General features: G+C 48.9%; 4 protein-coding genes across 5 annotated transcripts; 3 read left to right on the forward strand and 1 right to left on the reverse strand.

Moving 5' to 3' along the window:
• The first annotated feature begins 2,950 nt into the window (after positions 1-2,950).
• On the forward strand, positions 2,951-10,197 carry PGF (placental growth factor). Of its 2 annotated transcripts, XM_045012186.1 has the most exons (7): positions 2,951-3,215; positions 5,926-5,968; positions 7,493-7,689; positions 8,543-8,619; positions 9,426-9,455; positions 9,552-9,614; positions 10,064-10,197. In XM_045012186.1, the coding sequence occupies exons 1-7, from the start codon at positions 3,150-3,152 to the stop codon at positions 10,083-10,085; spliced, it is 498 nt and encodes a 165-aa protein (XP_044868121.1). In that variant the 5' UTR covers positions 2,951-3,149; the 3' UTR covers positions 10,086-10,197. The 2 variants fall into 2 exon arrangements, with proteins under 2 accessions (XP_044868121.1, XP_044868120.1); XM_045012185.1 differs by lacking the exons at positions 9,426-9,455; positions 9,552-9,614; positions 10,064-10,197 and having other exon boundaries at positions 8,543-9,061.
• A 3,218-nt stretch (positions 10,198-13,415) lies between these two features.
• RPS6KL1 (ribosomal protein S6 kinase like 1) lies at positions 13,416-28,052 on the forward strand. The gene is made up of 11 exons (XM_045013878.1): positions 13,416-13,571; positions 14,731-15,036; positions 15,643-15,767; positions 17,667-17,759; positions 18,719-18,766; positions 19,655-19,787; positions 23,107-24,105; positions 25,059-25,148; positions 25,347-25,429; positions 25,827-25,922; positions 26,083-28,052. Exons 2-11 carry the CDS (start codon positions 14,778-14,780, stop codon positions 26,191-26,193), a joined length of 2,037 nt encoding a protein of 678 aa, XP_044869813.1. The 5' UTR covers positions 13,416-13,571; positions 14,731-14,777; the 3' UTR covers positions 26,194-28,052.
• Positions 28,053-31,420: 3,368 nt separating this feature from the next.
• On the reverse strand, positions 31,421-52,680 carry DLST (dihydrolipoamide S-succinyltransferase). Its single transcript, XM_045013879.1, has 15 exons — positions 52,529-52,680; positions 46,287-46,320; positions 44,750-44,798; positions 43,523-43,578; positions 43,020-43,094; positions 42,538-42,593; positions 41,705-41,816; positions 40,895-41,050; positions 40,488-40,573; positions 39,548-39,645; positions 37,418-37,548; positions 36,684-36,757; positions 35,867-35,950; positions 33,639-33,806; positions 31,421-32,998 (listed from the first exon to the last, which is right to left on the reverse strand). Exons 1-15 carry the CDS (start codon positions 52,595-52,597, stop codon positions 32,864-32,866), a joined length of 1,383 nt encoding a protein of 460 aa, XP_044869814.1. The 5' UTR covers positions 52,598-52,680; the 3' UTR covers positions 31,421-32,863.
• Positions 52,681-57,588: 4,908 nt separating this feature from the next.
• PROX2 (prospero homeobox 2) lies at positions 57,589-74,103 on the forward strand. The gene is made up of 6 exons (XM_045013160.1): positions 57,589-57,613; positions 66,422-66,481; positions 66,666-68,299; positions 70,339-70,446; positions 72,144-72,338; positions 73,625-74,103. The coding sequence occupies exons 3-6, from the start codon at positions 66,806-66,808 to the stop codon at positions 73,808-73,810; spliced, it is 1,983 nt and encodes a 660-aa protein (XP_044869095.1). The 5' UTR covers positions 57,589-57,613; positions 66,422-66,481; positions 66,666-66,805; the 3' UTR covers positions 73,811-74,103.
• Positions 74,104-111,732: the final 37,629 nt, after the last annotated feature.

Consider the following 111,732-nt stretch of genomic DNA (forward strand, 5'->3'; position numbering starts at 1 on the left):
TGTTTCAGTGCAAGTTTGTGTGTAGACAAGCGCTTGGACAGTCACGTAACATAGATAGATAGATAACCTAGATTAAAAATGACATTGAAAACCCCCTTGCAAGTGCCAGCATACATGGGATTATATGAAAAGCAATGAGAAGTCCATGAGTCTCAGGTTTCAGCCCTGGACTGGGATTGGGCTGGTACACAGCGGTACAGCGTATTGACACACCTCTTCCAAGCTGCTTTCTTGTTCTTCTGTTTCTCAAGAAAAAGAAAGAGAGTAAAAAGCAAAAGTCACTTGGAAGCCGTTATGTCCGCAACAAAGTCCTTGAAAATGTGAACTCTGCGCACATCAGTGCAGTAATATCTGCCTGAGTTGCAGAATACATGGCTCAATAGCTCTGACGGGGCAGGTGGAGCTTATGACTGTGGGCAGAACGTGGTGGCAGAATACTGTTACTCCCCTTCTCCCCTTGCCTCCGACCCCAGTTTGGCACCTGGTTTTGATACAGTTGAAAGCTCTTGGCAAGCAGGCTGGGAAGCCCAAAGGAAAAACTAAAGCTTCCCAAGAGAAGTGTAAATGTCGGAGTTCTTACAAGAAAATACTATCTTCAAATCATATGATTTACGGCCCCCAACTCTGCGCTATAGACATGATGGGTCTGGCTTCTCATATTTTGCAGTCAGCGGCACTGTCCCATTTTATACACTTGTGTTATGTAAAGACAGTGTGTTTGTGTGTGGAGGGAGGAGGCTCTTGGGGAAGGGGACAGCTGGCTTTTCCAGCTAGCTTGAAGAGCAAGAGTCTCGTTATTTATTAAGTACTGACTGTGTGCAGGACTCTGTAAAAGCCATAAGCCCTGCCCCATGGGATTTACAAAAATAAATAGCCAGAACCAGATGCTCTGGGAGACCCAGTGGATGGTGCCAGCCTGGAGCTTTTTTAAATACTATGGTAGCAGCTTGTACTGACATGACTTTCCTGGGCCATGCAGAGGAAGGAAGTCTGCAGGAGGGAGCTGAAAGAAGGGAGGGTGAATACCGTTTTGGGGCATGGAGAAGGTTTCGGCCATAGGACATCAGCTCTACATGTCTCTGCGGACAATGTGCTTTTGACTAACACAGACATCCAGGCACCTCTGGGAAATGTGAATACTCTTATTTTTCTTCTAGTTGAAGCAAACTAGTCAACTCCTCAGCATAGACACAGCCTCTGTATGTTATGGCTACGTGGGCTGGTGCATGCAGGGCATAAAGGCAGCAGTTCTGCACAGACGCCTCTTGAATGAGCTCCATCAATTCCAACTGTCTCTCAAAAATCAGAGCAATCAGGAATCTGTGCCTCTGGCCCCTGCGACATCCCAGCAGCCCAACGCTGGGAGTCCTCCCCCAGCTTTCTCTGAGCTCCCCATACACAACAGGTTTAACTTGGCAGCTGTCCAGAAGGGTCAATTGTTACCATTAAATCCACCCACCCACATGTCAAACGTCTCCAATTTTAAAAAACATGAAAATCATAGAGTCCAATACCACAGCCCCAGGTCTGTGACATTCCAGTCCAGAGCGTATTACACACAGATTAATATACAGCGACTCTTTATAGTGTGAATGTTTCAAGGCAGGGACCATGTCTACATCTGTGTGTACAGCACCCTGCACTATGTAGCCCTGATGGAAGGCTCCAGGTGCCGCCACAGGACAAATAGTTATGAATGAGAACTCGTTAAAGAGAAATCTTATTTAAAGGCATAAACCCCAGGAAGCAGCTTTAAGGTGCAGCCAGATTTTCAAGAGCTTGATCTTTCAACTTCAATGTTGTATTAAAGAGCAGGAGGGACGGAGAGCGTGGGAGAGAAAGAGCCAGACACAAATTAACTAGAGGATGAATCAGAGAGAGGCATAGAGATTAAAGTGCCCTATTGGCAGGGCCGGCTTTAGGTATTTTGCCACCCCAAGCACGGCAGGCAGGCTGCCCTCGGCGGCTTGCCTGCGGGAGGTCCCCGGTCCCGCGGATTTGGTGGCTTGCCTGCGGGAGGTCCGCTGAAGCCGCGGGACCAGCAGACATTCCGCAGGCATGCCACCGAAGGCAGCCTGCCTGCTGCTCTCGCAGCGACCGGCAGAGCGCCTCCCGCGGCTTGCCGCTCCAGGCATGCGCTTGGCGTGCTGGTGCTTGGAGCTGCCCCTGCCTATTGGGTGCCATCTATTCCCTCACTCAAGAGCCAGGGCAGATCATTTTCTACAATCTATTTGCCAAGGTCTAGTCTAGTGATGTGGTTTGTATGACCTAAAGCCAATATAGGCCAACATGTTGCATGTGCATACCATAGTGATGGGGGAGGCTGGAGGGCTGGAAGAGAACAGACTCCCTCCCACGGACACACCTGTACATGTGCCCGCTCCCATGACATCCCTCCCAGCCACATCTGCACACAATGACGCACACACAGTCACAGCAGCACCTGCGCAGTCACGCGCACACATAGCCACACGCATGGACATGCGGCACTGATGCACGACGAAAGGAAACAAACAGCCATCTGGAGGCTGTGGGGCTCCAAAGCCCAGAGGATGCAGCGCAGCTCCGTGCAGTCTCAGAGGAAGGGAAAGTGGGAGGGAGGGTGTGAGTTGGGGAGGGACTTGGGAGGAGCCCTCGGCTCATGAAACAGAGCTGCAAAGCAGGCAGGGCAGCATTCACATGGCTGGAGAGCAGCCCACAGGAGCAGGAGGTGCAGAGGGGCCCCAGAGCAGCCAGTGCAGGAGCAAGGGGGGAACCTGTGTGCTGGGGATTGAGCAGGGCAGAGGTGGTGTCAGTGTCCCAGGACTAAGACAGCTTGGACTTGCATCTCAGCTATCGACGTCCCTTGTCTCTGAGCACCCCTCATCCCAGGCCACCTCGGGGGCTCTGTAACACTGGCCTCCCATCTCCTGACCACTGACCACCACAGCCTCTCCCAGGGCTAAGCTGCTGTGACTGGATCCACGGGTGCTGTGTTTGGGACGCTCGGGTCCTGTACTGTGGCCAGCGTGAGGGCTCCCAGGAGTGCCCCAGCCAGGGGATCTCTGCATTTCCCCAGCTCTGGAATCTCTTGCAGGGGGCCAGTATGTTTGTTTCAGCTGGGACACAGGACTCTTCACTGGGGCAAAACTGAGGAGGCAAAACCAGCGATGCAGCTTCTCAGCAGTTTCCTGAAGCTTCTTGTGGCTCTTGCGCTGCAGGCATCACACACTCAGGTGAGGGACCCCCAGCTTCTAGCACCCCCCAACGTGTCCTCCACATAATGGATCTGGGGGAGCAGTGAGGGGCACTGGCAGTGGAAGAGTCCTCAGGGATCCTGCCGTAATGGTCTCAAGCCCCATTAGCCCCCTTGCATCACTGTGGGGCTAGAGCATTGCTGAGGAATTGCTCCTGTCGTGTATTTTGCAGGCCAGGTACAGCGGGGGGATCAGTCTGAACCTGTTCTTGGGTTGCCCCACCACTACCCGTCTCTGGTGTCTGAGCTCCGAGTGACCCTTTGTTCCTCGGGTCCTCCCTTAGCAGAGGAACAGGGGGCTGGCTGGGGTACTGCTAGGCTGGCTGGCGATGGGAGGGATGATGGGGAGGGCAGAAGATCAGTATCTCAGGTGCTCTCGGAGGATAAGGCTGGCTCCAGCTAATTTCCAGGAAAAATAAACTCCCAGGAAACATCTTGTGAGAAGAGAGGAAGCGACATTATTGTAGGGAAGCTGCAATGGGGCTGGAGCTTCCAGACAGTCCAACAAGTGCTCATTTAGCTGAAAGCATCTAGAGAGGGCTCATTACCTGCCTCCAGGCCCAGGCCCCAGGAGAGCAGCCCAGCAGGTGCAGGACAGGGCAGCTTGGTGAACTCTGATCCCCAGGAACCCTCTTATACCTGGCAAATCCCAGGGAAGAGCCCCCTGCTCCTGGGAGAAAAAGCAGAGAGTTTCCCGTCTGCTGAAAGACAAGTGGGAGAATCACCTCCCCAGAGCCCCTACAAGGGCCATACCTGCCATGTGCACTGTGTCCCAGGGCATGTGCTGTGGCCAGCATGGCAGCACAGTATTACTGCACTGAAATAGGGGTGTGACATGATGCAGGGTCACCATCTGGGCTCCAGTGAATGAGGTCTTAACAGTGACCCCTCCCTTGTACAGCTTCTCAGGGAAAGTCCGTCCAAGCAGCTGGTTGGGTACCCAGGGCTGGCAGGAAGCCAAGCCCAGCCCAGGAGACGGTGGGGAGATATTTCCCCCCTTTTTAAGCTTATATTAATTTGCTTTGATTTTGGGTTATAAATATTTGCCATTGAGGAAAAGTCCAACCCTGCTGACACCCCTGTGTTTTGCTTCTGCTGAGTGTCTGCCAGCTGCCCGGGCTACTCTCCTACGGGCTGCAGCCAGCCCACTTTGTGCTGTGATCCCATCACAGTGGGGCAGCCTTGGCCAGCATTTAGATGGCAGAGCCCCGCCAAGGGAAACCCAGGGCACGGCATGGAGGAATTAGGATTTATACAGCACCCCAGGTGCACATGGCACTTCACAGCTAAGTACCCGTGGCCCCTGCATGTGTCCAATAGGGGCAGGTGACAACATGCTGTGAGCCGGTGGGAGGGAATCAGATGGGGCTCTGACAGCATCATGATGGCTAGGGAAGGGAGGAGAGGTGCTGGGGAGCTCTCCTTTGGGGTGTTGTGCTCCATTCTGGGTCAGTAGTGACCCCAGGCCCCAGTGTGGCAGGACAGGGGCCGAGGTGATAGGTGTTGTGTGGATGAGATGTATACTGAAGTGCTGACCATGTGTGGTCATTAGATCCACTGGCATGTTGGATAAGAGCTGCGCTGTCAGCCTGGGTGTCTTCTACCTCCTGCAGTTTGAACTTACACAAAGTCTTCACCTTCACACAACCTCCTCAGCTGTTGTTTAGTGAATGATGTCCCACCTAGCCCCTCTCCTGGCACTCAGGGCAGGGTTGGTCCCTGTTGTGTTGCACTCAGGGCCGGCTCCAGGGGTTTTGCCGCCCCAAGCAGCCAAAAAAACAACAACCCACAATCGCGATCTGCGGCAATTCAGCGGGAGGTCCTTCGCTCCAAGCGAGAGTGAGGGACCCTCCGCCGAATTGCCGCTGAATACCTGAAAGTGCCACCCCGCTCCGGAGTGGCCACCCCAAGCACCTGCTTGATAAGCTGGTGCCTGGAGCCGGCCCTGGTTGCACTAGTCTACAGTAGTTGTAAACTTGCTTAACTAAGAATGGTGTCCTTAGCCTCTGTTCGTCAGAGGATGGAGATGGATGGCAGGACAGAGATCACTTGATCATTATCTGTTAGGTTCACTCCCTCTGGGGCACCTGGCATTGGCCACTGTCGGTAGACAGATACTGGGCTAGATGGACCTTTGGTCTGACCCAGTACGGCCGTTCTTATGTTCTTAACTTCATTGCTGGGCGCTGTTACACAGCTGGCACATTACACCCCAGAGGTGGCCGCATTAAGTGGTGAGTGAAATGATCCCTTGTGGATCTGAAGTACTTAGGGACTCTTCAGAATGTAAAACAGAAAGGCTGGATGGTGCAGGGGACTGGCTGTGCAGGCTAGCATTACAACGGCTATAAACATGCTAGATAATACTTAGTCCTGCCATGAGTGCAGGGGATTGGACTAGATGACCTCTCAAGGTTCCCCTCTAGGCCTATGATCCTATGCTATTTATTATCATTGTTATTTATTAGCTCAGTTGCCTTCCTGCTTCTCCATGTATACCAGCAAGTGCCTCGAATGCTCCACAACAGACCTGAGCTGGAAGGGCCGAGTGACCTGTGGGTGGGTGGGTGATGCAGGCAGATGGGTGAGAATGGGGGAGCTACACCCGAAGATTTTGCTGCATTGTGCTCACTCCCTTCTGCCTCTTTCCAAAGGCCTTGGGCCTCACCTCTCTGTATTTCTCTCCCTAGCAGTGGGACAGGTTCAGCAGAAACAGCACCTCAGAAGGGCAAGGTGAGTTTGCAGCTGCTTCTCCTGGTTGTGTGTGAGAATATTAGATTCCCTGTGGGCTCTGGGAATTCTCTCTCCCATCCTCCCTGCCCAGGAGCTTGGGGATCCCCTCTGTCCTCCAACCCCAGAGGAGAAGACAGCCGCAGGGGAGGGGACTGGAGGCTACAGAGGGAGCTGATGGGATATAGCCTATGGGGAGTCAGACTGGTACTATCATCAGCCACTTAGGGGGAGGTGGAGAAGTACAAATGGGAAATGTGTTGGCAAAATAGCTCCCCTGCCTCCCCTGGAAGTTAGATCCCCCAAAACCCCCACATTAATGCACCCTCCAGAAGGTGCTTAACCAGCCCTCCTTCGGAGCCACTGAGCACCAACAGGGAAGCCCCCCGGGATCAGAGCTGGGCAGAATTCTTCAGGTGAAACTTTTTTTTAAAAGAAAACCTCAACTCCAGTTTGATCAAAATGTTTTGTCAATTGGTATTGAAATTTGCTGAATTAGTTCAGATTGAAAAAAAATCAGAAAAAGCCAACAAGTTTTGTTAGAACATTTTCAGGCAAAACATTTTGACTTTTCGGTTAGACTTTTACATCCATTTAATTTAAAAAAAAAAATTAAAAGGCAAAAAAACTCAACTGCACTGATCTGTTCAACCCTGGGGTGGGGGCAGGGGTTGTTTTTACTTTTTTGGAACTGCAGCTGCCTGATAAATTCCAAGTTGAGCTCTGAGGCAGCTTCTCCTCCGACAAGGTTTTGGGTGCTATAAACCCTCATGCTTCAGGACACGAGCCAACATGTAACTATTTGGGGTTAGAAGGAAACTTCCCCTGAGGCCAGCAATCCCATAACTGCTACCAACAGACTTTCTTCCTCTGATCTATCTGGCACTGGCCAGTGTGGCGACAGGGTAGTGATCTCGCTGGATTGCTGGCTGATCCAGTAGGACAGCTCCTATGATGAACACTATTTTTTGGCATGTCCCAAATCAGGACACCATCCCCCTGCCTTGTCCAAATGACATAACATTTTCCAGAAAAATTCAACCACCACCACAGGCCTCACTCCCTAGTTTTAAGGCTGATCAGAGTTGCTTGGTGATTTTTAGATGGGGGCCAGCATTGGGCTTCTAGAAGAAACTGGCCTGTTGTCTTAACTATGGAGTGGTACCACATTTCTCCAGATCTAATGGAGATTTTTATCAGTGTCTGGAGATGAAAAATAGCCTGACTTCAGTGCAGTGCATGACAGATGGGACAGGAAGAGATCAGCAGATGGGACAGCTCAAAGAGGAGAAAACTAATCTGTTAGCCTGGAGGGAGAGTCATAACGCTGGGAGCTGCCTGCAACTTTTGGGGCACGCAGCAGGGCTTCCTCTGATGCCTGTGCCAGGTACATGGCACGCCTCCCAGACTCTGGCCTCACTCAGCCAGTAACTCCACTGTTTAGTGAGAGCTTGAGGGAGCAGGCCAGCAGGCATCTTCTGGGCATGAACTTATAGGGCCTCCCCTCCACCTCTGGGTCTCTTCCAGTCCTGCCCTTCCAGGAGGTTTGGGGCCGCAGTTTCTGTCGGCCCTTGGAGATGCTGGTGGATATTGTGTCCGAGTACCCCAGTGAGGTGGAGCACATGTTCAGCCCTTCCTGCATCTCCCTGCAACGCTGCACCGGCTGCTGCGGAGACGAGACACTGCAGTGTGTCCCAGTGGAGATGGCCAATGTCACCATGCAGGTAAGAGCCAGGTGGGCTCAGTTGACAGTGCAGGGACTCAGGCTTCTCTCCTGGTGGCTAAGATAACAATGTCAGGGCATAACACAAACGTGGGAAATTAAGGCATGGAGAAGTTAGCTGACTTCCTCCAAGCTTCGCCCTTGGAGGTGTGTGGGCTGAGACAATGCCCCCCTCGCTGGCTCTTTGCTCTTATGACTTGTCTTTTTTGCTGAAAGGTCTCATCTTGGACCCTACAGTTACAAACACAGGGATCCTGGCACTGCGTGTATCCATGTGGATGTGTGAGATGAGAGCGGTTTGTTGTCCCTGTGATGTGTGGTTCCCCCTGGTGTGGTGGCGTGAGGTGGACACTGCCCTGAAGTTGCAGCAAAACGAATCCCTGGGTCTCTGGTTCTGTTTTTTTCTCTGCCCCTCTCATCATAACCAAAGGTGTCTTTGGAGATGCTGGGCCACCTACCCATCACCATTTATAGCTAGTAACTGCACTGGCATCCTGAGAGCCCTGTTCCTTTGGGGCATCAGAAGCCTGTGGGGCTGGAGAGGACGAAGGCGGTGCTGGGGCAGGCTGGCAGGAGAACAGGAGAAGCAAAACAATGTTTTCAGGATCTGCTGGCCCCAGGCTGTGGGGACCACACATTCTTTGGGTGGGAAATCTCGGGATCCATGGATGGACCATGAAGCTTCTCTCCTTTCCAACAGCCTCAGGAGGCTGCACTTTTACTCCACAGCCCTCCCCCAGCACCACCTAAGGCACCTGAGATCAGCATGGAGCCCTGGCAAGGAGCAGAGGGGAGGGGAATGATAAATTGGCTTTGCCATGGAGGTGTAGGGAATGACTTTTGTTCCTTTACAGCTCCTGAAGATGAAGCCAGCGGGGCAGGTGCCCTATGTGGAACTGTCCTTTACAGAGCACAGGCAGTGCGCCTGCAGGTATGGACCATCCAGGCTCATTCTTATCCACCATGCAGGGAGTTGCCGAGAGCAGGAGAGACCCCAGGGTGTGTCACCTCTTACGGTGAAGGCCTCAAACCCTTCCACAACCCGGGGGTTGGCAGGCCACCATGGACCCCTTGCTAAGTGGCTCTCCAGCACCATCTAGTGGCCTCTCACGGACATATAGAGGCTGTTCCAGAACTGCATTGTTTTCCAGCTTGCTCAGAAGCTCTGACTCCTGAAGAATGAGTCAGGCCTAGATTTTCAAAAGTGACCTCTGGTTTTGGATGCCTCAGTGTTAGGGGTTCAAACTGAGAGACCTGAGGCCTGATTTTGAGAGGTGTGGGGCAACTACAGCTCCCGTTGCCACCAGCTGAATTTGTGGGTGCTTAGCACCTCGGCAAATCAAGCACGAGGGATGTCAGTTTGGATTCCCAAAACTAGTGGCCACTCTTTTGGCTGTGTCTGACCCTCACTCTAGTTCCTCATCTGTGCTGTGTCCTGGCGTCTCCCCTTATCTCCAGGTGCTACTTGATTGAGAGAAGCTACACTGCATTAAATACTTTCCGGGTGCGCATTTGTCACAAGTCATTTATGTCATTGGCAAAAGGATGTTTTATCATTGCAAGGGAGAGGAGCCCAAGCATGGGAGTTCTGGCAGGCAGTCTGTCAATTAGGATGTAGTCCCAACCCTGTGGAATCAATGCTATTTCCCTAGCATCCCATCCTCCCCAGTACCAAGGGGCTCTGCAGATGCCACATATGCAGTGTGATCATTTTACTCTCTCCTTTTTCTTATCCAGGCCTCGGCGGGATACACTGAAGTCAGGAAGGTAAGTGCTAGTAGCAGGGATTCTGGAGTTTGGGACTCTCAGTCTTGGCTCATCTCCATCCATTCAGACACTTCTTTTTCCCCTTTCCTTTTGAAGGAGGAGACCCAAAGGCCGAGGCAAGAGGAAACGAGAGAAGCAGCGACCTAAAGGCTGTGATCTGTGAGTGGGCGTTAATCCAGGAGGAGGGGTCAGGGCAGTGTCTCTTTTCAGAGGTTCCTCCCAATAGCGGCTCTTTGGCTGGAGCTTGCTGCACAAGTGGGGTTTAGGGACAACGCACCAGCACCCGGAGTGAAACTGCTGCATCCCAACACACAGGGGCTGATACAGACCCGGGCCTGTCTCTGCCACCTTTTCTGTGGATCTCAAAGTACTTTTCAAACGTTCATTAAACCCTCCTGATCCCTGACTCCAGCACTGCCCCACTGGGAGGGGACAGTGTCATTAACGCCACTTCACAGGTGGGAAAACTGAGGCACAGAGAGGCACGGACTTGCCCAAGATCACCCAGAGAATCAGGAGTAGAGCTGGGAATAAAACCCCGAGATGTTAGTTCCCAGTCCCCCTCTTCTAACCCCTCATCCTGTCTTTGTGCTGTGCTCTCTTTGCAGATGTGCCATTCCACGCAGGTAATCATCTCAGCAGGAGAGGGCAGCACCACAGTGCCCATACTTATTACCAAGTCCTCTAACCACCTGTATGTATGTGCCAATTGCATTCTTGACTGAACCCCGTGGGACTTGTGGCTACTTGCACCTATGAGCTGTGACCCTCCAAGCAGACAAGAAGTGGCGAGGTGAGCGACAGGACGGGAGCATGGGCCCTTTTGCCGGAGAGGATGACCTGGACTCTTGCTTGGCCACCTGCAGGGATACAGCTCCAGGACCAGGGAAACTCAGATGCGAGAGAGGCAGTCACCCCTTAGCTGATCTGCCCCACCTTAAGGGCCTTCCCAGGAATCTCTGCACAGTTCACATTAGTGGTTAAAGGACCCAAGGACCAAATTCAAGGCTGAAAATCTTCATAATGAGGCTCAACAGGTCCAGGGCTTTGCATTCAACACTCAGCCAGAGGCCAGCAGGGGATGAGTTCGGCCAAACGTGGGAATGTTTTGTGGCCTCTGCAGCTGAAGGAGTATTCCAAAGTGCGGAGGGTGTAGCAGGACAGCACAGAACCTCAGGCAGGTGCCAGCCCAGAGACTGCTGCACTGGGAACGTTCCCTGTTGTTGTCACCCACAGGAGTCTTGTGTTGCCACCTCCACCTTTGCAGAGCAACCCTTCCCTGAGCTGCCAGCTGGTGGAGGGGACCACACAGTCATGAAGGAAGGAAACCTGTCCCTGATGGGGACTCCAGTGTGGTGTCTGTCCAGCTCCCTGCACAGGAAAGATGTGGAGAAGCTGCAGTGAGCGGGGATGGGGGCTGGCCTGGGACCTATCTGCTTTTGGAGTTCCCTGGGTGGGATGGGATAGAGAATCCCAGGTCAACTGTATCACAGAGGGAATCATAACACCCCAGCACCTGGGCTGCAGCACGGTTCCTAGGGCTCCTCTCCTGGCTGCAGTGCAGCAATTTTCAAGCCAAGTCTTTCTGAATAAAACCTTACCCTAGAGAAATCCAGAAGCCAGCTGTGAGAATGCATTTGTCTCATGTCCCCAACACCTGTTCTTATCTGCTGCCCTCTGAGAAGCACCATTCTCCATGTGCTTCTGGGACTGGAGCTTCCTCACAGCCTGTGCCTCTTCCTCGTTCTCTACAGCACGTCCTGCCAGTGCTCCTGCCAAGTTCCCAGCCTTTCCTTTTCCACCTGCTGGGCCTGGAGTTGCTAGGAGCTCCCTTAAGGGCCTGGAGGGCTCCATTTGGGTTAACCTGAGACCCCTTGTTACTCTGTTCAGTAAGAAACCTCAACAGAGCTGATGGCCCCCAGATGGTACAGCCCAGAAATGCAGCATGGCCACCCCAAAAGCTACAAATGCCCCCATCTCCAGACAGATCCAGCCTGAAGGAAGGTCAACCTCTGCCTCTCTGACCTGCAGCCTCAGAGGAGGGGGAGCCTGGCAGATAAGGCCATGCAGAAGTTGCCTTCCCAGGGAACTGTGGGATGCATACCCATAAGTCATAACACTTAACTGAATGCTGTCCCAGTGTAGCTGCAGGGCAGTTGAACAACTCAGAGACACAAGCATGGATGCAAGTGTAGATGCAAACCATCCTGTTAGCTTTAATTGAGCTATGCAACCCCAGCTAGGAACAGTCACACTCACTTGGTAGTGCAGAAAGGCCTATGGGAGTTTGGGCAGCACTCCCTGTCCTGAGCTGAAATCCTCAGTCACCTCCCAGGCAACTCACACATTTCAACTTTTCTGAGACTCTAAACCATAGGGGGCCTGAGTGCTGCAGCCAGCTGTCTCCCTTGGGCCAGGTTGTGTTCTCCCCCGTTCTCCATCACCTTCCCAGCTCTGAAATTAACTCTAAATCCCTTGCCAAAGGGGTGACATGCTCCATTTTCTCCTCTGATCTTCCCCGACCTCTTTCTCCACATATGCCACCTCTCTCCTTACCTCCCCACCCCCTTCCTTTATTGGTGATCAGTCACTGGAGGCCTTCACCCTTGCCCTACAGCCCCTCCGCACTGGCTGTGCTGGTGCAAAGGGGCTATAGGGCAGGTGTAAGCCCCCCCCCCTTCAGGGAATACCCTGGCACAGAAGATTGTCTGTGGGAGCCTCAGAGACAGCTCTGTACCTGCTCCCCACACTTGGAAACACCCAGCACAGGCAACACTGGAGAGCAGGCTGGGAATAGGAGGGTAGCAGCTGGGTTGTTGTGTCTTAGAGCTCTAAATGCCGTTAAGAACATGATGAAACCACACTGGCACAGTTGGGAGTCCGAATAACCATGTTTGACCCAATTCCTATACACCACAGTTGTCTCAAGACTCCAGCTATTCACCATTGTGGCTGGGCCCATATGGGTCTTGGAAACCAGAGCACACCCTGAGGGATGAATCTGGGCCCATGTTTTCTCCCCTCCAATATGCGGATACCTCAGAGTTCAAAGATAGGAATCACCGCACAAGAGCAGAGCAGTGATCCACCTACTGCAGCATCTGGTCTCTCACAGTGGCCAGAACCAGATGCTTCAGAGGAAGGTGCAAAATAATAATAATAGTTAATAATCCAGGTATGGAATAACCTGCCCACAGGAGAAGTTTCTTCCTGCTCCTGTCAGTTCTGATTTACACCCTGAGGGTCTGTATCCCTTACACAAGTTCTGACAGTGTGACGATGGGTGTCCTCATCATCCTTTTTTCATCCTACAACTTGTCAGTGGTACAGTAAATTGGCTTGTCAATTCCCTCAGTCCCCTGCCTTCTAGTTCCTCCACTCCCCCGGTCTCTGTGCAGGCAGCATGCTCACCTGCCAGGGCTGCTCAGCGGTATGGGAGGGGAATTCCCATCTCTGCTCCTCAATCCCAGCTGTCCAGCGACTCTGCTTTACATTTCCTGCTGGAGGGCGGCTTGGGATCGCAGGCATTTGGGGCCCTGATTCAGGGGTTGCACGGTGCGTGACACACCCGGGATGGATGCAGACGGGAAGAGCCTGGACAATCCGAGCTTCGTCCGCCACCTGATTTATCAACAGCCCCACGGTCCCCGGGTGTCTCTTTCCCGTGTTGTAGCGGGGAAGTCGCCGCGCCGCGCCCCCTGCCCCTCCCAGGCCCCGGCCCCGGCCCCGGCCCCGGCTGGCTGCGGGCAGCTCTCCCGCTTCGCCACTTCCAGGGCAATGTTTTGACCCTGAGACCTTTGATCCAGGCTCTCCCCGCCGCCCCGCTGCGCGCCTTCGGGCTCTGCCCTCCGCTCCCCCTCCGGTGCGGGCGCGGGCGCGGGCGCTGCCTCTTTAAGACGCAGCCGGTGGCTGAGCTGCCCCAGGATTGGTGCTTTATTCTAAAGGCCGCGGGATGAGCTCATCTGCAGCCAACCGCAGCGGCTGTGGGGAGCCGGCACCTCGCTCCGCGCTCGGGGAAACCGGCCCGGCCCCAGCAGCGGGGCGAGGGGAGCGGCTCCATGGGGGCGAGGTGGGTCCCGCACCCCCAGCGAGGGACCAGGCTCCTGACTCCACCAGGTACCTGTCTTCCTCGTGCATGTGATCTGCCCCAGAACTGCCCGAGCCCCGTGGGATCAGGCTGGCTCCCTGGCGGGGCTGGGACTCGGGCTCCTGGTCCCCTCCCTCTCGCTCCGCTCTCCGAGCAGGAGGGTGGGTTTGTAGCCAAGTAGTGGGGCCCGTTGGTGCTGTTTCACTGCTGCTACCATCTTCCTAGCAGGGCCTTCCTATGGCCACCAGCGCCAGCAGCAGCCTGCCCAGAGCAGCGGGGACTCCAGCAATGTGAGCACAGGTGCTGTCGCTCCCCCCTGGCTGGAAGTGGTTTCCAGCATAGACTGTGTTTACAGTTTGGTTCAATGGCTCTCAGCACCCCCCCTATACAAATTGTTCCAGCGGCGCCCCTGAATGTGAGCTTCCTCACAGCAGTGCCCTGCCAGCACCAAGCCCTGCAAACTGTAGTCCCATGCATTTGTGAATGGCTCTGTTAACCTGAGGCAGCTCCAGGCAGAGCGGGGCAAGTAGGTGCAAATGCTTGTTGTGACCAGTGTTGGTCTGTATCTCCTGGATTATTAGCCTGTTCAGCCAGAGTGGAATCCACATGAAAGACTCCAGTGCCCTGCCTGTGCCATCCATAGAGACCCTTTGTTACATCTCCTTTGGAGGGATGATCAATCCTGATCCTAAACGTGGAGGCCCTGGGGCGAGAGCTTTGGCTCATGATTGTACTCTCCTGCAGTTTGCAGCTGCTGATCCATTTCCTGCTTGGTCGTAGTTTGTGTCAGCAGTGATAAGAGACCAGAAATAGCCTTTCACTTTTTCTTTGCGGAAGCAGCGGTGCCCCAGCACAGCTCTGCGAATGTTCCTGCTTCCCAACCTGCAGCCACCCTTTCCCTGCTACTCCAATTCTTGTCACCCCCACCCAGCCCTGCTAATGCCCTGCTATTCCAATCCTGGTCCCCTAAATAGCTCTGCCAAAGTGATTCACTCCTGACCGGCTATTCCAGGCTCGGTTTCCTCCACTAGCCAGTCTGCTAATGTGCAAGGCCTGACCTGCACCCCCCTGCTGCCCTCTCAAACTTGCCAGCGCCCTCCCTTCTACTGCCCCCAACTCCTCCCCAGTGTTGTGTTGAAGGGGCTTTGTTTTGTTTCTCATCTGCCTTACCCCCACCCCCTTTTCCAGGATTGCAGGGACTGAGCTGCTGAGGATGCCCTGAGAGTGGCCAAGCCATGAGCAGAGTCTCCCGTGAGCGCCTGGACTCGGAGTCCTGTTCCCGGGCACTCTCCCAGGCCCGAATGTACCTCGAGCAGATTCGGAGCCGTGTCTCTCCAGGGGGCCCTGATGTGCACGGAGCTGGGAAGCGGGATTACCTGGTGGATGCAGCAAAGCAGATCCGCCTGGCACTGGAGCGGGATGTGAGCGAGGACTATGAGGAGGCTTTCAATCACTACAAGAATGGGGTGGATGTGCTGCTCAGCGGCGTGCAGGGTATGGTGGGCTAGGGGCGGGAGTGTAAGGTGCAAAAGATGCAGGGTATATGAGGCTTGGTAGCCTGTGAGGTTCAGGGGTGCTGGGGTGCATTGAGCACGGGAGGATTGGCAGCACACGGGGTATGAGTGCTCAGTGGCTGTGTGTGGGGGCTACACAAGGGACTGGGGGTTGGTGGTACAGGGCACTTGGCAGCACGCTGAGATTATGTGCACATTTTGGCAGTATTTAAGGGGAGGAGAATCTGCATGGCTTTACGATGGAGTTCTCTGGGTCTCTATGGTAGCAGCCAGGGATGGTGGGGCTGGCACCATGACTAGCTGGCATGGGGAGGGAGCAGAGTGGGCAGGATGATTGACCCATTCCCATCACCAGCTGTCAAGCAAGGAGGCATGAGGAAAAGGATTATGACTGAAGGCAGGTCTGCAGGGTAGTGACTGGCTGATGTGGGGAAAACGTGGCATGCAGGGAAATGGCATTGGGACATGGTGTGAGGATGAGGCGTTATGAGGGGCAGAGCATCTGGATGAGCCATGTGACATTGAGACATGTTGGCCAGAGTGTGATGAGGGCCTGGAATGGTGACTAAAGCTGTGTCCCTTGCAGTCGACCCCAATAAGGAGCGCCGTGAGGCTGTGAAGCGGAAGATCACACAGTACCTGAAACGGGCTGAGGAGATCTTTAACTGCCACTTGCAGCGGACTCTGGGGAACGGGAGTTCCACTGCCACGGTGAGGAGGTGGGGCTGGGAAAATGGCTTCATAGGGACCCCCTGATTGCCCTGGCCGGGACCTCAGGGTGCAATACTGACAGCACATGTGGTGCTGGTTGGACTTCCTGTGTGGGGCTGACTGGGATTCATGTGGAACAGCTGTGTTGGGGGGAGGTCTAGGACCCACATGGCTACCAATCCCAAACCCTAAACATACAAAGGTGCCAGTAGGGCTATAACACTGGCATCCTGATCAGGGAAAGGCTGAACAGTGCCCAGTAGTGAGGGAGATGTAATTCGGCCTAGTGATGGCTGGCTCCAGATCCTGCATGTCAACTACCAAATGTCACCAGGGGACAAGGTTTAGAGAAGCTCTTTCTCAGTACCTTAAATGACCGCTTCCTGGGGCGGCCCTGTCTGGAGCACCCAGAGGAGTGGCTATTCTTGACCTACATGACACACAGCAGTGGCTTGAAAAGTAACTGTAATGGGGCTGACCTGAGTAATGGGGCTTGTCTGCACTGCACTGTTCTGAAACTCTCCCACCATTGCAGTCCCTCAGATGCAGCTGCTCTCGTGGGATGGCAGCTCCTGTCTATGGGTCTGCATGAATGCAGGTCTGGGCTGTGTGTCTCTGCCATGCTCTGGGTGCTGCTGGACAGAGAGGATCTATTTTATGGTGCTGGTCAAGGCAGTGAGGGAGAGGTTTAGGGGCTACTGTGACTCAAAACAAGGTTCTGCAAGGAGATCACCCCTCAGCTCCCAGAGCCCTGCAGGCTCCTTCCTGCCCTAGCATAGACCCCAGGCTGCCCTTGTTGGATAAGCTGGGCCCAAACCAAGATTGAGTCCTGCACCAGCTGCAGAATGTTGATGGCATCTATAGGAGGGGTGGTGGCTGAAGGGGAGCTGACACTACCCAGCTGCAGAGGTGAAGGGCTGAGATGGCTCAGCACAACCATAGCCCATGGCATTATTGGGACTCATGAGGTTTTTTAGGTGGTTTATTTAAGCCTAAATTTTTCTTGTGATTTTTCTCATTATTAACAATGGCTGTGATCCCTTGTTTTCAGAAGTGCTGAAGCCACAGGCTTCCCTCAGTTAAGGTGGACACCATGCCTGCCTCTAGTGAAAATGGCTTCCATTTCTCTTTCTTCCCAATGGGACTGAAGCCAGACTGTCCTTGGCTAAGATGGCAGCCACCAGTCACCCTGTGCGGACCAGACAGGAGGCAGGGGAATGTGGAGGGGCAGGGAATGAGACCAGTGGTGTGGGGGTAAAGGGCATGTGAGGAGCTGGGACCCAGATTGGAAGATCAGGTGAATGTGTGAAGCAGTGAGACAGGACGGAGAATGTGGGGAGAGCAGGAAGGGCTACTGTTGGGGGGCAGGGGGTGACTTTGGGGACTGGGGAGGTTAGAGAGGGAGAGTATGGGGTGCAGCAAATGGAGGGGGAAAAGGAGGGAGTGTGAGAGCAGAAGATTGTGGAGCAAGCAGAGAGAAGAGTGTGGCAAGATGCTGGGTAGGGCACAGTGATAGCCTAGGCTGGGGCAGGAGACGAATGTGGGAGCTGAGTGAACGCGGGGGGTAGAATGGCAACTGCCCCACCTCAAGAGTTAGGAGAGGGTAAGGGCAGTCCCCAGTTCTGTGTCTGCACTTAAGGTTGAACTTACATCTGCTGGAGGTAGGAGCTTCGCTCTAAAGGCTCAGAAATCCAGACACTGGCTGAAACCAGAGTCCATTTCTTTTCTTTTCTTTTTAAAACAGTCACAATTTTGGGTGTGCGTCGCTGATGGTGTCTGAATGTTTAGGTTTGGCAGCTTTTCTGGCTCCCCACAGATGAAAAGGGAGACCCCTTCCAGCTGCACCCCTGGACAAGAACATCTCCAGGATCCTCATTCTCATTTTTCACTGCCTCACAGGGCTACAGCAGCCTTCGCTTTCGGCCCATCAGGACGCTCAGCTCGGCTGTGGAGAACCTGAGGCGCTGCAAGGTTGTGGGAGTGATTGAGAAGGTAAGGAGCTGCAGCAGAGTCACAGCAGCCTGGACATCAGGTGCTGAGAGCCCCTTGCATTGTGCATGCCAAGCAGGATTGAGGCTGGTCACCCACACCTCTCCCACCAGGGAAAACCTGAGTGCTAAAGGGAGTGGGGTGACTCAGCAAGGGGCAGTCTGAGCTGACCACTGATTGAACGGGCAAGGCCCCAGTGCCTTGGCAGGAGGCCCAGAATGGTATTGGTGTCTCAGGGGGTTCTCTCTCTTCTGAGCTAGTACTGACCCCTGGGTAGTGGGGGGGCGTACTGTGCCACTAGGGGCACTGTTGGATGAGAAGTAAAACCAATGTCCTGACCACTCGCAGCCATTAAAGGCCCCAAGACCTTTGCAAACAACTCAATGTCTTTGCCTGATTCCAACCTGCATAGCTACATTTTGCCTCCATAAACTGATGCCCAGTTGCTATGGCAATGGATGCCCTATAGGTTTCATAGACCCCAGCAGAAGTCTGGATAATGGATGTTCGTTTCCATGCACCTCAGCATGTTGGGGCCTTGGAGTGAAGGCGTTAGGTTCCTTCCCTCTGGGCCCCTAAGGAGAGTCAGAATTTTGTGTGACAAGATTAATTCCCTTCTGCCTCCCCCCACCCCACCCCTCTCCACTGGCAAGGCCCAAAGGTCGGATGAAACGTGTTACACAGACCTAAAGGGAGGAACATAAAATAATGATGCTGGAAGCTGAAAATGCTGTGGGATTCCCCCCCTCCCCCACCCTGGTTTAGTGTCACTAACTCTTCCTGTATTCCTTGTCTCCCTATTTCTGAGGTAACTAATGTTGACTGATTAAAAATGTGGCTGGAGGGCAGGGGCAGCTAGAGACACCAAAATAGTAAGGAAAAGAGGTAACTTTGAGACTGAAATGGGACTTGGGGTGACAGAGTTCACCGTTTCTGATTTGGGCTGTCACCATTGCTTGCAGGTGCAGCTAGTCCAGGATCCAGCCACTGGGGGGACCTTTATACTTAAGGTGGGTGTTTCCTACCCCTGGGCTCCTCCATCTCCCTCTCCTTTGGGGGAACCCTCCAGCAAGGGGTGTCCCATACCAGCCTGACCTGAGGAGTATTTCCCATGGGTTCCTCAGCTCTGGTTTGTGCTATTCAGAAGAAATAAATTTTATAGTAGTATCCAATGTCCCCCTAAAGTCTCCCTTGTCCTGGCATGACTCCACCCCCCCCTTATCTCCTGCAATCAGAGGGGAATTCAGTCTCCTTGGTCACTCAGACATGAGCTGCCTTCCCACTGTCCCTCTAATGGAACTCAGTCCAATGGAGCTGGTGGAACCCAAGCCATGGATCTGTGTCCAAACATGAATTGGAGCAGAAATTACATGAGTCTGGGAGTTCTCAGTCTGAGTCCCTGGGGCATTTGTCCAGCACAGTTAGGAGTGATTATCACTGCTCATGAAAAGCCCAGAACTGTAATAACAGAGAGCTTGGAGGCTGTGGGGTAAGAATGAGGGGCATCAGCTGGAGCTGTGGGCATGGAGAGGACTGGAGTAGCTGGAGGGATTGAGGTGGATGGGCAGAGCTCTGTGGGTGGGGGCCAGCCTCAGAATAGCGATAGAGATTACAGATCAGGAATAACCTGCATTGGCAGAGCTGTGTGGGAGCCCAGGTGTGGAGTAGCAAGGGACGCTGTGTGAGTGTATTGGTAGGGCTGTCTGAGCAGGGTTTGCTGAGCTCAACAGATGGAGAGCTCTAGTCTGTACGACCCTGGTGGACAGAGGTAGGAATGAGGGGCTTGTCAGAATGGAATAGACCAATAGTCCCTCCCATTCAGTCTTCTGCCCTGGTGGTGGCCAGTCTCCAGGGATTCAGTGACACTCAAAGTTCCCAGCTGTATGTTCTCCATGCAGAGCCTCCCCAAATCCCACGTGGAGACCCGTGAGCGGCAGACCATCATCCCTCATGGAGTCCCCTTCGTGGCCAAGCTGCTGCGCTACTATGTGAGCGAAGACTCCATCTTCCTCCACCTCGAGCATGTGCAGGGTGAGTGTGAGCACCAGGACTCTGCTTCCTTCTTATCTTACCCCCTGCTTCTCTGACCCTGATCTGAAGTGAGTCTCTCTCATGTGCTAGAGCTGTTTGGGGCTATGTTTTGCAGTGAGGGTGATTCTGCAGGGCTCAGAGACCCTGCAGCGGGAGCCAGCAAGCAGCATTGCGGGCGTGGAAGAATAGATAAGAGGCTTCTGGGATCCATGTGGGTGAGAGATTAGGGTAGAGATTAGGCTGGTGGAGGCCTGGGTATGATGATGGGGCTCCAGGTTACTGGAAGCAGAGCTGCTGGGCTTATGGAGACCAGAGGGAGAGAATGGAAGCTCATCAGAACATAGAAATTGCTGTACTGATCAGACCATTGATGTGTCTAGTCTAGTATCCAGTCTCCCGTGGTGGCCAATAGCAAATGTATCTGAGGAAGGTGCAGAAAACCCTGTTGTGGACAGATTGTGAAATAACCTTTCAGGGCAAGTTCTCCCTAACCCCCTCAGTTGGAATGAGCATGTGCACAGCTATGTACCCCACTACCTGCTCTCAGACTCTGCTGTCAGGCATTATTTTGTAGACTTGTATCATGTCCCTCCTGTTTACGTCCTCTTTAAACTAAACTCTCTGAACTTGTCACTCTGGGTCCTGGCCTGGAAGTCCCCCCACCCCCCCCAGGGCTTCAATCACTTGCACTCCCGTCTCTGAAGCCCTTCTCTTTCGGCTATATCCAGCCTGTGAGAGAGTGACCAGAGCACGGTGCTCCAGGTGGGAGTGTGCACCACTAACTAAGATAAGAGGGTTCAGAGCCTAGTGAGGGGTGTGTTCTGGTGGTTCCCGTGATAGGAGAAGGCAAGAGTATGGGACAGGTCCAGCCCCAACAGGACTTCTGGGGAAGGATTGAGATCTCATGGTATTTGGCATGAGATTTGGAGCCATATGCTCAGAGCCACTTCCTGTTCGCTGGTTTCCGGCAGACAGTCCACCCTAGGTCACTGCGGGCTGTGCTAGTTACTGCTTTGGGGCTTGGAAGGAATGTTTTTCCCCATACCACCAGATCGGTGGAGGCTGGCTGGGTTTTTTGGTTTGTTTTTTTTTGCCTTCCTCATTGCAAAAGCTAGGGTTTGGGTTTGGGGCAACCGGAAGGCTGGAATTCTCCCTTCTCAGAGGTCACAGTTTGGACCCACATGGGAACTGTTTAGTTGTCCCAACTTTTGGCAGGTGCCCAGCGCAGGAACTCGCTAATGTAGGCTCTGATCCAAAAAGGTACCATAGTGGGCATCCCAAGGGCATCTCTTTATGAGATAGGGGCATGGTGCCCAACCCCTTGGGGGCAAATGTGAACCAGGGGCCAGGAGACTACTTCAATGTGCTTGATGGCAGTGCTGGCTGGGGATGTGGTCCCCTCTTGTCTCTGCCCCCGAAAGGGGGACGGATGCTAGTGGGCAAGTGGAGGCATACAAATTCCCTCCTAGTGTGATGATTAGCTCCCCCTGCAGTGGGAACCCCCCAGAATTGGCAAAGGATCAATGGGGTGTGAGGGACTGCGCTGGGCTGCCCACCGATGGGAAATTTGGATGTAGTTTGACTAATAAAGTTGAGGCCTGGCTGAAACCCACAATACCACATGTCCTTCCCTTCATCCACACAATGAGAACACAACCGCATTATCCTACTGCCAGGAATATTTTCAGTTCCACTCCTTAAGCATCCTGACACTTTGTTTTATTGCCCAATGGTGCTGAGCAGAGATTGTCACTCTGTGATGGCACCTAAGCCTTTCCCCTGTGTGGCTGCAGCTCATTTCTATTTAGCCCCTCATCTGAGTAATTCAGATTGTTCCTTCCAGCGTGCATCATCCTGCTTCGTCAACACTGAATTCTGTTTGCCATGGTGCTGTCCATTCGCCCATTCGCTCAAGAGTTCCTCAGTCTTTAGTCTCCACTTATGTAAATAATTAGCTGTGAATGTTGCCAGCCCACTGCTCACCCCTCTCCCAGAGTGTTAATAAGCACAATGCACAGTACTGCTCCTCAGAGTGCCTCTTTCAACCTTTTTTTTGTTGTTGTTGTTTTTGTTTTGTTGCCATGCTGAAAATATATTTCCTATCCTTTGTTTTCTGTCAGGGATTAGAAATGGGCTAAGGGACAGAGCTGTACTCTCACCCCAGGACTATTTTGTTAGTCACTTTTGAGGGGCATTGTAAAATTGTTTCTTGTTTTTGAAAGCATGTGTAAACTACATTGGCCTGTTCTCCTTTTCTCCCCCAGTATTTTGCTGAGCCACTAGATTAGAGGGGCATGATTTTCCTTTGCAGAAGCCCTGCAGTTTGCCCCCATCATGTCATTATCATTTAGACTTGGAAGATAGAGACTGGGGGGGGCAACAGGGAGCTGATTAAGTCTTCCAGATTCTGTGCCACCCCTGCCTCAGCATGAGCTATAGAGCAGTCTGAGGGGTGCTAACTGATGCTGCTGGCATAAGGGCCCTTAGGGATCAGCATAGCTCCGTCCTTCCTCTGCCACCCCTCCCTCCCCCTGTCCCCTGTGCTGGAGTGTGATGATTGGCAGAGGGGATAGCTTGTGTGGTGGCTGACTGTGCCGGGGAAGAGTTCCCCTCCACCAGGGGAGTTCTCCTCTGGCTGCAGGGCTCACTGGTCTGCAGTTCCCAGTGTTATTCTTGTGCCTCTCTCACATAAGTGCCACATTTGCTACCCTTGTGTTACTCATGGAGTAGCTGATTTTAATGTGACCGCAGATTTTTGTTAACTACTCAGCCACTTCATAGTCAAGCTCCTGCAGAAAACTCCTGGGTGAATGCCATCCGAGCCTGGGGACTCACTGATCTATAATTTAGCTGTTTGTTCCCGCACCCCCTCTTTGGGCACTTCAGTCTCTGACAGTGCCTCATCTTCCTTGTCATGGGGGGCCAGAAAGGCCTTCTGGGGGCATAGAGGAAATGGTCATGGGGCAGGAGGAGAGGTGAAAATGATCTGAGGTCTGGGAGGGAGACAACTGTTGGGATCAAAGGGGCTGAGGAGAGCGGGTGGAACTGGGCCCTGGAAGGAAGAAGAGGTGGAGACAAGCTGCTTATGAGGCCAGAAAGAAGGGGAGAGAGGAACCCACTGTGATTATGGGGCCCAGAGAAGATTCTAGATGAATTTTTTTTTTCAGCATGTGAATTTAAGCTGCTCAGCATGTGAGCCTGATGCCTGCTGAGCCCTGAAGGCTGGTGTCAGGGTAGCAGGTGGTTGGGGTGTCTGTCTGCCAGGGACCTGGAATGGTTTCCACCCTATAATACTTTCTGCCTTCCCTTCACTCTCCAGGGGGGACACTCTGGTCCCATCTCCACTCCCGGCCTCGTTTACAGCAAGGTTCCTCTGATGGCCCCAGTAGCCTAATCCCAAAGTCCAACTCAGTTTTGGTGGGCCATGGTGAGAAGCAGCAAGTAGGAACCTGCTCGGGGGCTGGCCCTCAGTCCAGCCAGAGCTCCAGCTTCTGCCCAGAGAATGGCACTGACCTCTCAACCTCTGTGAATCGCCACCCACCAGAAATTGCTGACCAATCGTCCTCTCGGGAGCAGTCACCTGACCACATGGATGCCAGACCAGGGACTGACTGCAGGTTCCATACTGGATGTGCCAATGGCCATAAGGGAGTTACTGGGGGGAAGGATTCAGGTGCAACACACACTCTGTTTGGTGTCACTGATTCTGTCTTCATGGCAATGGCCAAGGGATACAGCCATCTGACTAACCAGAGTTTGACCTCCCAGTCATGTGACTTGTTAACCAGCAGTGATGGTGTCAGCAGTGTATCAGAGAGGGAAGATTCTCAGCAGGACACAAGGCTACTGGCTGATGAAAGGCTGCCCCAGTCTCCTGCTGCAGTCCCGAAGGCTATGGGAGGAGGCCACCTGGTGAAGGTGGAACCTCGAGTTTGCCAGGTGTCTGATGCTCCCTGGGCTCAGCCCACACGGTCCCCAGTGGCTCTCCCAGGAAAAAGGCAGCTGCACCCTGGAACCACCCTGCACAGCTCCAGCAAGTCCTACTGGTGTGACTCTGGGGGGCAGGAGTTGTTGAGGAGCATCTCAAGGGCCCAAGAAGGAGCAGGCCATGGTCAGCACAGAGAGCATCCAACTGCAGGACAGCGTGGGCCTCCACCCCATCGCTCTTTCCGAGGGGATGGCCAGGGGACCTGGGATGTGAACGAGGAGCTCATCCGGCTGTGGGCAGCTGAAATGCTCTTGGCTCTGGAGGGACTCCACCAACAGGGAGTGCTGTGCCGGGACCTCAACCCCAGAAACCTGCTGCTAGATGGTGCCGGTAGGTGCTGCTTGAGGCTATAGCATGAGGAGGGGTTTTATCCCCTCAACAGGGGGGCCTGTGGCATCTGATTCACTCCAGGATGGTTTGCCCCCTCACTGCATCTCTCTGTATTTGTTCTGTGAAGTTTGAGCATCTCTGATCCAGACCCACCCCTGTGCTCCGGGCCTTAGTGGCTTCTAGAAGACTGCTACAGTCTGTTGTGCATGAGGCAGAACAAGGCTGCTCAGCAATGTTATCCACATGGAACACATCCTGTTCCCTGGGGGGTCCTGGCTACTTGGGACACCCCTCTGAGCCTCCACAGGGGAAGTTAAGATTAGCTGGGGCAGTCAGGCTAACAGTCCCCAGGGCTAATGGTGTGGGGGCCTTTGATTCTGCAAGTCAGCCCTCCCACCCTTGGTCTGGCAGCCTGAGTTCAGTGCTCTCCAGAGTGCACTGCATGGCCTGACTCTTCTCTCGAGGTGGGTGTGTGTCTGTGTGATGAAAATGTGGGGCAGTTTAGAAACCTACAAAATAAACAGTGAATCCTTGCAGGGATCCTTTAAATGAGGAGCTGGGAAAAATGACCCTTGCCCCTCATCCTCTCTTCTTGCTCCATCCAGTTACTTTTGCTTGGATCCCATCCTACCCAGTCCTTCCACTAGCTGCAGACCTGTCATTCCCACTGCCCCTTCCCCAGTAGAGTCTACTCCCTGCTGTCACTGTGCATGTGGGAATCACATGTTCTGGGGCCTGGTGCTCTGTTGGGGCTCAGAGCAGTGAAAACATTGGAGCCCAGCTATGTTGCAGGGCACAGGGGAGGTGCCAGTGGGGCAGCTTTTCCCACTAGATCCCGTTGCAGGGGACAGGAGCCTGGAGCGATAGGGCCATGGCTTGTGGCACATGCTGCAATTATTGGGTGTCTTTTGTCCTGACCTCCCTACCTGCCCCTGACTGGTGCTGTTTCACAGGTCACATCCGTCTCACCTTCTTTGGCCAGTGGACAGAGGTGGAGCCACAGTGCTGCAGCCAGGCCCTAGAAGATATGTACAGCGCCCCAGGTAAGGGAACAGTCTACTGCCTTCTCCGATGCCCCCTTGAGACACCGCAAGAGATTTATATCTGCCCAGCAGCATCTCCCTGTCTGCCTGATCTCTTCCAAGGGCAGCAGCCGCCAGCGCCCATGGGAGCTTGATGCGCGGTTGCCTTTCAGCATCTCCCTCCTATTTGATCTTGAACTCATTTGGCTTTCTCTGCAGAAGTGGGTGGGATTTCTGAGCTGACTGAGGCCTGTGACTGGTGGAGCTTTGGGTCCCTGCTGTACGAGTTACTGACAGGAACAGTGAGTGGTTTTTGTGTCCCCATCTTATATCAGGCAGGGGGCAGCATAGTATCAATCCTAGTGTTGGTGCCCCAGTGCACGGAGGGGGGGGAGGGGGCTAGGAGGAGTCTGCATCCTGGTACTAGTGTCCTGGAGTGTAGCTTGGGCTCCAGGCTGAGTTGTCACTGGGCACGTGACTCCTAGTACTGGAGCCTGGATATCTGGATGCTGCTCCCCTGGGGTGCTGAGGGCCTGAAGCTGATGAGCCATTGAATTGTGGGAGATGGGCACTGGGACTGTTACTCCTGTGATGCTTGGGGAGGGGCAGTGGCAGATGAGGTGTACGGAGGACATTCCTCTCTCTGAACAGTGCCCGCTGCACAGGGTTCTCCTCACTGTCTGCCTGTCTCTCCCGCAGTCGCTGTCCCAGAGACACCCCTCGGGGATTCACCCTCACACCCAGCTGCACTTTCCAGAGAGGCTCAGCCTGCCTGCTGCATCCCTGCTCACTGAGGTGAGGACACCCAGCTGGCGTGAGCAGGGGGACAGGGCCATGGCTCTGGAGCAGGGATAAGGAATCTTTGGTTGGAGCCTGCTGGGTGAGGGGTGGGAAGGGCCCTCACTGGGGCTGTGCTGCTGCTCCCCGTCTCATCCCTGTGTCCATTTCCTTCTAGCTGCTGCAGTTTGACCCCAAGCGACGCTTGGGCTCTGGAGGAGGTGGAGTCAACAAGCTGAAGAGCCATCCCTTCTTCAGTACTATCCAGTGGAACAAGCTGGTTGGCTAGACTGACCCATGCGGAGCAGCGAGGAGTGAAGGATGGTGTCAGGCAGGGGGCTAGCTGCTGATGTGCTGGGTGGGGCCCAGGGAGAGACCCAGATCCTGCTGGAGAGGCAGATTATCCCCCATGATCACTGGGACCTGTGATCCTGGGTGGTACTTGCAGCTCTGCCAGTGAGCCTGGGAGGTCCACTTCTGCAAGGGCTGATTGTGGGGGTCTGGATTGGGTCCAATTTGCAGCCTTGGCTTCTTCCTCCTGGACCAATTTCCATTTGTGTTGCAGTGGCATTTTCAAGAGATCCGGCCAGGCTGGGGTCAAGTCACGTTGTCTCCTTCCCCTCCTGCCCCCAGGTCCTCCCATTCTTACCCTACATCTAACCCAACCCTGGTAAAAAGTCACTGACCCCTACAGGGGCAAAGACATCAGTGCCAGCGGGCCTAACTCAGCCACCTTGGCTTACCCTTGCTGTCCCATGGCTTCCCTGGGACATTCCCGCCCCTCTTTACCCACAAGCTCTGTGGGGCTCTCCTTGCCTGGTGCTTGGTGTGGGAAGCCAATCTCTGTATGAGACTCCCCTGTTCACCCAGGGGCCTAGAGGGGCAGTATCTCCCTCTGGGGCCGGGCCCCTGTTAGTGTCCAGCTCCTTCTCTGCCCATAGACTCCACCAGCTCCCTGGTTCTCCCTGCCCTTATCAGCTGGGGATCATATCCCAGTTACTTTGTCCCCATTTCTCTGCTGCTGCCTGAGCTCTTTATGGCTTACTAATGCACTCCCACTGCCTACCACTAGATGGGGCCTGGGGTTGTGGTCTGTGTGTCTCACTGGCTGCATGTGCACTAGCAGCACCTGCCCATGCTGTCTTGGGGGAGGGGGGAGGAGGAGCCCCCCTCCCCTCGGGGTGTGAGAGGCTCCCCCTGGGATCTCTGCCCTGCTCCAAGTGAATGTCTGAAATCAATAAAACAGCTTCACCCAAGTGGGGGATTGTTTCTGATTTACACACCATGGGGCCCTTGCTCAGATTCCCGTCCCAGGTCAGGAGCTTGATCCAGGGCTCCTAGGTTGGGTACAAAGCTGTTCAGAGGTCACAGGCCTTGGCACCAGCTCTCCTGCCAGACAGGACTCTGAGAACTCAAGGCCAGGGTCAGGCTCCAGTTTCAGTGAGCACATGGGCCTGGTCTGAGACACACACGCCCCTTCCCCACTCACACATGAGAGCAGGAGACCCCCTGACCAGGCTGGGGCAACCTCCATCCCCTATGGACCATGTGTCAAGATCACGGGATAGGACTTAGAACATTCTGTTTAGGTCTATTTAATCATTACAGCCAGGCCTCCCCTGTGTGGGGTGTCCTAAGCTGCCTTGCTCCCTTCTCGGTTTTCAGATGTGTGTAGAAGGGAATTCTGTGCTCCTGTCTTTTGTCTCAGTAAGACTGTGTGGCTGTGTTACTTTTGTCCCTTGCAGAACAGTGGCTGCACACTGAACCCCCTTCATTTGCCTCCTGGAGCCATTTCCTTCCCCCTCTTCCTTCTGCCTGCTCTGCACCCCCCAGCCCACACCTGCTACTGCAACCTTGGCACCTTCTCCAAGCTCTCCTTTCAGGGAGATGTTGCTGTACTTGCAACCAGTGCTCTGTCCCCAAGGTTACTGACTTCCCAACCCCCTGGGCTCTAAGGCTGCGGGCAGGAAGAGGTTGGAGGATGAGGTGAGGGTGACTCACTGTGGAATGAATGCCTAGGGCAAGGCCTGCATCTGGTGGTTAATTTCTGAGAAACTGGCCAAGTGGCAGGAGCAGGCAAGGCGTTAACCAGCTAGAGCCTTAAACTGCTCTGTAAATGCAGTGCAACGAAAGAGGAAGGCAGGGGCTGTTCCCTGACCTCTGGCAGCTCAAGCCTGTGCTGCAGCAGCCCTGCTGCTATTCCAGTCCTTGGCCCAGTAAGCAAGGGCCAGATGCAGAGGTGGCCTAGGTCCAGCAGTGAGCTAGGAGCGGCTGGCAAAGGGACTAAGTTGCCATGTGCCACCTTTGCCACTGTGCTTGTTCTGCACCACCTCAAGCTGGCTGTTGGGGCAGCATCTGCCCAGGAACTCCCCAACAGCCTCTGTGGCATGAGTGTCTCCTGCACTCACCACAGTAGAGAGAGGGCAGTTCCTAAATCCCAGGGGAGAATGAATCCCATTCACAGAGCCACACAGTGTGGGGGTGGATGGCTGGGAGTGGAATGGGCCTTTCTAAAGTAAACAGCTGCTTATTCTCAGGTGGCTGAGAATAGGGTGGGGGAGCCATTGGTTCATTTCCCCTTTCATCCTTCTTGGGGCAGCCAAAGAGCTGAACATTGCCACCAGGCCTCCTGCTGCTTTGTATTCTGAAGACATGGCTGCTGTGAGGCTCTTTGCTTGGCTCTCAGGTGCTGCCAGGCTAATGGAAGGGCCAGTGCCAGCAGACTGCTAATGGACTGTGTGCTGCTATCCTAAGCCCCTCACAGCCATGCTGCAGGGGGTTTATGTTTCCAAGCTCTGTTCCCCCAAGGGGTCTGCAGGATGGAGCAGTGGGTACAGATGGCAGGGAAATCAGTGGAGGTGCCAATGAAGCTGCAGTGCAGCTGAGGTCCCCTTACCTGTCTGGCAAAGAATGGCAAATCTCCCCACAGACATGGAGGTGACTGGTTCTAGCTTCTACCTAACTCAGGCCCTGCCCCAGCGCCTCATGGATTGCCCCCGTCAGTGAGCTGGATGGCTGGGGGAGCTTCCACTCAAGAGCAAGAAATGAAACTTAGTAACTGCCTCTCCTGGCTTGTCCTTTTGGCTAGTATGTGGGGGATACAGGCCTGGGGGCATGGGAGGTTGCTAAGGAGACAGAGAATGCATGTGTCTGCCTGTCTAGGCACAGACATTTCCCCACACACACACACCCCAGCTCAATCCTCACTGTATTGCCCTCACAGTGAGCCGTGTCACGAGCAGAGCACCATGCCTTGGAGCAGAAGAGGAGCTAGGCAAGAGGGTGAAGAGGACCCATGCAAAAGAAAGCCAGTCCCTCCACCTGACCACCAGCACTCAAAGTGCTTCTGGCAACAACCTCAGGGAGGCAGGCCCCTCTGCATCTGTGTGCACAAGAGCACCTGCACAACAGACAAGCTAGAGCAGCTGGCCTCCAACTTTTTCAAACACCTCTGAACACAAGGGAACGGGGCTGGTTGGGCACCATCTGTAACTATAAAAGCCCCACTTTGTGAATCAGAGCTAGCAGGGGGTTGGGGCGAGACATGGTCACTGGAAGCAGCTTTGCCTGGTGAGGCCATTTCCTCACAGCTTTTCCCCCTCAGCTGAGGAGCTGGGTCTGTGCCAGTGTCAGGTATGTTAAAGGTATATTGTACATGGGCAGAAATGCTAATACCACACTGCTCTGTTGCATTTGCATTAGCCACAGCTGCTGTTTTCACTTACCCCATGCCTGTCTGATGCTGGGATTGGGCTTAATCTGGCCAAGAAACAGGTGACACCATAAATTAAGAGCGTGGAGCATAAGGGTAAAACAGGAAAACTTTAACCTCCATCCATGAGATTCATCCTCCTTCCACCCACAACGCTTATGCGCCTGCCCAGTGTTGGCAAAAGTGCCTCCTTGCAGCTATTAAAGACAATTAGTTAGACATGTGTCCCTTTTGTTCTGATCCAGCTCTTGCCCCTATATTCTGGGCCACTGTGACATTTTAAGATTATTACAGGGCACACTGCATGGGCCTTTGCTCTGGGACCTTGGCAAAGTGCCAGCAGCTGCAAAGTGGGTTTTCTCACTGCAAGGAAACAGTAGACTTGTTTTGTGTGCAGTTGGAACATTTCTGACCCATCAAAGGAGCAGATGAGATTAGCTAACAGACAAACTCACAGCCCTGAGGTTTTATGACTTGGGGGAGGGAGAGGTACCTTTGGAACTCATGCTCCACTTGGGCCAAAGGCTTTACTGAGCCTCCAGCCACAGCCCAGGGCCTAGCCTTTCCCAGGATTCAGCTCCACAAGTGGGGTTTGCCTTTTGTTTTTAACTCTGTGCACGCAGCAGGCTTGTGATATTGGACACATTTTATAACATAACCAGGTGGGCAGTTCAGTTCCACAGCAGCTCTCCCTGCAGCCATTCCATAGCACAATGGCTTCTTCTTTCTTTACGTACAAGGAGAAATATTTTGTACCTCATGGCTATTTTTCCAATGAACATGAGCTTTCCTGAGTCTGCACAAGCCACAGTCAAGCACCAAAGGAAGCAGGCTTGACTTACAGGACCCAGCAGCACAGAGCTTTCAGCTACAGCCAGGAGGCAGGTGCTTGTTCCCTCTCCTTAGTGCCATTACTGTAGATACAATTGGCTCCTTTAATAGAAGAGGCTGGTCCATGCTTATAGCTGTAAAACGGGCAAGTAAAAGCAACTGCTAGGGACCTACCCAGCACTCACCCAGCAAGGGCTGATGCAGTCCGTGGACAGGAGCTGTTTTCTAATGTTCCAAGGGCTAATGCTGCTCCCTTGGGCAATAATGTCACACCATGGCAGACTGTCATGGCTGAGATTCAGCTGCCGCTTTTAATTTCTTCATTTTATTCTTTTAACCTTAATTCTACCCTCCTCTGCAAACCTAAATGTTCCTCTACCTGCTCAGTGAGAGCCCTCTGCAAAGAGCAAATTAATGGCACCGCCGTGCTAGAGCTTCACTTCTCAGTCTTTCCCCAAAAGCAAACAGCTCCAGCTCCCTCACTGCTTTGGAGACCCTGCCCCACACAGCCGTCATTTGTCAATATCCTGCCAGTACTGGGCTGTCACAGTGATGTTTTCTAGGGTATAATCTCTCTTTGTTACATTAGACCCCTGCATTTTCAGCCTAAAATGACACTGCAACCATAACCCCCTGCAAGTTCCTATCCAGTTGGGGTTTGACTAAACAGGAGTCTTGGACACCTAACAGACAATCATGGAACCAAATTACCACCTGTGTTTCTCATTCCCATAGCAGAAACAGGCACAGCTCTGAACCCGCCACAGCTGCAAAGATAGTCAAGCTAACAGCCATAGAATGATGAGAAACAAGAGTTGATGCTGCTACAGACAGGCAAATATAGCTGCACACCTGACCTGGTGATCAGAGAAGCCCTCCTACATGATAAGTGAGGGAGCCAGCTGAGGAGGTCACTCCAGGCTATATGCCCCTCCCCAACAGCTATCTAAGCCCTCAGACAAAAACAGGCTTGCAGAGTTAATGAATTTATTCCCTTGAAAAAAAAGGCCATGAGAGGGACCTGGTGCAGAGAATGCAGTCAGAAAAATCTTGCCTCAACTTCCATCATCACGCTGGTGGCAAATGCCCTGGTGCAGCACGAGATTCCTCTCTGTGGGGACTACTCTTCTCATGGTGCTTCCAGCTAGTTTCTTGCATCAAGTCAGGGACACACATTCAAAACCCAGCACCAGCACGTACACACTCCTGCTCCCCTTTCCCACCCCGATACACCCCACCATTAGATCATTTCCCTGGTTTATGTCTTTAAAACTCATTGCGTTAAATACTTTAATTACAAAGTTGTGTAGAGGGTGAGAATAGACCTGGCAGGGACTCCAAGTGCCCCTCGCTCACCGCTACACGTGCACGCTATGTACTAAGGATATGCCCCCACACACCAGTAGCCTGGGGCTAGGATGCAGAGGCCCTTTGCCCAGCTGTCACACAGCAGGGGGCAGGCCAAGCCATTGCAGACAGGAAGCTGATGGTTTCACCCATCAACACTGGGCTGTAATTCAAGGGCAGCTGCGGGGGGGGGGGTGGTGGTTGTTTCTTATCCTAACTGCTGGCAGGTAGTGGCCTAAGCCCAGGGGTGGCCCCCTAAGGCCCAGCAGGGAATGGAGCTGACCCTGCCCTGCCAGACATTCACACCATGTAGACCAGGCCAGAGAAAATTAACCAAACCTCAACACAAAAGAGGGTGGGAGTGGCTATTTTTGCCTTCCTGTCTGGAAAGGGAAGGAATGAATTCTAATGGATGCACCTCAGCTGCTAGTTTGAGGCACAGGAGATAGCAGGGGAGACAGACAGCCCTTCCAGTGTCCATGCCTCTGCAATCACCAGAACAGGGGGGAGTGCAGGAGTGCCATCAAACACTGCTACAAAGTCACCCCGGGGATCCCAGGCTGGCTTTGCGGGGTGGATGAGAATGGGGTGTTTTCAAATGGTAGCGACACACAAGAGCCTTTCCCTCCCTCCCAGTGCTGGAAGTAGACTTGAACTGGCACAGGAGCCGCTGGGGAAGGGCACCCTAGCGCAGTAGCAGGCAGCTTTTGCTGGAGGTGAGGCGCGTGCAAGTGCCTTGGGAATGAGGGGAAGGCGAGAAAGAGGCTACATAGGTGGTTCTGGAGAGCCCATGCCATTTGGTAGTTTGCCCAGTGGATAACAGCCCAAGGGAGAAACTGAACCATCTCTCTCTCTCTCTCTCTCTCTCTCTCTCTCTAGAGAGAGAGAGAGAGAGCGCGCGCAGGGAAGGAGGTAGGAGCTAACCCCAGAGTTCCCTCCAAGACCTCTCCTGACACAGGGGAGGGGAGGAGACTGGAATGAACTCCCGCTGGTTCCTGAATGCCCTATATTGCCCCTGCTGGTGCTGCGTCCCTGCCCTGGTTGGGTTGTATGGTGTTGAGGCTGTGCTCTAGAGGTCCAGCAGCATCACACGGGGATCCTCCACCACGGCCTTGATCTTGCGCAGGAAAGTCACTGCCTCTCTGCCATCAATCAGCCGGTGATCGTACGTCAGCGCCACATACATCATGGGCCGCACCTCGACCTGAGGAGGAGAAGAAATTGAGCATGTGAGCTCAGCCCTGCCTCTCCTGTACTGGCTTCCATCCCACTTAAGAAAGACCCAGCTGTTCCTGCCCTCTGTGATAGGGAGAGGGTGTAGCATGATCACCTGCTCAGCAAGGTATATGCTTCTCCAGGAGAGAAGAGACAACAGCAGGCTGACAGGGCTCAGCTCCGCCCTTCCTTCTGTCATGCACTAACTAAGCACAAGCTCTGGGTGGGGTTGTGCCAGGTACCAGGGCATGCCGTTCAGGAGGGGAGCTGATGTCTAGCATGCAGACTGAAGGCACCCTCTCTCAACAGCATTAAGAGGATCCAGGAAATCCCTTTGCCAGCCACTGCATTCTTCATTGCTACCCACTGCCCCAGCGTGGAGGGGTGAGGGCCTGTCTGGTCCCCAACACCACAGACTGGCACCATCACCAACATTAGAACCCTTTACAGGTCCCACTGTGTCCTTCCAAGTAAGTAACTTGGCAACAGGAAAGCCTTCTAGGAGGGCTTCCTCCACCCCATCTGGTGCAGCTACGACCAGGGTCCCCTCTGCTGCTGAACCCCTCATCTCTGCCCATTTAATTACACTGAATATAGCCCTTTGGAGCCTTCCATGCAGCTGCACCTACTTTGCCTCCAACGGCAACAGGCCTGTCAAAGATGCCATGCATGCCCAGTATGGCAGACTGGGGAGGGTTGATGATGGGTGTCCCAAAGAGGGACCCAAAGACCCCTCCATTGCTGATTGTGAAGGTGCCCCCATCCATGTCCTCAATGGCCAGCTCATTCTTTCGGGCCTGAAACAAGAAGAACAGGATTTTAGAAAGAGCTCAGACTGAAGGCACCCAGAACACCAAACAGGAGCAAAGAGACAGAGATTGGAGGTTCTTGCTCCTCACTCACTGCATTCGTAGGGTGTGGCTGTGACCTTATGAGTTTAATATATCTCATTGAAAGGCAACAGGACCAGAAGAGTTAATTACCTCACAGACTGACCTGACCCATGGCTGAACTTTAAAGGTTGGTTAGGAAGATATGTAAATGAAGAGAGCTTTGAAATGCAGCCTGCAGTGTTAGAGATAGAAGGGTAGATGTTTGCTCAGGTCTTGTGATGTAAGCAAACAAGTCTTATCTATTACTATAGCTTTGATTCAAAGATCAAAAAAAGGAATATTAATATTTAGGAAGATACTTGAGTGAAATAGTATTATTGTTTATATGTCTCTTTGAAGGTTGTGATAACCTGTATCTGAACTGTTTAATGGATAAATTACCCTGTACTAATTGCCAAGATGTTTGGGAGAAGGAGAGTTAAGTCTATTGTTTTCTCAGGCCAAAAGGTGCTGGAAATGTATAAGAACCCTGGGACACGATCCTTCTTCATCTCAGATCTGCTTTGGATTTCAAGAGGGGGAAACCTTAAGCCATAAGGATTGAGATCCCCAGTCACTGACTGGAGTCACCCTGAATATGGACATTGGACTATAACCTATGGACTATTTCTAAAAGGACATTTGGCAACTACAAGCTCATCTCTGCTATGTATCTGAGCCTCAAGAACTGAATTCAAGTCTGTATGTATATTGATTTTTTAACCAACACTCACTCTCTTCTTTTTTTTAATACATTTTAGTTTAGTTAACAAGAATTGACTATAGCGTGTATTTTGGGTATGATCTACGTTATAATTGGACCTGGGTGTGTGGCCAATCCTTTGGGGTTGGAAGAACCTTTCTTTTATATGATGAGATAAGATTTTCAGTAATCATCATCATATTTGATGTGTGTGTCTGGACAGAGGCCTGAGGCTGGGTACTTTAAGGGAACTGCGTTGTTTGGACTTCTGAGTAACCAGTGAGGTACTATAGAAGCTGTTCTGTGCTGGCTTGGTAAATCTAAGTATTGGAATATCCACCAGCTTTTGGGGTTTGTCTGCCCCGTTCTGTTTGCAGTTCACCCTAATTGAGTGACCTCAGCTGGTTCCCACGGGCAGCACCGTCACAGTGGCCTCTACTGAAAACTCCTCACAAGCAACAGGTGATGGAAAGAACTTCACTTGCCAATTCAGATTTGCTAGTGTAGATGTTTAGATGGGGTTACTTTAAAAATATGGGCTCTGTCCCTTTAATGTTCGGGTTTAGCGAGATGCTGACACCACCTCAGCCAAGATAGACAGTCACACGGGTGGAGAGGAGGTGAGATTGAGAGGCAATGACAAGTTCATAAGTCAGTGGTAGCATGCTAGTGTACAGAGGAGGCACTGAGCTGTACTGGAACTTTCGATATGGTCCCATGGTTTGAACAGTTCCATGTCTCAGCTACATCAGCTGAATCAGAGCCTTGGCGCGACTGACAGACCACAAGGGACTGACAGTCACTAAAGTTAGGAGCAGGTTATTGTCGTCTTCCTCTAGTAGGAGCACTTACAAGGTTTATCCCTTACTTTCACTGAGTTCCACCATTTGATGTGTGATAGTATTACCTACCTCCGAAGAGGTAAACAAGCCTTGGTCTTAAGGAGAAGTAATGGGAGCAGGGGGGCAGCAGGAGCCCAAGCCTGCTTAGGAGTCTCAGTTAAAAGGGAAAGCCTTAGAGGGATCTGTCCCACGAGAAGAGGTCACAGGTAGGGCTGGCAGCTAGTACAATGCACAGAAGATGCCTAAAGACAAGCAGCAAGTTAGAGGGACCAAAGGTAAACCCTCACACAGAGTGAACCCACTTGTGCACGGCCAGCAGTCTCTGCTAGAAATCAATGCTGCTTCTACCACGGATTGAGCTGGCTGCTCGTTCCTTCCCTTCTGCGCCCCTCTCAGAAAGCCATGGCCAGCACCCCCCCGACAGTCCCATCTCCTGTTACCTTCTCCCCTAGCTCGCTGATGGTTCGCTCAATGTCAGCAAAGTTCATAGTTTCTACATTCCTGATGACAGGGACCACGAGACCCTGTGAGGGAGCAAAGAGCCCAGTCAGAGTCAAATGTAGCAGCAAACAGGTGCATGGGGAATCTGGTCTCAGGCAAAGGAAGTTACCACTGGAGTACACTCAACCACCTGCCCTTCTGAACAGGAGAGATGGGAGCATGAAGAGCAGAGCACATCATTTACTCTCCCTCCCCTCATAAATCCAGAACTTCAACGTCAGGCAACATTCTGCCTCCCAAACTAGAAACAGCAGATCCACCATCCGACCTGGGGAGCGACTCCTCTCCTCCCTCCTTGGATGCATGCAGCACCCCTGCTCAGGGCCAACAAGGTCTGAAGTGGCAGTGTCCACCTGGGTGTTGTCCAGGGTTTACAGAGACAGCGGTTCAGTACAGCAGGGCAGGCAGCTATCTGCACTGCTCTGTGGGCTGAAGGTTGGTCTCTAAACATGAAGCCAGGACACACCACTTCCCCCACTTCCTGGTGTGCCCATATCAGTGAGGCCAAGACAGGGGGGTCTCACCAACTTGGACTTTCCCAATAACCCATAAGAGCTGTGGTGGCCATGTCCCCTGCCAGCTGGGCCAGTGGCTAGCAGCTCTCTCGCTGCAGGACCAGACAGTGTTGGGCATCGGAGTTTCACGAGTAGCTTTTACCACCCTAGAGTGCCATGGCTCAATTTGCTCAGCTAACTTTATCACCCCTGCAGAACCTGGGCTGCAGTCTGGGCCAGGTAAAGAGCCTGCAGGGCATACCCTGGGAGTTGCCACTGCAACACTGATATCCACATAGTCCCTGTACACCATCTCTTTGGTTGTGTCATCAATCACTAGGAGAGAGAGGAAAACAGACAGTTACACAGAGAAAGCCCAAGAGCCAGGGCTCTGCAGTCACGAAGGGCCAGAAGTAGTCACTGACCAACAACAACTAGCTCATCTCTAACTTCTATGCTTTTAAATGTCGTGCCAGGGGAGGGTTAAGCCCCACTGCCTCTTCGGGGAAGCATCAGCACAGAGGTAAAGATGGCTGGAGAGACGGGGAGCTGGCCAGGATCAGCTCACTCCCCTGGGACATCCATACCTCCCCCATGTGTTCCTCTCCCTTCATAGGTACAACTGATCTCCCAGGAGACACCTCTTAAGGGCCTGCCCGCCCCAGACAATAGCCATTCTAGTGAAATATAGTAGGATATGTCCTCTACTAATGAGCAGCCCTGGGTTGGGATGCACCTTAATATACACGGCACCCACCCTGTCAGAGTCTTGAAAGCTCCTGCTGGGGTCACTGTGAAGGGCCCTTCCCAGCATGCTGGCTCCTACCTGCATAAGTGAAATCAGGTAGGCTAGTTACAGCCCACAGGAGTCACAGCCTCTCCCTCTTCCCCACCTCTCACATGTGGGGATGTGGCTCTCTGGAGCCTTTAGCTCCCTGTAGGCTTAGCCACATGCTTCAGGAAGCCCCTTGTCTCCACACAGGCTGGCACACTCACCCGCATTCACCATGGGCTGCTCCTGCAAGGCAAAGGCTGCAGCTTTCACAAAGGCTGACATAAAGCCCAGTTTCAGGTTGTGCTTCTTCTGGAAGGAGTCTCTGTGCCGGGCTCTCATCTCCTGGATGTTACTGCAAAAACCAACAGACAACCATTACCACCAGGAATGAGGGGTGAAGGGGAAAAGAGATTACTCACTTCTTCCATAACTGACAGATCTCCTGTGTCAACAAACCTGCAACAACAAATGTTCTATCCCAAAGCTGCTGAAAAATTCTGCCCCAAGTAACAGACTGGGCAACTTTTAGCTTGTTTCAAGATTGCTGTCAGAGAAACTGGTTTAGGAATCCCTCCAGAGCCACAAATCCAACAAAACCAGATGAAGCAGCGTAGCTCTGCTCCAGTTCCAAGGATGCACTGCCTGGCAGGAATGTGCTGTGCCCCAGATCTGTCAGAGCTCCAGGGCTGGTGTTACAGAGGCCGAATCTCCGGTGTCACAACCACTATCCAGTGTCTGGTGCTTTGGGCACTGGGTACAGGTGAACTATGTGCTCTTTCTCCAGGGGCTGCCCTGCAATCACTGTGGGGATGGGAGACCAGGCAGCAAGGAGTGCCAAGGGTGAAGGGACAGAGAAGACTCAGCAGTGAAGCAGGACAAAAGGAGCTTCAGTGCTGGTTTCTGGGGCCCTAGCCACATGTTGCTGCTCCAAGACCTGGCACTCTTGCTTGGTGCCAACAGGCTGGATGCACGTGATATTTTGATCCCCACGGCGAGAGGCCTTCCCAAAATGCCACAGAGATGGCCTGAGCACCAAGCACAGTGTCTGCTCTGCCCATCCTGGAAATAGCTAGTCCCCTCACTCCCATTGACTGGAATAGAGACCAGTTACACAAACTGCACTGAGCAGCATAGCCTCAGCTCTGCCCATGCTGGGCTAAGACCAGCTACTTTGGAATTGTACCTCCTGCCCTGCCCCCTCCACAGACCATGCGTCTTTGAAGAGGCAGTTTTAGCAGGAGGTGGGGGTGGGGGCTCAATGGGATTAGAATGTTTGTTTTCCTGCACCTAACCTTGTTTAGGGCTAGGATTACTGCCCAAAGTCATTAGCGCCTCCCAAGACACAAGGGCTGCAGAAGCGAGGAGGAGGTTTGCTGAGAAACCGGCTCATTATGGCTTCCTCCTTTCAGACGCTGGGCCCCAGTGGGGAGCAGGAGGCCTCAGTGTAGGCCCTTGCGAGTCGGCAGCAGGGCATACAGCTAGAAGGGCAATCAATCCAAACCAGATTACTGGCTGCAACAAGAGCCTGAGGCTAGCGTAAAGCGACACCTCGATTAGCCTCCGAGAGCAGATAAAGCTGCAGCACTTCCCCTCCAATCAAGACTATTTTGCCAACCTTATCGTTCTAAGCCCCAAATATTTACATGTTTTGTCTTAAGAAGCAGAGTAGGATTTCACAGGGCAATTCAATTTGGGCACAATTTCCCTTAATGCACTGAAATCTAAGATGCCCACCCTCCAAACCCATTAGTGTGGTCGACCCACAAGCACTCGGCATGAGTCAAGAGAACCCCACCGACCGAAAGAGACAGGAAAGGGACGCTGACCATCTTGGAAAGCTGCTCTACATGACTGCCAAGTCTGCTCACTGTGCAGGGCACAGCTGGGGGGATGCCCACATCTGTAAGGTGAGCTACTTGGACCTTACCTGTCCTGAAGCAACTCACATTCCAGTCTCCCCAGCAGTCACCTTAAGGGTTAAGAGGAAGCAGGAGACTGTCTTCATATCGCCGGTAGCCAGAACACAGGCTGCTCCAGCTTTTCCAGCTCAGCACTACCCAGTCCTCATCCAAGAGCTTCACAGAAGAGGAGCCAAGTTGCTCTTGTTACTTCTGAGAAGCAGAGACCGCATGGAGTCCCAAGGACCTTGAGTGAACTACATACCTCATCCTGGGACATCAGGATGGTCTGGAGGAAGCTGCCCAGAGGAGTGCAATGAGAAACCTGACCACAGGAACCCCAAAGTAACATTGCCCCAGCCTGCCCAAAAAGCGTGACCCTTGCTGCTGGTTTGGGTGCAATGAGGGAGAGGCCCCACCTTGCTAGGGCAGAGGGGAGAGCATGGTCCTCACCTCATATCAATCTCATTGAAGGTGGTCAGCATAGCACATGTATTTTGAGCCTCTTTCAGGCGCTGAGCAATGCGCTGACGCATCCTGTTCATTTTCACCTGAAATTGAAGAGACAGTGAGCAAGAGCAGCCATGGGGTTAATAGAAAGGGGAGATGGGCAGAGGAAAACCACAGGGCCTCAAGTCTTCCCTCCTGATGATTAGCAGCCTGTGCCTTGGGCTGAGCTGTTTACTTGATCACTCTGAGCAGGGTGAGGTGGACCCATTACCTGCAGCGCAGTGGGCCCAGAGAGCTGCCACAAGCTCACTAAAGAGGCTTCCCAGCTCAGGAAATGGTTTGATTGAAAAACAGAACTGAATCATGACAAAGGCAGAATGTGGCCCAGATCTGCACCCCCCTGAAGCTCTGCTGAAGGGAAAGTTCTTGGGGCAGAGCTGGTGGGTGGGCTAGCGTGAGAAGAGCAGCCTGCAGAGAAAGCCACAGACCAGTGTTCCTGAGACATTATTGTGTGAGCAGCTCGGCCACATTCCCTTGAGGTTTCACACCTTCGGCCCTGGCAGCAGCAGCATTGCCTGAGCTCTGCTGAGGACACTTGGGCAGCACAAAACCAGCCATTACCTAGTAGCGACACATCATAGCTTGAGACTCCCTTTTCCTGTCTAGAAGCCCTTGCCCCCAAGGTAGTTGAGAGAAGGCCCTTCCTTAACCTCATCCTCAAAACTGCCTAGCCCCTACGGAGCACCTGGGCCAGAGCATTTACCCAGCCACTACAGCCCCTAATTGATGTGTGTGTGTGAACACTCTCCTCCCAATGCATCTGGGCACGATCATACCCAGACAGTTTAGACAGGCTCCTCAAGGTTTACTCCAGAGAAAGGTCCTCGCCTCTGTTACCCAGCAATGAAGGCACTTGGAGAAGCCCTGGTCCCCTGAACCTTACCCTATGTTCTGATCTGGCACCTTTGCTGGCCCCTGGCTCCACAGCAGGAGCTGCCACTGGAGCTGCAGTCGGCTTCACCGCAGACACTGAGAGCAGAGAATACATAGGTCAATATGGGATCTTAAAAAAGGGCTAGCCAGACCCCTGCCAATAACAGCTTGATTATAGGCCCCTCCAAGCCCCGTCTTCAATCAACAGGATATGTAAGGAGTGAACCATGGCTTGTGATTATGGGGAGAGCAGGCTCCAGGCTAACTGGAGATCTCAGGCCTGGTGTGTACAGGGCAGCAAAGCAGAGAAGCTTCCATCTCAAACTTCAAGATTGCTTTGCTGCCCTTAACTTTATTTCCTCTCCCACTGAAAGGCAAGGTTTGCAAAAAGAGGACTGAACAAGGCTGCAGCCTCACCAGGTTTGGTATCGATGGGCTGTGTTGACACAGGGGGCACTGGAGGCATCGTAGTGGGGATTGGCTCTGCAGGGGGAGCAACGGCAGCAGCCACAGGCTCAGGTGCAGGGGCTGCTGCAGGAGGGGCCACTGTTGGTTTGGCCTTGGCGGGAGCAGCTGAAAGACAAATGAATAATAATTGTAAGTGCAGTGGCAGTCTGGAACGTGAGACAGCCATGTCCAGGCTCTCACTTGCCCTCACTGGCCTGCGTCTGGCCAGTTATCAACATTCACCTTTCCGGATTCTCGGAGTGCATTTCAGTGTTATAAAAACCTAGAAGATGCTCCTTTCAGCTCACGAACAACTAAGTGGATCCTAGGCTGAAGCTGAGGCCTCAAATATTTATGGTACAGTAATGCTCACAGGTTCCTTGTACCACAGGGCAGAGAGTTCCACAAGCTAATTATGTTTCCATCCTATTTAAATTTGCTTCTTTTAACCTAACTGAGTGTTCTTAGTTTTGTATTAAAAGACAGGGGAGACAGTAACTACTTATGCATCTGCAGGAGACTGATCCTTACCGTATAAATATATTCTCTCTCCATTTATTCTCCTTTCCACCTAGAGTCTACTAATCTCCAGCCTATGCACGTACAACACAGGACCGTCTCCATTTCCACTCTCTCCCACTGGAGAACCCAGGAGGGGACATCACTTCAGAGAATGACCATGATACTATCCTATCCCCTTCACAATGCAACTTGCATCTCAAAGTGTCACTGCACATTCTCACACTCTACCCCTGGACTAAATACATGTTCCTGACTTACCTCCACTTTTCCTGAGTTTGAACAGAGGGGTCCCTCCTTCCACTTTCCCCCCATCAGGTACTAGAAGGGCTTCAATCACGCCAGCTGCCGGGGATGGAACCTGCATTGATGTCTGCAAAAAGGAGAGGAGTGAAATCCCCCCGACCATTGAAAGTGAACAGATATCCAAGTAGGAGACCCTCGCCTCTAACAGGGGGCATGAAGGGAGATGTCCTGTGTCCCAGATTTCACACCAGGAGGGGAACCAGAGCTTTGTATTGCCCCTTTTGCACAGGCACCATCACACCTTTAAAAAAAAAAAAATAACACTGCGATTTTGAGCCTTTAAAAGAAGCCAGCAGCATAAAAGCCTGATTCACCTGCCTCATTAGAGAGGGTACAGCAAGCTGCATGCCTGGCAATGACACAGGAAACACAGCTCCCATGGATTCAGGGGCAAGCAAACACTTTAAAATAAAACAGTTTGACGAAAATTATTTAAAAAATTATTCTGGGTAATTTAAGACCCGAAGTGACACACTTAAACTAGCCATTTTTCTAAGATCGGAACTTACCCTACACAGTCTCTGATTTCTCCTGTATTTAAATAGAAGCAGTTTTCCTGAGTCCTGCTATGCAGACTGGAGTCCCTGATGGGATGTATCAGCCCCCCCCGCACGGAGAGAAGAGAAACTAGCAAGGATTTCACTAATTTAAGATACAGTCAGCATTTATACTAAAGAACTGAAGGTTTTAAACTGTGAAAGGAGCAGGGGCACAGGCAGGGCCTGCAGTCTTGTGGAACACAGACCTGGGAAAGGGATCAGAAGGGGACCAGTACAGAACACTCCTACCTTGTCTGTTTCAATCTCACACACCACTTCGTCCTCTGCCACTGTGTCTCCAACAGCTGAACAACATAAGAACCACTGTAAGCAGAAAGCTGTGCTCTGGTCTCCCCTTCCAACCCACAGCACAGTCTCCCAGTAATCCAGAATTTTCACACTAGACTTGCACAACCTCTCTTGTGTGAAGCTGAAGAGATCTACTGCACATTCAGGGTCTTCCTGATCCTAGTTCAGGTATCTCTCTCCAGTCTCATCCTTTTACACCATGGACAGAATGGCCCTTAGACAGGCAGGGATAGTGCCAAGAGGTCTTTGCCCCAATGGAAAGTGTAGTTATCACACTGCTGCCTCATCCTTCCCAGGCTGAAAGGCGTTAAGAAGCAGCACTTCAGCCAACCAGCTACAAACTGTGCCCAGGGCTGCCCCATGGAAGCACAGAAAAAATGCAACAGCAGTGAAAAGTCAATGGGAAGGGGGTAACTTCTTACCTTTCTCCCACCTGACATCTCCCTCTGTGACTGATTCTGCAAATGCCGGTGTGTTAATTGTAATCACGTCGTTCCCTGTGGGAGGGGGAGAAAGAGAGAGAGAGAGCCTGGCACACATATTCAGAGCTCAGTGCACACATTCAATCACCTCTCCATTTTGGCCACTGAGAATTGCCTGGAAAGGGGCAGCCCAGTAATTGTCAGATGAAGTGAGGAAGATGGGCAACACCACACTTTTTGACAGCAAATCACACAGAAAAGAGCTTCTCCCATGGACAGGAAGTCACACAGTACCGGAAACACCCAACACAAGAAAGCCACACACTACAATAGGGTCGAAAGCACAAACCCAACCCCCACCACTCACCAGTGGAGGCTAGAGTGAAGCAGGCATAGAACAAGAGTGGAAAGGTGGACTCAGTTGTGGCTCAGGGCCACGTGCACTCCAGTCAGAGGGGAGCAGACCAATTAGCCCCACTGGTTCCTGGGTCTTAGCTACTTACTGCACACTGCTGTGATTCTGAAGTAACGGACGGAGAAGACACTGGAGGTGTTTATCCTGGAAAAACAGAGAGAGAGATGAACACAGAATGAAAAAGCCTATGGTGTGGTCAGCCCAGGCCTCCCAAGGACAGCTGAGCGAGGTGCAGCGTTTACACTGGCTTGCTCCAATTGATCCGAAGGCCACTCAGCTGCCCTGATGATGCATACACAGTTGCTCCAAGGGACATTTACATATTGGTTTATGCTGTAGTAACCCTACTAGGCACCCAAAGGAAACTCAGCAGCCTGCTACCTTTGGGGAGCCAAGAAGTCCAGAGACAACAGGCATGTACAGAATTTGATTCCAAGCATGTACCCCAGTAATGGCTGTGTTAAAAAATCAGCAGATAGAAGTCTTGGGGCTTCAGATCCTGCCAAAGACTGACCCAAAGTCCAATCTCATACCCTTGGCTAGTGCAATAGTGATTTGTTTGTCTCTAATTTAGGAGCATCAGCACTACAAGGGGTGCTTCAAGACTGACACTATCACAGAAAGCCAGTCAGATACTTCTGACACCCCACTTCCAGGGGAGCCAAGCATCCCAAGTGCTCTAAAGAGATGCTGCAGAAGTATCATTCTCAGCAAGAGCTAATACACTTGGGAAGCAAGAGTGAACATGCTCTAGCACTACCAGAGATTCTTGTAAAGCAGGCCACACAAATTCAGCACACATGGCCCAGTGGGTAATGCTGTGGGCTCCCAGGGGAGGGAGGCATGCCGTGTCTGGGACAAGTACCACGACCATCCCAGCAGTGCAGGCCTTGCCCTCGCGTCACTTGCTCCAGAACCATCCCACTTCTCCTCAAGGAGAATCTGTGTCGCTGTGCTTCCAGTAGGTCTCTGCTGGGAGGCCACCACTAAATATCACAGTGATAGGCACAGTATTAGTGAGAACATGAACAGGTGGATACATGAATCATCCTCTCCCCCTCACCATTGACCTCTTCATTCTTGTCCCTTCCATGTCCCAATATTCAGATCCAACCAGCACATATTTGGGTAACATTCTCAATTCCTGGCCCATAAAAGCCAGAGCGCACGAATTTCCTGAGACTAGCTCTGAGCCCCTACGATGTGCGGAGGGGTTGATGACAATTAGAGCAGACACACCACCAGATACCAGGGCTAGAGCAGCCCCTCCCCTTGACATGCTGCAGCAGGCCTTAGCTTTTCCATGGATACTTACACAAGCTTGCTGCTGTTGGTGTAAGCCAGCCCCTGGCTCCGAGATACACCTGCAAGGTAGAAACCACTTCAACTGAAAACCTCATTATCCTACAGGCAGCTACCCAGCCATACACCCACCACAAAGGGGAGGGTTTATAAGGTTAGAAACAACTCAAAGAGACCCTTCCAAGCATGCGCAGTGGAATCTATTCAGATGTTAACAGCCTAAAGAAGGCCCCATGCCACTGCTGCCCATCCTGATTGAACGTGGGGCTACAGCTGGGACAGGGTGCAGCTGGAGGCTGTACAGAGGCCCCTCTACATCAGCTGCCCCACTCAGAGCCTGTCAGAGAATAACAGCAGCTTTGTTTTCATTTAGATTTCTAACAAAAGAAAAAACACTCCTGCTCTGGGATCTAAGCTCTGCTGGATCATTTTTGAAGGGCAGGATATAAACCAGCAGATATCCTAGAGCCACAGAATTTAGGAAATGGCCAACTAGAGAGAGAAACCAAACCAAATACCCCCTGGCAAGGACCTTCCCTGAGCACTGCTAAAACTTCATACATGTTGGTATTAGAAACAGGGGGCTCCAAATAAGGATAGGACAAGAGCCCCTTGATCCCCAAGAGGCACCCACAGGAAAGCCTGTGGCCCTGTGAGAAGCACAGACAGGGAGAATCTCCCATAAAGAAAATTGCTTTCTGAAAAAGCACTGGAGAGGAAGGTTGTTCCCTCCTGAATAATTTCTCAGCATTTCTTCAGCCTTGTAGGCTCCACCATGTTCATATGCTCTCTGGTTTCAGGTTGGAGACTAAGCAACCTTTATCATATACTTCTAATCCTGACCTTTGCCTCTCCTGAGATACCGGGTAATTAAGATTCTGGCCTGATCTCAGATTAAGGAGGCTTGGCATAGCAATCTGAGAACATACTGATTTCCTCAGAGCTATGCAAGTGCAGAAGGAAGAGATCATTTCACTGGAAAATGATTCTGAGGAGGTAAGTTGCAACTCTGACATTCTATTCCCTGCTAAAATACATATTCCCTTTAAAGATCAAAAGCTTAGGGTTTATGACTGTAGACAGTGAGCAACTTTAACTGTTGGTCAAAGCAGAACTGGAAAAATGGAAGGGTGGACATGGACTGTGCAGTCCAGAGCAAGGGCACTTTGGGATCCAGTTCAGGCCTTCAGGAAGAGCTCTGAGGGACTCATTCACATTAGATTCTGAAAAAAACATACTGTAAACTCTAAAATCAAGCACCATTATCTCCAATGAGCGTATTTAGGAGTTACACTCAATCTCTCTGTTGCCTTTGGGAATCTTCAACTTAGTTGAATGGACTGATTATCATTTATACACATAACTTGTTTTACTTCTGATTTAATTTTTTAACCAACTGTTTGGCTTTATGATGATTTTTGAGGATATATTTGACTCTGATAGCTCCAATATATTTCTGTCAGCAACTCTGGTTAGTTTCTCTTCCCTTTGTCTATGCAGTTATGAAATGAAATAAAATACAAGTTGTTAATCTCAAGTGTAAGACTCACCGGACAGAGAGCGTCTCCCCAGATTACAGTTCCCCTGTCAGAGAGAAGAGGGACACTATCAGACTTGCAAACAACAGGAAGAAGCAGCTCCCGAGGTTACTATGTTTTCCCCAGGATTCCGTGCTATAACCTGAACCAATAGGTGGGAGACAGACAGTTCACATGTCCCACTATGTGAGCATGTTACTGCATTGCAGCACACTCTAGTCTATGAGAATCTTTCAAATACTCTGACATCTTTTTCCACAGAAAAGTGCCCGGGAAGCAAGACATTAAACTCACATTCCTTGGCTTCCACCTGCATCTCCCGCTGTTGTGTCCTTGAAAAGGGATGCCCACAGGCAGTGAATAAGGAACAGGTTCCAGAAAGCCCCAGGCACCTCAGATTTGCCATTGCACATTAAGGCAACCTGTAGCAAAGTTAGAATTGCAGCTCCAAACTGTTGGCTCCCACAGCCTCAACAGCTCCAACTGGTGTCCTTTTTTTAAATTTTTAGTTAAGGGACCTTTGGGTGAAATCCTGGTCCCACTGAAGTCAAAGGCAAAACTCCCAATGATTTTCACTGGTGCCAGGATCTCCCACTTTGTAACCTTCCATTTAATCCCTAGGAACTCATCAAAAATGTTCCTAACTCAGGTCAACCTTATTTTAAAAACAAAAACAAATTTCAAGGTGCAAAATACAAGATCCCTGCCCTACTAAGTATTGTAACTCATATTCAGATAGCACCTTCCAACCTGGAGCACTACAAACTATACACAAGGATCACTTCAACCACCACTGAAATGTAGCCAGTTCTGGGGTGGGACACGACAAAGCATCACTTCTCATTAGTCAAGGCAGGAAATGAAAGAATCCTATTTCAGTTAAATCTCAACTTCTGAGGGAGAGGAGAGTTTGCAGATGAAATCTGCCTTCAATCTCAGCAAGACACATGATATCAGCTATAACTGGGCACTGACTCTTGGGCGTTATGTCTCACATAGACGTATTTCTAAAATTCTTACAGATCCGATAACACAAACTGCCAGGATTGATGAGATGTTACAGATGCATCAGAGTCCACAGGAATTGACACTTTGTAGAAGATGGAATATAAATGGAACATTTTATACAGCGAAAAACTGACAGAATGTAATACAAGGAAACTCAGTCTGAAGTTTTGGTGACTGGAGCTCTGCGGCTTTCACAGTTTAGTCACGAGTACTCCCTTATGGATTTACAGCCTCATGTTACACGGCTCCCTAAACATTTATATAAATATTTAATATGCTGAGCAAAGTGAGCTCCCTTCTGTCCACTGATGCCTCTCTTGGGGTACTTCGTGGCAGGGATAATCCTAGCATCCCCAACAGCATTTTTGTAGAGGAACAGGTTGTGTTGTCCCAGATTCTGTAGGAGCACCAGACTCTTATGTATGCCTGCAGAGACCCTGCGCTGCTAGGATCCAGCTCACTACAAGCATAGACTTTGGGAAGCTCATGCTACAATGGGTGGTTGTGGAAAACAAAATCCACAGATGGTACTTTCTATAGGAGCTGAGTCTGTGTGTGTTCTAAGAGCTGCTGTTATGCCCATGGAAATTCTAAAATGCTTTAGTGTAGCTGGACCACCCTACCCTAAAGAACGGAAGTCTTCTGTAAGAGAAGAGGCAGAGGGCCTTATAGTGAAGGGGAGAACATAGGAACAGCCATTCTGGATCAGACCAATGGTCCATCTAGCCCAGTATCCTGTCTTCTGACAGTGGCCAATGCCAGATGCTTCAGAGGGAATGAACAGACCAGGCAATCCTCAAGTGATCCATCCCATCATTCAGTCCCAGCTTCTGGAAGTCAGAGGCTAGGGACACCAGAACATGGGGCTGCATTCCTAACCATCTTGGCTAATAGCCACTGATGGACCTATCCTCCATGAACTTATCAAATTCTTTTTTCATCCCTATTATAGTTTTGGCCTTCACAACATCCTCTGGCAACAAGTGCTACAGGTTGACCATGCACTGTGTAAAGACAGATGGGAAGACATTCTGATTCAAGATGTTGAGGGTCTGTATACACTGCACTGTGTTCCTTAGGGCTTTCTTGCTTCTACCCCTCAGGGGTGGTGTTCCAGAACACCCAGCCTATAGAGGGTGTTTGGCAGGGGAGTCATTAACAGGCAACATCCCATTTCCAGAATAAATCTGCTGGGACTGCATCTACTCTCAGGGACACTTGGCATTAATGTCCGACCGAACAACTAATGCTGGCACACCCTTTACAGGAAAGTAGGAGCCTGAACAGGAAGCAAGAGCTTTAGCTCTAGCAAGCTGACCTTAGCACAATGGATCTCTTAAGAGAGCCAGCCTTAACATGGAAGAGTGAACCACTAACAAAAATTTGACTAATACTTCCCCAGATCAAGCTACCAATTTATTTAATCTTTCCCTAACTCCACATAACGTCTCAGGACCATTCAGCATAATGGAATCAATCTGACACCAGAGGCCCACCTCCTGCATCCTACCCTTTATAGAACTGCCATCCATCACAGCACATTTGAACCCCCACTCTATGGAATACATAAACCCCAAGATGGCTGTTGGCATGCTGTGTGTCTGCAAATTCCCTCTACAGTCTCCTTATTCCTACCCTGGAAAAAAGAGCCAGTTCAGATAAGAGCATTGAGAGAACAGAACCACGCCAGGCAAAGCCAGTTTCATGGCCCCAAGTGGAACTTGCATTAAACTGAATCTAAGGGCTTGACGGCTTTGGAAGTGGCATGACAGGGAGATCATAGAAGAGAGGGACCAGTGAAGCAGCAATCAGCCCTGTGGAAAAGGCTGCAGCCCACACATAAGAACTGGTGGAAAAGCTGCTTACAGCAGAGAAGGTTGCTGCACTAACAGGCAGGGCCAGCACAACCCATTGCTGCAAACAAGAGATGCATCCAGGTCTTCCACTTTACTCACTGGTTTCAATAGTCAGTAATTACACATAGCATTAGTTAGGTAGAGAAAAAGACAGATGCTAAGATGAGATGCAGACAGTAATGCTGAGCAGATGGAAGATATTGTTACTAAACTGGCAGCTTGACCTGTTCTCTAACTCCCTGCCCATGCAATTGCCAAACTCTTCACTAACTTATTTATGGCCTTTTTCTGGATGAATCCAAAGTCTCATTCACCTTGAATTCTGCCTTCAGTGCTGTAGACTACACTATCTTTCTTAAGACCCTCTCCTCTGTGGGCTTCTGGGGCCCTACCTGCTCAACCACTCCATAAGTGGTGGTTCTCCTCACTGTTGTGCCCAAGTGGCAGTGGTCAATGCCCTTCCCTTCTTCCTCTCTCTCACCACTTGTATGTTCCCATGATTCCTATGCTGGCAACTCATCTCTCTTTTCTCCAACCCCATAATGTTGCTTGTCTCTTCAAGTTCTCTTTCTGCACATCCTTTCTTGCTCATGTCAAAACCCAAACCTCTCTTCCTTCCCCCTTCCTCTATTCCTGCTGACCACTCCCCTATCCTCCAGTCACTCAAGCCCACAGCTCCTGTCTTCCTCTTCTCCCATTAGACTTCCATCAAATCCTGGTGCATCTCCCTCCGCATTTTGAAAATCTGCTTCTTCCTCCTTACTCCCAATGTCAAAACTCTTTGTCTATGTCCCTATTCTCTCTTGCCTGGATGACCATCACCTCCCTGATCTCCCTGGCTTTCTTCCCTCTCCACTACATTCAACACACTGAACATAAGAATGGCTATACTGGGTCAGACCAAAGGTCCATCCAGCCCAGTATCTTGTCTACCGACAGTGGCCAATGCCAGGTGCCTCAGAGGGAATTAACCTAACGTAATGATCAAGTGATCTCTCTCCTGCCATCCATCTCCACCCTCTGACAAACAGAGGCTAGGGACACCACTCCTTACCCATCCTGGCTAATAGCCATTAATGGACTTAACCTCCATGAATTGATCTAGTTCTCTTTTAAACCCTGTTATAGTCCTAGCCTTCACAACCTTCTCAGGCAAGGAGTTCCACAAGTTGACTGTGCACTGTGTGAACTTTTATTTGTTTTAAACCTGCTGCCCATTAATTTAATTTGGTTGCCCGTAGTTCTTATATTATGGGAACAAGTAAATCACTTTTTCTTATTCACTTTCTCCACACCACTCATGATTTAATATACCTCTATCATATCCTCCCTTAGTCTCCTCTTTTCCAAACTGAAAAGTCCTAGCCTCTTTAATCTCTCCTCATATGGGACCCATTCCAAACCCCTAATCATTTTAGTTGTCCTTTTCTGAATGTTTCCTAATGCCAGTATATCTTTTTTGAGACGAAGAGACCACATCTATATGCAGTATTCAAGATGTGTGCGTACCATGGATTTATATAAGGGCAATAAGATATTCTCCGTCTTATTCTCTATCCCTTTTTTAACGATTCCTAACATCCTGTTTGCTTTTTTGACTGTCGCTGCATACTGTGTGAACGTCTTCAGAGAACTATCCACAATGACTCCAAGATCTCTTTCCTGATTAGTTGTAGCTAAATTAGCCCCCATCATATTGTATGTATAGTTGGGGTTATTTTTCCCCACATTTACTTTACATTTATCCACATTACATTTCATTTGCCATTTTGTTGCCCAATCACTTAGTTTTGTGAGATCTTTTTGAAGTTCTTCACAGTCTGCTTTGGTTTTAACTATCTTGAGCAGTTTAGTATCGTCTGCAAGCTTTGCCACCTCACTGTTTACCCCCTTTCTCCAGATCATTTATAAATAAGTTGAATAGGACTGGTCCAAGGAATGACCCTTGGGGAACACCACTAGTTACCCCTCTCCATTCTGAAAATTTACCATTTATTCCTACCCTTTGTTCCTTGAATTTTAACCAGTTCTCAATCCATGAAAGGATCTTCTCTCTTATCCCATGACAAGTTAATTTACGTAAGAGCTTTTGGTGAGGGACCTTGTCAAAGGCTTTCTGGAAATCTAAGTACACTATGTCCACTGGATCCCCCTTGTCCACATGTTTGTTGACCCCTTCAAAGAACTCTAATAGATTAGTAAAACATGATTTCCCTTTACAGGGAATAATTACAAAATTATGTTCCTTGCCCAATGCTCTGATAACATCCCACCACAAACACATCCCCCATGTACTGACTTCCTGGCTACTTCTTGTCCTTGCTATCATCTCTCTGCCTTAGCTACTCATCCATTACTGTGGTATCCAACTGCCACTCCTTGTCTTCTGCCACACTTCCATTTATATTTTGCCAACTTCTCCTACCTTAACAAATTTTCCCACAACACTGCTTTTGGAGCAGAGATCAGTCCTTGTGTGCCTGTAAAGTTTTATGAACACCTAAGGTGCTGTAGAAATTACTAGCATCTCTAGAGTAACAATACCAAGACAAGACACAGAAACTGGACAGAGAGCTGATACAAGGAGGAGAGGTACCTGTGTATCAAAGGAAATATGTATTAGGAGAGCAAGATATGAGTGGGGATAAAAAAAATCCTGGTATCAGACAGCTACAAAAATGTTTAGTTGCATGGGCTGTGCCTTTCTATTTATGTAATGGAGGATGACCTGACAGCGACACTGCCTGCCCCTGTGAACAAGAGGCTGTCCTTGTAACTCCATCTCAGGAGGGCTCCTCCAGCACTCACAGCTTGTAACGGCTACCTGCCCCCGATATGAGCCACGGCGATGGTGTCAGCCTGCCCTGCATTTGCCCTCTCAACTCCCTGTCAGGTTGGGGTTGACGTGGCCCTGCTAGCCCAAACGGGGCAGCCTGTGGCCATGCTCCGGACCAGCCCCACCCTGATGGGTCTGCACTCAGATGCCCCTGGCCATTCAGGACGCCTGCTTTAGACTGGCGAGCCCTGGGGTTGGGGCTTCCCCCAGCTACCGCTCCCCACGCCAGGCCGGTCCACCGACAGACCCCACGCGGGATCTGTTCCCCCGCCAGCTGCTTGTCCGCAGTGACCCTGGCAGGAGCCCCAGCAGGGGAGGGGTTGTGGGTCACGTTCCCCTGAGGCTGGCAGGGCGCACGGCAGGAAGCTCGTGGGGGTCCCACGGGGAGCGGCCGATGGGGGGGGGCGGGGTGCCGGCGGCGGAGCGGGCACAGGGGTTTCTCCAGGGGGCGGCCCAGCACGGGGGCGTGACACCGCGTCCGGGTGCCCTTGGCGCTGCTGCTGCTGCCGCCGCCCCTCCCTTCCCCCCTGGGCGCCCCCCCCCGCGGGCGGTACCTGCCGCAGGGCGCAGAGCGAGCGCCCGAGCGCCCCGCTCAGACCGCGGGACCGGGACAATAGCAGCATCGCGGCGACAGCGGCAACGGGCAGGAGGAGCCGGAGGGCGGACACCGGAACCAGGCCCGGCGAAGGCCGGAAGCGGGCCGGGGCGGACCAACCGCGGGTGCAGCTGAGGGGGGGGCACTAGCGGATCGTACCAACTACGGAGACGGAGAGAAACTGAATTGCCCTAAGTGGGGAGCAGGACTGAACCAGAGGGGCTAAGCGGGTGGGAGCAGAAGGGGATGGCGGGCGGCGTGAACCACCCCGAGGGGACATGAGGGGGTGTGGGGACTGAACCACCCTGAGGGGTCCCATGAGGTGGTGCTGGACCGCCCTGTTTTTGGTTGCATGGCAGTGATGGGCAGAGCCGTGCTCAGGCCAGGCTCCCTGGTGCTGGGTGCTGCACAGACAGGATCCCTGCTCCAAAGAACACAGACGAAGTGGGTATTCACCCACGAAAGCTCATGCTCCAATACGTCTGTTAGTCTATAAGGTGCCACAGGATTCTTTGCTGCTTTTAAGGAAACGGAGTGACACTTGCAGGGTGTGTGTGGGATACCGAATGGCTAATGTGCCCGACCCTCCCCAGTCATCCCTATCCAGCCAAGTTCTCACAAGGCAGGTGTCAGTAGTGGGATGGGAGGAGGGTTTGATAGAGGGGAGTGCAGGGGCCGGATAGATCAGCTCAGGGAGAGTGGCATGTATGTAATGAGCCAGTTGTTTGAGAAGCTGACAGATGAGCGGACAAGGCTGGCATGGTTGGTGGAGCAGAGGGGGCTGGGGTCATAATCAAAGTCAACGGGGAGGTGTTCAAGTTCAACAGTCTCTCCAAAAACAGACTCCAAAGAGAGACTGCTGAACTTGAATTAATATGCAAATTAGACACAATTAACTCAGGCCTAAAGAGAGACTGGGAATGGTTGGGTCATTACACTAATTGAATCTATTTTCCTATGTTAAGTTCTCCTCCCACCTTCTATGGGTCATCTTAATTATCACTTCAAAAGTTTTTTTTCTCCTGCTGATGATAGCTCATCTCAATTGATTAGACTCTTCCTGTTGGTATGCATACTTACACCTTTTCATGTTCTCTGTATGTATAAATATCTCCTGTCTGTGGGCTTGGCTACACTTACAAATTTGCAGCGCTGCAGCAGGGTGTGAAAACACACCCTCTCCAGCGCTGCAAATTGCGGCGCTGCAAAGCGCCAGTGTGGTCAAAGCCCCAGCGCTGGGAGCGCGGCTCCCAGCGCTGTCCGTTATTCCCCACAGGGAGGTGGAGTACGGACAGCGCTGGGAGAGCTCTCTCCCAGCGCTGGCACTTTGACTACACTTAGCACTTCAAAGTGCTGCCGCGGCAGCGCTACCGCGGCAGCGCTTTGAAGTGCTAAGTGTAGCCACAGCCTGTGTGTTCCATTCTATGCATCCGAAGAAGTGAGCTGTAGCTCACGAAAGCTCATGCTGAAATAAATTTGTTAGTCTCTAAGGTGCCACAAGTACTCCTGTTCTATTTTTAGAGAGGAGGAAGAGGTTATAGCTAGGAAGATGGGAGATAAGGGGGTAATGGAACTGAACAAAGTAAGGGTAAAACTCATCTGTTCAGGAGACAGGGAGTTCCCAGGGGCCAATCCAAGAGTATAGAACAGACTCCCACAACAATTGAGACCCATCACAAACCTCACACCTTCAATTCCAAGTTCAATGAGCACTTCTGCAACCTTGTTTTTGCTAATATAAACACATAACGCAGTGTACCTCTCTTACATTATTATATACACAGAAATACCCTGCCCCCGTATCCCCACACACAATTACTCCCTGGAGAGAAGAGGAGAGAAAGAAAGAACCACACTTGACAGATGCTAGTCATTCTGCTCACTGTACTTCTGAAAGGTGCTCAGATGCTATAGGGATGAGGGTGATATAAGAACCTGAATAAGGTCTGGATGAGAATTTTAGTTATGGAAGAAGAGGCAAATATTTATGATTTATAACCACAGACACTTTTCTTTCATTAGAAGGATCCCAAAGGCCTATAAAACCATCTGCAATTTACAAATGGGGAGACTGAGACTCAGAGAAGTGAAGTGACTTTCCTAAGATCATAGAGAGTCAGTTACTGAGCAAGGAATGAATCTCAAGAGCTTTGACTCCATTATTTCTGACTAACACACCACATGCTCTCTTTTAGCTAGGAACAGGACCCAAGAATTCTGATTGCCAGATCCTCTGCTCTAACCACTAATCAGACATCAGAGGTTCTCAAACTGTGTTCTTGTGTCCATGGAGTTCTTGTTTGTGGGCCACAAAAAGCAGGATGATTAAAGTTGCTATAATCTTTCTTGTTTTCACCTACTAAAATCACACTAGAGACAACTAGAATAAATTACTTTCTGGACATTACATTTGAGATAAACAATTGCTGTAGTTGTCACAGGCATGTTACCTGGTTAGAAATGGGAAGGGAGGTCATCTGCACAATTGCAAATGGGAAGAAAGGTACATGAAAAAGTCTCCCTCTTAACATGTGGTGAATACTATTGCAAGGTTTGAGAACCCCTGCACTAAATCATGCAATAGTCTGTGATAATTAATAAAATACTGTATTGTAATGAGGCATCTGCTCCACAGGGTATAGTAAAGATTGCTTGTACATCTGTAATTTAGGCATTTCCTATATTTTGAGCATCTAACTATGTAACCTTAATATTCTCCATAGAATTTTGCAAGGAATTTCCTAGGGATTTTTAAAAGGAAAAAGATGAGAAAAAAATCAATAGGAGACACTGTCCAAGGCTTTGAAACTCTGCGGGCTTGTAAAAAAATAAAATAAAAATGGAAACAGAGCCCATAAAGCTCCAAACCTAGAACTTTTTCAGTTATTCTTCACTGGAATGCTGCTGTCCTTGAGCAAGACCACCAGAAAACAGCTGCCCTTAACAAAAGATTCCTGCTTACCAGGAAAAAATATGCATGGTAGGCTTTAATTAAACAGCTCTCTAATTTAAGTATCTGGGGGGAAATTAGAAAAATAAGAGTTTTAGTAAGAGTAATAAATTAATCAGCTGAGCAGATGGATTCACTGAGTTTGGTTCCAGGGAAAATCCATCCTCACCAGAGCCCTCCAGCAAGATAGCTAGTTACAAATATGACATAATCTAAACAAGCTTTCACTAGTCAATTATGTTCCCCCATGAATGAGCGGTGAAAGATTCTTTAGTCAGTCTTTGGTGTCCATTCCTGAGGCCAGGTAGATTATTTCCCACAGTATATTTACATCCAGTTCTAAGGGCAGGAGGACACTTATTTACCAGCTACTGTGAATTACTTGTTCAAGTTACTAGAGTTACTGTTAGCAAAGTGCTTTGAAGATGTAAAATACTACGCACCATTGTTCTTTACTCAGGCTCTCAAGTGATTAAAAAAATAATCATGATTAATTGGGCAATCAAAAAATTAATCGCAATTAATCGCACTGTTAAAGAATAATGTACCCTTTTTTTTTAAATATTGTGGATGTTTTCTACATTTACAAATATATTGATTTCAATTCCAACACAGAATACAAATTGCACAGTGCTCACTTTATTTTTGATTACAAATATTTGCATTGCAAAAACAAAATAGTATTTTTCAATTCACCTAATACAAGTACTGTAGTGCAATCTCTTTATCATTAAAGTTGAATTTACACATGTTGAATTTATGTAAAATTCCAACTACATTCAAAAATAAAACAGTGTAAAACTTTAGCGCCTACAAGTCCATTCAGTCCTACTTCTTGTTCAGCCAATTGCTCGGACAAACAAGTTTGTTTACATTTACAGGAGATAATGCTGCCCACTTCTTGTTTACAATGTCACCTGAAAGTGAGAACAGGTGTTCGCATGGCACTGTTGTAGCCGGCGTCATAAGATATTTACGTGCCAGGTGCGCTAAAGATTCGTATGTCCCGTCATGTCCCAGAGGCAGGGCCGGCTCCAGCTTTTTTGCCGCCCCAAGCAGCGAAAAAAAAAAAGAGAAAAAAGAAGAAGTGTCGCGACTGAACTGCAGCCAAATTGCCACTGAAAACTGAAGCGGAGCAGTTGAGCTGCCGCCGAAGTGTGCCGCCAAAGAGAAAGAGAGGGACTGAAGGACTCACCGCCAAATTGCCGCCGCAGACCCAGACATGCAGCCCCAATAACGGACAGAGTGCCGCCCTTTTCTATTGGCCGCCCCAGGCACCGGCTTCCTTCGCTGGTGCCTGGAGCCGGCCCTGCCCAGAGGACATGCGTCCATGCTGATGACCGGTTCTGCTCAATAATGATCCAAAGCAGTGCGGACTGATGCACGTTCATTTTCATCATCTTAGTCAGATGCCACCAGCAGAAGGTTGATTTTCTTTTTTTGGTGGTTCGGGTTCTGTAGTTTCTGCATTGGAGTGTTGCTCTTTTAAGATCTCTGAATGCATGCTCCACACCTCATCCCTCTCAGGTTTTGGAAGGCACTTCAGATTCTTAAACTTTGGTAGGGTGACCAGATGTCCCGATTTTATAGGGACAGTCCTGATTTTTGGGTCTTTTTCTTATATAGGCAACTATTACCCCCCCACATCCTGTCCCGATTTTTCACACTTGCCCTTTGGTCACCCTAATCCTGACTTGCAACAAGTTAGAACCCAGAGGTTAATGCACAGAGCTCTTTTACCACTGGGCATGGCTCTATCTGAAAAAAAGATTTCACATGTTAAGACCTTCTGAGACAGCTGACTTCCTGTGTACCTGAGTGTCCCAGCTGCAGACAGAAGGTCTCCCTCCCTGCTTCCTGGCTCTGAACCTGACCTCTTCTTCTTTCATCTGCATATTCAGAAGTACCTTGAAGCTGGTTGGCTGCTACTGGCCTCCCCATCCCCCTCTTTAACAGGGACCAAGCTCAGAGGATTCTTCAGTGCTAGTGCTTCAGTGCCTCTTCTTGTTCGCCACACTCTCCAGATACTCTGGGAACACAGGGTACCCTGCAGGCGCCTACCACCCGACACCCGCCCCACAAAGGGGGACCCAGGTGAGTGCACCGTCTCCCTGGGGGAGGAGAGAGACTAAGCTGGTTCCTATTCAGGGAACTGGGAAATTTGGGGGGGGGCAGTTTTGGGGAGTCTCTCCATGGGCAGGGTTTGCAGAATATATGGCTCTTCTGAGGAGGTTTGCAGATGCTTGTTCGGGAAGTTTGGGGTATAATCTGGTTAAAGGAAGGTATTTTCAGGAGGTGTTGAGGGTAGTCTGGCTGTTGGGGGTGTCGGTTCTTGGGGAGGTTTCGGGGGTGTCCAGCCATTTAGGGTGTTTGTTCTTGGGGTGGTGGCCTGCTGCATTCTGAGTAGCCTCATTTGGGGTTTTTTCTCCCCTTCCTGTAAAGAAGCCTGGGTAGCTAATAGTAACACTCAGCATGTATATAATGCTTTACAAACATCCACTAACTAATGTGATGAAGGAGCTGAGGGCTCAGACAGTGAAATGGCAGGAACAATTCACCCAAAGCTAATGTACAAGTAGGGCAGGACCTCCATTGCCATAAACACTGACCGGGATCAAACCTGAACTCCAGGGCATTAATATGTACATTGCAAGAGGTAGGGGGCACTGACTTGAGACTCCTTCCCTTCCCTTCCCCTCCCAAAGCATTTTGGTTGTCCCCCAGTGCCTGAGGTTGCCTCGGTCTTAGAGACTGAAAAAAGCTGGTATGCTCAATGAACGTAGGTGAGCTGGAGTCATCCCCAGCAGCAGTAGAGGAGACCCCTGTGTGCAGCAGAGTTGCCCTGGGTCCTGGAAAAGCAGCATTCCTTGCTGAAGAATCCAGTGTATCTGAATGAGAAGGGAGTGAGCAAGGTGTCTCCATCTGCCATGGAAGTCAGGGTGCAGAGTACATTCTGCTTCTAAGAGCAGATGCTTTGAAGGCAGGGATCTGAAAATTTTCCTCAGCTTGTCCCCTAGGCCCCTTGATGTGGGTGAATGAAGGGATTCTGCCAAGCCCCAGAAATGCAGCCTCTGGCCTCATCCCTCCAATACTGCTCTTTCTGAGGCTATTTTTTGGTTCTGCATAGCTCATTGGGGAATGGCTGCTGGTGCACAGGGCACTCCTCGTGTGTGTCAAACCCCTCATGGGCTATAGAAAGACTGAAGAAAACCATGAAAATTTAGTGCTGCTGGAACTAGGGGTGCTGCTGCACCTCCTGACTTGAAGTATTAAAAACAAACACCAAATACATGGTCTCCATTATCAGCACCCCCACTATAAAAATTGTTCCAGTACCCCTGTGAAAATTCAGCCAAAAGGCAACCCAGCTAGAAAGGGCCCCTTCAAGACAATCAGCAAATGCTCAGTTCCCCTATCTAGGACTCCTGGATGCACAGGGGACTCACAGAGTGCATGCAGCCCTGCTCCATCAGTTCTCTGATACAAGGCTTAAAAGGTGACCATGAGCATTTACAAAACCCCTCATTCCAAAGGAAGATGAGGAGGTGTAGGGAGCTTTCCAGGAGGGAGAGAAATAGGTTGAAACAGAGAGCTTGTGTCCCACTCTCTGACTCTTTGTGGGGCAGGAGCATCTTAGGTTAATGGGAAAAGCTGATTCTAGTATTTTTGGACAAGTTAAAAGTTTATGGCCAGCTCAATAGATATCTATTGTATTTACAAGGAGCCTATCACCTTGGTGTCTAAAGCAAGAAAGCTTCAGTTTAAGGAGTTTGCAAGATCCTTGACATTACCTTTTCAGGTAAAAAAGATGAGGCACTGTGGCGGGGGGGTGGGGGGAAGGTGAAGTGCCAAAAAAAAAGGAGATTCTGAAGCAAACTGATACATTAAAGAACAAGGCTCCAGTACATATGCCATACATCCAAGTGGTCTGAAAAAGCTCAGGAAAGAAGTGGCTGAACTATGCAAATATAGGAATTATATATGGCTTTATTAAAATCAGCTCCTATACCAGAGGACTGGAGGGGTATAAAATGTTGAGTCTATCTTTAGAAAGGTTAGTAGGGGTGATCCTGGGAATTACAGACCAGTGACCCTTACTTTAGTCCCAGGCAAATAGATTGGAATTATCATGGGAATGGGTGATGGGATGGATCACTTGATGATTACCTGTTCTGTTCATTCCCTCTGAAGCACCTGGCATTGGCCACTATCAGAAGACAGGATACTGGGCGAGATGGACCTTTGGTCTGACCCAATATGGCCATTCTTATGTTCTTATGAAAGACAGAATGATAAAATGCCTAGATGAGCATATGACTGGGTAAAATAGCAGGGCATCTGTAAAGCCACACAGATTTCTGTGTGTCAACAAAACAGCAGCGGGAGAAAAGAGAAATGGTTGCTATAATTTACAAAAACCTTAAACAAATCTTTGACCAAGCCACTCACAAGAGGTTGTTAAGAAAACTAAACAGTCATTGGGTGACAGGCAAAGTACACTACCACGGTAAATCGACCTATGCTACGCAACTCCTGCTACGTGAATAACGTAGCTGGAGTCGACGTACCTTAGGTCGAGTTACCATGGGGTGGTCGACAGGAGAAACTCTTCCTTCGATTTACCTTACTCTTCTCGTTGGGAGTAGAGTACAGGGGTCAACTGGAGAGCAATCTGCAGTTGATTTAGTGGGTCTTTACTAGACCCACTAAATCAACCACTGGTGGATCAATCTCGGAGCGTCAATCCTGGCTGTAGTGTAGAGATAGGAACCAAAGGACTTGTCTACAATACCACACGGGGTAGATCTAAGATACGCAACTTCAGCTACATGCATAGCATAGCTGAAGTTGATGTACTTAGATCTACTTACCGTGGTGTCTTCACTGTGGTAAGTCAACAGCTGACGCTCTTCTGTTAACTCCACTTGCACTTCTTGTTCTGGTGAAGTACCGGAGTCGACGGGAGAGTGCTCAGCAGCCGATTTATCGAATCGCTACTAGACGTGATAAATCGACCCCCACTGGATTGATCGCTGCCCACCGATCCAGCAGGTAGTGTAGACAAGCCCATAGAGTAGGACTAAATGGTAAATTTCTAGCAGGGCAAAAAGGCTCTGAGGGTTGGTGAACATATTTATTAATGCTGTGGAAAAGAGGGAGAACAGTGGAGTGGCAACATTTGCTGATAACACAAAGGGTGTGTCTCCACTGCAGAGGGGAGTGAGTCTCCCTGCTTGGATAGACAGACGCACCCTAGTGGTGCTCCAGCTACCCTGGGTCTGAGCTCAGGTGGCTACCTGAACCTCTGCAGCAATTCTTAGCGTGCTAGCTCGAGCCCAGCTAACACGAGTCTGTCTCCCTGGGCTGGCAGCCTCGATCCCAGCTCCAGTGTGGACATCCCCTAAGATATTTAGGTTAGTCACATCTAGAGAAGACAGCGAGAAACTTCAGAGCAACCTAACACAGCTGAGTGAATGAGTAGCATGATCACAAATGAAACTCACTTTTGACACATAGGAAATAATGATCTGAATTACTCTCCCACACTGGTAGGGTCTAAACCAGTGGTTCCCAAACTGGGGTTCGTGAACCCATGGGGGCTCACGAAATATTACGGGGGTTCTCGGGAAAAAATTCCCTAATGCTGGACAGAGCTGTCCCTAGGGACCCCGGGCAGCATGGGGCTGGCAGCCTGGAGCCCCTGGACTTCCAAGAATTAAGCAGATCAAAGCAAGCATATCTATCACACTGAGGAGATTTAAACTTCAAGACTCCTTATAAGAAATAGAAAGGAAGGTGGATATTTTTTGCTGTTTTTTAAATTAAATAGGCAGCTAGTATTGCTTTTAAAATTATTATGAAGAACAAGTTTGAGCTTTGTTGTAACGTGCGTTGTTTGCCTGGACTGCTCAAGACCTGAATGCTTGTGTAGGAGGAACTCTTTGAGTGGCTTTTTAAATACCTTCATGCTGTTTCACATCTGATACTCCTTGATGAAACGTAGGAGCCTTGTCTTATAACAGGGTTATTCAAAGTGATACAAGCTATGAACATGAGGTCTGGGAAGAGTGTTGCCATTTTCATAATGTAATAAAAATACTGTAATGATAAATGATAGTTGTTAATAAATAGTGTGTAATAAGCATGTCATAAAAACAAATTTTATATTTCCAAGATCACGGTTTTTATAATTTATACTCAGGTAAAGGAGAAAATACCTAGAAATATTCATTTTTAGGAGGGGGTTCGCGAGACTTGACATTTTAGTGAAAGACATTCACAGGCTGTTAAAGTTTGGGAACCACTGGTCTACACGTGCTGTAAACACTCAGGAAAAAGCTCAATGTGTTATTGCGGGCAGCTTAATAAAGCGTTTGTTCAATGTGCAGTAGCAGTTAAAAAAGCAAACTAAAATGTTAGGCTGCAAAAGGAATGGCACATAAATCAATAGTATGCCCTTCCCTGGAGCGCTGCTCAGTTTTGGTCACCCTGTCTCAAAGGGATATAGCAGAAGTAGAAAGGGTTCAGAGGCAGGTGAGCAAAATGATGAGTGGCAAAGAGTAAAGAGAGATTGAAACGACAGGACTGTTCAATTTAGAGAGGCAATATGCTAGAGGTGTGCAAAATAATGCATGATTTAGAGAAGGTAAATCCAGCACTCCTATTTACCCTTTCTCATAATATAAGAGCAAAGGGATGTTCAGAGAAATTGAAAGGCAACCAGCTGGAAACTGGACATATATTTTACACAATGCATAATTAACCTGTGGGATTCACTGCCCCAAGATAGCATTGAGTAGAAGACCTTAGTATTATTCCAAAAAGGATCAGATGTTTCGAGGATAATAATAACAGCTACTGACATATTAGATATTATTTTTAAATGGTTAGAAGTAATATATGTGACGGGTTAGATCACAGAAACCCCCTTGGGAACTGCCAAGTGATGTGCCAAGACTACTTCTGCCCCTGCTTTCCCTGCCAGCTTGGGACCCCAGCACTCTGTCTTGCTGAGCCAGACACTCCCGTCTGCTCCAACAAAGACCCAGGGTCTCAATTACTTGCCCCAAAGCTGCAGACTTAACTGAAAGCAGCTCACAGAAGTGTTCTTGTCTTTAACACTCAGATGCCCAACTCCCAGTGGGGTCTAAACCCAAATAAATCCATTTTACCCTGTATAAAGCTTATATAGGATAAACTCATAAATTGTTCGCCCTCTATAACACTGATAGAGAGATATGCACAGTTGTTTGCCCCCCCGCACCAGGTATTAACACATACTCTGAGTTAATTAATAAGTAAAAAGTGATTTTATTAAATACAGAAAGTAGGATTTAAGTGGTTTCATGTAGTAACAGACAGAACAAAGTTAATTACCAAGTAAAATAAAATAGAACACGCAAGTCTATGTCTAAGAAACTTAATACAAATAACACCTCACCAGTTCCAGTAAGCTTCCTTTTACAGACTAGTCTCCTGCTAGTCTGGGTCCAGCAATCACTCACACCCCCTGTAGTTACTGTCCTTTGTTCCAGTTTCTTTCAGGTATCTTTGGGGGTGGAGAGGCTCTCTCTTTAGCCAGCTGAAGACCAAATGGAGGTGTCTCCCAGGGGTTGAAATAGACTTTCTCTTGTGGGTGGAGACCCCCTCCTCACTCCTATGCAAAGTCTAGCTCCAAGATGGAGTTTTGGAGTCACATGGGCAAGTCACATGTCCATGCATGACTCAGAACTACAGGTAGCAGCCATGGTTCACATGCTACCTTGAACGTCTCAAGTAGACTTCTCATGTGGATTGGAGCATTCCAAGATCCATTGTTCTTTAAGTGCCTCTTGATTGGGCACTTAACTTTGCAAATTCCTTTCTAAAGAAGCTGACCAAATCAAGCAAGTATACAGCCAATATTCATAACTTAAAGTACAAAAATGATATATGTGTACAAATAGGATGAATAGATTCAGTAGATCATAACCTTTACAGAGATAAGTTACATGGCACATGTAGCATAAAACATACTCCAGTTATGTCATATTCCCATAAAGCATTATGGGATACATCATCACAATATAAACCCTCCTGCTTCAGAATGTAATCCAGCCATGAACTGAGGGTTAAAAGGAAAAAGCCCTATGGGTGGGTTATTCTGTAATTGTCTATTACAAGGTTTCTTGCATCTTCCTCTGACCCATCTGGTACTAGCCATGGTCAGAGACAAGGTACTGGCTAGTTGGAGCTCTGCTCTTATCTGGTATGTTAGTTCTTATACTCCTAATTGCCAGGTCAATGGCTTATGCTCTGCTCATCTAATCCTTCCTACCCCACTCCTTTCATTTTCCTTTTTTTCAAAAAAAGCTCCTAGAAATAAAATGCAAAGCATTGTTTTAACTCCTTCGTTCTAATGTACACTGATAACTGGAGGCAACATTATAGAGTGTCACTGCTTCTGGATCACTGAAACTTTTGGGTAGCACTGCCAGCTCTGCATAGGGTGACCAGATCACCCAGGTCAAATATCGGGATGCGGGGAGGCGGGGCGGGGGCAGAGGGGGAAAAAATGGCGGCAGAGCAAAAAAAAAAAAAAATCCCCCACCCCCGATTCCTCCTCCCTCCACAAGCGCTGGAGGGAGGCCCGGGAGACTCAGGGGAGCACGGGGCCGGGGTGAGTGTGAGTCCAGCCTGGCCCCGAGCAGGCAGGACTCAGGCACGGTATCTGGAGGGAGAGTACGGGGTGGCCTGCGGGGCCAGGCAGCGGCTGTTCTCCCCACCTGGGCAGCAGGACTCGGGAGCAGCCGCTGCTGCAGCTCCCACTGCCGCGGGGGGAGGAAGCGGCCGCTGGTCAAGCTCGGCAGCTGTGGCTCTGGCGCCCACGAACCCCCCGAGCCCGGGCCTGCTGCGGGGACCCAGCGCGCACGCTGCGCATACCCAGCCCCTGGCCACTCGCGTCTGGGCTGGCTGCCCAGCTGGTGCAATCCTGCGGGCGGCCTCGGAGTGGGGGCAGCAGGCCCCAGCCCCCCGCATCCCGCTCGGGTCCTGCAGGGGAACGAACGGGACTGGGCTGCCGATGCCTCCGCCACGGGATTGCACCAGCTGGGCAGCCAGCCCAGACGCGACTGGCCAGGGGCTGAGCGCAGTGTGCGCGCTGCCCCGCAGCAGGCCCGGGCTCGGGGGGTTCGGGCCCGGGCACCAAAGCCGCAGCCGCCGAGCGCCACGTTCTTGGCCACTTCCTCCCCCCGCAGCAGTGGGAGCTGCAGCAGCAGCTGCTCCCGAGTCCCCTGCCCAGGTGGGGAGAACAGCCGCCACCTAGCCCCACGGGCCGCCCCCCTACTCTCCCTCCAGGTACCGCGCCCGAGTCCTGCCTGCTATGGGCCAGGCCAGACTCACACTCACCCCGGCCCCGCACTCCCCTGAGTCTCCTGGGCATGGCATGCTTGGAAAGAGGCGGGGATTTGGGGAGGGAGACAATGGGGCAGTGAGGGGGCGGGGATGGGGGCGAGGATTTGGGGAAGGATCCAATGAGGGAAGGAGGGGGCGGAGTCGGGGCAGGGGAGGGCGCGAGCCCTTCGGGCTCCGGAGCCTTTGCTTGTTTGTCCAGTGTCCCGACCTAACATTGGTCGGGACGCGGGACAAACAAGCAAATATCGGGACAGTCCCGATAAAATCGGGACGTCTGGTCACCCTAGCTCTGCAGCTCCTCCGAGCCTGATGCTGAGTGGTACCTGGGTCTGTGTGTGTCAGACCCTTCTTACCCAAGCACTAGTCCTGCTTGAATGTGTGTATGCCCGGGTGCCCAATGCTGACAGTCATGTTACTCAGGAACCAGCTGTGCTTCACTGTGGGTGCATTCAGATGCCCAGTGCTGGCAGAACCAGGCACCATCTGTGCCCAGCTTCAGATATATTTATATGCTTCTGAGTGTACTGAAGAGCTGGCTATTCAAACTGAGTTGAGTGTAATGTCTGATACCTGTATGTTTCAGGCAGAGGCAAAATCCCCTGTCCTACACTATGTGGATGATAGTGCAAACACATGTAAAATCCTCAGAGAGTCACTTTCTGAACATCAGTATTCACGTATCCAGACCCTGGGAAGGATGGAGTAGTGAGGCCACCACAGAGAGATTAGGCACTTGTCTATTCTCCAGTTGCCACAGCCCCAGACGTAGAAAAGCCTTGTGAGATGTAGAGATGCACTGAATGCTGGATGTATTCAACAGCACAAGTGAGCACTGAAACACAAAGCTGTGGGGCTCAAGAGGAGCAGTCAGATTTCTCCTTTTAGAGTGATTCAGAAGGGGTTTTCTGCAATGCGAGTAAAGCCAGGACAGTCTGAGCTGAAGCGTATCCATAAGTGCTACCTTCTTACAACACCCACCTCAAGCTGAGGAACTTCTAGGCTACAGCTCTGAGCTCCCTTTCCTGAGCTAAGGGGCACCTCAGAGAACCTCTACCAAGGCTGATGCTTGGTTGAAACAGAGTTTGGATCTGAAATCTATCTGGGTATTTATACTATGCTCATCACCACTGTATCTGAGTGCCTTACAGAATTCCATGGGTCCACCAAGTAGTCTAATCAATGCTGTTTTGTGGTTCTATCTACCTATCTTCTGTCTCTCTTTAGACATTTACGTTGCACACATTGTCTAGGATTCTCTTGCTCTGGATTGTGGGGAAGGGTGTATAAGACATTTAATATTATTTATTGGAAAGTCTGGCAAGGAAGGCAGCAATGAGATTTGTGATCATTTTAACCTCTCATGGAAGGATAATCCAAAGCTACAGGCTGTCTGCTTAGAAAGTTCTTCCTGCTGTAGCTGACAGTTCCACTGTTCCTGGGGATGCAAATACTGTGGCTGCAGAGAGAACATGGGCCCAAACCATGAATGATCATATATTGAATGTGGAGCCCTCGTACTGTCCCGAGCACCAGAAAGGTGTGCTCGTGTTGTCCTGCATTGTATAACAGGTAAGCTCACATGTTTTTAACTGTCTGGAGGCTTTTCAGCACTGGTGGGTGAAGTGGGTTACCACTGAGCAGGAAGGTCACAGGGAATCGATCACAGGGAATCAGTGAGGGACAACTGTTCCCACACAAATGGAGAGCTGACATAGTAGAGTTCATTGGGTAACATTTCTTGCTCTTTTCTCAGCTCCAGCTCTCAGAAACAGCTGGCACATCAGCAGTCCCCAAGTCCTAGGGTGTTCCTGTATAACAAGTACCATCATCAAAACAACTGCTGAGTGGCAGCTGTTGAGTGTCATCTCTTCATCTTCAAGAGTGGAAAAAACTATGAATGGGAGCTGTGTCTCTGAGCAGGATGGGGATAGCTCGAGTTCAGGACACTCAGGTGGGCAGAAAGAAGAGCCCTGTCTCCAAAGAGACTCATTGTTCTCTTCCCCCAGTGTGTCCATCATATCACAACTCCTCAGCCAGACAATCGCTAACAGGGGACTGGATCCAAACTTCCTTTTCCCTTCCTCGCAGACAACAGAATCACCCCAGGAAGCCAGGGACTGTCCATCTTTTAAGGAAGGGACATCAACCCTGACCTCCCCTTTGTGCTACACTCCAATCTCCAGTTTTGGTGACACAGACCAGTTCTATAATGAACACTTACGAGCTAAGAGAGCCAGAGTGGAAAGCATTATCCGAGGTATGAGCCTCTCACCAAACCCTACCGCACTTGGTACCAATGAGGAAAGAGACAGAGAATGCCCTGTGGAGAAAAGAAGCGAGAACTACAGGGAGAACAAGAGAAAGCAGAAGCTTCCCCAGCAACAAAGCCCACATGTAGCACAGCTTGCAGTAAGAGGCAGGAGCAGCGCCAAGGCAGAGGATTGCCGCCAACTGAAGGAACAGCTTCAAGTTTTGCAGCAGCAGCTGAGGCAGCTTCAAGAGAAATTCTTGCAGGTTTATGAGTTCAGTGATTCAGATCAAAGCCACAAAGGGATGGAGAAGACTATGCACTTACTGAAGGGGAAGTGTGGAGACAGTCTAGATGAAAGCTGTCAGGCTGCTGCCAGTGACCAACACAGAACTCTTCTTTGGAGGAGCATCTCAGAGATGGAAGGCCACAAAGTGTCAGAAGAAGAAAGGAGAACGGGGGATCTGGGTGAACTGTCCTCTGAAGAAAGAACCTTTTCTGAGACATTAAAGCATGAGCTAGTCACAGTGGTATCTCAGGCTGTGGACACGGTTTTGAAAAAAGTGTTGTCCAAGCCATCAGGCCATCTGGCTCAGCTGTACAACAGCCTCCCAATCTCAGTGCCAGACAGTAGAAGAGAGGATTTTGCCTCTGAGGAGTACTCCACCAGAAAATGGCTTCCTGGGGCTTCCTCCCAAAATTTGGTAAACTCACTGACTGAAGCCCATACAGAGGCCTTGTCGCTAGTCATGGATAAGTCTCCAGACTTTCATGTTCACCCGATCAGTTCAAGAATGGCTAGAAAATCCTGCCATGTACCTAACATGAATCACCCCTTGGTCATGACTTCTCAAGTTCAAGAAAAACAGATTCTTAGCCAGCTACTAGAGTACAGTCAAAATGGCCATTGGAACAGCAGCTCTCATAGAATTGCCTCTTCCCCAGACCGGTGTTCTCAAGAGTCCCTAGATCTACCTTGGAGAGCAGTCAAATTGAAGTCATCAGTCATGAGACACCAGCAATATCCAATGTCTCTTAATACCGCTGAAATGGAAAGTTTGGCTCTTCTTCCAGCCAGGAAGGCAGAATGTGGAGATCTGCAGACTGTGATGGATGGGATGCCCTTCTCCTCAGTCCCTATATCCTTTAGTGACCATTAAAGATCATCAGAGCCTCAAGCATGAGTAGCTGCTCTTAAGGTTGCCCCCTCATCTATATGCATGAATCAGAGATAGTACAGGGGCTGATTAGCTAACAGGGTTTCATGTACTACTGTGAGAAAGCAGGTCATTAGGCTCCCCTTTCACATGGTACTGGCAGAGGGGCCTGGGCAGGAGAGACCAGCTGTCTCAGATCTGAACCCTCCTGAAGGCCTAACACATAAGCTCCCTCTTCTCCATTCAGGAGGGCTGTACTGAGCTCTATTCAGAGCTCACTTTTGTTACTCCTGGTTGACCAAAAGGTGGTGCTATTAGCTAACACGGCTCACATGAAAGACTCAGAGAGATCTCACTGGGGAAGACACTGAGTTCTCAGCCTGCTGGAGCTCCCTCCCCCATCAGAGCCCAGCAGAGACCCCATTAGTCACCAGTGCTCCCCAGTACAGGCCCGTGGACTGAAGCTTTCTTCCCACCCAGAGCGAACACATTTCATTTTCAGCAAAACTGTCCAGTGGACTAGCAAAAAGCCCATTTTGGTGCTAATGCTCAGCACATCCAATATTAGGATTGCCAGGCATCAGGTTTTGGACCAGAATGCCTGGTCTAAAAGGGACCCTGGCGGCTCTGGCTGGCACTGCTGACTGGGTTATTAAAAGTCCCATCAGCAGCGCAGTGGGGGCTGGGGCTAAGGCAGGCTGCCTGCCTGCCCTAGCTCCACACGGCTCCCAGAAGTGGCTGCCAGGTTCTTGCAGCCCCTAAGTGCAAGGGTGGCCAGGGAGGCTCCGGATGCTGACCCTACCCTAAGTGCCAGCTCCGCAGCTCCCATTGGCCAGGGACCACAACCAATGGGAGCTGCAGGGGCGGTGCCTGCAGGTGTGAGGGCAGCGTGTGGAGCCTCTCTGGCAGTGAATGCGCCTAGGGCTGCAGGGACCTGGCGTCTGCTTCCTGGGAACTGTTGTAAGCGCTGCTGGGATGCCCCACCCCACGAACCCCCTCCTGCATCCAAACTCCCTCCTGTAGTCTGCACCCCCGCAACCCCCTGCCTCAGCCCTGAGCCCACTCCTGCACCCCAAACCCCTCATCCCCAGCCTCACCCCAGAGCCCGCACCCCCAGCCCAGAGCCCATACCCCCCCCACACCACAACCCCCTGCCCCAGCCCGGAGCCCTCTCCCATGCCCCAAACCCTTCATCCCCAACCCCAGCCCAAAGCCCGTACCTTCAGCCAGAGCCCTCACCCCCCGCCTGCACCCCAACCCCCTGCCCCATCCCGGTGAAAGTGAGTGAGGGTAGGGGAGAGTGAGCAATGGAGGGGAGGAGGATGGCGCAAGCAGGGGCAGGGCCTCAAAGAAAGGGTGGTGCAGAGGTGGGGCTTCAGGGAAGGGGCAGGGCAGGGGTGTTTGTTTTTGTGCAATAGAAAGTTGGCAACCCTATATACATCACATTCCAAAGCACTTTACACACACTAACATATTATCCCTCTTCCCTCTGAGGTAGAGTAAATGGTATCAATGTCTTTATTTTACATGTGAGGCTACTGAGACACACAGGTGGAGTGACTTCCCCCAGGCCGAGAGGATGTTGGTGACAGAGCTGGGAATAGAACCCAAGCGCTCCTGACTCACAATTCCATTCTCAGGACAGCTCTTAAATCTTGGTGGTCACGTGATCCTGGCACTGAAAACAGATTTTCCACAAATGTCCACATTACTGTCAGCCAGGGAGGGGGCTCCTGCTGGCCGCGACTCTTCTGGGACTGTCAAGGGGAGAAGTGTTCACTAGTGGAGCCTTAATTGGGGTCAGATAATTAGAGGACCCCCTCAGATGCGGATTCCTCAGGAAGCACCCTTCTTCCATCACCCCATTACCATAGAGCAGAGAGTGGGCTGTCTGTGCAGAGGAGACATCACAGGTAAAGACAGGCATGCTGGAGGCATCCTCAGGAGCATCTGGCCTTGTGCAAATTCAATGATTTGTATGTGCAGGCAAACAGGAAACAGTTTTTCCTTGACTCGGGTAAATCCAGGAGGCGCTGACCCCTGGCCACCTGAAGAAGGCCAAGCTGATGTTCTTCTTTACTCGCTACCCCAGCTCCACTCTGTTGAAAACCTACTTCCCTGATATCCAGGTACAGCTGCTTAACCCAGCTCTGCTGCCACCCAAGCCAAACTGGCAGTGCTGCCAACCTCAAAGCTCCCATTTTTGCCGATCGCATGTGAAAAGTAGCCCAAAAGTCACCAAATGACAGTTTGCTTCCAAAAGCCCCAATGTTTGCCATTTCAAAGAAATCACCATGGTTGGCAACACTGGCAGCGGCTGCTCACTTGCACATGGGCCACTTCTGGGTTTACCCCCATTGCTGCCTCCCCTATTGGCTACCTCCCCACCCAACTGGAGACATCCCACAACCAAAAGTAGGGTGACCAGATGTCCTGAAATTATCAGGACCATCATGATCTGAGGGGCTTCATCTTATATAGGCAACTATACTCCCCTCCTCAAAAAAAAAAGTGTCCCAATTTTTCACACTTGCTATCTGGTCACCCTGGCCAAAAGGAAACCCTGCTTTACCACAGCCAGCAGGGCTCTGTTCCCAAGGTGCACGTGCCACATGGCTTCTGCTGGCTGGGAGAGGCAGACTTATCTCAGTATCTGCTCAGTCAAATGGCCATCAGATGACAGCAAAGAGACAGGGACTGGGGAGCAGCAGGGCTCTACGAGTTTGTCTTGTGAAGGGGGGGGAGGGGGATGTGAACTGCAGCTCGCAGAAAAATGCTGCATGTAAATACCCCCCCTCTTGCCCCCCATGGACACTGCGGATGTGAACTAAAAGGTGCCCAGTTTGCATGAACATAATCCTCTTCAAACTTATGTGCACGCTGCAATTCACCCCTCTGTAGTCTGCACTGCAGGGTTGCACTGTAGCATAAAAAGCTGCCTGTTGCAGATTCAAGATTGTTATCGAGGCCTTTCAAAAGTAGCCCAGTTGATGAAACATTGCCTAGGGTGGCAACACTGCTTACTGGCCTAATACCCTGGGTTACACTATCTTATGCTAGAGGGCACGAGCTCACAATGTTGTAGGTCCTCTATGTGCTTTAGCGGCCCCTATGGCTGATTATGGAGCAGCACTGTCTTCTCATTGGGCTCTCCCCACCTAGCCAGCGATAGAGTGGGTGCAGGGACAGCAGCTGCTTCAAAAAGTGTGTGTGTACGCAGCGGATAGTACAGAGGAAAGGATGGTCAAAATCTCGGGGTAGGAATGAGCATCCAGATGGTCCTCTGCAGCCTTACCAGCTACCCCTGCTGCACATACACATCCCTGTGTAAAGGACATGGGGCATGGCTAGATGGGATGCTTTTGCCAGGGCTGATGGGTCAAAGGAAAGTTCAGGCTAAGATTCCTGGGCACCATCTGTAACATATGTACCAGGACTGTACTCTCCTCCCAGCTTGCTGATTAATTCTGCCCCCTCCGACATTGACCCCCTGCATAGATTACATGGTCTCAGGTGCAAGGCAGCATTTCAGCTATTCTTATGCAGTGTGTGTGTGTGGGTGGGGGGAACAGGCAAAATACAAGGAGAATCTTTCCTTCTCCGTTGGCAGATGATCACTGACTTTCACCCAGTCATTCCCCATGTGAACCCGGGGGGGGGGGGGAGGTGTTTTTGAGGAAGCTGGAATGGGTTCTTTCACGTTTTTGGTGTCTAAGATTTCTACATTTATTTTCTTTGCTGAAATCTCGTTCCTTCTCATGGCGTCCAATGGGAACAGGGGTATGTTTAACCCTTCCTTGCTCCTCTGGTGCATGTCCTTTCACAGTTCAACCGCTGCATCACTTCCCAGCTCATCAAGTGGTTCAGCAACTTCCGTGAGTTTTACTACATCCAGATGGAGAAGTTTGCCCGACAAGCCATCTTGGAGGAAGTCACGGATTCCAAACACCTGATGGTTTCTCGGGACTCTGAGCTCTTCAGGACCCTCAACATGCACTATAACAAGGGGAATGACTTTGAGGTAAGACTGTGCTCAGCCAGGATGGAAACTTCGGGGTGCCCCAGAGTGCGTCTAGCCAACGGGTCTGCAAGCTGGGATCAGTGCCATCGCTTAGCTCCCATCACAGAGCAAAGGGATAGAGGGGAAAACAAGTTCTGATGGTAATTACAAAGGATAGAAAAACCAGGCCTAAGGGCCTACAGCCTTAATTCTGGCATCACTAGCACATGTAAGAGAGTCAATTGCGTTTGTGCTCAGCGCTGCTTGTAATCATTTGACTTAGGGGCTTGATGGTAAAAAGACAACTGCAGGCAAGTCATTTATGGGCTGATTTTCAAGGCACTGGAAACCTACAGATCCCATTGTTTGCAAAGGCTGCTGGGAAATCAGCCCATGCATACTTCACACTTGTCATCTTCAAAGCATTTTACAAATATTGATGGATTTCTCCTCACAGCTTCCAAGAATGTGAGTGAGGCATTAGTCCCATTGTAGAGATGGGGAATCCAAAATACAGAGAGGGTAAGTGACTTGCCCCAGGCCACACATTGGGAGTCGTGTCACAGCTGGGATTGGGACTTCCTGATTCCCAGTCCTGTGCTTACTCTGCTTGATCAGACCTCTCCATCCAATTATCTGTATTCTTATCCAGTGCCCATCTCCATGGTCACCAAGTGTCCAAGTCTCAGGAGGGACGTGTCACCCCCATGTGCCCAGATGAAACTCTGACTTTCTTCGCAAAGGCTTTAACTGTCCTGAGATGTGAAGGGCTGGACTCTGGGCAGTGCCTTATGTACTCTGGGACAACCTGCCATCTTACGGCCCTCATGGGAATCACCATCGACTCAGAGGGGGCAGTCTGAGCTGTATGTCCGCTTAGCGCTGAATCACAGTCTCCTTATGTGGGAACATTACGAGTGCTCACCCATCATCCTGTAGGGCAGGACTAACCAGATCTTCTCCCCTAAATGGAGGAACTACAGCAGAATTCTGCCCTTGCTGTCTGAGGATGAAACTGTGTCCTGGTTGGGAAGCACCGTATGGGAAAGTAGTTGAGGTTATTTGGGGGAATCAACCACCCTGCTAATCTGAATGAGCAGCTGGGCTACTTGTCTGGGAATGGAGACTGCAGAGAGGTTCAGTGCTGGGGAGCTGGGTATCTACCCCTGGGGAAGGTTGGGAAGGCTGCCAGTATCTGTCTCTGCCAGGGGGGAGGCCAGAAGAACGCCCTCTCCTTGTGTATGTTTGGCAGGGTGTGCAGCAGCCCTTCCCATCCTCCTCCTAAGTCTCCCTCTCTTTGTCTGCAGGTCCCGGATCGCTTCCTGGAGGTTGCTAGCATGACCCTGCGGGAGTTCTTTAGTGCTGTCAGGGCAGGGAAGGACTCTGACCCCTCCTGGAAGAAACCCATTTACAAAATAATTTCAAAACTGGACAGTGACATCCCAGATGTGTTTAAATCTTCCCGCTGCCTCCAAGAACTAGTTCAGAGTTAAATCTGTAAGGGAAGTGGCCTAAGACTATGTTATGCTGCAGCTTGATCAGAGAGAGGCTGGCCTGAGCTATGTAGCTGTGGGGCCCAGCCTACATTGTGGGTAATGTTACTAGTATAAAACAGCAATAGCACCATTTATTATGACGATATCTAATCTGGCCTGAAGCGTGCCCTCCCCTCTGGAGAGGTCTATTACATACTTGAACTGCCAGTATTTTATGTCATTCGTTATACCAGCAGTCCCCAAACTTTTCACCTGAGGGGGCTGGCAGCTAGGTGCTGGGAGCAGAGCCCCGGGCTCGGGACTGGGACTGGAGCCCCTGGTAGGGGCAGCAGCTGGGGCCAGGAGTGGAGCTGGGTGGCGCTCCCTCTCTGCCCCCGCCCCCCAGCCATGTCCTCCTGAATGTTTGTTCACGCCCCCCTACGGGAGTGCGCCCCACAGTTTGGGGACCTCTGTGTTACTTTGTAGCTCAAAGCAAGTGAGGCCTCATGCCTTAGACCTATAGGGAAGAAGGATGGTGGTTACGTCATCTGGCTGGAAGATCTAAGTTCTATTCCTAGCGCTGCCCTAATATGCTGTGTGACTTTGGGCAAGTCACCTTCCTTCTCTGTGCTTTGGTGTCCCCATCTGTAAAACAGGGCTATAATTCCTGTTTATAAATCACAGAGGTCCCTGATGGAGGGTCTTAAAGATCAATTAATTCTTGGCCAAGTGAAACGAGGTCCTACACTCAACAGCATTTCTGTTTTACAATCTGTTTGGAGATAATATGATAACTTCTGAATACTGCAATGATCAGTTCCAAAATTTCAGGCACCAGGACTATCAACACGCTCATGTGATAGATGCGAAACAATAATTCCTACAATGGAGCTCGTAATGGAACGGATGGAGGAAGTGGGTAGCATCTGAGAATGCAGGTCCCTTTCCTGGCTCCCCAGCTGCCTCCTAGAAGAGCGCCTCCTAGCCTTTGCATGCTGGATCCAAACATTTGAGTGTACTTTTTAGTGTGCATTTGTGAAATAGTATGGCAGAAGAGATCTCTAGCCAATGACTCTCTCCTTTGCTGTCGCAGGAGACATGGGGGGTGTGTGGAGGAGGGAGGTAGGTTTGAGCAGCTGATCAGAACAGAGCCCCATGATTAGTTGCCGTGAATGCAACTGATATTATTCTTTAGTGCCATCCTTGATCAGCCACTTGCCTAGGGGTGGAAACTCACTGAACTTATGATATTAAGCTCCAAGTTCTCTTTGTACTGACTTGTATTTCTGTTGACATAAATTCCTTAACATTCTGGTGCCACATTTAACCTTCCTAACTGATAAAAGAGGAGAAACCACCTGGTTCCCTCTTGTGCCAGCACTGTTGAGATGGTTATGATTTAGGGTCTGTCAGTCCTGCATCCCTGCTTTTTCCAAATCAAACTATAACTCCTCTTTTCTGTGATGAAATAGGCTGGGATGTTTGCACCCCTTACTAAGCCAAGTGGAAGGCCTGTTCCATCACCACACACACCTATATAGTAGTTTTGTAGATACTAACAAGGGTTACTGGTCTTATTTCCCAACAGTCTATAATGCAGATCTGCATTCTGGATAATACTGAAAAGCTCTGTAAGCCATTTCATTCAATGTACAGGTGTAGTTGATGATCTTCTAGTAGAGCTTTTTGTATGGAACATATGAAGACTTGAAGTCATTGCACACTTCCCTACCCACCACTATCATTTCCAGGAGTGTCATGTGCAATCCAAGAGATATGGAGTCTCTCTTCCAGAAGTAGGGTGACCAGACAGCAAGTGTGCAAAATCGGGACAGGGTGGGGGGTAATAGAAGCCTATATAAGAAAAAGCCCCAAATATCGGGACTGTCCTTATAAAATCAGGACATCTGGTCACCTTATCCAGAATAGACAGAGCAAGGTGCAGCCCTAGAGCTGTTCCCCAAAGCTCTGGCAGATCTCACTCTCTGAGGACTTCACAAAATGACTATGCCAGACTAAATGGGATGCCAACATGCGTTACATGTTCCCTTTTCCAGAGCTGTCTTTAGAGACAAAAGAGAATTAAGGCTGGTGGTCTGTCATGGTAAAAGATGCAACAAACCAATGGAGGGAAATGTCAAAAGGTCATTTTGAGAACGTATCCTTTATGTTGCAATTAAAAGTATTTAAAACCATTAAAAATCCCAGCTCACTCTCCCCCCTTTGCTACAACAGACATACACGAAGTCAAACAAACATTCACATCATCTTGATCAATACCTGGCTGGCTGGAATGCCAGATGGAGACTTTTTGTAGAAAAACACCCGTGTCTCACATTCTGAGTGATAGTAGCCCCCAGTCTGGAAGGAATTTAGCACGTGACTAATCTGAAGTCATTGGGACTATACACATGCTTAACATTGGGCAAAGGCTTAAGTACCTCTCTGAATCCAGCCCAGTATCATAAGTTCATCCTCATCAGCCTACGCAGCTCTTTGTTGCCACCCAGGATGCTCCTCCAAAGCCGCGTCCTCCCCACACCAATCATTTTACAGCTCCCCACTGATGACTTTGCCTCTCCCAAGTGCATCTTCCTCTATCCACTTCATAAAACCAGGCTGGTAACTGCCAACCAAGGCTGAGAGGTCCACCAGCTCCCAGAGGTTGTGCAATGCTCCCAGCCTGCTGTGCCTCAGGGGCTAACGTCCTACGTGATGGATCTCTTGCTTGCTTCAATAGATAGCTTCAAGCAAGATGAGAATTTTGAGCAAACAACTGAAGCAATCCATCTCGTGTATGACTAGTAGTGGGCCTCCCCTTTCCTGTCATATTTGCTGGGATAAAATGCTCAGCCTTAAATTTATTATGCCTTTTTTAGATGCTCACAAAAATGGAAGTGGATGATGGACAATCTGAATATGACTAAATACCAGAGTATTGGGACTGGAGCAGTGCGATTTTGCAATGGTTTGTTAATCTCTTTTTTTCTGGAGGTGACCACCCTCTTCCTCAGCATTTGAACAGGAAAGGCCTTTACAGATCACGAGCCTAGATTTATACTTCCCTTTCTTTCTGGAGTCCCAGCTGGCCAGGGGGACACTTCCACTAGCTAGAAGGGGAGGGGAACAGCCAAGACTAACCCTGTGGTTTGGCTAGCAAATGGTGTCAGAGCAGCAACTCACAGGAGCTCTCCTACTCCTAGAGCTGAGCAGCATCACCAATGTAAAGCACTTCAGCTCCATCAGTGTTAGAAGCAAGGGACTCAAGGACACTTCCCTGTCACAGGACTCCCCAAAGGCCATCCATGCTGGGAACTGATTCGTCTCAGTGAGGAAAGTGTTCTGTACAGGAAATTCTGAAAAAGGTCCTTCTCTCACCTGTCATTCCTCAGAATTTGAAGTCTTTGAGGAAAGCCCTACCTAACCCTATAAATAGAAACAGCTACTGTGAGATCAGATACTACAGACAGGCCATATAAGTATCTTAACAAACAGACACACCGATTCCTTATATCTCTCCTTCCAGCCCATAGAGATACAGGCTGAGATTCTGTACTACAGCTCCATGAGGTGCAGCACAGAAAGGTGAAGTCTAAGGCCAAAGGAGCAAAGGTGTCTTTAACCACTTTTGCACCCATCTGATCTAGGCTGCTCTGGAGGCCAACGCAGCCACCAGCATAGAGCACCAGAAACAGCTCTAATTTTGCTCTCCTTCCCTCCTATAGGTCGCATTGCAGCCTGCAGCAGCTGAGAACCCCCATAGCTGTGTACGCTAGGGGGACTCACCTCCTACCCACCCATAAGACACCCCCTACACTAGGGCTTGTGAAATCCTGCATAGTGCCTGCACCAGGGGAAATTCTCCTCCAGTCAGCTAAATGGCTTTCATGGAGTACAGCAGCACAGAGAAGCTGCTGGAAGAAGGCAAATGCCTTCCACAGACTGCCACCACTGAAACTTGTTCCTGATCAACTTAAATCAATACATTTTTTCAAAAATGTTAGTTATAAAAAAAACTGAAAGTGAAGCAGTCTGACTTAAGGAAACAACAGAAATCTACCAAGTATTAGGAAGTGGTTAAAAAAACCCTACGCATGAGAGAGTCTGGAAACGGTTAAGATTTCAAAAACCAATCTTCACTCTGCCATTTATCCTCATTTCTTTGCCCCTGGCTGAGACTCCCATTCCTGCAATGACCCCTCTGCAAAGCCCGACATCGGTAGGGCTTCATTTGGGCACAGAGAGCTGTACACAAGCAGCTCATTGTAGGACAGGGACCTAAATCATAAAGTCAAAAACATAAGTGGTTCCTTTTGTGTCAGGAACTGCCTCAATCTGGTGTTTTCTTGTAAATAATCTACCCTATACTCACCCTTCTGGCCTGTATCAGACATGGGAGTTAAGGGGCATCTTGCCAGTGCCTGTAGGGCATTTGAGACTTGTAGTCTGTAGCAGTTTAGGCTGGGTTCTTGTATGTGGAGTGTGGGTTCGCTGACCAGTATGAAGAGAATGAACGGGCTCTGGGATATAGACAGGTGGTGAATGTGGGCAGGAGCTTGTGCAGATCATATGTGAAGAGCTTTCTGGCCTGTACAGTACAAATAAATAAATACATAATTCTAATAATAGCTTTATATCACTAGGTATCTCTTGAGAATGTGAACTCTAAAGCTTTGGTCTCTGAACTTCTTTTTATCTTTCTTTAAAGAATACCAAAATGTTCAAAGTGTGTGTCTCTGAACACCATTTTAAAGCACAGTACAGCTGTGGCTAACCAAAACTCACTCATTTAACACCCCCCCCCACCTCCACCAGTCCTCAGGCATCCTTTTCCCCTCCATTCACTCTGGAGAAACCCTAAGTTGCTACCCTATGCCATCTAAATCCAGTTAAAAGGAAAACAAATAGCCAATCAGGAAAATCAGAAAGGGCCAGAGCCATTCCTTGGATACGGTGAATCAGGGCAACCGCCCCGGGCCCCACGCTTTGGGGGACCCTGTGCTTCAATAAAATTGTGAGAAGGAGGGCGGGGAGGTGAGGCGGGAGGAGTGAGGAGGCAAATGGGGAGGCAAGTGGCAAGCTGGGGCAAGGAGCCCCCCTACCAGAACCTCCACCCAGTGCCTCCTGCCCGTCGGTGAGCCCCGGATCAACGCCTCCCCGTCCCTCTCAGCACCTACTGCCTGCCGTGGATCAGATGTTTCACAGCGTCAGGAGGCGCTGGGCGGGAGGGAAAAGGAGCAAAGGGGAGGGGGCAGAATTGGGCGGGGAAGAGGCAGGGTGGTGGCGGAAAGAAGCAGGGCAGGGATGGGGCCTTGAGGGAAAGGGTGGAGTAAAGGCAGGGCCTGGGCCTGCCTTGTGCAGGTGGAACCTGAGAGTGGGAAGTGCTCTGTAATCCAGTATCAAGTATCTCCTAATGATTTAGCTGCATCCAGAGGAATTTACAAATATGGGCCTGGCAGATTAGAAACTCTGCGCCTATGTCCCGGGCTCTGCCCCCACCAGGGACAGCCGTGGAAAGGGCAATTAGAAGCATAGGGATGAGGACTATGAAAGTCATGGACCAAGTATTAAAACATGTACCTTCAGGGACAGAGCTGCCTATTCATAATGTTATGTCTGATGGCAGAGAGAATACAATAACCATTTTCGCAGCCAAAGTAATGCAGCAGGCTCCCCAGTAGAGAAGGAAACTGACACCACTTAGAAATGAAATGGGAGAATGTTTCTTTCTTCTCTTGGCAAAAGACCCATATTTGTAAATTCCTCTGGATGCAGCTAAATCATTAGGAGATACTTGATACTGGATTACAGAGCACTTCCCACTCTCAGGTTCCACTTGCACAAGGCACTCCTATTTATGGTCCCTGATGGAGAGATGTATTCCCTGGGTGATTTGCTTGTTTCTTCCTTTAAAGTATATGTTACTGAATGTCAGTAAAGCTGCACTACAGGTGCAGGAGGCAGGGCAAGCCAGTGCTGCAATTTTCTGCTACAATGTTAGCAGACAGCAGCTGTATTTCAGGCTTTCTTTTATTAAATGTAGCTAGCACAGCATTACCTCAGCAGAGAAAACACCTCATATCAATCTCTCCTGTCTCTGGTGATGGGACCTCAGGGCTGGTAGGCTGAGAGCCGCTGAAGCAGACCTTCCACGCAAGAGATGTCTTTCGAATGAGAGAAGGAAAGCTGCAGGGTCAGGATACCAACCCCTACTCAGGTGCTGTTGGTGACACCATTTGTACCCTCTAGGGCTGGCCTGAGTGACACAAAGGCCCACAAAGCACACAACTCTTGTTCCCAGCTTTTATGATTATTTACATTCTAGTAGTGCCCACTATGTGCTAGACCTTTTCCAAACACAGAACAAGAAAGAGTCCTGTCCCAAAGAGCTTTCTAACTAAAAAGACAAACAGCCGAAGTGTTTAGGAAAGGGGTCTGACATACAACTAAAGTGAACACGGTGATAACTGACATGTTCTGTTAGTTACATTAGTTATTTTATTGCTTTGTAATTAATCCAGCAGGAAAATATTCTGGAAAATACACTCAACTAGACATGCTAATTGTAAATTTTCTTTATTAAAAATCAATGTTACACTGCATACAAATGTCTGTGGCATTTGCAAAAAAATTAGAATCTGAAAGAGATAACCATCACTTGTGATGAGTCCAGTGTTGTCTTGTCTTGTTTCCTTCAAAACCAGAATTGAAGAAGATCAAAATTAGAAGCTTAGACATTCCCCACATATCTCACTTTCAAACAGACAACCCACTCCCCTCACATCCCCACTTCTAGACAGATAAAATCCAGACATCTGCCATAAGAATCATTCAACAGTAATTTTATTTTTGCATTTATTCCAGCGGTAGCTATTACATTAATTAAACACAGCACACAGAAAACAATTCTTCAGCATGACTCTTTACACCTTAATTGAATTTATGGTAAATGTGTTACCTACATGGACACCACAGCCAAACAGCGAGAACCCAACAGACAAACCCTCAACGAGTAACTTCAGGCTATTCCTTTTTTTGCTGGCAGCCAAAACAAGGAGATGAGACCACATGCACCAAGTCAATGTTACAGATAGATCCTGTGGATATAGCTAATTTGAGCTTGATGAGGTTCCTCTTGGACAAGACAATCCATCCATCCAGTTTGGAACAATGCAATTGCTTGGAAGGGAACGTTCACAAATAGGAAAGCTTTACTCCGGAAAACAAACAAGATGTATTTGCACTGAACAAGCCACTCCAAAAGATTCCCAGCTCAATTAGATTAAGCTTTCTGCTCCTAGTGTGCAGAGCTGCTCTACTCTGCAGGAGAGCTGCCATGTTCCATTTCAGGATGTCTACATGTCAATGAAGGATGAAGTGATCCACATGTAAAGTTTGTATATTAATTCAAGTTTGTAAAACACTTCAGAGTCCTTCACGATGGAAGACACTAGAGGAAATGTAAAACCATCATAATCTGTCATTTAATGCATCCCCTAGGGCTCAGCATATTCTCCAGTGCTTTGTCCACTTCCTTTAGGAGATCAGCTGTTCTCATTTATTTTATTTATTAAGAGATCCACTCTTTTATAAAAGAAATCTTATGCCTTGTTTTACAAACTAAGCAGAGATAAACTTAGTATTGCACAAATACACAATTATAAATTGGCCCATGGAAGTCCTTAAAGCTATACTGACAAGACCAGCTACCAGTCACTTTCTTCAACGTTGTGATACTGATCACATATAGTGGTTAATGTTTTTCTACTCTCTGTCTTCCTCTTCTGTCTTTTCAGTTGAGTGTCAGTAAAAGGCTTTCATCTCGGTTAGCTACTAACTTTTGTTTTTCTTATAATTGTAAGTGTAACCTGTTTAAACTCAGTGGTTTGAGCATTGGCCTGCTTAAACCCAGGGTTGTGAGTTCAATCCTTGAGGGGGCCATTTAGGAATCTGGGGCAAAAACCTGTCTGGGGATTGGTCCTGCTCTGAGCAGGGGGTTGGACTAGATGACCTCCTGACGTTCCCTCCAACCCTGATAGTCTATGATTCTATTTGATTAGTTGCCCTATCAAAACTCTATGCAATATTAAGCCTTTCTTCTTATCTATTTTCCTTATTTTAATATCTTAATTTTGAGTTTAACTTTGACTATTGTCAAAGGCTTTTCCCCTCCTTAGTATTAAAAAAAGTTCTCAAACTATCAGATTTGGTGGTAGGTGATGACCCTCTTCCAGCACCACTCCAAAAAGTTCCACCAGATTTCCAAGTAGTTTTCTTTTTTCCGTCTCCCCTGTAAAAGTCTGATGTGATGAGTTAATTTTTCTAGCACCAGAATTTCCCACATTGTTTATACCAGTCAGTAGATTTACAGGAGTCACCCCTCTTCCCCCACCTTGCTACAGTAGTTCTAACAGCAACTAGGAGATGAGTGACCAATTCTTTATGGCTTTTATAAGACACAGTTTTCAGAACAATTTAATAAAAATATGAAAGGGTTATCGGACAGCTGACACCCTATCATCTTTTTTATGGCGTCTCCAACAGCTTTCCAGAGTGTGTGAATTTTTGGGACTGTCCACCATATCTATAGAAATCCTCCCATTTCATTACAGTCTCTTCAGCATTTGCCCATCCCTATAGCATACCTTCATTTAATTTTAAGAGGAGTTAGGTACCATTGATAAAGAATTTTAATGTAGCTTTCTTTTATTAATGTGTTTATTGACATGTGGTGACTATTGCTCCATATGGTCTCCCATTCCTTAGTTTTGGTGTCTATGCCCAAGGCAGCTTTCCACCTTTTCATGAATGAAGTTATTTCCCCCCAAGAGAGATTACTTTGGATAGAATGAATGTGTTTCATGCAAGTAGTAAATAGTTTTTCAAATTGTCAATTTTCTGCTTAGATTTGCCTTTTTGAGGGGGTGGGCTGAAAAATGTCTTAATTGCAGCCTCTACCTCGATATAACGCTGTCCTTGGGAGCCAAAAATCTTACCACATTATAGGTGAAACCGTATTATACTGAACTTGCTTTGATCCACCGGAGTCCGCAGCTCCGCCCCCGCCCCCCCGGAGCACTGCTTTACTGCATTATATCCAAATTTGTGTTATATTGGGTGGCATTATATCGAGGTAGCGGTGTCCTAGAATTTTGATATCTTTTGCAACTTGTTGTATTTCATCAAGTTATCTAAATCAATGGCTCTCAACCAGGGGTACACTGAGGTCTTCCAGGGGACACATCAGCTCATCTAGATATTTGCTCAGCTTTACAACAGGCTATGTAAAAAGCACTAGCAAAGTCAGTACAAACTAAAATTTCATTCAATGATTTGTTTATACTGCTCTACGTACTATACACTGAAATGTCAGTACAATATTTATATTCTAATTGATTGATTTTATAATTATATGGTAAAATGAGGACGTAAACAATTTTTCAGTAATAGTGTGCTGTGACACTTTTGTATTTTTATGTCTGATTTTGTAAGCAAGTAGTTTTTAAGTAAGGTGAAACTTGGGGGTACACAAGATAAATTAGATTCCTGCAAGGGCTACAATAGTCTGGAAACGCTGAGAGACACTGATCTAAATGTATTTTCTCTGAACAGCTGGCTAAATTTTGATATACCTATAATTTCCCAAATGTCCAAAACGTCCTAGAGCAGCATTTCTCAAATGCGTCCACCAGGGGCTTTTCTTGCAGCTACAGCCTCCTGGGCAGTGATTGGAGGGGGTTGGGCCCTGCCCCCCTCTTGAGAGACAAACACTGGAGGAGCAGGAAGCCATCTACTGAGTTCCCCACCTTCCCGGAGGCAGTGGGATCAGACTTCCACCCTGGGGTGGCAGGCAGAAGGCTCCAGCTGCAGGGCTCCGTCCCTTGGGCACGGGGCAGCGGGCTCCGTTCCCCCAGCTCACTACCCGCCTCCACCACCCATCATCCCTGCCCCCTGCTGCCTCTCTACCCACCTCCCCATCCAGGGCTTAATTTGTCCCCAGGCTTGCTGGGACTGAATAAATCTGCTGTGAAAAGTGATATTTGTACATTTGTTAATACCACTTTTCAAAGCAGACTAGTAGCTAGCCGGGAGGCTGTGAAAAGTGATATTAACATACAAATATCACTGTTGACAGCAGCAGTCTTACTAGCTAGCAAATCTTGGGGAAAAAAAAAAGGGCAAAAGAAACAACAACAAAAAAGACAAGAACTTGCAAAGCACCTTATTTGTGTTTTCATTCTGTTTAGGTCCAGTAAAGAAGAGACAACTTTTTATTATTGAGTCAGCAAAAAATCAAAACCCTACATAAATAAAATTACAGTGGTTTGGACATGTATATGTGCATATCTATTTTTTTCCCCAAGTTAATTATTTTAGGAAAAATTGTCAGAGCAGCCACCAGCAAGAATTGGTGGCTGCACTCTCAGGCTACCAAAATAAAATCTGTTGAGAGAACCCTAGAGGTTCAATTCTCTATTGTTTTATATTGGCATTAGAGGTAATAGGTATGGGCTTAGCTTTCTAAATAAATTATCTCATTTCTATTGATGCTTTCATAAAAGGAAGGTTTGTATTGATTTTGCCTATAGAATTTCTTTATCCAGGGGATCATGTAGAGTTTAATTACAGTACCATGACGGTGTTCTATCTCTATCTACTGCTAACTACAGTTTGGTGTTATGCAGTATTGTACATCAGGTTTCCGATCTGACTAGCCAGATAACAGTACTTAATGGTTGGTAAAACCAATCCTCCATTTTGCCATGGCCTTCGTAAAGAACATTGCATGAATTTCTTATTTCCACAAATTAATTTATCATGAATTGCCATTGATTTAAGAGATTTCCTGTGACTAAAACTGGGAGTGCTTGGAAAAGGAAGTTAATTCGGGGTAAGATACTCATTTTAACTGCCAGTTTTGTCTAACCAGGAAATTTCATATTTTGGCTAATTTTCCAGATCTGTTTTAATTTTCTTAATCAAAGGAGTATAATTAATATGTCTTGCCATGTTTTAGAAATGTTTATTCCCAGGTGTTTTATTAAAGTATTTCCCATTTGTATCTGTATTTAACTTTTATATCTTTTTGTAGATCAGAACCCTTACTTATATCCAGGAGTTCTGACTTTATTTTAAGTCCTGACGCTTTGCCAAATGTTAGGATTCCCTCTTGCAACTCTAGTAGTGTGTGAGCTGGCTTCATAACAAATACTTAACACTGTCTGCATGTGTGTTCCTGATTATAATTCCATTTATATTAGGATTATTTCTGATTGGGTGAAGCCTGCCTATATTTCCTCTCTCAATTTCATCCCATTTCTACTTGTTGCATCCTCTAGAACCATCCTAAACAATCCCTTCCCCTCCCAGTTGATCACTCTTCAAACATCTGTACACAAATGTTATATATTCTTCTTCTCCCCACCCCCCTTGTTGTTAGCTGGTCAATGTATTACCTATTTCACTTAATTTTTTTTTGTAAGGCAATTCCCTCCCCCTCCTTAACCATTTTTTGTTCTCTGATTTCTCTTTTATCTTTTTAGTAACAAGAATTGGAAATGAACACAATATTCCAGATGCCACTGCATCAGTAACACAATCTTTCTAAATTCATAGTGTTCCCCTTGCTCTTATACCTGAGCACCTTACAATAGGAAGTGTAGTCATTCAGATACATTTCTCTCTCCACTCCAAGCAGTGGGGTCCAGACTTTAGATTGTGTTTGGGGGAGTGGTTGTGGGACTGCTGTTTAAAGAAGTGGCTTTTACACTTTGTTCAGAAGGTGCTGAAGTTCACAGTTTTGCCAATATCTTCCATGATACAGTAAAGATGTATGGGTAAGTTGCCTAGAAACATTTATCTAGGTTCTGCCTCAATATTATATCTCTGGACATGCAGCATCAAACTTCAGTGTCCCATTTTTCTACCAGTGCATATTAGACGCATCTAATTTGTTTTCAATTATTTCCCTCCTATTGAATATCTAGGGTAGGATTTTCAGTGTTGGCCTAACTCTGCTCCAAGTGAAATCAGTTGGGACTTTTACTATTGATTTCAAATGGGAGCAGAGTAAAGACAAGGCTCAACCCTTCTGAGAGTTCCATGCTCACATTTTAAACTCCTCTTCTCCTAACTGTATTAGTTTGAAGGTGAGCAGGTCAAATCCCATTTTACTATTTCCAGCTCTTATTTCTAACCTGTGTATCATCCCACTCCTCTCAGTGGTGTTTGTGTGTGTCTAGCTACAATATAATATGATCTGTAACTTTAATCTGTGATTCAAGTATTTTTAGTCTGCCCGCTGCCAAAGTGCCCAAGGGGCTATTTAGCACCTCTTCTACGTCAATAAAGGTGACTCAAAGGGGGGAGAAAAGTTTTTTTCTTCTTTATGAGTCAGAGAAGATCTGAAAGGGTTTTTGAAAGGGTTGTTTTTGTTGTTGTTAATACCAGCAATTCAGATCTTGGCTCTGGAGAAGTCTCTAGAGAAAACTGTAGAGGTGGTAGAATTGTAACATTACAATTACCAAAGAAGAAAAACATGACTGAATAAGGAAGTTATTTTTATACAGATTCTTTAAAACTTTGTATATGTTAACAGTAGGGCTGTCAAGCAATTAAAAAACTTAATCATGATTAATCACAGTTTTAATTGCACTGTTAAACAATAACAGAATACCATTTAAATATTTTGGAGGTTTTCTATATTTTCAAATATAGGGTTGGAGCTGAGCGCTCTGGGCTTCAGCCCCCGTCAGGGCGTGGGGCTTCAGTTCCCCTCGGGGTGCAAGGCTCAGAGCTCTGGGCTTCAGCCCTGGTCAGGGTGCTGTGTTTCAGCCCCCGCCTCAGGGCGCCAGCCCCACTCTGGGCTTCAGCCTTTCTGGGGCATGGGGCTTCAAGACACCTCGCCCTGGCCACCGAGCTGTGGCTTCAGCACCACTACTGCCACTGGAGCTCCAGGCTGGGGCTTCAGCCCCCACACTGCAGATGCCTCCCTCCCAGCTCAGAGGTATGCAATTAATGCATTAAAAAAATAACAGTAATTTTCTCTTCAGTTAATTGCAGGCGTTAACTGCGTTTAATTGACAGCCCTAATTAATGGCTATTTAACGCCAATGTTCTACAAGCAGTTGGGAGAAAAGCTCTCTTTGTTAAAGATTCAACATTCCCGTCTTCTAATTAAGGGCTGAGGAACCTCACTATCCAGACAGCCCTGAAATCCCACAATGAATTCTCTATCAAAGCCTGGGAAAGCTGGACTTGACATTCCTGATATTTCTAAGAAAAGAATAACACCACCTCTTTTAAGGCCTTTATACATTATAAAGGAGCACAAGAAAAGGGGTGGAAAACATGAGCACAATTTTTTTCCCCATGCAAGACCATCTTCATAGATTCATAACAGACAATCAGACCTAACATCGATCCCTGCAACACTAATATATGCATCTCTCCTGAGTTCAATACTTTGCTATTTACCAACAACATCTGGTACATTTTCAACTTATTTTCAATCCCTCTTTCAGGGTCATACCCACACCAACTTGACTTTGTTTTTCTAGTAAAATGGAGACTGTGTATCAAACACTTTACAAATCTAAATTACATCTATGGCTCTCCCTTTCTCCACTAATTTTGTAATTCTGTCAAACAGACCAGTCAAGTTTATGTGGCAGGATTTGTTATTTAAAATGACTCCCTCACTGCTGTTTATTGCTCATGCTTCTGTATATTCTCTAGGTGCTAAGAGAACTGTTTATCTTAACAGTTGTTCCATTAGTTTACTAGGGAGTGAAGTCAGATAGTAATTGCCAGGCTCACTCTTTTTTCCTGTGGCAATCACAGAAAGCACAAGGTTACAACCCATAAAACAAACTTTTGAAAGTCATGGCCCCCCTTCCCCCCCCCCTTGGAGTCGGGACAAGACTCGGGGGAGGGGAGGGGAGGGGACAGGGGTAAGGAGGCTGAGGCCGCAACTGGGGATGGGGCAGCGGCCAGGTGCTGGGGCTGAGGGCGGGAGCGGAGCTGCAGCTGGGCCCGTAGCCAAGTGTGGCTCTGCTCCTGGTCCCGGGCCAGGAACGGAGCCGTGACCAGTGGCTGAGGCTGGCACAGGGACGGGAGCGGAGCCGTGCTGAGGCTGGAGACGGGACCAGGAGCGGAGCGGGGTGGCACTCCCTCCCCACCCCGTCGGAGCTGGCCTGAGCCTGTCGTGCCCCACCAGATATTCCTCCATGTCCCCTAGGTTTGGGGACCTCTGCCATAAAAGAAAAGATGACCCATACATGCTTAAGTGAAAAGCCTGTAGCAGAAAGTAGCAGCAGTTCAAAAGAGGACAAAACTAAGTACTGTTTTAGAAAGAAATTTTATTTAATATGCACAAAACATACATTTCATTACAAAAATGAATGCTTACATGTTACTTTTTAAACTAGATTGGGCAAAACACTGGAGAAGATATTGTAGGGAACAGTCCTGAATTGGTCCCCAGACAGTAGGAGCATAAGACTAGATACAAAACAGTTACTAACCTCTGTAACTGTTGTTCTTTGAGATGTGTTGCTCATGCCCATTCCATGACCCACCTTCTGACCCATCTGAGTTGGCCGATAAGAAGGAAGTGAGAGGGTGCGTGGCTGGCAGCACCTCTTATACCGACCGGCGCATAAGTGTGTGGCTCCAAAGGGTGCTAGAGCCAGCCCAACGGATACCACTAAGGGAAAAATCTCCAGCAACAGTGCACTCACACCTAGCATGGAATGGACATGAGCAACACATCTCAAAGAACAACAGTTATGGAGGTTAGTAACCACTTTTTCTTCTTCAATTGCTTGCCCATGTCCATTCCATGTTAGGTGACTCATGAGGTGGGCTCAAAGTTTGTGGGCAAACAGACTGCAACACTACCCTTTTTAACTAGCGTTGGCTCGAGCCCTTCGGGTGATGGTGTACTGGGACATGAAAGTACGCACCAGTGACCAGGACATGGCTCTACAGATGTCCTGGATTGGGACCTGCGCTAGGAACGCAGCTGACGAAGCTTGGGCTCTTGTGGAATAAGGGGTTAAATGGCCGGGGGTGGGTGGGTAGGGATGTTCACCTGGTCGTCCAGGACAATATCCTTTGAGATGACACAGGTAGCCCTCTCATCCTTTCCGTTATTGTTACGAAGGGTTGCATGGATCTGCAGAAGGGTATGGTCCTCACAATATACAGGGCGAGGGCCTGTCTAACAAATGAAGCCGTCATTCCTCAAAGTTCTTGTGAGGTTTCTAGAAGAAGACTGGTATTATGGGATTGAGACACCACCTTTGGCAGGAAGGCTGGATGGGGATGCAGTTCCGGGCCGGCCTTAGGGAAAATGGCACCCTGGGTGAACTTGCATTTTGGTGCCCCCACATTGCCCCTGGCCCCCATGGGCTGCCACCCTCCCTTCACCCCTAACCCTGCACTGTGCCCCCTTAGCCCCTAATCCCTGCACTCCCCTCCTGTGCCTCTTACCCCTTCACTCCTACCCCTGCACCTTCCTCCTGTGCCCCAACTCCTGTACTGTGCCCTCTTCACCCCAACCCGTATTCCCCTCCTGCGCGCCTAATCGCTGCACCCCCTTCACCTCCCCCCTTCTGTGCCAACCCCTGCACTGTGCACATTTCACCCCAACCCCTGCCCCTCCCTCCTATACCCCTATTCCCCTGCACTGTGCCCTCTTCACCACAACCCCTGCCCCCCTCCGGCACTTATATGGGAAAACTGCCCTGGATGCAGTCATGGAGCAGCTGGCATTGCTGCTCGCTCCCCCACTGGACTGCTGCTTCTCTGCCCCGCACACTGCAAGGGAGCTGTGTGTGTGTGTGGGGGCAAGGAGTGAGGTCAGGGCTCCCTGCTTCTGGGTCACTTTCGCCGCCTGAGATGCATAAGGGGAGGGCAGAGAGCAGCAACTACTGATGCTCGCCGCACAGCACTGCTAAGGTTGGGAAAGTGACCTGGACGCAGGGAGCCCTGGTGTGTGTGTGCGCCTGAGTGAGTGTATGAACACCCTGTCTCTTTAAGAAAGCACTCGGGCAGGTGTCTGAAAGCTTGTTCAGGCACAAGCAGCTGCTTCTGGACCCAGAGAGGCAGCAGCACACACAGATTCCCCGTCCTGTCACCCCAGCTCAGTGGAGACTGGGTACATGGGCAAGGGGACATCCTGACATCACCCCCGCACCAGACAAGATGCTCCCTGTCCAGAGTGGCCAGGGGCTTTGGGGAGGAAGGGTGGTGGTGGCGGAGAAGGAGGAATCAGGAGCAGCAGTGGCTGCACATGGCAGTGGAGCAGGGGGGAGGAGGGGCACCCCTGCTCCAGAGAAGTCCCTGGGCTCGGCTCTTCATCCAACTGCCCCCTGCAGTTCGGGTCCCTCCCCACTCTTCCAGACACTACTGCTCCACCTGCGTGCCTCTGCCAGCTGGCTCTCGGCAGGTCAGGTCAGGTATCAGGCAAACCCTATGCACAATGCCCCCGTTGGCGGGCTGCCACCCATACTGCTCACCCGCAGGACTGGCCCTATGCAAATGAACCTTGTCCTTGAAGAATACCATGTGGGGTGGTTCTGACATAAGGGCCTTGATTTCAGACACCCTTCTGGCTGAGGTGAGCGCCACCAGGAAGGCGACGTTCCAGGAGAGAAGTAGCAGGGAGCATAATGCTAACAGTTCGAAGGGGGCCCCGTGAGCTTCGAAAGAACCAGGCTCAAGTTCCATGGGGCAATAGGCTCGTGAACCTGAGGATAGTGTTTCCAACCCCTTAAAAAATCCGACTATTATATCATGGCTTGGGTCGAGACAAGCACTCTATTCTCTGAACTAGAACAAGAGTTGATTTCTGCTCATTTATCAGCAAGCCCAGCCCTCTGAAGGTGGCTCGAACCATGCTGATGCTGTTCTGTACTTGAGCCTGCAACCAACCTTTGATCAGCCAGTTGTCAAGGTGCAGGTAGACTTGTATGCCTCGCTGCCTGAGGAAGGCTGCTATGACTGCCATATAGTTTGTGAAAACCCATAAGACCACTGCTAGGCCAAAGGGGAGGGCAGTGAATTGGTTGTGATGCTAACCCATTATAAACCTGAGAAAAATGTGAAAATATGCATTAAGTTGAGGGCGGCGTCAGTCTGCTCTGAGAAAAGAGAAGCCTTTAAAGGGGAAATCCTGGATGGACTGTTGACCCTCGTGTGGGAGGTTGGAGGACTATAGCCAAGAGCAACACCTCATGGCAACTGCTGAGGCCATTGTTCTGGCTGCTGAGTCAGCAACATCCAGAGCCACCTGGAGAAAGGTCCTGGCCACGTTCTTACCTTCCTCCAAGAAGGCAGTGAACTCCTGCCTTGAATCTTGGGGCAGGGAGTCTTTGAATTTAGACAGGGAGTCCCACAAATTAAAATCATATCTCTGCAGAAAAATCTGCTGGTGGGAGATACGTAGTTGAAGGCTACCCACTGACTATACCTTTTGTCCAGTCTCTTAATGATCTTTTGTTTTGGGGTAGCGTTGAAGATACTACCAGGAACCCCAGGGGAGGGTGAGAATACAGGTATTCAAACCCGCTTGCTGGCACATAATACTTCGCTGCCCTCTTTGAGGTAGATGGCAGAGACGAAGTTAATTGCAGGCATTAACGAAGGAGTTTGCCACAGGGCCTTAACTGGTGCCATCATCGCCTCATTGATGGGCAGGGCTATTTTGGATGGAGCTGCTGCAGCCAGAATATCAATAAGGCTGTGCAATGTCTCTTGGAGTTCCTCAATTTCCAGGCCCAGGTTCGCCGCAAGCCTCTTCAGAAGGTCCTGCTGGGCCCTAAAATTTTCCTGCAGAAGCAGGCTAGTGGGACCTGTGATAGCCTCATTGGGGCGGAGGGGGGGGGGAGGAGGCAGCTTGCACTGGAGGATGGGCTCCTTCCTCAATTACATCCACTGCAGCCAACTCCTGGATGTCGGTACTGGGGTCGGGGTCCGGTGCTGAGCGGGAAGGAGTGGTGGCCCATCTCTGAGAGACCACAGAGTAGGAGCAGTGGAAGAAAGGACCCAATACCGGGGGAAACACCCAAGGGTTCCAGTAAGGCCACTGCATCAGCCAGTAACCTGCTGCCCAGGAGCCAGCTGGGGACCAGTACCAAACCTGAGGTACATAAACTGGGTATCGGTGGTGGGCCTTCGGTGGCACATAAGGTTCCCTTTCAGATTCTGAAGAGGAGTCTTCTCTCAGCAACCACAGTGGAGCGATTCCCGTTTCTGCATCCATACAGTGCCAGGGTTCTGGGGGACCAGTGATGTATCGGAGATCACGTGAGGTTTGCCCCAAGAGGGTGCAGGAGGACCCACTGCCAGGAAGGTGCATGATGCTCCCTGCTTCCAGATGCCAGAGCTGGTGGGTGCCCTATTGGTGTTGGCAGGCCCGGTAGACAGAGAAGGTCCTTAGCTGCCTGGAAAGTCTCTGGGGTCGATTATACTGTCAGATTGGTGGCTTCCCAGAGTCGGTGGAGGAACCCGCACCAGACTCAATGATCTGGGAGGAGTCGACGGTGCCAATATGGGTCCAAGAGCATATGAGTGGCCCGCCACGAGTCTCACTATACTGCCTTCTCCCCGCTTGTCTCCCTTTGGCACCGGTGAGCACCCCCTCTCAGTGCACTGCTGCTGCTTCTACTTCTTCCTTGACACTAAAGATGGTGAATGGTGCTGAGGGAGCGCTTGGTACTGACGGTGAAGTACTTTGTGCCAAATTGGAGTGGCTCAGCTCTGAGACTGGTCTGAAGGCAGCTCTCATGAGGATAGCCTTCAGTCTGATGTCCGTGCCTTTCTTTGTGCAGGGCCTGAAGTCCCGACAGAGCTGACACTTGTCCCTCATGTGAGTTTCACCCAGGCATTTTAAGCAGCTGGAGTGCTACTGCTGAATTTATTTACTCCTTTGTGGTTCTGGCAGAGGTTGCAATAGTTTTAGGACTGCAAGTGACCTAGTTGCAAGACTGGTATGCCCTGTTCTCCACAATGGACAAGCAGTCAAGTTACCTAAACCTGTTTTATCAACACTGTTGAAATTGAGAACAACTACATTTCCAGTGTGAACAGGAACTAAAAGACGAGTAGCACGCAGGCAGCATCTGGAAATAGGAAACACTATCTCAATGAACAACAGTCCTTTCACTGAGGGCCTGTGTGTTGATGACATTGGATCCTACTTCTGCAAAACCCCAGCCAAAGCAGGAATGTTGATCTGGTGAAGAATATTCTATTTCAGAAACTTTATGGCGCTCTATTAATGGAAAATAAAGTACAATATTACTACCCTTACCTACCTTACCTTACCTGGAAGTGCCTCTGTTAACACTTGGTTCCAGGATTCCTATCAGAATAGTTTGTGTTAATATTTTCTGTATCAGCTAAGCTGTCAGGATGTTGGCTGCCAATGCTTCCCATTCTGAATGGGCAAATGGATCAGGAAACAGTACAAGGTCCTTGTAGTTACTGTGCTGATGAGCAAGGTGCTTGTGCCTCATTCTTTAATAAGAGTCCACTCCCCACAAGAAAAAATAATCCTCCGAATCACAAATCACAAGCAGCTACTGTGGAGAAGATTGTGATGTCACAGGTGAGAATTAGAATGAGTAGAAGCAACAGCAGCCAAACTCTGAAGAAACCTGTTTTTATGTAAGTGTCTCTACTGATAATATATGATTGAAGCAAACCGCAGGATTCTCTTTTCTGAGTTTTCCATGACATCTTGCCAGCTCTTTCCCATAAATAGGGCAGTACAATTTGGTCAGGACAGCATCTCACTCCCTTCCACAGCCAAAAAGCAGGAACTCAGGAATGTCCCAAACATAGTTTAAATGGTCTTTCTGCACCAACTCTTTCATACTTATAGCAGGGAAGGGGATTTATAAACATGGTAGTCCATGGAGCTGCACAACTCAACCACCATTTCTCCACCCTCCCATTACAAAGACAGTTATTAGGCAAAGACAAGTTTTGGTTTTACTGTGGTGTATATCTGAAATGCAACTGCCAAGATCTGTTTCACTATGAATAATTGAGAATACAGACATCTCAAAGGACCTGAGGGCTCTGTGAAGTGAGACAGAAGGATATTTCTCATCGTAAGACTTTACCTCTGATAACAGCACTGCTTGTGACATCAGATAATCACAGCCAACCATCAGCTACAAAGCAGTAACTATGAGGCAGTCAGTGCCTTTGAAGACCCATGGAAGCAGCTGAATCTGGTGGCTAGCTGCACTGGAGGCCTCTCCTGGTCCTGGAGCAGTTACCTTTGCCAGCTAATGGTGCTGGGGCTCGTGTGTTAAGCATTCCATTAGGTGCAGAACACTGCCACCCACTGGGTGTCTAATGTCACTGAAGATCCACTGTAAAACCACTACCCTTGAAGCAGTCCCCACTAGGTGGGCCAATGCTCCAAGGATCACTTGGCTAGCAGTGTGGCAGCTCAGTTCAGTACACTGAAGTGGGTTTTTGTTTATAGTCTTTCTGGTATATTTGGTGTCAATTCAACCCTGCCTTTATACTTGGTGTACTGTTGAATGATCTTGTTTGCAGTGTTTTTTCACCAGGCTTGCCACCCCAAACTAACCTCTGGGCTAAGAAGTCAGAGCCCTGAACACATGTGGGTGGAGAGCTGAAGATATTAAGGAATTTTCTATGAGTCACAATAGAATTACCTAATATTAAAAGAGGGGGAACAAATGCAGGTACTACAGCCTGATTTTGCTTTTCACACAGAAATCCACTTAAGTAAATGGAGTTACACCAGGGTAAGAAAGATGTGAAAGCAGAATGAGGTCCCACATAGAAAAAGAATTGCATGCAACTGCCCTATGCAATTGGAACACAAAGTAGCAGTGAAGACAAGAACTGAGCAAACAAGTCTTCAAACTGAAGAATCCATTAACCCAAAAAATCCAGTTTGATGTGAACCAAAATCAATTTTTTTTCAAAATCTGTCAAATAAAAAAAATAAAAAATAAAAACTTTTTCAATCAACTAAAATGTCCTGGGTTGATTCTAAACAAACTTTTAAGTTTTTTGTTTTGATTCAGCTATTTGAGTGTTTTTTCATCCTTTTTTGTGTTTTTTTAAACTAAATTGCCCAAATTTGAATTCAAAATGCTGTTCCAAAATGAAAAGTCAAAATGAAACATTTCAAAATTAAAGTCAAAACATTTTGACTTCCCCATAGCCAAATCTATATGTCCAATTCTACCCAAATTCACAAAGTTTAGGAGAACTGAAAAATACATTTTTTAATCTATTAGTCAAAAAAAAATTCACCTAGCTTTAGTGAGGATCTGTACAGAGGTCATGTGCAGAAAACTTTATGGTGGCATTCTCAGACTCTCTGTGTCATCTCCCCACCGCAGGTTTAACAAACCTAGGTGTACAGAGGATCCCCTACCTTGTGATAAGGTCCCAGTTCTGTACTACTGGGATTTAGGGAACAGGTACGTTACCAACCCAGATGCCCAATCACAATGTGGCTTTGGATGATAAATGGCCCCAACTAGACAAACACACCACAGTGAGCATTAACCTTAAAAGCATACTGACACTTGTGGCTTTAAAACACAGCATCCTCTATCCCATGTGGAACATGCAGATGGGAACGACAGCTTTAATGAAGATCAGAACTTTTAGGTACAACACGACACACAGATGCAACTTAAGATTGGTCTGTGGGAAGCATCACTGAAGACACTTATCCTTGTGACTTCTCCTCCAGGAGTGCAGGGCATGTCTGCTTTCTGTTAAAACACCATGAGGGGCAATGCAGGAAGGAGTCCCTTTGTGTGATTCAAGGCTTGATAAATCACAAAGTGATTGCTGCTGGAGAAGGGGAAGGTAATTCTCTAAATAAACCAGGCTCAAAGGCAGCATGTCAATAAGCACGGACAGTAGTAAAAAGATTGCGCAGCTATGGCTCAAAAGTTAAACCTGGGTTTCTCTCATTATAGGCTAACTGCAACTGTGCATTTTTCCTCCATGAGAGATCAATGACAAATGGCATTTTAAATATTCACCCATTTTTAAAACGCACATCCTTATCTCAATTAAGTAACATTATGATTAGCAGAAATGTAACCAGACCCAGCACAGTAAAATCCAATTCTTACTCTTTGAGAGAGAACCATTTATGGTGCTGACATTTCTCATGTCCATTTTACATTTCCCATTCTTCATTTTGCTGCTAGTTAGTGGATGTCTTACTGAAATTACCTGTGCTGTGGAAGGTGGAGACCAGGTACATATTTGTAAATATAGTAAGCCTTTTGTGACTGTAACTACTTTAACTAAATTTAATGCAGTTCTAGCCCATACAGTATATTCAGGAGGTTTTTTGTTTTCTGAGAAGATCAGTACATCAAGTTTAGAGAACAACAAATCCAATAACACTGAAAAGTGCTACTTACACATTACAGAAGGTCAACTAATTTAGTGCACGATGTTCCTCTAATTCTTTTACTCGCCTGGCAGGCAGCCCACCTATGCTGTGCCATATTGAACCCAATGTGCTGCATGTCCGTATAATTTAATATTGTAATGACTGAGGAAAATCAAAGCATGGAATGAAATAGGAAAAACATAGTTGAAAGTTCTGGATGCCAGATGAAGGGACCCTAACCATACTGGATCCAGCTGGAGAACTGAGCATAAAGCCAACTGATTTCAACACAACACTTTCATTTGTTGAATTTTACATAACAGACATAATTGATGAACATGGAAAGGGAAGCATCAACTCATATACCACAACAGTGTGTTTATGTCTTATGCTACATCATGCAACAGAAAGAATGTCAAGACAGATTCTAATTTTTGTAAAGAAAAGGGTACTTTCTCTCTCTCTCATAAGTCTAGGCTGACGAGTAGGTCCCAACCTCGCTTGGAGGTTTCCTCAGAGCCCTGATCCTGGTGTACAGTGAGACAGAAAAATGAGGGTAATGGAAATACTGCAGAATACTTGAAAAGGAGAAGTTATGCACATTGCAAAAAGGTCGGAAACTCCGCATAAAGTTATTTTCCTTAGGCTTAGCTGTCAGGATAAAGGCTGATTTCAACCTCTGTTAGTGCAGAGAACGTGGCACCCAGAGTAAATAACAAAGCCAAGTCTCAGGTAGAAAAGACTCAACACCATACAAACAAGAGGTTTCAAATAGACTGTTGGCAGAACTGATGCAGAAAGAATTTTCTCTGTACAAATAACTTTCAGCATCAAGTCCTCTATAGCGCAAAAACCCAACTTATGCAAGCATTTTACTTTAGCTCTTGTGCAAGTGTAATCCCATCAGCTCTGCAACACTTGCTGGCTCCACATTAGTTATGCTGATTTATTAATAAATGTACTAAGTCTCCTTTCTCTGTGATAGCTGAGGACATAGGTTGTCCTCAATAAAACCATCGCTTGCCATCTTCTCCTCTTGCATAACTTATTACCAAAAGGGTCAGACTCCATGGGGAAGTGCCTGGGTGAAGAGGTGGGTCTTGGAAAATACCCTAAAGGAGGCAAGACTCAGTGTGGCCTGAAGGAGACAATCTCTAACAAAAGATTACTCAACCACCTTGGGCCCTCCATCCAGGATGTTCTAACCCAAACTCTGTAATTATAACTGGGACTAACAACAGAAGTGTCCTAGCTAAACACAGCTGCCCTTCTTTGTCATACAGTGAGAGACAAGCTCCTGAGATAGACAGATCCCAGTACAATTATGGCTTTGTAAATGACATCAGGACCTTGAACTGGATTCAGAGTGCAGTAAGCAACGAAAGAGTGCAAAGCAGTGGCGTGATATGCTCAACACTTTCTTGCTTAGCAAGGTGGCCCACTGTGTGTTGCACCAGCCTTAATTTCTGGGTGGCCTTCATGATCAACCCCATGTTTAGCTTTGTGTAACAAGTCTCGCCAGGAGGCAACAAAGCCATGGATCTCCATGGCTATGGTCCTCATCCAATAAAAAATGGGTCCAAAATTCTGGCCAGCATTAGAGGGTAAAAGATGATTTTGACCACTGCTGTCTGGAATTCCAAGGGTAGACATGAATCTAGCAGAATCCAAGGCTGCACACCATCGACAACTGGGAGATGGAGTGGGCTGATTCTCAGCTGAAAGTGGTCACATTTCTGCCAGTTTCTCTAAGTTTTCCCTTTGCCAACCTCCATCACCTATTTTGGCCATATGGAGCTACCTTCTTTTCATTCATATCCTTGTTATGTACAGAGGCATATAATCAACAAATAGGAAATGCAGAACTGGGTGTTCTGTCATTATACTGTTGGCATTGTAGCCTATACAGAATCTTAGTATCTCCCTTGACAGCCTCACAAACTCGCTGAATAAGAGGTGACAGGATGTTTCTCTGTAGCTCTGTCGAAGAATGGCTGCTGCAATGAGTCCAAATCTGACTTAGTACAGTATACAGATCTGCAAGTGAGAACAAGGAAGCCTCTATTCTATGTTCACTTGAGGACTTCCCCTTTCCCCACATCAGCCAGTTCCCAGAGGGGAAGAGACTTACAAACAATTTATATTCCTAGAAAAGGAATATTTAGATTGTAAACTCTTTGGGGGCAGGGTCTTTGCATTCATGTGTGTCTATATAGTGAATGCCATACTGTTCGCACTACACAAATAGTGAATAAAAAGGCTTGTATGTATTTGCACTATACCTATTCTGACAGTCCATGTCTTTGCCTCAACTCTGAGAAGTTGTTTCTTTGTGAGAGATCTCAGGTCTGATCCTGGAAGACACTAAACACTTCCATTTTCCATTGACTTCAATGGAAGTTGAGGAGACAACACCCTCCAGGATCAGGCCCCAGTTAGGTATATGTCACAAGATTTCTTAATTGAGATGGAGCCGTTCTCCTCCACAAACTCTGGAGAATTAGCTTTTCCTGTTGCAGAGTCACGCTTCCTCTAATAATGGCATCAGCAAAAGCTTCCTCGATAAAATACTCTACATTCTGACTGTTTTACAGCATCCATTTCACTAACAGCCATTTACTACTTCCATTGTGTCCATCTTGTCATCCTTCTCCCAGCAGCATTTGCGTGGAGCTGGTCATTAGAGCAGGAGGCCAGACAGGCTTTCTTATGCCTTAGGCAAAAAAGTCAATGGTTGAGCACTTTCCTTACCCTGATGGGCAAAGAAAGAAAGCTCCAGCTGTTACCCTCCGACACTAAAAGCAGCAAAAATGAAAAAGTAAAGAAAATCTCTCCAGCTGAATCTTGTAGAATATTCTTCATGCAATGGCAACTGCTAAAGCACCCATTGTTCCTGTCCAGTTTCGTCTCAGAAGGTTAGCAGGGGAAGATGCTACCTTTCTGTCTTATCAAACACACGATAGGACAAACCAATTCCTACACATAATTGCCTAATAGAATATCATTCTTAACTCCAACTGGAGGATTTCCAATGTCTTTTATTAGAATACATACGCATTATATCTGAAAATCATGTTTTCCAAGAGGAGGCAGAGTCAGAGAGCCAGTGAAGAATTCATCAGAAGAAATTGTTTCTTGCTAGGATTTAACTACGGAACCTGAAAATCGCAAATCAGCAGCTGCCACTTAAGTTAAATGACTAAGTTAAATTAAACTCTCCACTAGATGTCAATAATAGCAGAGCTTATATTAGCAGAATGTAAAGACCACTTAATTTAGATGGGTAAGCTCTTTAGGGAAAAACATTATGACTTCTTGTATGTTTGTGCAAACGACCTCCAACATTATTGTATGTACTTGGTTTGGCAAAATGGAATTAAAATATTTGTTTAAAACATTGTTTAAAATATTATGTTTAGGATCCCAAGTCACTATCACAATGTATAGATTTAAAAGCAAAATATCTGAAAGTCATCTCCTGCTTTAACTACCTGTTAAGACTTCCGCTCAGAGTTCTGCACTTCACATTCTACAAGTGATGAAGTCATTAACACCTTGAAGCAGGGTAAGAAATGCAGCTGTGTGTCCCATTTGTACGTTAATGTCAACTCTTGGGAGAAGAAACAGAATACTATCTCCAGGTCTAGGCTGAAAAGAGCTTCTCAGTTCATCATTTACATTCTTTTTTCTTTCCAATGTTCTGTTAATGACCATGGCTCTTAAACAGTTTTTAAAAAACACTTTCAGATCACCTTTAACATCTGATTTCATGGATTGCTTTTTATATAAATGTGGTCCAACTGCACACTAATCCGTAGGTGAAACTGGTTGGGTTTAACACAACTGCCAGAATAGGAATGGTTTGGAGTTTCCTAAGAAAAAATATGCAGCCAGTCAGTGCAATTGATGCATCACTAACTGAAGATGCCTGTAAATCAGAGCCAAATCAGACAAATTCCAGCTTAGGTAATTATGGTCAGCCTAACTGACTTCCTGTTTTTTCATTTGGATAAGTAGTTCTTCACGTCCCCTCCTAAAACTCTGTCAAGGAGCGCTGCTGTTGTATTTCCACTCCAGAGACTGGTATTTCAATGGTGGGTGAAATAATAGGGTGACAATATTGCATTCTACAGGCATTACCTCTACAACAAATATAACTAGATGTTATGTAGTGGTTAGACGTGGAAAAATATCCCAAGGTGATCTTAAAATATTGTTCAAGTTGGACAGATATCTGTTCACGCACTCCCTTATCCAGGTCACTCCATGGGTATTATGAAACAGTCTTTGTCCTCCTTTTACACAAATGTAGAGATGCAATATGGATAAACAGTTTGAATGGTCTTCTATAAGCAACTCCCTACAGAAAGGTCTGCTCCAAAAAAGATGTTCTTCCAGCATTTCAGGTTTCCACAAATCAGAAGAATATACGAAATTATGAAAACTTTTCTTTGTGTCACTTCTTTCCAGTCAGCTTCTCTAGCTTATCCTTATGCAATTCTCAATCAAAATGATTTAAAGGTCCAATAAGCCCTTTTGCCTGGACAGCTAGTACCCATGAGGCAAATATGGGTCATTTCAATACACTTGGTTGCTCTTCCATTTTTAGTTGAGCATACACTACTGACTTTTTTGTTTGGAAACAGTACATATGCTTACCTGGTCTGTGTATGTTTCAGCATAACCACAAACTGGAGAACATATTCCTTTTCCAAACAATGCAAGTCAGCTATAAAGTGATGATCTACCTCAGTGAAATGTGACTGCACTAGATGTAGCACCAACCACTCAAACTGGAAAAAACATCTTAGACTGAATTTTGGTCCCAGGAATACTGAAGAAAAGGAGAATGTGAGACACCTGTGTATCTATTTGGTGGAAAAGCATTGCCACTTCTCATAATGTATCCGCTCTGTATATAGAGCCTCCAGGCTGTAGGTCCAGGACATTTCACCAGATTTAGAAGCTCTAAAGGGTGCATCTTGATCAGAAATCTTCAGAATTCATCAGTGTGTTCAACAAAAGCCTCAAATGCTCCAATTCAGCATCTGTAAGAACTGGCAAATGGGAAGAAAAAAAACGGTTACTTCCCTTTTGTAACTGTTGTTCTTTGAGATGTGTTACTCAAGTCCATTCCATTACCTGCCCTCCTACCCCTCTGTCGGAGTTACTGGCAAGAAGGAACTGAGAGGGCGTAGGGTTGGTGGTGCCTAACGTACCGATGCATGAGCATGGCAGTCAAGACAGTGCCGCAGCCAACCCTAAGGATACCGCTAAGGCAGAAATCTCCGACAACTGTGCACATGGGCACGCATACACCTAGAATAGAATGGACATGAGCAACATATCTCGAAGAATAACAGTTACAAAAGGTAAGTAACCGTTTTTTCTTTGAGTGCTTGCTCATGTTGATTCCATTCTAGGTGACTCAAACAGTATCCTTGGAGGTGGGCTTGGAGTTCAGTCTGGAGGCTTATAGTACTGCCCTACTGAAGCTAGCATCGTCCTGGGCGTGCCTGGTCAGTGCGTAGTGGAACATGAACATATGGACGGATGACCAGGTGGCTGCCCTGCAGATGTCATGAATAGGCACTTAGGCCAGAAAGGCTGCCGAAGAAACCTGCACCCTGGGTCAAGTGGGCAGTCACAATCGCTGGGGCTTGAACCTTCCCCTGATCGCACAGTAGCGAATGCAGGCAGTGATCCATGAAAAAATTCTTTGTGCAGACACTGGGCAGCTTTTCATTCTCTCGGCCACTGCGACAAACAATTGCCTCGACCTGTGGAATGGCTTGGTTCTCTCAAAGTAGAAGGCTAATACCCTCCTGACGTCTAGGGAATGTAGCCTACACTCCTCCTCTGACTTATGCAGCTTTGGGAAAAACACAGGTAAGAAAATGTCCTGGCTCGTATGAAATTGGGAGGCCACTTTGGGCAGGAAGGCTGGGTGTGGTCTTAGCTGGACCTTGTCCTTGTAGAAGACCATATAGGGTGGTTCTGAGGTAAACACCCTAATCTCTGAGACCCAGCGGGCAGATGTCACTGCTATCAGGAACACCATCTTCCAGAACAGGAGGAGGAGAGAGCAGAAAGCCACAGGTTTGAAGTGGGGACCCATGAGCCACAACAGCACCAGATTCAGGTCCGACAGGGGGACGGGGTCCCTGATGTGTGGGTAGAGGTGCTCAAGGCCCCTGAAGAACCTGGCCATCATGTCCTGGGTGAAAACCGACCAACCCACGAGCGGTGGATGGAAGGCCAAGATGGCTGCCAAGTAGACCTGGATAGATGAAAGGCACAGGCTTTGGAGTTTGAGATGCAGAAGGTAGTCCAAGATCAACTGCATCGAGGCTTGCTTGGGCCGAACGCCTTTATCCTAGGTCCAGCAGGTGAACAACTTCCATTTGGCCAGGTAGGTCACACTGGTGGAGCGTTTTCTACTGCCCAACAGGACCTGTTGGACATCAGCTAAGCACTGCTGCTCCTGCTCATTTAACCATGCAGCAGCCAAGCCATCAGGTGAAATGCCTGCACGCTGGAATGCAGAAGACTGGCATGGTTCTGGGATAGCAGGTCCAGCCAGAGTGGTAGCTGTAACGGAGCGGCGACCAAGAGGTCCAGCAACATGCTGAACCAGGGCTGGTATGGCCAAGCCCGCACTATGAGGATCTCCCTGTCCCGCTTGATTTTCATAAGGACCCTGGAGAGTAATGGCACCAGAGGGAAGACGTACATCTGAGCCCCCGACCACTGGAGCAGAAAGGCGTCCGACAGAGCAGAAAATGTGGCATTTCCTGTTCTCCCTGGATGCAAACAGGTCCACCCAGGGAGTCCTCCACTTGTGGAAGATGAAGCTGAGCACGTCTGGATGGAGGGACCACTTGTGGCATGACAAGAAGGACCTACTGAGGCAATCTTCTGAGGCATTCTTGGCCCCAGGGAGGTGAGTGGCTACGAGCTAGATATCATGCTGCAGACAGAATTCCAAGAGCCGGAGGGCTTCCTGGCAAAGGACAGATGACCTGGCTCCGCCCTGCCTGTTGATATAGAAGACTGTCACCATATTGTCCATCAGGACCTGCACCACCGTGCCCTGCAATTGAGGCAGGAAGGCTTGGCAGGCCAGGCGAACCACTCTGAGCTCCCTGATGTGGATATGCAGAGTGTGATCGCGACTGGACCAACGATCTTGAGTGCTAAGTGTGTCCAGATGGGCTCCCCACCCTAGGACCGAGGCATCGGAGACGAGAGTTGCCGACGGGAATGAAGCCACAAAGGGGACCCTTCCAGCACTAATGCGGGGTCCTGCCACCACGTGAGCAATGACAGAACACTGTCAGGAATCCTGACCACCAAGTCCATGATGTGCTGGTTGGGGGCATAGACTGACGCCAGGGGCCTGAGGCGGAGCTGTGTGTGCCGGACCACGTAAGTGCGTGGTGCCGTGAGGCCCAACAATTTCCAGCACATGTGGGTGGTGGTGAGAGGGTGGGCTCGCATACACGAGATGAGGTCCACTGTGGCTTGGAACTGAGTCTCGGGGAGGAAGGACCTGGCCCAAGTGGAATTGAGGACTGCCCTGATAAATTCTATGCGTTGCACTGGGGTGAAGGTTGACTTTTTCTCATTTATTACCAGCCCCAGGAGCAACAGGTGGCACAGGCCAGATCGAAATGCCTCAGCACCTGATCTCGGGACTGGCCCTTTATGAACCAGCTGTCGAGGGATGGGTAAATTCGGACTCCTCGATGTCGCAGGTAAGCGGCCACTGGCGTTATATACACTTTGTGAACACTCTCTGGTCCAACGAGAGACCAAAGGGCATCGCCATGAACTAGAAGTGGCACTGACCCAACATGAAACAGAGGAAGTGCAGGTGTCCCAGGAAAATGGAAATATGAAAGTATGCGTCCTTTAAATCAAGGGCGGCATACCAGACTCACAGATCCAGGGAGGGGATGATGGAGGCCAGGGGAACCATGTGAAATTTCAACTTCTTGAGAGACTTGTTGAGACGATAGAGGTCCAAGATGGGTCTGAGGCCTCCTTTTGCTTTCAGGATTAGGAAATAACCAGAGTAGAATCCTTTTCCTTAAATGTCCCAAGGGACCTGCTCCACTGCCCCCAGGCGCAGGAGGTTTTCGACCTCCTGGACCAGCAGTTGCTCATGAGAAGGGTCCCTGAAGAGGGATGAGGCGGGCCGGCTACAAACTGCAGGGTATTGCTCGATGAAATCATGTCAAACACCCAACGGTCCGAGGTGATAAAGGACCAGGCTGACCGGAAAGGGTGGAGGCGGCTGAGGAAACAGAGGGATGGAGCCAGCGTATTGACTGGGGCATTGTCTTAGGGCACACCCTTAAAACGACTTTCTGGCCTCCCTGGTTTCTGGGAGGGTCAGGTTGTGCAGCCAAGTGGAAAGATGAAGGATATTTCCGTTTAGGCCCCTTATCCTTGTCTTTCCTCCTGTAGGAACCCGATCTGGGAGTTCCCCAGGACCTAGAGTGAAGAGGAGGAGGTGGTGGAAGGTGAAACAGCTTCCTGGCTTACTGAGGGATGTGAAGGCCCAGGGAGTGGAGGGTGGCTCAATAGTCTTTAAAGCCATGTAGCCTCGCATCTGTGAGCTCGGAGAAGAGCCCCGTTTCCTTAAACAAGAGGTCCTGGATAGTGGCCTGCATCTCTTAGGACAACCCAGAGGACTGCAACCATGAGCTGCATCTGATGGCCACTGCAGATGTGACCACCCTGGCTGCCACGTCAGTAGCATCCCAGGCCATCTGAAGGACTCCCCTGGCCACCGCCATGCCTTCATCCACCAGCGCAGTGAACTCCTGGGCATGATCCTGTGGGAGGATCTCCTTGAACTTATAATTTCAACCTGTGGGACTTGTTGAATGTCTGCCCAACAGTGCCTGGTGATTCAACACCCTAAACTGAAGACTGGCTGTTGAATAAACCTTTCTGCCAAATAAATCAAGTATTTTGGCATCCTTATTTTTGGAGGTGTCACTAACATGGTCCTGTCTGTCCCTTTCGTTCACCGCAGACACAACCAGGGATGCTGCTGGGGAGAGCGTGTACAGATATTCAAAATCTTTTGCAGGGACATAATATTTCTTTTCTGCTTTCTTGAAAGTCGGCAGAATAGAAGAGGGGATTTGCCACAGTGACTTGGCAATCTTGAGGACCCCTGGGTGAACAGGCAATGCGACCCAGGCAGGGGTGGTAGCCGAAATAATGCTGAAGAGGTCGTTGGCCTCCTCCATGACCTCTTCTATTGGTAAGTTCAGGTTCTCAGCCACTCCTCTAAGGAGGGCTTGGTGCTCCTTAATATCGTCCAGGGACTGCTTGTATGTGATGGCCCAGCCACCACCTCGTCCAGGGATGACTACTATGATTGCACCGTTCCCCTTCTTTGTCCGGGAACGGACCCTTAGGCACCAGGTCCAATGTGCTGCCCCCACAATGGATTTGGCACCGTGCTCTGACTGCGGTGCCATGGCCGGTTTATCTGAGGCTGCCAGGAAGGGCTGGTGGGAGTAGGGGACTGGCATTCACAGGCACACCCCACGGATTCCAGTATGGCCACTGGGAGGGCCACTGCCCATGCTGTGATGCAATCGTGGCGGGTGCTGCACTGGTCTCCCGCATCAGTGGTGAATCCCCCCTTCTATGTGAAGGACTGAACTCTTGGTCCAACTTGGACCACTGTCCTTCTGGCGACCATGGTGGAGCCAACAAGGCCTGAGTCTGCTTGCTGACTCCGGTCGGCAACCGGTGAGGCAAGGGCGAGTAATGACGCCTGCTGGAGAAATGAGACTGGGACCGGTGCTGTGATGGTGAATGGACCCTCCAGGGCAGGGACCGACGTCCAGGAGACTGCCTGAGGGAGGGTGACCAAGCCCTAGGGGACCTGCAGCCAGAAGCTCATTGGTACCAGCGATATAGAGACAGATACCTCGACTCCGGAATCCCATGCCTAGTAAGTGGGGAACATGTCAAGAACCTGGGTCTTCTAGCTGGAGAGCCAGGATACGGTGCCGGGATCCGAGGTCACAGAGATGGGGATCTGCGCCTATGGTCCGGCGACCAGGGGTGCACCGCCATCCTCTGAGGCTGCACCATGAATGGCTTGCCCTTAGGTGCGGGGGTCTTAGCCTGGTGCGGTGCCTGCGGTGCTGGTAGGCTCATTTGGTCTTTGGCCACCGGGGCCACCTCAGGCACTGATGGCCCTGGAAGAGGCCGAGGACCTGTCACTTCCTGGGGTTATGGGGGGATCCCTGTGTAGCCCTGAAGTGGGTGCAAGGCCTGACATAGGTCCTTTGCCCAAAGTCCCCTTCTCCGGTCCCAAGGGGCTCCTCTTCTTTTGCCACTTCTTCAGCACAGGCAAAGGGGAATGGGGCTCAGTGGAGCCCGGTGCTGGCGGTGCGCTTCACACCAAAGCAGAAATACTCGGCGTGGGGTCCACAGTGGAGGGCTCTGATGCACTTCTGCGTTCAAAGTCAGAAGTTTTTACAAATCTGATACTTGTCTTTTCTGTGGGATTCCCCCAGGCACTTCAGGCAAGTATCATGGGTATCACTGTTAGGCACTGGCCAGCTGCATGTCGAGTGGGGCATGCCCCACTCTGGGACAAAGTTTCAACCGGGACTCTAAGGACACTAACCTAACTATACTAAAGACTAACTAACTACTTACAAACTACTTTACAACTATGTACAGATAAGAGAATGAAAGGCTATAAAGAACTGCTAATGCTCTTGCGATCTGCAAGATGAGGTGCTTCAACCGTCATGGGCAGTAAGGAGCAACTGAGAAGGCGTAGGATCGGGGGCGCCTAATATACCGATGGATGAGCACAGCACTCAAGGGGGTGCCACAGCTGACCCCATGGATACCGCTAAGGCAGAAATCTCTGACAACTGTGCACGTGGGCGTGCACATGCCTAGAATGGAATCGACACAAGCAAGCAGTCGAAGAACAGAAAATTATTCTTACTCTAGTCTCCTGACAAAATTAGTGAGTGGTGCTAAAAAGCTAGAACTGCATAGTGGTGTCCTGAATGGAATTCATAAAGAATTCTGCTCTTCAAACTTCCCAGTTCTAGCAAGCTCTACTTTTTTCTCTATTTCTGGTGAGAAAGCTTTAGCAACAGGGGGGTTTGTGCAATGAAACATGGTCAAAATTTGGCTTAATCTAATCTCCACTAATAGCTCAACTCCACAGATGAACTCCCTCACCTGAGTACACTTTATCTCTGGCCCTCACACTTGTCCTGGATTTTATCAGTTGCACTGACCCAGGCTATTGTAAATTGTCTTGAATGATGATGAAAGGAGATATGCAGTGATACTGTAGCCGTGTTGGTCCCAGGACGACTACTGATGGCTCTCAAATTGAGGACCAATCATGTCTTGTATTAACATCAGAGGAAAACTGGGGAGCCAATGGAGGAAGGAGAGCATAAGAATGATGTATTCTTGGGTGTCTGACTTGCTGAGGATGTGGGCCATCACATTCTGCACAAGATGACCCTTCCGTGCGTTGCTTCCACTTTGAATCCCGGGTATAGTGAATGACATAATCTTCATTGGATCTTGCAAATCTTAGTTTAGACCCCCCATGGCACCTACATATGCTGGGCTGCCTTCCCAGGAACTTGACAGCTGACAATTTTGAGCAGAAAGTAGAATCAGTTTGTATCCCAAGTCAACAGTGGCTTTTCCAAGCTCTGTGGTCTGCCCAGAAGCATGACTGCTTCTGTAGTTCCCTGGACAGTAGCATTATTATTAAAATGGTGTCTTCTGTTAACTGGGAATTGCAATTTAAGGAGATAAAATGCTGTTGCCACCAGGGCAGCTGCATTAAGAAAATTATTTTTTGTATTTCTGCCAGAAACTACAAACTCATATTAGTGGCAATGAGTTGTTCAAAGGGCTGAATTATTTCATTCCTTATTGAAGACTTGGAATGACTGTTCCAGTGGTGTCGAAATCCAAAAATAGTGTTCAAGCAGTGAATAGCAAGTATAGGCCTGCACCCCTACTAGCAGAGATTTCATCTGGTTAGGGTTACAGGCTTGGTGAGTACATGGATGGGAAAAATACAAGGAAAACCCTGATGTCAGAGGAAGTGATATTGGTGATTCCAGCTTAACAGAGCATCAAAGCCATAGCATGATGCTATGGGCTGCTGTGCTGCAGAAGTATCATCTTTAAAAAGGGACATATGAAGATCTGATCTACCCTAGTCCTTAAATATCTATTAGCATTTTTTGCCAGAAAACAAATTAATAAGTACATTTTGCAGTTTCCGTTGAATAAGCCTGTCTTGAACTTGTTTTCTTTGCCTGTCTTGAACTTGTATATAGCGAAGATCTTCACTGCGAAGAGCCATCTTGCAAAAGGCTGCATTTCAATTATATGTTTAGACTTCAAGCATCATAGGGCAGAAACAGCATCTTTGTCTGGATTCTGTACAGCACTGAGCACTTTCAGTGCACAACACACAACATGTATCAAAATGGGAACAAGGAACGATCTGTTACTTTTCCACTCAAATTTGCTGCCCATCCTATTAATACGCCCACAAAGTGGAGTTAGAAAGAACTAAACTGAACTTCTTGAATAATGCAATATGGCTTTACACAACAGACAACTAGCCTATAGAACTCTCTGCCACAAGACATCATTGAAATCAAGAGTTCTGCAGGATTCAAAAAAGGACTGGACATTTACATGAATAATGAAAACATCTACAGTTACAATTAAAGATGATTAACAAAAATGAAGTTTGGAAAAGATATAAACCTTCATGCTTCTCAGCATATGGCAATCACTAAACTGAGAGGAGAAGGGTTGGAAAAAAACTGTTATAGTCTATAAATGCCCACTTTGGGTCTTCTTGCACCTTCTTCTGAGACATCTGGTATTGGTCACAGTTGAAGACAGGATGTAGTGGACTAGATACAGAAACTGAAATCTTCTCCAATGATTCCAAATGTCTGTACAGAGATTTCAAAAGGCCTCAGAAAATTTTTAATGCAACACCTTTACAAACATGCAAAAACAGCAACGTGTAGCGCAGCACCTGACAGGCAAGGAGCAAATTATTTATTGATGGACAGGATTCATATAGCTGATTGAAGCAAATCCAATGAATGCCAAACCAAATCACAGAGATAGAGATATGAAGAACTAAGATGCAATTTTTCTCTTGTAATTGCAGGGAACTAATAATGTGAGATACCACTAACTCTGATTAGCTAGTCTCAACAAGTAAGCGAAAAAACAACCACAGCATCAAAGTTGGTACAGGATTCTTTTCTATTCAGGTTTTTTACACGATGGCCATAACCCCATGGCTTATTGAAGCTTTCTAGAGTAAAAGCATACAAGATGACTTATGACAAAATGTTTCCTCACCGTTCATATAATCTGTGAGGTGCAGATTAAGTAAAAAATGTTTCAGCCTTTTGTAAATGTTAATTGGTTGTGAGCTTCTTTGTGGAAAAGCATGAGTCTTACCCTCAGGACAGACAGTTTCATTAATCTTGAAGAGCCGAGATGTTAAGGGTGACTGAAGGCCGAGAAGGTGGGAGAGTCTTTAGCAAAGCAGTGGAACAAGTGATATACAGGGATGAAATGCTCTTAAGCAGCCAATCTTCCTGAAGAGGTAGATTTTTAAAAATGTTTTCAAACCATGGTATATTGCAGTGGTTTTCAACCTGTGGTCCGTGGGCCCCTGGGGGTCCACAGACTATGTCTAAGGAGTCCGCAAAAGGTTGTCATTACCACAGAACCAGTGGTTATCAACCTGTGGTCCATGGGGGGTCTGCAGACTATGTTTAAGAGTTTCAAAGGGCTCCGCACCTCCCTTTGACATTTTTTAGGGGTCTGCAAATGAAAAAAGGTTGAAAACCACTGGTACATTGCATTGCAACAGTACAATCTGGAGTTAACAAAGGCATTTATGATCATAGCCAGGTCATAATCTGAGAGAATGGGGTCCATTTTCCTAGTTAACCACAGATTGTAGGAGGCATTTTTTATTCCCAATGTTGTATGAGTCCAGTGTCAGTGTGGGGTCTAAGTCCCAGAAGCTGCCTGTGGATACTGGATAGGACAGCAAAGAGGATGCAACTTTGTCATATTCCACAGCTGAAGGCTTTGAATCAATCACCATCACCATTCTCTGGGCATGGACAAAGGGTGTGACAATCTAGCTATCTGTAATTCTGCCACCAGTGCTGATGAGCAGTTCAAAGTGCTGGATTACGTCATTCTCGGAAGGACTGGAGTGCATGGAACATGGTGGAGGTTGATGCTCTGATATTATGCAGATATGATACTTTCTTCCTAAGCCACTTCCCAACAATCTGCCCCAGGCTGATCTGCTGGGTGCTCAAACTTACCACCATGCTGCAACACAGATGACAAAGATCATAAAATTACTGTAGACTTGGATGCATTATAGTACCTGTAAAGAACAAACATCAATGCGACTGACAGAAAAAAATTCAACATATTCTGACGATATTGGCAAACACTTGCAACAGAACTTCTTCATAATGAAAACATTGTACTCAATTTGCACTGCCCTTCCAGTTAGTTGTCATTTGCCATATCTCTTGTCACATCTGACTGGTAACAAGTGCAACCCTTCACGTGTTCTGTGTCTGCCTCTCCTTCCTTGCATGCAGACCAAGGGAACAAAAACAGCATGGCCTCCTTGGGTGCTGGCTGCTCAGTTCTGCTACAAACTGCATGAGAACACAGGAGACACGGTGATCCCCTCTGCCACTCTCTATTTGTTTCCATGACACTTGCACTCCAGAAAAATTATTTATCCTGGAAAGGAAAAGTGTTAGAACTTGATTCAGATTGATTCTGAAGGGTATAGTGAAAACATCCAGATCTTAGCATCTGGATATAGAACTAGCCCATCAAAATGGCACAGGAAGTCAAAATGGGTTCAGGAAATACCATCTGCAGTCTAGATTTGTTATGGACAACAGACTCCAGTTGGTAGCCTCAGAATCTTTCTGGTAGCCACTATGCAGAGAAATGAGAAAGCAACTCCTTTGAGACAAGCCTTGACTGATCTCCATAAGGACACAAAAGCCCTCTGATTTCCCAGAGTTCTTGGCAATTACTACTTTGTGCAATGCCAACTCTGAGAATTCAAAGACAGTACTTTGCAACATTTAAAAACAGAAAGTAAATACTACTGTATTATGAGATGTGTACACACAAATCCACATTTGTTACCTTCTGGTGTAACAGCATTGCATTCAAGGAGCTTCATTTTCTTATATGTAAACATACATTCAGGTCAAATTCAGATAGTCTGTTGTTCACCCTGAGAAAAACTTTCATTCACACACAATGAATCAGGCTGAGAAACGTCAAGTAAACAGAAATGTATTAGAATGGTAAACAAAAACCATTCAATATTACAAACAATGGCTCTACTTTAATGTACCAAACAATGCCCTCATCAATCTTGATTGGTTAATAA

This window comes from Mauremys mutica, chromosome 4, assembly GCF_020497125.1.
Source record: "Mauremys mutica isolate MM-2020 ecotype Southern chromosome 4, ASM2049712v1, whole genome shotgun sequence".
Classification (NCBI taxonomy): domain Eukaryota; kingdom Metazoa; phylum Chordata; order Testudines; family Geoemydidae; genus Mauremys; species Mauremys mutica.

What these genes read in the sequence shown, in the direction of transcription:
- PGF (XM_045012185.1), top strand. Translation starts at nt 3,150, where the DNA reads ATGCAGCTTCTCAGCAGTTTCCTGAAGCTTCTTGTGGCTCTTGCGCTG. An exon ending in TGCAGGCATCACACACTCAG is followed by an intron (nt 3,216 to 5,925) that starts GTGAGGGACCCC and finishes TTCTCTCCCTAG; the next exon opens with CAGTGGGACAGGTTCAGCAG. An exon ending in CAGCACCTCAGAAGGGCAAG is followed by an intron (nt 5,969 to 7,492) that starts GTGAGTTTGCAG and finishes GGTCTCTTCCAG; the next exon opens with TCCTGCCCTTCCAGGAGGTT.
- RPS6KL1 (XM_045013878.1), top strand. Translation starts at nt 14,778, where the DNA reads ATGAGCAGAGTCTCCCGTGAGCGCCTGGACTCGGAGTCCTGTTCCCGG. An exon ending in ACGAGTTACTGACAGGAACA is followed by an intron (nt 25,430 to 25,826) that starts GTGAGTGGTTTT and finishes TCTCTCCCGCAG; the next exon opens with TCGCTGTCCCAGAGACACCC. An exon ending in CTGCATCCCTGCTCACTGAG is followed by an intron (nt 25,923 to 26,082) that starts GTGAGGACACCC and finishes ATTTCCTTCTAG; the next exon opens with CTGCTGCAGTTTGACCCCAA.
- DLST (XM_045013879.1), bottom strand. Translation starts at nt 52,597, where the DNA reads ATGCTGCTATTGTCCCGGTCCCGCGGTCTGAGCGGGGCGCTCGGGCGC. An exon ending in CGCTCTGCGCCCTGCGGCAG is followed by an intron (nt 46,321 to 52,528) that starts GTACCGCCCGCG and finishes TCTCTCTGACAG; the next exon opens with GGGAACTGTAATCTGGGGAG. An exon ending in TTCAATGAGATTGATATGAG is followed by an intron (nt 37,549 to 39,547) that starts GTGAGGACCATG and finishes TGGTTTTTGCAG; the next exon opens with TAACATCCAGGAGATGAGAG.
- PROX2 (XM_045013160.1), top strand. Translation starts at nt 66,806, where the DNA reads ATGAATGGGAGCTGTGTCTCTGAGCAGGATGGGGATAGCTCGAGTTCA. An exon ending in TGCCCTTCTCCTCAGTCCCT is followed by an intron (nt 68,300 to 70,338) that starts ATATCCTTTAGT and finishes TGACTCGGGTAA; the next exon opens with ATCCAGGAGGCGCTGACCCC. An exon ending in CCTACTTCCCTGATATCCAG is followed by an intron (nt 70,447 to 72,143) that starts GTACAGCTGCTT and finishes GTCCTTTCACAG; the next exon opens with TTCAACCGCTGCATCACTTC.